This window comes from Macaca thibetana, chromosome 1 (assembly GCF_024542745.1).
Source record: "Macaca thibetana thibetana isolate TM-01 chromosome 1, ASM2454274v1, whole genome shotgun sequence".
NCBI lineage: Eukaryota > Metazoa > Chordata > Mammalia > Primates > Cercopithecidae > Macaca > Macaca thibetana.
In genome coordinates this window covers 14,561,046-14,682,941 of record NC_065578.1, presented here as the reverse complement: position 1 = coordinate 14,682,941, position 121,896 = coordinate 14,561,046, and the positions used below count along the sequence as shown (strand labels likewise).

Genomic DNA, 121,896 nt, shown 5'->3' with positions numbered 1-121,896 from the left:
CTTGCAGTGAGCCGAGATCGCGCCACTGCACTCCAGCCTGGGCGACAGAGCGAGACTCCGCCTCAAAAAAAAAAAAAAAAAAAAAAAGATGCAGGTCTTAGCTGGGCACTCCTGTAATCCCAGCACTTGGGAGGCTGAGGCAGGAGGACTGCCTGAGGCCAAGAGTTCCAAACCAGCCTGAGCAACATGGTAAAACACCATCTTTACGAAAAATTTAAAAAATCAGCCAGGTGTGGTGGTGCATGCTTGGGGTCCCAGCTACTTGGGAGGCTGAGGTAGGAGGACTGCTTGAGCCCATTGAGCCGTGTTTGCACCACCGTACTCCAGCCTGGGCAACAGAGTGAGACTGTCTCCAAAAAAAAAAAAAAAAAAAAATGCAGAGCTCAAGACATTAAAGATTTTTTTCAGCTGGACTTTGGCACCTGTGTTACACGATGGGCTCTGAAACGTTCTAGAATATGGATTTCTGAAGTGGGTCTGTACTGGAGGACTATAGAGTTTTCACTGGACCCGCTTTGATCCTGGCTCTGCTGTGCAGCCTTGTGCAGTTATACCAGCTCTCTGATGTGCCGCTTCCTCCTCTCTGGCGATGTCAAAATTGCTACTTCATAGGTTATTTTGTTACATAAACTGTACATTAAAGTGAGGAGAACATTTTTTGGAAAATGTCCTCAGTCCCTGCTCTGATTCTGTGCTTACTGTGGCCAGGTTCCCAGGTATGGAATTACAGGGTAGCAGCATGGGGACTTCCAGCTGGGTCCCTCCTAGCAGGTGGGGGTTTGAGCCAATGAAGAATTCAGTCTCCTGACATAGATCTCCCTCCAAAAGGGCATGTGTCCAGGACAGTGGCAGCAATTCCACAGCCATATCACTCACTTTATAGTTTTTTGCTTTGTTTTGTTTTGTTTTGTTTTTGAGACAGGGTCTCGCTCTGTGGCCCAGGCTGGAGTGCAGTGGCATGATGCGATCTCAGCTCACTGCAACCTCTGCATCTCGGGCTCAGGTGAACCTCCTACCTCAGTTTCCCAAGTAGCTGGGACCACAGGTGCTCACCACCATGCCCAGCTAATTTTTCTATGTTTAGTAGAGATGGAGTTTCTCCATGTTGCCCTTTTTCTTTTTTCCACCAGTTGTCAAGTGATCCTTTATTGAAATATTTTCCTTTCTGCTTCTTAACTGGCTGGGCATTTCACAGCACCACTGTTAATGTCATCTATCATGTCATGAGGGTGGCGGCCATCAACATTACAGCCCACAGACTGGGCAGTCCCCAGGATCTCTTTAATGGTTCCAGAGAGTTCCCTGGCTAGAGATCGGTGCGACATCTGTCGAGCAATGTTGACAATCTCATCAAAAGTGATATTCCCGCCGGGCGCGGTGGCTAAGCCTGTAATCCCAGCACTTTGGGATGCCGAGACGGGCGTATCATGAGGTCAGGAGATTGAGACCATCCTGGCTAACACAGTGAAACCCCGTCTCTACTAAAAAATACAAAAAAAAAAAAAAAAAAAAAAAAAAAACCTAGCCGGGCGAGACGGCAGGCAACTGTAGCCCCAGCTACTCAGGAGGCTGAGGCAGGAGAATGGCGTAAACCCGGGAGGTGGAGCTTGCAGTGAGCCGAGATCCGGTCACTGCACTCCAGCCTGGGCAACAGAGCAAGACTCCGTCTCAAAAAAAAAAAAAAAGTGATATTCCCACGGTGTTTAATGTTTTTCTGTTTCTTTCTGTCTGTTGATGGTTCCTTGAGGGCTTCGAAGATCGGGGCAGAGGCAGAAGGCACCACCTCAATCTGGGCCTGTCTGTTCTGAATGGTCGGTTTCACTGTAATCTTCAGGCCCTTCCAGTCATCCGTTGCCTTGGCAATGTTACCACCAACCTTTTTTGGAGACAGACCCAGGGGGCCAATCTTGGCGGCCAGCGCAGAAGTAGTACCCCGTTCACCTCCGGTGCACCTCAGGTATACGACTTTGATCTTGTTGGGGGTTGAACTTCAGCGGCATGGTGGAGGCGGCTGGTGTTGGATGAACCCGGATTCGGGACAACCGAAGAAAGTTGCACCTTGGTCTCCTTCTTCTTCTTCTTCTTTTTTTTTTTGAGACAAAGTCTTTCTCTGAGATGGAGTCTAGCTTTGTCGCCCAGGCTGGAGTGCAGTGGCATGATCTTGGCTCACTGCAACCTCCGCCTTCTGGGTTCAAGAGAGTCTCCTGTCTCAGCCTCCTGAATAGCTGGGACTACAGGCGCACGCCACAACGCCCGGCTAATTTTTGTTTTTTTTTTTTTTTTTTTTTTTTTTTTGAGACGGAGTCTTGCTCTGTAGCCCGGGCTGGAGTGCAGTGGCCGGATCTCAGCTCACTGCAAGCTCTGCCTCCCGGGTTTAGGCCATTCTCCTGCCTCAGCCTCCGGAGTAGCTGGGACTACAGGCGCCCGCCACCTCGCCCGGCTAGTTTTTTGTATTTTTAGTAGAGACGGGGTTTCACAGTGTTAGCCAGGATGGTCTCGATCTCCTGACCTCGTGATCCGCCCGTCTCGGCCTCCCAAAGTGCTGGGATTACAGGCTTGAGCCACCGCGCCCAGCCTAATTTTTGTGTTTTTAATAGAGACGAGGGTCTCACCATATTGGTCAGGCTGGTCTCGAACTCCTGACCTCAGGTGATCCACTGGCCTCAGCCTCCTAAAGTGCTGGGATTACAGGCATGAGCCACCACGCCTGGCCCAGACTGGACACTTTCTAGTTTTGCAATCTGTTTTCTCCTCTCAGCCTCACTGCAACCATGCGTGGTGGGTGGGCCGGAATGACCCTTCCCCTCTTGCAGTTCGGAGAAGTTGAAGACCCGGGTGAGCCCTGAAATAATTCATGCCCGGGCTCCCTGTTCACCGGCCCATGCTGCCCTCTAGTGGCTGTGTGCGCATCTGCCTTTAGAGACTCCATGGCAGCCGGGACAACCAGCTGTCTGCAGACAGCAGTGGCCAGCCTTCCCAGGCTGGGCAGGGGACCCTAGGCAGGGACCGCCCCCTCAGGACCACTCCAGCACTGCATGCCTTCACCAGCTCCTCTTCCTGTCTCGCAGCATCTGGTTTAGATGCACAGATAGATGTATTATATATGTATGTTTTAATTGTGCTAAAATACATATAAAATTTACCATCACGACTAACTGTACAGTTTCATGGCATTAAGTACATTCACACTATTGGGCAATCACCACCATACATCTCCAGAACTCTTTTTTTTTTTTTTTTTTTTTTTGAGATGGAGTCTCACTCTGTCACCGGGGCAGGAGTGCAGTGGCCAGATCTCAGCTCACTGCAAGCTCCGCCTCCCGGGTTCCCGCCATTCTCCTGCCTCAGCCTCCCGAGTAGCTGGGACTACAGGCGCCCGCCACCAGGCCCGGCTAGTTTTTTGTATTTTTTTAGTAGAGACGGGGTTTCACCATGTTAACCAGGATGATCTTGATCTCCTGACCTCGTGATACGCCCGTCTCGGCCTCCCAAAGTGCTGGGATTACAGGCTTGAGCCACCGCGCCCAGCCTTTTTTTTTTTTTTTCTCTTAAGACAAGAGTCTTACTCTGTCACCCAGGCTGGAGTGCAGTGGTGCAATCTTGGCTCACGATAACCTCCGCCTCCTGGGTTCAAGTGATTCTCCCACGTCAACCTCCCAAGCAGCTTGGACTACAGGTGCCCACCACCCCACCTGGCTACTTTTTTATTTTTAGAGAGAAAAGTTCACCGTGTTAGCCAGGCTGGTCTCGAACTCTGGCCAGCTTTTTTTTTTTTTTTTTTTTTTTAAGACAGGATCTCACTCTGTCATCCAGGACTGGAGTGCGACTTCGATCTCCCAGGCTCAGATGACCCTCTTACCTTAACCCCTCCAGTAGCTGGAACTACAGGTGCATGCCACCATGCCTGGCTATTTTTTGTAGAGACGGCGTTTTGCCATGTTGCCCAGGCTGGTCTTGAATTCCTGGGCCCCAGCGATTCGCCTGCCTTGGCCTCCCAAAGTGCTGGGGTTACAGGCATGAGCCACTTCGCCTGGCCTCCAGAATGCTATTCTCCTTCCCAGACTGAAACTCTGCCCCCATTAAACACTAAACTCCTTTTTTTTTTTTGAGACGGAGTCTTGCTCTGTAGCCCAGGCTGAAGTGCAGTGGCCGGATCTCAGCTCACTGCAAGCTCCGCCTCCCGGGTTTACGCCATTCTCCTGTCTCAGCCTCCTGAGTAGCTGGGACTACAGGCGCCCGCCACCTCGCCCGGCTAGTTTTTTGTATTTTTTAGTAGAGACGGGGTTTCACCATGTTAGCCAGGATGGTCTCGATCTCCTGACCTAGTGGTCCGCCCATCTCGGCCTCCCAAAGTGCTGGGATTACAGGCTTGAGCCACCGCGCCCGGCCAACTCCTCATTGTTATTTTTCCCCAGTTCCTGGAAACTTCTGTTCTACGTTGTCTTTATTAATCTGACTAGATAGTCGTATAAGTGGAATCATACAGTATCTGTCCTTTTGTGTCTGCCTATTTCACTTAGCACAATGTTGTCAAGGTGTATTCACATTGTGGCACGTGTTGGAATGCCATCCTTTTTTTTTTTTTTTTTTTTGAGATAGTCTTGCTTTGTTGCCCAGGCTGGAGTGCAGTGGCATGATCTTGGTTCACACAACCTCCGCCTCCTGGGTTCAAGTGATTCTTCTGCCTCAGCCTCTCCAGTAGCTGGGACTACAGGCCTGCGCCACCATGCCCAGCTAATTTTTGTATTTTTAGTAGAGACGGGGTTTCACCATGTTGGCCAGGCTGGTCTTGAACTCCTGACCTCATGATCCGCCTGCCTTAGCCTCCCAAAGTGCTGGATTACAGGCGTGAGCCAGCGCTCCTGGCCTTTTTTTTTTTTTGAGATGGAGATCTTGCTCTGTCACCCAGGCTGGAATGTGGTGGCACGATCTCGGCTCACTGCAACCTCTGCCTCCCCAGTTCAAGCGATTCTCCTGCCACAGCCTCCTGAGTAGCTAGGATTATAGGCGTGCGCTACCACACCTGACTAATGGCTAATTTTTGAATTTTTAGTAGAGACAGGATTTCACCATTTTGGTCAGTCTGGTCTTGAACTCCTGACCTCAAGTGATCCGCCTGCCTCGGCCTCCCAAAGTGCTAGGATTACAGATGTGAGCCACTGCACCCAGCCTGCCATCCTTTTTAAGGTTGGAGAATCTTCCATTGTCTGGATAGACCACATCTTGTCATCCATTCTTCTGTTCATGGACACTTGTTTCCTTCCCCCTTTTGGCTATTGTGAGTAATGCTGCCATGAACATGGATGCACAAATCTCTCTTTGAATCTAGAGAATATATTTTATCTCTGCCACTCAGTGTACCCAAAGGGAAGGGAAATCATCTTTGCCCAGGGTGTTCTAATTGTGTCTACACTTGGCAGGCGCCCTCCAAGTGAGACCAGAGAAAAGGATGAAAAGAGGGATGAAGGTTGGTTGGGAGGGTTGGGGTGGGAGAGGTGAACAAACACTATTGAACGCTCCCTAGAAGCATCACCTTATGGAATGATTTTTACAAGGGCAGCCCAAAAAACAGAGGCATCTCCTAGAATTTCATCCAGGTGTATTTCTTCCAAACACACTCAAACAGAAGCATGCTAGGACATGAGGAATTACCACAAGGCCATATATATATATATGGGTTTTTTGTTGTTGTTGTTGTTTTTTGAGACAGAGTTTCGCTCTTGTTGCCCAGGCTGGAGTGCAATGACGTGATCTCGGCTCACAGCAACCTCAGCCTCCCAGGTTCAAGCGGTTCTCCTGCCTCAGCCTCCCAAGCAGCTGGGATTACAGGTGTGCACCACCACACCTGGTTAATTTTGTTTTTGGTTTTTTTTTTTTGAGACGGAGTCTCGCTCTGTAGCCCAGACTGGAGTGCAGTGGCGAGATCTCGGCTCACTGCAAGCTCCGCCTCCCGGGTTCATGCCATTCTCCTGCCTCAGTCTCCCGAGTAGCTGGGTCTACAGGCGCCCGCCACTACACCCAGCTAACTTTTTGTATTTTTAGTAGAGACAGTGTTTCACCATGTTAGCCAGGATGGTCTCGATCTCCTGACCTCATGATCTGCCCACCTCGGCCTCCTAAAGTGCTGGATTACAGGCATGAGCCACGGTGCCTGGCCAAATTTTGTATTTTTTGTAGAGACAGGGTTTCTCCATGTTGGTCAGACTGGTCTCAAACTGCCAACCTCAGGTGATCCGCCCGCCTCAGCCTCCCAAAGTGCTGGGATAATAGGTGTGAGCCACCGCGCCTGGCCTAAGAAGGCTATATTTTAATGATAGGAGAAACCAAACCAAACCAAACTTGGTGACTAAGAGAAAGTGGCCCCTGAGAGCTGGAAGTTGGTCTGGCCTCGCAGCTGGGGTGTGGTGTGCTCCCAGTTCACCCACATGAGGAAAGGTCACTCTGTGACCATGAGGAAGTGAGTCAAAGTCAAAAGGAACACCACTCAGCAGTTGTCCTGAACACGCATCTCAGGGCCACCCACACAAATGAGACTGTCCCCCTAACCTGTGCCGTGCTGCGTCGCTCCCAGTCACAGCTGTAGCCACTCAACCATACAATCACCCTGCTTTCTGACAGCATACATCCAGAGCAAACCCACACTTCCTTAAATCTTTCTCCAGATCCGATACCAGCACTAACACCGCTTCTGGAGACACCCTGGCTTCCCCGTGCTGTGCGGCCTCCCTTGCCACAGCAAGCATGATAAACCCAGCTTCCTGGTGGTCAGATTTGACTGATAGGCACCAGCGCGACCATGGAGGGAGTGACAGCTAGAGAATTTCAGGGTTCACGAGATGGAGCCAGTGACTCACGAGCTCAGCTGAAATCTCTCAGCTTGATGCTTCTCTTTCTATCACAGCAACCCTCCATGATAGATTAGAACTGTTCCCACTTGACTGGGGTGGTGACTCATGCCTGTAATCCCAGCTATTTGGGAGGCCAAGGTGGGAGGATTGCTTGAGCCCAGGAGTTTGAGATCAGCCTGAGCAACATAGTGGGACTCCATCCCTGTTTATTTATTTATTTATTTTGAGACGGAGTTTTGCTCTTGTTGCCCAGGCTGGAGTGCAATGGCGTGATCTCAGTTCACCGTAACCTCTACCTCCCAAGTACAAGAGATTCTCCTGTCCCAGCCTCTCAAGTAGCTCATATTACAGGCATGTGCCACCAGGCCCACCTAATGTTTTTGTATTTAGTAGAGATGGGGTTTCACTACGTTAGTCAGGCTGGTTGCAAACTCCTGACCTCAGGTGATCTACTCGTCTTGGCCTCCCAAAGTGCTGGGATTACAGGCATGCACCACTGTGTCCGGCCTCTATTTTTTTTTTTTTTTGAGATGGAGTCTAGCTCTGTCACCAGGCTGGAGTGCAATGGCGTGATCTCGGCTCACTGCAACCTCTACCTCTCAGATTCAAGGGATTCTCCTGCCTCAGCCTCCCGAGTAGCTGGGACTACAGGTGCGTACCACCACGCCCAGCTAATTTTTTGTATTTTTAGTAAAGACGGGGTTTCACCATGTTGGCCAGGATGGTCTTGATCTCTTGATCTGGTGATCCACCCGCCTCAGCCTTCCAAAGTGTTAAAATTACAGGCGTGAGCCACCATGCCCAGCCTCTATTTTTATCATAATAAACTATATGTGTGTGTGTGTATATATATATGTTTTTTTGTTTGTTTGTTTTTTTGAGATGGAGTCCTAGTCTATCACCCAGGCTGGAGTGCAGTGGTGCGATCTCGGCTCACTGCAACCTCTGCCGCCGAGGTTCAACCAATTCTCCTGCCTCAGCCTCCCAAGTAGCTGGGATAACAGGCGTCTGCCATCATGCCTGGCTAATTTCTGTATTTTTGGTAGAGACGGGGTTTCACCATGTTGGCCAGGCTGGTCTTGAACTCCTGACCTTGTAATCTGCCTGCCTCGGCCTCCCAGAGTGTCGGGATTACAGGTGTGAGCCACTGCGCTCAGCCAATAAATACAATTTTTAAAATTGCTCCAGATAAGAACATCAAGCTGAGGGTTACTAACTTGTCCACGCTATTGAGTACAGAGATAGGTCTCAGATCTGGGTGGCCTGTCCCCAAGCCAGGGCTCTTTCAGGCCACCAACTCTCCCTCGGCCTGTGCTGACCAAGTGAGCCCAGGGGGCCGTGTGCAAGCTTGCAGAGCGACAGCAGCCTGGTTTTGTGCAGGGGGCATGCCCTCGGCGAGAGTGGTCTTCTTTATTTTTGAGACAGGGTGTCACTCTGTCACCCAGGCTGGAGCACAGTGGCAGTGGCACAATCGCGGCTCATTGCAGCCTCGACCTCCTGGGCTCAGGTGATCCTCTTACCTCAGCCTCCCAGGTAGCTGGGACTACAGGTGCACACTACTGTGCCTGGCTCGTTTTTCTTAGAGACAGGGTTTCGCCATGTTGCCATGACTGGTCTCAAACTCCTGAACTCAAGCCATCCACCCACCTCGGCCTCCCAAAGTGCTGGCACTGCACCCAGCCTGACTGTTGATTCTTATTTTGAATCAGTCTATCACCTAGGCTGGAGTGCAGTGTTGTGATCTCAGCTCACTTCAACCTCTGCCTCCCAGGTTCAAGAGATTCTCCTGCCTCAGCCTCCCGAGTAGCTGGGACTAGAGGCATGCACCGCCATGCCCAGCCAATTTTTGTATTTTTAGTAGAGGCAGTGTTTCACCATGTTGGCCAGGCTGGTCTGAAACTCTTGGCCTCAAGTGACCGGCCCACCTCAGCTTCCCAAAGTGCTGGGATTACAGGCATTGGTCACCACGCCCAGCCTGAGTGTTCATTCTTAAAGCATTTGGCAGCTCTACTGAGGCCCCTGCAGCCAACCCCATTGGTGGTGGCCTGTGTCCAGGAGAAGCACACCGGTGAGTTGGCCAGCGCCAGCCTCTGGTGCTGGGGATGAGGCAGGGAAGGAGCCCCTCCGTCTGCTGAGCTGAGCCCCAGCACTCTTCAGACGCTCCTACCACAGCGAGCAGATGCCCAGCAAACATCTTTCTAGGGCTACCACCAAAGGCCAGCGTTCACCTGTGCGAGAGCTTATACGCAACACGGAAGAGCTTCTAACACGTATGCGTTTATTTTCATGTGTAAGAAGAAAAATGTAACTAGCACGTGAACATGACTGCATGATACATGGCTCAGCACAAGACTAAAGTCAGAAGTGAGTGAAAACAAAATAGCATGTTGATTTAAGTGAAAGAACAGAACAGGAGGTCTTTGGTTAGAACAATTGTGGAGGTGGCCTGTGAATGCAGAAGTTCAGGACTCCCTGCTATAGGCTAAGGGTGAGATGCTGCCGTCTGGGCTGAAGCCCCTGGGGTTCTACAGAGAAGCCTGCCCAGTGCAGGGCCCCTGTGGCATTCTCGTGAGAGCCTATGGGACAGCAAGACCCCAGGGAGGAAAGCACATTCTGTTTAACTTGTCCAGGTGCTACAAAATGTCTTAGAAGCGATGAAGCAACAATGATGATTCTCCTTCAAAGGGAAGAAGAATCTTCCAGATGTGGTCTTGAGGCGGCAGGGGTTACAAGACAGGCGGGGCTGCAGGGCCCAAGTGGGACTTGAGGTCATAACCAGGGGACTGAAGGGACACCTGTCCTGGCACCATCCTGGAGAAGTGCTCGTGTGTGTGTGAGGGAGAGGGGGTGCATGGCCCAAGTCAAGGCTCAAGGAGGCACACTCGGTCCCCGCACCCTGTTCGCAGCACGTACCAGGCTCTCACCCCATGCCTGCTGACACACCGTAGCACCCGGGAGGTGCCAGAAGGCAGGTGGGGGGCTGCTGACATCCCCGGGTGTCTGTGGACCACCCTTTCCTCCTGGGCCTGGGCCCTGGCCCCACTTTGGCACCACACGTTCCAGAGTGGGGAAGTCCATGGCTGTGCCCCACTGGATCCCATTCCTGTACATGTGCGAACCAAGGCGAGGTGTTTGCTATTACGCTCCCCACTAAATCCAAAGAATGTTGGTTTCCATCATTTCAACCTCAATATTTTCAGAAAGTACTTTTTTTTTTTTTTTTGGAGACGGAGTCTCGCTGTGTCGCTCAGGCTGGAGTACAGTGGTGCCATCTCAGTTCACTGCGACCTCCGCCTCCCCAGTTCAAGCAATTCACCTGCCTCAGCCTCCCCAGTAGCTGGGATTATAGGTGCGTGCCACCACACCCAGCTAATTTTTGTATTTTTAATAAAAACAGGGTTTCCCCATATTGGCCCAGGCTGGTCTCAAACTTCTGTCCTCAAGTGATCTGCCTGCTTTGGCCTCCCAAAGTGCAGGGATTACAGGCATGAGCCACCACGCCCAGTCTAAAAAGTACTTTTTTTTTTGAGACAGAGTTTCCCTCTTGTCACCCAGGCTGCAGTGCAATCTCACTGCAACCTCTGCCTCCCAGGTTCGAGAGATTCTACTGCCTCAGCTTCCCTAGTAGCTGGGATTACAGGCACCTGCTACCATGCCCAGCTAGTTTTTGTATTTTTCGTAGAGACAGGGTTTCATCATGTTGGCCAGGCTGGTCTTTCCTGATCTCAAATGATCCACCCACCTTGGCCTCCCAAAGTGCTGAGATTACAAGCGTAAGCCACCCTGCCCAGCCTATAAAAAGCCCTTTTTAAGGAACCTTGGAGTTGTTCCTCAAATAGCTCAACCCTGCAAGCCAGGCTGGTCCCAGCACCCCTACCAGACAGCTAGTCAGTGAGAAGGGTCCAACTTCCCCCAGCTTTTCCCTGGAAGTGGAGTGGGGTCAGCAGGGAATTCTGGGGGTGACGCTCATGGTCCAGGAGCCTTCTGATGCCCAGAGGGTAGAGGAGGAGTGGAAGGCCTGGGGGTACTCAGCCCCACTGTATCCTGGATAGGCCGACTTGCAGGCTGGTCCCCACGGAGGCTCAGAAGGAAAGTGTGCAAGAGCAGGTCAGGAAGGGAAACCAAGTCAGGGAAGGGCCCCAGCCGGGGCTAGTGGTCCGTTCACTGCCCAGCAGGTACTCAGCAGCACCCCGCAGCACTCCGCTTCACGTGGCACGGCTTGCAGAAGAGACGGTTGTTCAGGGGGTAGCAGCCTTGGTCCGTGGGCTCAACAGACAGGAGGATCCTGCAGTCCTGAGGAGACAAAGACACATGTGGACCCGCCCTGGGCCTGGGCGCTGCCTGTACAGGGGAGGAACTCACTCGGTGTCTGCCGAATAAACCAACTACATGAGTGGACGTACTCCCTAAGCGGGAGGAAGGTGGATGCTCGTTGCTGCCCTCCCAACACCTGGGCCAGGTCTCCATCCGGGAAGATGAGACACAGGCACACAGGGAGGCTTTAATCCACATGGAGGCGCCGGAGAGGACATTCACCGACAGGAGAACTAAGGACACCTGAGGAAGTCCCCTGAGCGTTCAGGAAAAGCTGGGGCTAGAAGGACCTTAATAACCCATTTATTATTTTTTAAAATGTGTTTTTATTATTTATTTTGAGACAGAGTCTTGCTCTGTTGCCCAGGCTGCAGTGCAGTGGCACGATCTCAGCTCATTGCAACCTCTGCCTTCCGGGTTCAAGTGATTCTCCTGCCTCCTGAGTAGCTGGGATTACAGGCATGCGCCACCACACCCAGCTAATTTTTGTGTTTTTAGTAGAGACGCAGTTTTGCCACGTTGGTCAGGCTGGTCTTGAATTCCTGACCTCAAGTGATCCGCCCACCTTGGCTTCCCATGTTGGGATTACAGGTGTGAGCCACTGCGCCCAGCCTCAACAGTCCTTTTAGAACATAAGTTCTGCGAGACAGGAACCCTGTTTATGGCCAAGTCCCCAGCCCAGCCCACCCCAGCACTGGCAGCTATGGGTATCTGCTGATGAGTGTCTGGTCCAGTCCCTTCATTTCACAGGAGGGATACCAAGGTCCAGGGAGGAGTGGGCTCTGCCCCAGGTCACACAGCTGGTTCTGGAGCTAGGACCAGACCAGCACAAACATTAATATTTTCCTTTTCTTTTTCTTTTTTTATTGAGACAGAGTCTCACTCTGTCGCCCAGGCTGGAGTGCAGTGGTGCAATCTCGGCTCACTGGGAGCTCTGCCTCCCAGGTTCACACCATTCTCCTGCCTCAGCCTCCCGAGAAACTGGGACTACAGGTGCCCGCCAGCACACCCGGCTAATTTTTTTTTTTAATTTTTTTATTTTTAGTAGAGACGGGGTTTCACCATGTTAGCCAGGATGGTCTCGATCTCCTGACCTTGTGATCCGCCCGCCTCGGCCTCCCAAAGTGTTGGGATTACAGGTGTGAGCCACCGTGCCTGGCCAACATTAATATTTTCTATTTTTCGAATCATCAAAGGATTTCAGAATGAGGAACACAGGGACTGGGACTCGGGGCCCAAACTCTACCAACATCACTGTTCTGCCCCAGAAACCTCACCTGGGCACATGCTGGAGAGTAACAGAGGGGACAATTTGTGCACAGAGACTTGGTTCTGGGCACCCTTTGGAAGCTGCATTGATCCCACAAAAGAGTCCTTACAGGGGGCCAGGCGCGGTGGCTTACCCCCATAAGCCTAGCACTTTGGGAGGCCGAGGCGGATGGATCAAGAAGTCAGGAGTTCGAGACCAGCCTGGCCAGCATGAGGAAACCCCACCTCTACGAAAAATATAAAAATTAGCTGGGCATGGTGGCGGGTGCTTGTAATCCCAGCTACTCATGAGGCTGAGGCAGGAGAATTGTTTGAACCCGGGAGGAGGAGGTTGCTGAGATCATGACATTGTACGCAAGCCTGGAAGACAGGGTGAGAGTCCGTCTCAAAAGAAAGAAAAAAAGAGTCCCTATAGGGACTACTTTGGGGTCACAGGTGGGCCTCCTGATGCAGTAGGGACCAGGGTCTGCAATCTGCCTTCCTCCATGGTCAGCTGGGTGAGGTGCTCCTGTGTGTCTCCTCCCTGCAAGGCCACTTGGGTCTCTCAAGTGGACCACGGGCTACACAACTGCAGCATCTGTGCCACCTGTTTGGCATTGTAACACATGCTGGAGGGCCACATGAGACCCCTCCTAAATTAGAACCAACTGGAGAAAATACCTCATCTACCACCAAGTCTCACAACCTCTGTAAGGCAGCTGTGCAGTGGCTGTAACGTCACTGAACCCAGCCCACACAAGCACGGCTGGAACCCGTTTTCTGAGACTGTTTGCCTGTTTCCTTTTTTTTTTTTTTTTAAAGATAGGGTCTCGCTCTGTCACCCAGGCTAGAGTGCAGTGGCATGATCATGGCTCACTGCAGCCTCCACCTGCCAGGCTCAAGCAATCCTCCTGCCTCAGCTTCCAAAGTAGCTGTAACTACAGAAGGGTACAACCATGCCTGGCCAATGTTTTCAAATTTTTTGTAAGATGAGGTCTTACTGTGCAGGCTGGCTTTGAACTCCTGGGCTCAAGTGATCCTCCTGCCTCAGCCTCCCAAAGTGCTGGGATCATAGGTGTGAGCCACCGCACCCCACCAGTTTCCCCATCTTAATGGGGACAATAAATCCCATCTCACAAGACTGTCACTAGGATTAAACAAGGTGATGTCAATGAAAGCATTTTATAAATTTAAAAATACTACCTACATAAAAGCATTGTTATCCTTCCAACAATAGTCATAAATAATATGGACCCCAAAGCAAGTAGAAATGGTGAGATGTGGGTGTGGGCAGTGCATGGAAACCCACTTTCTTCTTAGGTAACAGCACTCAACTCCTTTCAGGCTGCTGTGTTTCAAGAGCCTCATTTTTTTTTTTTTTTTTTGAGATGGAATCTTGCTCTATTGCCCAGGGTAGATGGCTAGAGTGCAGTGGCACAATCTCAGCTCACTGCAACCTCTGCCTCCTGGGTTCAAGCGATTCTCCTGCCTCAGCCTCCCAAGTAGTTGGGACTGCAGGCGTGCGCCAGCATACCCAGCTAATTTTTTTTTGAGACGGAGTCTTACTCTGTCGTCAGTGTGGAGCACAGTGGTGCAATCTCGGCCCACTGCAACCTCTGCCTCCTGGATTCAAGCAATTCTCCTGTCTCACCTTCCCGAGTAGCTGGGATTACAGACACACACCACCACACCCAGGTAATTTTTGTATTTTTAGTAGAGATGGGGTTTCACCATGTTGGCCAGGATGGTCTCCATCTCTTGACCTCGTGATCCGCCTGCCTCAGCCTCCCAAAGTGCTGGGATTACAGGAGTGAGCCACTGCAGCTGGCCTAATTTTTGTATTTTTAGTAGAAACTGGGTTTCGCCATGTTGGCCAGGCTGGTCTTGAACTCCTGAGTGCAAGTGATCCATCCGCCTGGGCCTCCCGAAGTGCTGGGATTACCAGCATGAGCCACCGTGCCTGGTCAAGAAGACTCATCTTCTGACACATAACTTCTGGAGTCCAAATGCTGACTTACTACACCACCCTTGGCCAAATCACCAAGACCACTGTGGGGATTTATTCACTTCCTGACTTCCTGGCTCAGGAAAGTGCCAGTCACTGCTGGACTCATTAGGACAATGGTGGGGATAACAGCATTTAAACTTCCTCATTGGGCTTTCAAAATGCACTATCAGCAGGACTTTGAACTATAACCAACAAAGACAATGTAATTACGCAGCAATTTATCAACTTCTCTACCCAGCTCCTTTGACAACCTCAGTGAAAATAGTCTTTGGGTCCCAGTATCTGTTTATATAAGTGGGAGTGAACAAGTGTTTCGAAATACTCATGGAGTAAGAGATCTGCTCTGGGGCTCTCCACTTAGGTCCCCCCCATAAAAGTTGCCACCTTGTCACCATCACCGGAGAAAACAGAAGCTTCAGTGACAAGGAGCCGGCAGTAGAAGGGGTGGGAGAGGATTTCTGAGCCTCCTCAGCAGGACTGACTACATAATTTGTAGGATCTTGGACAAAATTAAAATGTGGGACCCCTTGTTCAGAAATTAAGAATTTTGGCTGGGTGTAGTGGCTCACGCCACCCAGCACTTTGGGAGGCCAAGGTGGGCAGATCACTTGAGATCAGAAGTTTAACACCAGCCTGGTCAACATGGCGAAACCCTGTCTCTACTAAAAATACAAAAATTGGCCGGGCGTGGTAATCCCAGCACTTTGGGAGGCCGAGGTGGGCGGATCACAAGGTCAGGAGATCGAGACCATGGTGAAACCCCGTCTCTACTAAAAATAGAAAAAATTAGCCGGGCGCAGGGGCGGGCGCCTGTAGTCCCAGCTACTCGGGAGGCTGAGGCAGGAGAATGGCGTGAACCCGGGAGGCGGAGCTTGCAGTGAGCCGAGATTGCGCCGCTGCACTCCAGCCTGGGCGACAGAGCGAGACTCCGTCTCAAAAAAAAAAAAAAAAATACAAAAATTACCCAGGCACAGTAGTGCGAGCCTGTCATTCCAGCTACTCGGGAGGCTGAGGCAAGAGAGTTGCTTGAACCTGAGAGGCAGAGGTTGCAGTGAGCTGAGATAGTGCCACTGTACTCCAGCTTGGGGAACAAAGTGAGACTCAGTCTCTAAAAAAAAAAAAAAAGAAAGAAAAAAAAACACTAAGAATTTCAGGCTGTAGGTAGTGGCTCATGCATGTGATCTCAGCACTTTGGGAGGCCAAAGTGAGAGAATCGCTTGAGCCCAGGAGTTCAAGACCAGCCTGGGCAAATTTTTGTAGAGAAGTCATCTCTATAAAAATTTAAAAAATAAAAAAATTAGCTGGGTGTGGTGGTGGGCACCTGTACTTACAGCTACTCAGGATGCTAAGGTGAGAGAACTGCTTGAGCCCAAAATTTTAAGGCTACAGTGAGCTATGATTACACTACTGCACTCCAGCCTGACTCCAGTCTCTGTCTCTATTAAAAACAAAGGCCGGGCGCAGTGGCTCACGCCTGTAATCCCAGCACTTGGGGAGGCTGAGGCGGGCGGATCACGGGGTCATGAGATTGAGACCATCCTGGCTAATACAGTGAAATCCCATCTGTACTAAAAAATACCAAAAAAATTAGCCGGGTGTGGTGGCAGGTGCCTGTAGTCCCAGCTACTCGGGAGGCTGAGGCAGGGGAATGGCGTGAACCCGGGAGGCGGAGCTTGCAGTGAGCCGAGATCGCGCCACTGCACTCCAGCCTGGGTGACAGAGCGAGACTCCATCTCAAAAATAAATAAATAAAAATAAAAATAAAAACAAACAAAAAAAATCAAGACTTTAAAGAGAGCAATAGCAGAACTTTAAAGCTAGCATAGGACCCTTCTGTTTGCCAAGTCGCGTGTGACGACACCTGGGCCCTTCTTCCTGGGACAACTGCACCAGTTTCTAATCAGCTCGCCCATCTCAGCCTGACCCCTCTCTGCAGCCTAAAGTCCAGACTCTCTAGTCTGGCACCGCAGCCCTTTCCTTCACTCTGGCCTAAACATTAACCATAACCCCAGCCCTCTACACTCCAGTCACATCTACAGACTTCCACTTCTGGCCGGGAGCAGTGGCTCATGCCTGTAATCCCAGCACTCTGGAAAAAAGCTGATTTCTACATTCTCTTGCCTGGCACCCGGAAAAGGTACGTGGTGTAGATCTGTCCAGCATCCTCTTCTCCCTTCCTCCGGTTATAGCAACCCCTCTTTTTTTATGTGGTTCTGCCTCCCTGGCCCCAGGGGTTATCAATCCTAGCACCCAGCCACAGTGACTGGCCCTGGATGGGCATGTGACCCTAGCTGGGGTGATTAGAGGCCTTCTAGGGACAGTCTGGCTTCCCTGGATGTGGTGTGCTCTGTCTTTCCCCTAGGGTTTCTAAGCCGGGGAGATGTAAACCTGGGCCACCTCTGCCCATGCACTGTGCCCCACCTCCCCACAGAGAAGGCCAGCCCACAGGCAGCAAAAATGAAGCAAACACATAAAAAAGGCAGAGCCAAGAGATGGAAAAGAGGCCGGGAGCGTTGGCTCATGCCTGTAATCCCAGCACATTGGGAGGTGGAGTGGACGGATCACCTGAGACCCACCTGGCCAACATGGTGAAACCCCATCTCTACTAAAAATACAAAAACTAGCCAGGTGCGGTGGTGCATGCCTGTAATTCTAGCTACTTGGGAGGCTGAGGCAGGAGAATTGCTGAACCCAGAAGGCGGAGGTTGCAGTGAGCTGAGATCATACCACTTCACTCCAGCCTACTTATCTCCAAAAAAAAAAGAAAGGAAGGAAGGAAGGAAGGAAGGGAGGGAGGGAGGGAGGGAGGGAGGGAGGGAGGGAGGGAGGAAGGAAGGAAGGAAGGAAGGAAGGAAGGAAGGAAGGAAGGAAGGAAGGAAGGAAGGAAGGAAGGAAGGTGGAGAGAGTCCTGATGCCATCACTCAATACCATCAGTGTTCCCACCACCATTAGCCAACAGATTCTCTTTTTTGTAGAAAGCAACTTGAGTTTGGTTTCTTTTTTTTTTTTTTTTTTTTTTTTTTTGAGACAGAGTCTTGCTCTGTCACCCAGGCTGGAGTGCAGTGGTGTGATCTCGGCTCACTGCAAGCTCCGCCTCCCAGGTTCACGCCATTCTCCTGCCTCAGCCTCCCGAGTAGCTGGGACTACAGGCGCCCGCCACCGCGCCTGGCTGATTTTTTTTTTGTATTTTTGGTAGAGACGGGGTTTCACCGTGTTAGCCAGGATGGTCTCGATCTCCTGACCTCGTGATCCACCCGCCTCGGCCTCCCAAAGTGCTGGGATTACAGGCGTGAGCCACCACGCCCAGCCCCGAGTTTGGTTTCTTATCATTAACGCGAAGAGTTGATAATAGACTATAGTTGTATTTCCAGCATCTTTTGTTTCTCCTACTGGACAGTGAGCAATTTGAGAGTACAGCCCCCACCCTGACCTGTCCCCATGTCCAAGCAACCCAGCCAAGGGCCTGGCAATGCAGCGATGGAATATTATTAAACCACCTGGGCTCTACTCACCTCACACCTATAGCAATTTTCATGGAAGTTTCTTCCCATGCACTCGATTTTGAAGGCATCTTTCCCATCCCGAGGAATGATGGGATTTTCACAGATGCTGCAGACGGGGGCGAATTTCCTAGAAGCAAAGAAACCCATGCTTGGGAGGCGTTCATGCCACAACCACATAAATTAATTAGCTGTCAGAACTCGGGCTGGCTGGTGTTCACCTCCTGAGCAATTTCAGTCCCGTTGCTATGGGACTGCACTAGCAGCTATAAGCAGAGATGTCTATTTCTTCCTGGCAGGAGCAGGTGGAGAGACCTGTGTAATGAGACCTGGTTTCCCAGCATCACTGGAGATTGCCTGAATTGAGAACTGTGTTCAGTGGGGCTGGGACCCATCTCATCTGTCTTTTTTTTTTTTTTGAGACGGAGTTTTTTGGCTCTTGTCACTCAGGCTGGAGTGCAATGGCACAATCTCCGCTCACTGCAACCTCCGCCTCCCAGGTTCAAGCGATTCTCCTGCCTCAGCCTCCTGAGAAGCTGGGACTACAGGCAGGCGCTACTATGCCCAGCTAATTTTTGCATTTTGAGTAGCAACCACAGGGTTTCACCATGTTGGTCAGGCTGGTCTTGAACTCCTGACCTCGTGATCCGCCCACCTTGGCCTCCCAAAGTGCTGGGATTACAGGTGTGAGCCGCTGTGCCCAGCCAGTACTTCTTTCTTAAGAGGCACATCTGTCTCTCCCCTTGAGTGGTGAGCAACTCATGGGCAGGGATTGAGTCCAACAGATGTGTCCCCACTGCGTCATTCAGCTCCAAGGGCAGACCCAGAGGTCTGGGGTTTCAGAGCAGGGCCCGAAAGTCAGGTCCTTGGGGATGTGCATACTTACCAAGAGTTTCAATACTTACCTGTGGAGAGACTTTGGGTACTTAGCTGCTGTGTGCCTTGGTTGGTAAAACAGAACCCTTAATAGTACCTGCCTGTGACATTATATATATTTTTTAGTTTTTTGCTTTGTTTTGCTTGAGATGGAGTCTAGCTCTGTCGCCCAGGCTGGAGTGCAGTGGCACGATCTCAGCTCACTGTAAGCTCCGCCTTCCGGGTTCACGCCATTCTCCTGCCTCGGCCTCCTGAGTAGCTGGGACTACAGGCGCCCGCCACCAGGCCTGGCTAATTTTTTTTGTATTGTTAGTAGAGATGGGGTTTCACCGTGTTAGCTAGGATGGTCTCAATCTCCTGAACTCGTGATCCACCCTCCTCAGTCTCCCAAAATGCTGGGATTATGGGCATGAGCCACTGTGCCCGGTCCAGCCCTGTAATATTCTTTTTTTTTTTTTTTTTTTGAGACGGAGTCTCGCTCTGTCGCCCAGGCTGGAGTGTAGTGGCCGGATCTCAGCTCACTGCAAGCTCCGCCTCCCGGGTTCACGCCATTCTCCTGCCTCAGCCTCCTGAGTATCTGGGACTACAGGCGCCCGCCACCTCGCCCGGCTAGTTTTTTTTTGTATTTTTTAGTAGAGACGGGGTTTCACCGTGTTAGCCAGGATGGTCTCGATCTCCTGACTTCGTGATCCACCCGTCTCGGCCTCCCAAAGTGCTGGGATTACAGGCTTGAGCCACCGCGCCCGGCCTGTAATATTCTTTATAATAAACCAGTAGACAGGAAACTCTGGCCCAGCACCCAGGACTCAGGCTCGGCTCCTTCATCCTGCTTGGATCTCGCCCTGTCCCTGCACCCCACCTGGTGCCAAACCCCTCTCGTACCTGTAGAAGTCATCCAGGCAGTACACCTCGTTCTGGCTGCCCAGGGCAAAGCTCTCATCCCCAATGCACCGGGCGCAGGTCACACACGTGAAGCAGGAGGGGTGGAAGGCCTGGCCCAGGGCCCTGATGATGTGGTCCTGGACCACTTCGCCACACTTGCCGCACTTCTCCAACGTGTCCTGGGACAGAGGCCACTGCCAGAGTCATCCACGGCACACCCACTCCAACCCACAAGGGCTCTTCTTCTGGGAGGCTGCCCTCGGGGGCCCAGGAATTGGGAAGTACAGGAGAGGCCTGCAGACAACCTGTAACTATCGCCCAAAACCTCCACCATTGCTTATAACAAATTGAGCTTAGCCTTGCATCCTTGGCTTACTGTAAGGAATACTGCCCTGATGCCCTGATGCTATGACTGCATTTCTTGTTACTGGGATATGTTTAAGGTCAGGGTTCAAAGAGCTCATAGGAGAAACTTCGCTTAAACCTCAGGGTCAGGAAAAGGAATTCTCAGGAGAATTGGGTGCTTTTATCATATAGACAAGAAGCCTTGAAATTCTTTCCCTTTTCCATTTGGCCACTTGGAAGCTCAGAGCCAAATTCCACATTTCATATTTTGAAACCATTATAGGGCTTTTTTGTTGTTATTTGGTTTTTGTTTTGTTTTGGGACAAAGTCTCACTCTGTTACTGAGGCTGGAGTGCAGTGCCCCAATCTCAGCTCACTGCATCCTCTACATGAGGTTCAAGTGATTCTCATGCCTCAGCCTCCTGAGTAGCTGGAACTACAGGTGCATGTTACCACGCCTGGCTAATTTTTTGTATTTTTTGTAAACATGGTGTTCCACTATGTTGGCCAGGCTGGTTTCGAACTCCTGACCTCAAGTGATCGACCTGCCTTAGCCTCCCAAAGTGCTGGGATTATAGGCGTGAGCCTCCCTGTCTGGCATCCTCACACACGGTGGGTCGTAACATTCCCTTTGATCTCGTCTCACTTTCTATTTTGATTTTCCTTCTGTTTGGATGTCTTTATTTTACATATCATAGTATTATTGCAGTCTTTTACAAATTGTTTTATTGTTGGAAGAACACTTAACATGAGATCTACCTTTTTTTTTTTTCCTGAGGCGGAGTTTCGCTCTTGTCACCCAGGTTGAAGTGCAATGGTGCAATCTTGGCTCACCACAACCTCGCCTCCTGGGTTAAAGCAAATCTCCTGCCTCAGCCTCCCAAGTAGCTGGGATTACAGACATGCGCCAACACCCAGGCTAATTTTTTGTATTTTTAGTAGAGACGGGGTTTCTCCATGTTGGCCAGGCTGCTCTTGAACTCCTGACCTCAGGTGATCCGCCTGCCTCGGCCTCCCAAAGTGCTGGGATTACAGGCATGAGCCACTGTGCCCAGGCTTTTTCTTTTTTTTGAGATGGAGTCTTGCTCTGTCGCCCAGACTGGAATGCAGTGGTGCGATCTTGACTCACTGCAGCCTCCGCCTCCTGGGTTCAAGCAATTCTCCTGCCTCAGCCTCCGGAGTAGCTGGGATTACAGGCATGCACCACTGTGCCTGGCTAGTTTTTGTATTTTTAGTAGAGACAGGGTTTTTCCATTTTGGTCAGGCTGGTCTCGAACTCCTAACCTCAGGTGATCTGCCTGCCTCGGCCTGGCATGAGCCACGGCACCCAGCCAGTTAATATAATTTTATATGACGCCTTTAAGAAGAAATGTGCCAGGCAAGGTGGCTTATGCCTGTAATCCCTGGACTTTGGGAGGCCAAGGCAGGTGGATCTCCTGAGGTCAGGAGTTCCAGACAAGCCTGGCCAACATGGTGAAAACCCCCGTCTCTACTAAAAATACAAAAAACAAAAAAACAAAAAAAACCAACCAACCAACAAACAAAAAAACCAGCTGGGCATGGTGGTAGGCACCTGTAATCCCAGCTACTTGGGAAGCTGAGGCGGGAGAATCACGTGGAATTTTTCAGTGCACCTATATCATTGCGGTCTATAGGTATACATGCATTCTCTTTAAAAACACGTTTTAATAAAAAATAACTATTTTAAAATAGAGGTGGAGTCTTGCCATGTTGTCCAGGCTGGTCTCGAACTCCTGACCTCAAGTAATCCTCCCACCTCAGCCTCCTGAAGTGCTGAGATTGCAGGTGTGAGCCACCGCGCCTGGCTGGTATATATTCATTCATAGAAGCTGCCTCAAATTCCTCCTGGAATAAGGAGCAATGATAAAGAGATACCTGAGGCAGGGCAGCAGGCCTCCCTCTAGCCTTTCCACCTTTTCTCCTGGACATGCTGTCTCTCCTTCCTGGCTGTGCTCCTGTGCATTTTACCTTGACGCCACCTGGACAGATGTAGGGGCATCTCCCACTCCCACCCTCCCTCTCATGGGCACGGCCCTTCTCTCCCCAGCACACTGATCAAGTCTTCCTCTTGGCTGCTTTCAGCTAGACACCCCTCCTCACCCCTCCTCCCCCAGTGTCTCACCCCTGAGGGACACTCCCCCATCATATTGATGGGGTCACAGGGACATGGCAGGGAGGGCCTGGCTCCTCTCTCCTCCCACAGTGCCTCACTGGTGGTGAGCCTGGGATTGGATTGTTTGGATTCTTCCGGACAGTCTCAGCTCCAAATACTCTAAGCCCTCAAATCAGCCGTTTTCAAACTTCTATATGCATGAGAATCACCTGAGACACTTGCTCAAAATGCTGATTTCCAGGTGTGGCCTACACACATACCCAGGGGATGTGGCTGTGGGTGGTCGCCACCCTTGACATGCCACCACAAACCATCCAAGAGTTAGAAATTCCAGTATGCTGGCATCCCAACTGGCTCTCCCAGATGGCACTTGGTACCCGGAAGCAACACAGATTCCGTGAGATCAAACATTGGAACCTTGTGGCTCTAGGGGAGATGGTGGCAAGACTGATGGCAGCCTCCAGGGCCACATGGGTGTGGAGTAGAATCCCAGCTGCTTGGCCATCTTATGTGACCTCGTGTGGTAGCTAAGAGATGCCCCCAAAGATATTCAGGTCCTTATCTCTGGACCCCGTGAACGTTACCTTGCCCGGAAAAAGAGGCTTTCAGATGGGATATTTTTTTTTTTTTTTTTTTGAGACGGAGTCTCGCGCTGTGTCACCCAGGCTAGAGTGCAGTGGCGCGATCTCGGCTCACTGCAAGCTCCGCCTCCCAGGTTCACGCCATTCTCCTGCCTCAGCCTCCGAGTAGCTGGGACTACAGGCGCCCGCCACCACGCCCGGCTAGTTTTTTGTATTTTTAGTAGAGACGGGGTTTCACCATGTTAGCCAGGATGGTCTCGATCTCCTGACCTCGTGATCCACCCGCCTCGGCCTCCCAAAGTGCTGGGATTACAGGCGTGAGCCACCGTGCCCGGCCTTTCAAATGGGATAAGTTAAGGATCTTTTTTTTTTTTGAGATGGAGTCTCACTCTGTCGCCCAGGCTGGAGTGCAGTGGCACGATCTCGGCTCACTACAACCTCCACCTCCCGGGTTCACGCCATTCTCCTGCCTCAGCCTCCCGAGTAGCTGGGACTACAGGCGCCCGCCACCACGCCCAGTTAATTTTTTATATTTTTAGTAGAGATGGGGTTTCACCATGGTCTCGATCTCCTGACCTCGTGATCCCCGTCTCGGCCTCCCAAAGTGCTGGGATTATAGGCGTGAGCCACTGCGCCCAGCCAAGTTAAGGATCTTAAGATGGGGGAGATTATCCTGATTATCCAGGTGAGTCCTAAATGCTGTCACAGTGTCCCTGTAACTTGACACAGAGGTGGCAATAGGGCCGCTGAAGCGGGAGGCTACACTGCTGGCTTTGATGGCAGAGGAAGGAGTCAAGAAGAATGCGGCTTCAGAAACTGCAAAAGGGGCCGAGTGCAGTGGCTCACACCTGTAATCCCAGCAGTTTGGGAGGCTGAGAGGGTGGATCCCTTGAAGTCAGGAGTTTGAGACCAGCCTGGCCAAAGTGGTAAAACCCCATCTCTACTAAAAATACAAAAATTAGTCAGGCACGGTGGCAGGCACCTGTAGTCCCAGCTACTCGGGAGGCTGAGACATGGGAATCGCTTGAACCTGGGATGCAGAGGTTACAGTGATCCGAGATTGCACGACTGCACTCCAGTCTGGATGACAGAATGAGTCTCTATCTCAAAAAAAAAAAAAAAAAAAAAAGAGGCTGGGTGCGGTGGCTCAGGCCTGTAATCCCAGCACTTTGGGAGGCCGAGGCCGGTGGATCACGACGTCAGGAATTCAAGACCAGCCTGGCCAAGATGGTGAAACCCCATCTCTATGAAAAATACAAAAATTAGCCAGGTGCGGTGGCAGGTGCCTGTAATCCCAGCTACTCAGGAGGCCGAGGCAGAAGAATCCCTTGAACCTGGGTGGCAGATGTTGCAGTGAGACGAGATCATGCTACTGCACTCCAGCCTAGGCGATAGAGTGAGACTCCGTCCCCCACCCCAAAAAAGAACTAAAAAAAAAGAAATTGCAAAAGGCAGAGATGTGGGTTCTCCCTCAAGCCTGCAGACAGCACAACACCTTGGTTTTGGCCCAGTGAAGCTGATATTGGACTTCTGACCTCCAGAACCGGGATAGAATAAACGTGTATTGTTGGAAGTCACCAAGGTTGTGATCTCTTAAAGGCAGCCCTAGGAAACTAATCGCCTTCACTGGGCTCCCTCTTTCTGAGCCTCAGTTTCCTCATCTGTGAAAGGGGTCAATAGTGCCTACTTCCCAGGATTGTATGGGGAATGAAATGATATAACATATTCTAAGTGCTCAGCTCAGTGCCTGGCACCCAGAGGTCTGCTGTAGGGGTTACCTGGTAGCAGGGTTCGCAGAGGGGTCGCCCATCCTTCTGGTAGAAGCTCTGTCCAGCCAGCTGGCGGCGGCAGGTGCGGCATGTAAAGCACTGGGCATGGTACTGCCTTTTCATGGCCTCCACAGCCAGCTCTCGGGGGGACACGGTCTTGTGGCAGAAGGCACAGATGTCTGGGGTAGGGAAGACACAGGCCATTATTAGCCCAGCCTGCGAGGACTGTACCCAGGCACCACCCAGAACATGCCCAGTGTACCTGAGGCTCTGTCTCAAACCCTGTAAATTCCTCAAATGACAAATACAGAGGGTCATGAGGAGCATTAAAAAGGAATCTGAGTCAGGTGTGGTGGCTCATGCCTGTAATGCCAGCACTTTGGGAGGCCAAGGTGAGCGGATCACTTGAGGCCAGGAGTTCTAGACCAGCCTAGCCAACATGGTGAAATCCCATCTCTACTAAAAATACAAAAATTAGCTGGGCGTAGTGGCATGCCCCTGTAGTCCCAGCTACTCATGGGGCTGAGGCAGGAGACTCACTTGAACCTAGGAGGTGGAGGTTGCAGTGAGCCGAGATCGTGCCACTGCACTCCAGTCTGGGTGACAGAGCGAGACTCTATTTCAGAAAAAAACAACAAAAAAAAAGGAATTCTGGACAGCAGTTTCAGGACAAAGGGATTGTTGGCTGCCTTGACCGCCCAAAGTGCTGGGATTACAGGCATGAGCCACTATGCCCAGCCAGGAGCCACTTTATTTTATTTTATTTATTTGTTTTTGAGATGGAGGCTCTGTCACCCAGGCTGGAGTGCAGTGGCACAATCTCGGCTCACTGCAACCTCTGCCTCCCGGGTTCAAGCAGTTCTCCTGCCTTGGCCTCCCAAGTGGCTGAGATTACAGGCACACACCACCACGCCCAGCTAATTTTCATATTTTTAGTAGAGACAGCGTTTCACCATGTTGGCCAGGCAGGTCTTGAACTCCTGACCTCAGGTAATCCACCTGCCTCAGCCTCCCAAAGTGCTGGGATTATAGGTGTGAGCTACCACGCCCGGCCAAGAGCCACTTTATATTCTGATATGTGACCAGCTCTGAGATGTACGAAGTAAAGAAAGTGAACAGCAGAAGGGCCTAGTTTGCTGCTTATGGAAAAATGGGGGGAGGGAGTGGGTAGACACATATTTGTATTTGCTCGTATGTGCACAGTGTCTTTGGCAGGATACATGAGAGCTCAATGACAGAGGACGCCCATCGGGAAGGAAACCGGGTGGTAAAGGGATGGGGCAGGTTGCAGGCTTCTCACTGTGTCCCCACTCGTGCTGTTTATTTTGCACCGTGTGAGGGCATTAGGTATTCAGAAAATAAAATAATGAGACAAAATTTCAAGACATTTTTGTTATCGTAGCAAACTGTGCAGACTAACATTTTAAATAGAATTTAGGTATAAAGGGGAAAAGGCTAAGGCAACACAAATTACATGGATGCCCACCTACAAAGTCCATCATTATAACATGAGCTGGGGTGGGGATGGGAAGGGGCGTCCTCACTCTCCTGGTTTCAACCTGGAAGCCCATGCTGGCCCCATGAGATGCCCCCAGAATCCTCCCAGCCCCGTGCACCCACCTGTGGACACCTCTTTCTCAACAGGTTCTGCTGGGGGAGGTGGCAGCTCTTCCTCCACGGGCCTGAGGGGACCAGGCTGGACTGAAGGTCCCTCCGCTGGGGCCTGTGGGGATGCAGACAGGGAGTCACCCAGTGGGGACCCCAGGCAACCCTCCCAGCTCTGCTCCTCTTCTGGGTGGCAACGGGTGCAATTAGCCACATTGCACTGAGAAGGAAACCGAGGCCCAGGGAAGCAAGGGACCTGCCTAAGTCTCTCAGCAGGAAGGTTGTAGTGGCAGCTGACTGGGGTCCCTTGATCAGCCACTGCTCCTCATCCTACTTAGGACTTTTCTGCAACCAGGCTTCCCCGTGGATGCTGGACTGAAGTGGACTAAGCCCTTGGCCTGTGATGCCCCCCATTTCTACACAACCTCTGTTAAGGGCCCAGGGTTAAAAAAACAGGTTCCTGGCCAGGCGCAGTGGCTCACACCTGTAATTCCAGCACTTTGGGAGGCCCAGCTGGGTGGATCACCTGAGGTGAGTAGTTCGAGACCAGCCTGACCAACATGGTGAAACCCCACCTCTACAAAAAGTACAAAAATTAGCCAGGCATGGTGCGGGTGCCTGTAATTCCAGCTACTCAGGAAGCTGTGGCAGGAGAATCACCTTGAACCTGGGAAGCGGAGGCTGCAGTGAGCCAAGATCATGCCACTGCACTCCAGCCTGGGCGACAGAGCGAGACTCCATCTCAAAATCAACCAACCAAACAAAAACCAAGTTTCCTGTGCAGCCTAAGGGATTTACATCAGACTCAGGAAAATGTCTTCCTCAGAGCTGAAGCGTGTGTCTGCGGCGGGTGGAGCGGGGAGGCAGTGGCAGCCCTCTCCAGGGACCATGAAACGCTTAACCAATTTTTACCTGCTGAATAGGGACTTCTGAGAGCTTCAAAGACGGACTGCCCTCGAGCAGAAGAATGCACCAGACAAAGTCCAGGTTTAGAACCCCTGAATGCCCAGACTCCCCGTCCCTTAACCCAGGAGACCAAGGGATTTGCTGGGGAGGGCAGTACCTGTGGTGGGGGCGGGGGCGGGGGTGGGGACAGGTGCAGCTGCTGTAAGTCTGCAATGAGTGAGGTCCCCATTGGAGCAGGAGCCTCCTCTTCAGAAGGTAGGAGCACCGGAGGGGGCGGTGGAGGGGGCGGGAGGAGGTCCAGGTCAGGAAGCACATCCTCACCATCCAGGACAGGAGGAGGGGGTGGGCATCCTGCAATGGGGGAGGAGAGAGGGCTGGTCAGAGCCTCCCAGGTGGACCGGGGAGGGTTTTACTTACCCACATGGGCACAGGGAGGGTAGCCGAGGGCTCGGGTTGGGGTCACCCCGGCCTGGGTTCCATCTCTAACTCTGCCACTGATTTGCTGTGTGTCCTTAGGCAAGAAACTTAATCTTACACCAGGAATGGTGGCTCATGCCTATAACCTCAGCACTTTGGGAGGCCGAGGTAGGCACTTTGCTTGAACCCAGAAGTTCAAGAGCAGCCTGGGCAACATAGTGAAACCTCAACTCTACTAAAAATTAAAAAAAAAATGTAGCCAGACATGGCGGCACAGGCCTATAATCCCAGCTACTTGGGAGGCTGACATGGGAGGATCACTTAAGCCCAAGAGGTTGAGGCTGCAGTGAGCTTAGATCACACCACTGCACTTCAGCCTGGGAGACAGAGCCAGACCCTGTCTCAAAAAAAAAAAAAAAAAAAAAAAAAAAAAAAAAAAGGCCAGGTGCAGTGGCTCATGCCTGTAATCCCAGCACTTTGTGGGGCTGAGGCAGGCGGATCACCTGAGGTTGGAAGTTTGAGACCAGCCTGACCAACATGGAGAAACCCCGCGTCTACTAAAAATACAAAATTAGCAGGGTGTGGTGGCGCATGCCTATAATCCCAGCTACCGAGGAGGCTGAGGCAGGAGATTCGCTTGAACCCAGGAGGCAGAGGTTGCCGTGAGCTGAGATTGCACCACTGCACTCCAGCCTGGGCATCAAGAGCAAAACACCATCTTAAAAAAAAAAAAAAAAAATTAGGCTGGGTGTGGTGGCTCACGCCTGTAATCCCACCACTTTGGGAGGCTGAGGCGGGCAGATCACCTGAGACCAGCCTGGCAACCATGGTGAAACCCCATCTCTACTAAAAACGCAAAAATTAGCTGGGTGTGGTGGTGGGCGCCTGTAGTCCCAGCTACTCAGGAGGCTGAGATAGAAGAATGGCGTGAACCCGGAAGGCGGAACTTGCAGTGAGCCGAGATCACGCCACTGCACTCCTGCCTGGGCGACAGAGCGAGACTTTGTTTCAAAATATACATATATATATACACACATACAAAAATTAGCTAGGCTTGGTGGTGAGAGTTTGCAGTCTCAGCTCCTTGGGACGCTGAGGTGGGAGGATTGCTTGAGCGAGGGAGGTTGAGGGTACAGTGAGCTGTGATCACGCCACTGCACTGCACTCCAGCTTGGGTGACAGAACAAGACCCTATCTTGGAAAAAATAAAAAAAGAAATGCAAATTATGGGGCCCCACGGCAGATCTGCTGAATCAAGAAATACCTGGGGCGGGACCCAGCAGCTGTGCTGGAACGGACGGTGGCTGTGTTGGTACAGGCCCGGGTGACGCTGCTGCTGACTCAGCGGAAGTGTGAGAACCAGACCCCGATGAGCTCACAGAGTCAGGAACCAGGTGTTGGAGAGGTAGTGTAAGAGTGCTGTGGCCTCTCCCAGTGCCTGCCTCCCGGTGCAGGGCCCACAGGCTGTGATGGGCGGGCAGGAATTCAAGGGAGAAGCAGGGGGACCTGAGGCCCCAGGGCAGGTGGGAAGAAAGGGGGTCCCAGACCTGCTCGAGGATGACTCTGAGAGGACATGCACTAGGCAGACAGCAGATGGCAGGCAGCCTTCGGTGTAGATGGTTTCAAGCAGCTGGCAGCATCCCCAGGGCCTGGGGCCAGCCTTTGTGTCAGACCAGGCACATGACCAAGCTGGTCACCTAAAACTTACCTCACTTCAGGGAGACTGAACCCCAAGATCCCTGTGCTCTGTTTGAGGGTATCAAATTGGCAGACGAAACGGCCGGCCAGCCATGCTGACCAGTGACAGGCCAGTCCTTCCCAGGCAAGTTTGATCTTGTTCCCACACTCCCAAGATCCTCTTCCCATAATCCCAACAACCATGAAAATGCCCCGGAAATGCCAGGCGCCACTGCACTCCAGCCTGGGCAACAAGAGCAAAACGCCATCTAAAAAAAAAAAAAAAAAACTTAGTCTGGGTGTGGTGGCTCACGCCTGTCATCCCAGCACTTTCGGAGGCCGAGGCGGACGGATCACGAGGTCAGGAGGTCGAGACCATCCTGGCTAACACGGTAAAACCCCGTCTCTACAAAAAATACAAAAATTAGCTGGGTGTGTTGGTGGGCACCTGTAGTCCCAGCTACTGAGGAGGCTGAGACAGGAGGATGGCGTGATCCCGGGAGGCGAAGCTTGCAGTGAGCCGAGATCGTACCACTATACTCCAGCCTGGGCAACAGAGTGAGACTCTGTCTCAAAAAAAAAAAAAAAAAAGAGAAAAGAAAAAAAGAAAATGTCCCAGAAATTCTGACATCTAGTCTTATTATTTCCCAGACTTCCTTGCCCACCCAGAAGGGGCACATATTTTTGTTTCCAGTTGGATCCTATGTCCTGATGTGTGAATTTTGTCAAGATGGCCCTCCTATACATCGAGGTAGCTGGGAGGAGCCTGTGTTCTTGGGATGCGAGATTAGGAAGGAAAGATCAACATGGGAGTATCCGTCACAAGGAGGAAGCACGTTCCAGAAACATATGCGCACTCAAACCCACGTGGCCCCTTGTCTTGACCCCTTTCTGGCTTCCAGTAATCAGCACTTCCAACTGATCGCTAGCTGATTTCTATGACAGACAGGGCTGCCCCAGCCCTGCTCAAGGACAGCAAGACACCTGACTAGGCACCTGGAAGACTCCAGGGACTGCTACCCTGGACTGGCCTCTTCCCTTTAGCATCTCAGCTGGTACCCTGTCAGATGATGACCCACCCCCTGCCCCAGGGCCCTGGGCTGTCACCCTTCCTCACTCCTGCCCCGCCCGACAGCTGAGACTTTCCACAGGAGACACAGGGAAGAGGACTGGAAGGTTCCCTGTCACCATGGCAACGGGGCCAGTCCGACCAGGCCCAAGGGAATGGAACACTCATTAGTGCTGTGTTCATTTTGTGACTGATGGTCACATCCACACACACATTTCCACTTTCCAGAAGACGACCCTGAGGCCCAGAGCAAGGAGAGGGCTCACTCCGCTCATACAGCAAGAGAACAGCAAAGCCCAGGAGAAAACAAAGGCACTTTAAAAGACCCTTTACCCACCAAATTCCCTCCCGCCTCAGGGCCTCTGCACCGCCCCTCAGACTTCACCTCCCCCTGGCCAGCTCCATGCTGACATTCAGGTTTCAGCTGAAATGTCACCTCTTCAGAGAAGCCATCCTGAGCACCCTATGAAAAGCTGCCCCTCGGCGAGGCACAGTGGCTCACACCTGTAATCCTGGCACCTTGGGAGGTCGAGGCGGGCAGATCACCTGAGGTCAGGTGTTCGAGACCAGCCTGAACAACATGGCAAAACCCTGTCTCTACTAAAAATACAAAAATTAGCCAGGCATCGTGGTGCGTGCCTGTAATCCCAGCTACTCAGGAGGCTGAGGCTGAGGCAGGAGAATGGCTTGAACCTGGGAGGTAGAAGTTGCAGTGAGCTGAGATTGCACCACTGCACTCCAGCCTGGTGACCGAGTGAGACTCTGTTTCAAAACAAACAAAAAAGCTGCCCCTCCTCACCCCTCCACCATGCTTCACTCCATGAGAGCGCATGTGTCTGCCCGACATCAGACATCGTATCTTCATTATGTGTGCTCCCTACACTGGGATGGAAGCTTCGTGCAGGCTCAAAACCTTATGTCTCAGCACTTTCCGTGTGACATGGACAAGGCTAAACACTCTACATGCGTATTAACTCATTTAATCCTCATAACCACATTCCGAGGGAGGTACTATCTTTATCCCTGTTTTACAGATTAGGAAACTGAGGCACGAGAGGTTAAGTGGCCCGCCAACATCACCCAGCTGAGAAATGGAGAAGCCAGGGTTCACACCCAGGCAACTGGGTTCCAGAATCTGCCTGGCACTTAGTAGGCACTGAATGAACGAACAAATGAATGAATGAATGATGCTGGAGCCCGCCCCTTCCTCCCCACCTCTGCCTCTGACCTGGTCTTCCCCAAAGTCCCTTCTGCTCTTACCTCCATTGGAAAGCTGCAGAGGTGCAGCTGGCACTGTGGTTGCAGCCTTGCCAGGGGGTGTCCAGGGGCTGGGCCTCCTCGCCAAGCCAGCCTCGGGTGTCTTCACTGGGGCAGGAGGCGCCCAGGGGCGGCCACGCCGGGCCTCACAAACCGCCTGCCTCACTTCCTCCGCCACAGCCACATCGCGGCGCGGGGGTGCCAGGGTGATAAAGACAGACGATGCCACCCTCTTCTCAGGCTTTGAGGCCATGGCTTCAGCTCCTGGTGTGGCTAGGGACAGAGTGGGGCATGGCACGGGATTGCCACCTGGACACACAGACACCCTTCCCCGAGAGTCAGAGAGCCTCCCTCCTCCCAAAAAGACAGGTCAGCCACCCTACCCCCCCAACAACTCAGTCCAGCACCCAGCCCAGCCAGAGAGGGGGTGGGGGTGTCCTGCTAGGGAAGACAGGGCCCACCAGGGGACTTGGCCACGGGGTGAGACCCGGAAGTCCTGACTGCCCCTCGCCCGAACCTGCACACCTAGGGAAGCAAAGGGCGGCCCTCACCAATGATCACTTTTCCTCGTCTAACACCTGTGAGAAAGGAACAGCTCCTTCAGCTCCCAGCCCCAGCAGGGCTGACTTCTGTTCCCAGCCTGGAGTCCCGCCTGCCTGCTGGGCCACACCCCAAGTGACCTCCCTCACCTGGGATCAGATTCTCCTGGAAGGGCTGAAGTCCTGGAGGCTCAGGCTAGCTCCACTTTGGAAGGGAAAGAGAACAGATCAGGATCTGTCAGGGCGTCAGGGCTGGGCTCCAGTGGCGGAGTGGGCGGGGGCAGTGAGAGCTGCCCTGAGCACATTATCCTCATTAACTCATAAACACTCACAAGGTGGCTGTGGGGCAAGCACTATCACCACCTACCTAACACATCAAGCAATTGAGACTCAGAGAGAAGTCACCTGTCCAGGGTCACACAATGGTGAGGTAGCATTGGAACCCAGAGCCCAGGCTCTGGGCCACTTTGCTCTGCTTTGCCCTTTCCCAGGCCTGCACACGAGCCAGCACCCTCCTTGCTTGCTTTCTAGTACTGGAATCTCTCACTCCACCCAATCTCCAAAACCCGGGTCCTGGTTCAGGCCTGGGCAGTGGGCAGGGGGCAAGGACAGAGATGGGGAGGTTCCATGGCCTCTGGTCTCACCTCCTAACCCTGATCTTTCTAGAGCATCAGTCTCTTTTTCCTTTACTCAAAAGCCTTCCATGGGCTGGGCATGGTGGCTCACAGCTATAATCCCAGCATTTTGGGAGGCTGAGGCAGGTGGATCACTTGAGGTCAGGAGTTCGAGACCACCCTGACCAACGTGAACCCCCCCCACCTCTACTAAAAATACAAAAATTAGCCATGCGTGATGGTGGGCACCTGTAATCCCAGCTACTTGAGAGGGTGAGGCTTGCTTGAACCTGGGAGGCCGAGGTTGCGGTGAGCCGAGATTGCAACACTGCACTCCAGCCTGGGCAACAGAGCGAGACTCTGTCTTAGAAAAAAAAAAAAAAAGGTGGGAAGTGGTGGCTCATACCTGTAATCCCAGCACTTTGGGAGGCTGAGGCAGGTGGATCACCTGAGATCTAGAGTTCGAGACCAGCCTGGCCAACATGGTTAAACCCCATCTCTACTAAAAATACAAAAATCAGCCGGGTGTACTGGCGGGCGCCTGTAATCCCAGCTATTTGGGAGGCTGAGGCAGGAGAATCACTTGAACCCGTGGGGGTGGAGGCTGCAGTGAGCTGAGATGGCGCCATTGCACTCGAGCCTGGGCAACAAGAGCGAAACTCTGTCCGAAAAAAAAAAAAAAATGCATGGCTCTCCACCACCTCAGGATGAAGTCCAACTGCGGCGGCCTCAGCCTCTTTGAGCCCCTGGACCACTTGCCCTTCCTATGTCCTCTCTCTTGCCTTGCAGTGTTTCTCCTCTGGTTTTCCTCTCCTGCCCCCATAGGGTGAATTTCAGCTTTCTCTTAGAGGCCCAGCTCAAACATCACCTCGTCCACAAGGCGCCCCCTGATTCCTGGCCCTCTCCAAGGGCGGTTTCCTGCTGCCAAGGGTGGAAGAAAGTGATGACAGCCCCAGGGCAGGACAGGCTGGCTCACAAGCTCACTATCAAGGCGTCTGACCTTCAGCGGTGTCTGCATTCTTTGTGTGTCTAGAGGATAGCTCAGAGTGCAGGCATCAAAGCACAGATCCAGCTGGGTCGGTGGCTCACACCTGTAATCATAGCACTTTGGGAGGTGGGCGATCACTTGAGGTCAGGAGTTTAAGACCATCCTGGCCAACACGGTGAAACACTGTCTCTACTAAAAATACAAAAATTTGGCCAGGTGTGGTGGCTCATGCCTGTAATCCCAGCATTTTGGGAGGGCAAGGTGGATGGATCACGAGGTAAGGAGTTCAAGACCACCCTGGCCAAGATGGTGAAACCCTGTCTCTACTAAAAATACAAACATTAGCTGGGCATGGTGGCGGGCGCCTGTAATTTCAGCTACTCGGGAGGCTGAGTCAGAGAATTGCTCAAACCCGGGGGGCAGAGGTTGCAGTGAGCCGAGATTGCACCACTGCACTCCAGCCTTGGCCACTGAGCAAGACTCTGTCTCAAAAAAAAAAAAAAAAAAAAAGAACAAAGCTTAGAAGCGGCCCCAGAGGTTTTTTGATTTTGGTTTTTTTTTTGGAGTAGGGAATAAGGAGTAGGAAGGAGGACTGTGGGGGTGGCCCCCCTGAGCTGCACATTCACTGCCCCAAGGCTGCAGCCTCTAGCTGGTCTGGGTGGCTGGCTGGATCCCTGCCTCCTTCCTTCCTTTGGACAGGAAATGACTTTCCCTCCCTTTGTTCCCACTTTTCTCCACTTATCTAATTGGATCTGTGATTCACTCTGTGGGCGGGGGGGGGGGGGGGTGGGGGGGGTGGGGGGGGGGGGGGGGGGGGGGGGGGGGGGGGGGGGGGGGGGGGGGGGGGGGGGGGGTGGGGGTGGGGGTGGGGAATCAGCCACGTGTGGTGGCATGCACCTGTAGTCCCAGCTACTTAGGAGGCTGAGGCAGGAGAATCAGTTGAATCCTGGGAGGCGGAGGTTTCAGTGAGCCGAGATTGCACCACTGCACTCCAGCCTGGGTGACAGTGTGAGACTCTCTTTCAAAAAAAAAAAAAAAAGAACAAAACTTAGAGGTGGCCCCAGAGGTTTTTTTTTTTTTCTTTCTTTCTCTAGTAGGGAATAAGGAGTAGGAAGGAGGACTGTGGGGGTGGCCCCCCTGAGCTGCACATCCTCTGCCCCTAGGCTGCAGCCTCTAGCTGGGCTGGGTGGCAGGCTGGATCCCTGCCTCCTTCCTTCCTTTGGACAGGAAATGACTTTCCCTCCCTTTGTTCCCACTTTTCTCCACTTATCTAACTGGATCTGTGATTCGCTCTCTGGGGGAGGAAGAGTGGGGGCGGAGGGTCCCCTGGGCGCGACTGACTGGGACACTGCCCTGGGGAACTTACAGCCTGCTCCCAGCTGAATGGGGGGCAGTGGGACCGGGGGGAAGCTGGGGCTCCCTTTCCTGATGGGATTGACAGGGCTTTGAAACTCCCCAGCTTAGTCCCCCTGGGGCCTGAGGTCCCTACAGTCACTTCTTGGGAGGCATGGGGGCTGCCCAGCTGTGAACATCTGGCCTCAGTGCTGGACATTTTCCGAGAAACCAGGCAGATCCGACTTCCTGGAGGAGTGGAGGAAGGGTCAGGGCTGGGTGGGAGGAGGCGGAGGGCCATCCCGAAGGCCCACAGCAGCCCCTAGGGACCAGCCTGGAACGTGTCGACCACAAGATTTCTGGTCTGGATTGGGCCACTCTAGAGTGAGAACAGGCCTGGGAACTTGGGCGACCTTGTGCCACCCAAGGAAGGAAAAGTGTGTCTGGGGACTTTTGGATGATGTTCCATTAGAATTCTGAGTGCCATGGATGGCCTGGGAAAGTCACTTAACCTCTTGGAACCTCACAGGGTCCATCTACGAAGTGGGGGCAGGATGGGCCTTTCTTGCAGCTAGATTGAGAGGCTGGTGAGTTTTGAGGCACATATAGCACTTGGCACAGGGCCTGGCACGAGATAAGTGCCTTATCAGTGAGTTGTTTGGTATTTCTTTAAATCTCACATGCACGCACTCTGAACATTGTTAACAAAAATACATAAATAGATTCTTTTTTTTTTTTTTTTTTGAGACAGAGTCTCGCTGTGTTGCCCAGGCTGGAGTGCAGTGGCCGGATCTCAGCTCACTGCAAGCTTCGCCTCCCGGGTTTACACCATTCTCCTGCCTCAGCCTCCCAAGTAGCTGGGACTACAGGTACCCCCCACCTTGCCCAGCTAGTTTTTTCGTATTTCTTAGTAGAGACGGGGTTTCACCATGTTAGCCAGGATGGTCTCGATCTCCTGACCTCGTGATCCACCCGTCTCAGCCTCCCAAAGTGCTGGGATTACAGGCTTGAGCCACCGCCCCGGGCCGATTCTTTTTTTTTTTTTTTTTTTTTTTGAGAGGGAGTCTCGCTCTGTTGCTCAGGCTGGAGTGCAGTGGCACGAACTCGGCTCACTGCAAGCTCGGGTTCATGCCACTCTCCTGCCTCAGCCTCCCAAGTAGCTGGGACTACAGGCACCTGCCATCAAGCCTGGCTAATTTTTTTTGGTATTTTTTAGTAGAGACGGGGTTTCACCGTGTTTGCCAGGATGGTCTCGATCTCCTGACCTCATGATGCGCCTGCTTCAGCCTCCCAAAGTGCTGGAATTACAGGCATGAGCCACCGTGCCTGGCTGACAAAAATAGATTCTTAAACTTATAACAAAGTATAAAACTAAAGCTTGAGACAGCCAGCGTGGGATTACAGGTGTGTGCCACCACACCCGGCTAACTTTTGTATTTTTAGTAGAGACCGGGTTTCACCATGTTGGCCGGAATGGTCTCCAACTCCTGACCTCAGGTTATCCGCCCGCCTCGGCTTCCCAAAGTGCTGGGATTACAGGCGTGAGCCACCGCGTCCGGCCAGCTTTGTTCTTTAATGACTGGATAAAGCAGTGTACCTTTGAGCACGGAATTAAACTTAGGCAGTGGCGGCGGGGACAGTACCCCAACCCCTCCCACCTTGCAGCTTAGGGGAGGGATTCCCTCAACCTCTCTCCCACCCCAGGGAAACAGAGGAGGTAGAGAGCTGGGTTCACACGGGGCCCCACTTCTTTCCTGCGGGGTGACCCCGAACAGGTCACCGAAACTCTCTGGTCTCGTTTTTTTCATAAAGTGAGAATGAGTGTGTCCCTAGGGCGCTGAGAGTATATATAAAGAAAGAAGACTCAGGGTCCAGGCCCTTGGAAGGGGCAAAGAGAAGGACAGCTGGTTAGGCAGCGGCTGAGCGGGAGAAGCAGCCCGGGGGCTGGGCTCGGCTGGGGGTGCCTCCAGGACCCGGACAGAGCCTACACCGTCATTAAGAGCAGGAATCTGGGCGCGGCCCCAGCCTCTCCCCGGGGTCCTCTGGCTTGGGCGGGAGGTGAGGGGTAGGGAGGGCGCCAAGATCGCCCCAGGGCACACACCTAGGGATCGGCCATCTCCACACCTTCTCAGCCCCCGACAGGCGCGTGAGGCCCAAAGAGGAGCAGCCCCGGGGCCCGTCCCTCCCCTTGCCTGACCCTGGTTGGGAAAAGGGGCCCAGAGCTCCCCGGGGCTCCGGAAACGCGGGACCCTCCGCAGGCAGCCGAGCAGGGCGGCCGCCGGGGTCACAGCGGGGCGCCGCCGGGGCTTTAATTGGATCCATGTGCGGGACTCCGGCCCTTTGTGCGGGAGCTTCCGCCCAGCGCGCCCGGTCCCCGGCTCCCGCTCCCGCTCCCGGGCTGGGACTTGGCCCTCCGCCACCCTCACTGAGCCCTCGCTCCGAACCTGCCGACCCCCCGACTCCGCGGACAGAGACCAAGAGACTGGGACGCAAAGGGCGTGATGACCGCACCCCCCACCCACAGGCCCCTCCAGGGGCGCCGCGCCAGGGGTCCCGGCTGGGGACAGAGCAGGCTCCGGCCGAGCGCTGCCCGCGCTGTCACCTGTGTGCACCGGGGGCAGGGACGGAGGGACGCGATCCCCACCCACCCGGCCGGCTTACCTGGGCCGCCAGCGTCCCGGCGGCTCCGATCCGACGCCCGCGACAGCGGAGCCCGGAGCCGCGGGGCCTCCCGCCCCCTCCGCCCGTCCGCCCTCCCCGCCCCCTCGGCTCCCTCCGCCCCGCCGCCCCGCGCCGCGTTACCATAAAAGGTGAGGCTCGCGGGGAGGGGGCGCGGGATTCCCGCCCCGCGGAAGCGGCCCCTACCTGCCCCCCAACCTGCCCGGCCGCGCCTCGCGCCGCCCCCTCCCCCTCCCCCTCCCCCTCCTTTTGTTCCCTGGACCACATCTCCCCTCCCCCTTGGCACAGGCCCGGGGGTGGGGATGGGGGGATGGGGAGTGGGGATGGGGGATAGGGTGTGGGGATGGGGGGGTAGGGGGGATGGGGAGTGGGCGTGGAAGGATGGGAGTGGGGGTGGGGTTCCTTCTCTCCCCGTTGCCCACCCCGTCGCATCCTTTATGGACCCCAAGTGGTCCCTGTCCTTCCCCTTCCGTCACTCTCCTGCGTTGGCGACCCCACCTACCCTGTCCGGCGGAGGTGAGCGCTTACACCCTGGTTTGGCTCTGGGATCCGCTGGGGTCCTGCATCAAACCGACCAGGGTTCTGCGGCCGTTCACTAAGCGTGAGACCTGGAGCAGTCAGGCCACCTCCTGAGCCTCAGTATCTTCATCTGTAAAGTGGAGGTAGCCACTGCCTACCTCTCCAGGTTGTCCTGAGGATAAAAGATGACAGTCACAGCCAGGACTGTGATTAATAGTGGTTAATATATGCTAGGTTGGGGGCTTTTTCCGGGAGTGTCCCTGGGGGTGGGGGTCTCAGAGACCCCCAGTGGAGCAGGTCACTTTGTTCTGCTCTCCTGGGCCATAAGCCCTCTGCAGGTGGGTCCCGGTGTACCCGGGGACAGGAGCTCTGGAAGGCAGGGCCCGGCTGGTCCTGTGGCTGAACCCCTCCCTCCCCCTCCCAGCTGAAGCAGATAGGACAGGAGCCGGAGGGGAGGCAGAGCCTGGACTCTGGGGCCTGGGATGGGGCCGGGATGGACTGCCTGGGTCCCTAGAGGCCTCAGGAACATTGTGGGGAAAGGAATCTGGGTCTGATTCACAGGCAAACAGATTGTTCTTTTGATTAAAGCCACAGTGACTGAGGCTGGAGGAGCGCTGGACCCAGCGCCATCTGTGGGGCGGCCAGGCAGGATCTGCCCCTCTCCTGCAACCCCTCAGCTAGTCACCCCTCCAGGGTGGCTCTGGGACTGGCTCTGGGGCTGTTTCTGAGGCAGGCTGGTTTATGAGGGTCGGAGGAGGCTGCTTCCGCCCTCACCCACTGATCATTGCCCCTCCCATCCCTCTTGTTGCCCCTTTTCCCGTCTGATCCTCGAAGCCAGGCTGCAGTAACAGCAGCAGTAACTGCAGCAGTCCCAGCAGCTGCTATTGACAGGGGCTTTCTAGGTGCGGGGACCCATCCTCATCCCCATCCTAATCCCACAAGAGCCCTGGGCGCCAGGGCTGGTGATTCCTGTTCACAGTCAAGGACACTGAGGCCCAGAGAGGCTCAAGGCCACACTAGGGGCAAATGACAGAGCCAGATTCAAACCAGAGCCACTGTGTCCCTGGGCACACAGCTCTGCTAGTCTCAGGAACAGGCACCACTGCCACCCTTTACAGATTCGGAAGCTGGGGCTTGGAGGTGATGAGAGTTCTGTGCAGCAGGGCGAGGCTGGAACTCAAGGCTGAGTCCCCGCTCGGCTCATTCCTGGCTTGGCAGTGATATCCTGCCCCCGCACCCCCCCACAAAACCTCAGCTTTGCAGCACTCTTTGGAGGAGACTTCCCCATACCCTCCACCAGGAGGGAAACACTGAACGCCAGAGACAGGAAGGACGCAAAGGAGGAAGGTGCGATCTGGGGGTTTTCAGGCGCTTTTGGCTGTAGAACCCCTTTACAAGTGCTTAGTGACCCGAAAGTTTATTGAAGAGATAAAAGTAGAGCTGCCTGCCCTCACCTCCATGACATCCCCTGAACCACCTGTTGCACCCCCAGGTGGGATAGTGAGGCAACGAAGGGTTGATTTGGGGCCTTGTTCAAGGTCATGCTGACTTAATCTAGGACCCAGGCTTCCCACATCTGCTCTGGGACAGTCCAAGGGGAATGAGGAGTTCAACCGCCTCTGCTTACCTGCCTCCAGCACCCCAGGCCGCCTGTTCCACCGCCACCACTGCTCCCGGCTGGAGGGGTTCGACCTGGCCCGCAGCAGCCCGGGTGTCGATGTCACTGATCGGCAGGTGCCAAACTTCCTGCAACAGAAACCCAGGAAGTGCCCTGGACGAGAACACACGCCCTTTGTCTGCCAGCGCAGAGGCTCTGCTGCCCTCCACCCTCCCTGCCAGGCTCCCGAGGGCTTTCTTCTCCCTCATATGGCCCCAGCAGGCAAGGGGCTCAATCTCCTATAAGGATGGTGGCAGCTGAGACCCTGAGTGGCAGGGAAGGGGTGGCAGAGAGGTTTGAGGGCTTGCCGGGGCGGGGGTGGTACCTCCACAGTGGAGAGCTTTGACTGAGCGGACACTGGCCAGGCACCCACTGTGTGCAATGCATGAGTCAAGGAGACGACAGGATCAAATCAGACATGATCAGTCCTTGTCCCCACAGACCTTACAGGGAGGTTGGGTGGAGCAAACCATAAAGTAAATTAGCATCATCATAACCAATCGTAAAATGTGCTATGAAGGAATGGACAAGGGTCTGAGACAAAAGGGGGTGGGTGGGGGTGAAGTGGGGATGGGAAAACGTCTGTGAGGAGGTGAGGGTTAAGTTGAGATGGGGAGGAGCCAGTGTGAGAATAGGGACGAATATTCCCAGGGAAAGGGGGCAGAGGGGAAAACTTGGGCTTTCTTTTTTTTTTTTTTTTTTTTTTTTTTTTTGTTGAGACAGAGTCTCGCTTTGTCGCCCAGACTGGAGTGCAGTGGCCGGATCTCAGCTCACTGCAAGCTCCGCCTCCCGAGTTCACGCCATTCTCCTGCCTCAGCCTCCCGAGTAGCTGGGACTACAGACGCCCGCCACCTCGCCCGGCTAGGTTTTTGTATTTTTTAGTAGAGACGGGGTTTCACCGTGTTAGCCAGGATGGTCTCGATCTCCTGACCTTGTGATCCGCCCGTCTCGGCCTCCCAAAGTGCTGGGATTACAGGCTTGAGCCACCGTGCCCGGCCACTTGGGCTTTCAAGGTCAGACATCAGCTTGGCAGACAGCCTCGGAAGCCCCTTGGGCCTCCCAGCTTCTTCCTCCATCCCCCATCCTCCACCCTACCTGCTTAGAGTCAGGTCAGTCCAATGCGTATTTCCTGGGTGCTGCTGTGTGTGGGGCCCTGTGCTAGGCAGGGCAGGGAGAGGAGCAGCATAGAGAAAAGGGAGCTCCCCCATGGTGGCTGGGTCAGATGGGGACACAGATATAGCTGTGAGTAACATCAGTGTCTGGAAGCGATTCCAGCTCTGCCATTTGCCAACCTTCGGCAAATCACGTCTTTCTGGGCCTCAGTTTCTTCTTGCAAAAGAGGGGTTGCAAACCCAGGTTTGTCCCTTGTGGCTTCATAGCGATAATCTGGTGGGGTAAATGTGGGTAAAAATACCTGGTGCTCCGTAGGTGTTCAAAGATGAATTCCTTTGCTCTCCCCACCACATAAAGGATAGAGGTTTTAGTAAGAGGGACAAAGTGCTGAAGGGAAGGGAAGGACGTGACTTTGTCCTGCAAGAGAATCCAAGGAACATCCATGGCTCCTGATAGCCCAGCACTGCTTTCCCTGATTCTGATAACCAGTCAGTTTCTGTTTGGGGAACCTCTCTTCCACTCTCAGTGCCTGGGGTTAAGATGGGACTCCTAGGCCGGGCACGGTGGCTCATGCCTGTAATCCCAGCACTTTGGGAGGCCGAGACGGGCGAATCACGAGGTCAGAAGATCGAGACCATCCTGGCTAACACGGTGAAACCCCATCTCTACTAAAAAATACAAAAAAACTAGCCGGGCGAAGTGGTGGGCGCCTGTAGTCCCAGCTACTCGGGAGGCTGAGGCAGGAGAATGGCTAAACCCGGGAGGCGGAGCTTGCAGTGAGCTGAGATCCGGCCACTGCACCCCAGCCTGGGCGACAGAGCGAGACTCCGTCTCAAAAAAAAAAAAAAAAAAAAAAAAAAAAAAAAAAAGATGGGACTCCTACATCCCCTGGCTCTGCAGATGTATGTATACATGACCCACGTCTAGCCAATCATGGTGGCTGTTAGTTCTAAAATAAGCTCTCTGGGCTTGTTGACTGGCAGAATACAAGCTTGACACCACTTCTGCCCCTCACTTGGACCACCACAGAGGACAGCAGAGCAAAGAGATAGAGAAAGAAAGATAACTGATTTCATCACTTAAGCTGCTGGATCCAGCCATGCCTGCAAGTCCTACTACCAGACCTCCAGAGTCAATGCATTTTTTCCCCCTTACTTTTTATTTTTTATTCTTTTGAGACAGAGTCTTGCTTTGTCACCCAGACTGGAGTACAACTATGGGCTCCCTTACTTTTTCTTTTCTTTTCTTTTTTTTTTTTTTTTTTGAGACAGAGTCTTGCTCTGTCACTCAGGCTGGAGTGCAGTGGCATGATTTCCTGCCTCAGCCTCCCCAGCAGCTGGGACTACAGGCGCACGCCACCATGCCTGGCTAATTTTTTGGTATTTTTTTTTTAGTAGAGATGGGGTTTCACCGTGTTAGCCAGGATGGTCTCGATCTCCTGACCTTGTGATCCGCCCACCTCGGCCTCCCAAAGTGCTGGGATTACAGGCATGAGCCACCGTGCCTGGCCCTTACTTTTTCTTAAACCGGTTAAAATTGTGTTTCTCCAGTTATTTGTTGCGCTTTTTCTCCTTGTTCTAAATAAATAGTCATGAGGCTGGGTGCAGTGGCTCACGCCTATAATCACAGCACTTTGGGAGGCCAAGGCAGGCAGATCGTTTGAGGTCAGGAGTTTGAAACCAGCCTGGCTAACATGTCAAAACCCTGTCTCTACTAGAAATACAAAAATTAGCCAGGCATGGTGGCAGGCGCCTGTAATCCCAGGTACTCAGGAGGCTGAGGCAGGAGAATTGCTTGAACCTGGGAGGCAGAGATTGCAGTAAGCTGAGATCGCACCACTGCACTCCAGCCTGGGTGACGAGCCAAACTCTGTCTCAAAAAAAAAAAAATTAGCTCAGCGTGGTGGCAGGCACCTGTAATCCCCACTACTCGGGAGGCTGAGGCAGGAGAATTGCTTGAACCCTGGAAGTGGAAGTTGCAGTGAGCCGAGATCGTGCCACTACACTCCAGCCTAGACAACGCGAGACTCCGCCAAAAAAGAAAAAAGGAAAAAAAGTCAAGTGGGAATTGACCAGGCCACAGCTAGAGCCACATGGTGTCCACTCTCAGGCTCCAATCCTGTGTCCAAACTGCCTCACCCAGGCAGATCCCAGCTTCCCAAGACCTGGCTGTGACAATATTGTCTGGGTGTTAATCCCCCTCAGGTTTAGGGGCCTGAACTGGCTCTGACCAGGCGTGCTGGTTCCCACGGCCAGGCCGTCCACTCAGCAAATCAGCACAGGCTCCAGTGTGAGGAGGGTGAGAAGTGTGGGAGAGGCCAAGGAGGGGCCTGAGGCTCGGCGGACTGAGGGGGCCCCTCTTCGCCCTAGGACTTGCCAGTCAGGGCCCCTCTGCCCCTTATTTGGGAGGGTCTCTGAGCCAGCCCCAAACCCTCACTGATCCCGGCCCCCTCTTGAGCCCCCATCCCACTGGGATCCTCTGCTCCCAGCAGCATCTATCCCACCATCCGCCCTTGCTGATCTATCTCCACACCCTCAAGCCCTGAGCCTTCTCCTTACTAAAGCACAACGTGGCCTGGAACCTGCCATTGCCCCTGTGGGTCTCCCCCTCTTCTCTCTTAGCCAGAGGTGGGCTTATTGTGAAGTTAATAAAACTTATGCTCATGGCCTTACTTCCATGGCCCCTGTGAAGGCTGGGAGTTGCTCGGAGTTACAGAGTGTTCTAGACAAGGAGGGAAGCCAGTTTCACTCAGGAAGCATGTCCATGAAGCACGCCTAGCAAACTGTCCAGGGAGACATCAGAAGAAGGACCCAAATCTCCAAGTCTGCAGTCATTTGTTGTGCTTTTTTTCCTTGTTCTAAATAGTCACTTTTGGCCAGGCACAGTGGCTCAAGCCTGTAATCCCAGCATTTTGGGAGGCTAAGGTGGGCGGATCACCTGACGTCAGAAGTTCGAGACCATCCTGGCCAACATGGTGAAGCCCTGTCTCTACTAAAAATACAAAAATTAGCCAGTCGTGGTGGTGTGCACCTGTAATCCCAGGTACTCAGTAGGCTGAGGCAGGATAATCGCTTGAACTCAGGAGGCGGAGGTTGCAGTGAGCTGAGATCGTGCCATTGCACTCCAGCCTGGGCGACATAGTGAGGCTCTGTTCTCCCCCCCACCCAAAAAAAATAGTCACTTTCATACGAATTCTGTATTATTTTTCCTAAAGGGAGTCCTTAAAATTGGATCTGCCTTGCTGTTTTTATTTTATTTTGTTTTGAGATGGGATCTTGCTCTATCACCCAGGCTGGAGTGCAATGGTGTGATTATGGTTCACTGCAGCCTCCACCTCCTGGACCCAAGTGATCCTCCCACCTCAGCCTCCTGAGCAGCTGAGAGTACAGGCACATGCCACTATGCCCAGCTCTTTTATTTATTTATTTATTTATTTATTTTTTGAGATGGAGTCTCGCTCTGTCACCTAGGCTGGAGTGCAGTGGCGCAAGCTCCGCCTCCCGGGTTCATGCCATTCTCCTGCCTCAGCCTCCTGAGTAGCTGGGATTACAGGCACCCACCACCACACCCAGCTAGTTTTTTGTATTTTTAGTAGAGATGGGGTTTCACCATGTTAGCCAGGATGGTCTCAAACTCCTGACCTCGTGATCTACCTGCCTCAACCTCCCAAAGTGTAATGTTTTTTATTATTTGTAGAGATGAGGTCTCACTATGTTGCCCAGACTGGCCTTGAACTCCTGGGCTCACGAAATCCTCCTGTCTTGGTCTCCCAAAGTGTTGGGATTACAGGCGTGAGCCACTACACCTGGCCCATATGCCTCACTCTTATTCTTTACAATCCCCTCTTCTCACAGTAGCCAGAACACCTCACTAAAGCAGCATCTAACACCCTTCTGTGCATAGCCCTCTGTGGCTCCCCATTGCTCTCCGGGACAACGCCAAGCCCCTCACCCTGGCCCTGTGTGATCCCACCCCAACCCACCCCTGAGACAGCATCTCCCACCACTGTACCCCTCACCCGCTCTGCTGCAGCGGCACTGACCCCTCCTCAGTCCCTCAGGCAACTCTGAAGCCTTGAAACCTGCCAGGGCTTCAATACCACCCCCTTGGCCTGGGAATGCCTGTCTTCTCACCTGGGTTACTCCAAATGCTTCCAAACTATTCTGAAAACAGCCACGAGAGGACTCCTCTCAAGATGTACATCAGCTTCTGTCATGTCCTCGTGCGAAACCCTCCACTGGCTCCCCTCAGGGCAACGCAATCCAAAGCCTTGCCCAGCGCTCCAGGCCCTGCCGCTCCACCCTCTCGGGCTCTGTCACCCAGGCTGGAGTGCAGTGGTGCGATCTGGGCTCACTGCAACCTTCGCTCCTGGGTTCAAGCAATTCTCTGCCTCAGCCTCCCAAGTAGCTGGGATTACAGGCACCCGCCACCACGCCTGGCTAATTTTGGTATCTTTAGTAGAGACGGGGTTTCACCATCTTGGCCAGGCTGGTCTTGAATTCCTGACCTTGTGATCCACCCACCTCAGCCTCCCAAAGTGCTGGGATTACAGGCGTGTGCCACTGTGCCCTGCTCTACCACCTTCCTAAATCCCCTGGCCTGTTCCTGCCACAAGGCCCTAGCTGAGCTGGGAAGTTCTTCCCTCCGCTGTTTGCTTGGTTGTCCCCTGACTCTGTTCAGGTCTCTGCTCCAATGCCCCCTCCTCACAGGAGCCCTCCGTGGACGGCAGCTTCTGAGATGTCCCCAGGATCCCCACCTCCTGGGATCCATGCCCTCCCCTCGGGTGGGTGGGACCTGGGGACCTCTCCTCAGCGATAGATTGTGACCAAAACAATAGGATGTCACTTTCAGCATTGAGACAAAAAGAGCGCAGCAGCGTGAGCTTGCCTCTCCTCCACCCCTGTCCCTGGCCGGCTCTGAGGAAAGCCAGCTGCCACCCTGTAGGGCTGCCCTGCAGGAGGCCCAAGTGGCAAGGAAGAAGGGAGGCCCTGGGCCTTAAGATGACTCCACAGCCTCGGTGACACCTTGACAGCAGCCCTGAGACATAGGACCTGGCTCAGCAGCACCCAGATCCCTGACCCACAGAAAGAGCAAGACGATCGATGTCTGTTGTTTTAAACTCTTCAAGTTTGGGGGTAATTTGTGACGCAGCTGTAGATAACAAATACACCTTCTCACTCCTGCCCGCCCCACCCACCCCCCGTCGTCACTCTGTCCCCTGACCCGGCTTTAATTTTGTGTGTTTGTTTTGAGACAGAGTCTCACTCTGATGTCCGGCTGAAGTGCAGTGGCATGATCCCAGTTCACTACAACTTCCGCCTCCCGGGTTCAAGCGATTCTCCTGCCTCAGCCTCCCAAGTAGCTGGAATAACAGGTATGCGCCACCACACCCAGCTAATTTTGTATTTTTAGTAGATCCGGTGTTTCTCCATGTTGGTCAGGCTGGTCTCGAACTCCTGGCCTCAGGCGATCCACCTGCCTCAGCCTCCCGAAATGCTGGGATTACAGGCTTGAGCCACCACACCCAGCCTCCGGCTTTACTTTTCTTTTTTTTTTTTTTTTTTTTTTTCGAGACGGAGTCTCGCTCTGTCACCCAGGCTGGAGTGTGGTGGCCGGATCTCAGCTCACTGCAAGCTCCGCCTCCCGGGTTCACGCCATTCTCCTGCCTCAGCCTCCCGAGTAGCTGTGACTACAGGCGCCCGCCACCTCGCCCGGCTAGTTTTTTTTTGTATTTTTTAGTAGAGACGGGGTTTCACCGTGTTAGCCAGGATGGTCTCGATCTCCTGACCTCGTGATCCGCCCGTCTCGGCCTCCCAAAGTGCTGGGATTACAGGCTTGAGCCACCGCACCCGGCCTACTTTTCTTTGCACATTTTGTGGAGGGGAACCTCCCTTACTCCTCCCAGCATGCCCAATGCCAGCCTAATGCCTGGCTCCACGCAGCAACTCAGTGATGACTTCCTGAATGAATGAATGGGTGAAGAAATGCAAGGCCTCAGAAAGAAAATGCCAGAGCTCAGAAAAGCCAGAAGTAGGGGGCTCAGGACGGGGAGGCCAGCTTACCCCAATCCCAGCCGCCCAGGGGTCACTACCCACTTTACGCAGGGCCTAGGGACACTGGTCCCCAACCTCTTCAGCACGATGTTGCCCTGACCCTAGGATCTTGGTCCTGGAGGTCAGAGCCCAGGGGTCAGGCTCTTAGGGTCCCCATGAGGTACTGGTCCCAGCCTCATGCTTTGCCCAGACCACACAATTTGAATTGTCCTATGCCTGCTGGACTTCAGGCCTATTTTTCTCCATTTGGTGTGGAGATTTGCTAAATGCCTCATTTAGAGTAAGCTCATTTTATGCCCTTGTCAGTATTTTCACGAAAATACTTCGATAAGAAAAGAATGCTATTCCAGCCCACGTGTCCTGATTTTTGTTTGGAAAACAATCCCTGTGCCCATAAAAAGGAAAGGACTGCTGAGTCCAGTCCCCTCCTGGTCCTGTCCCTAATGGGGCCCAGGCTGTGCCAGCGATCGAGAGGCTGAAGCACATTCCAGCAAAAACACTGGCCCCTGCTTGGAACCCAGAGCCCAGTCTGGGTCCGGCGAGGGCTGGCCCTGTGCCCACCTAGCTGAGCCATTTCCTCCCAGACTGGGGTACATTTCCTGCCCGGAGGGAACAGAACGCATTCCCAGGCCGGGTGGACTGGGTCCTGTATTGGGGGAGGGGATTCCAGAGGCATTTCCCCGACCCCAGCGACCACACCGTGGGATGAGAGGCCTGTCCTGGTGGTAGGGCTAGGAGCACGGTTCAAAGGGTGGGCTGGAGCTGTCCAAGGGGTGGCCATTCTTGGGGGAATGAGCTGAAACCACCCGGCCCAGCCTGGGGTGCAGCCTGCCCTGTATCCCAGGCGCGCTGAGCATAGAGCGTTAAGGATCCTTGGGTCACCCCTGCCTGTCCCAAGCAGCAGTCTTCGGGTGAATGTGGTGCCTTTGTCGAGAGGGAGGGACCCATCAGAGCCTGGAATCCTCAAGGTGCCCTCTCCAGGCCTCCCCTCCTCCCTAATGCCTTCCTGGCCACCGCCACACCTCTCAAACCTCCTCCAGAAAGACCACTGGCTGGGAGGCTCCTTTGCCCTGTGGGGCTTCCTCTAGGAAAGGGCCCTGAGGTGCAGCCCTGGATCCCCATAGAATCAAAGGGCCCTGGGGACTGGGGCTGGGCTCCCTTGCGCCAAGGTGGCTGCAACCACATTCCAGAGCCTGCCAGTAATGGAGCCATATTTCTCATCTCTGTTAGTTTCCCTGGCCCCAGATTTTCAACAAAGAGAGGGTAGCAGGGAGCATTCAAAGCACTTGAGTCTGGGGGCCAGGCCACCTGGATTCAAATCCTAGCTTTGCTACTTAATGCCTGTGCACCCTTGAGCAAGTCACTTAACCTTGGTGAGCCTCAGTTTCTGACTCCGTAAAAAGGGATAACAGGGCCTGCCTCTTGGGGCTGATGTCAAAAAGAAATGAAACAGGGAAAGTACCCGGCACATGGCAGTGGTCATTCTTCTGCCAGGCTCAGAGAGGGGCAGTGGCTTGTCCAAGATCACACAGAGGGTAGGCAGAGGAGCTGGTACCCAACCCTTTGGCCTTCCTGAGCTGGGCCCTGAACAGGCTGAGATGGGAAGGATGCTTATGGCCTTCAAGAAGTCAGGGTTGGGGCTGGGGACCACAGAGCACCCAGCAGAGGCCTGGTCAGCATTGCGCGTCCTTCAGCTGTTTCCCAGCCTGGGATGGGAGAGGACATGGCTGCTATCCACCCAAGACTGCAGGTGGGTGCCAGACCAAGTGTCCATCCCCGCCGTCCCCCTCACCTCCTCGCCACTCTACCTGGTTCTCTACCCAGAATGGTTTTTCTCAGTCTGCAAGGAGCCATGTCCCCCAGGGGACCCCGCCTAGGCCAGCCTGAGGCACATATCCCAGGACCTGTCAGAAGAGCTGTGTCGCCTCAGAAAAGCCTCTTTCCCTCTCTCTGTGTTTGTGATTATTCTTTGTTGTTGTTTTGTTTCTGAGACAGAGTCTTGCTGTGTTGCCCAGGCTAGAGTGCGGTGGCACGATCTCGGCTCACTGCAACCTCCGCCTCCTGGGTTCAAGCAGTTCTCCTGCCTCAGCCTCCTCAGTAGCTAGGATTACAGGCATGAGCCACCATGCTCAGCTAATTTTTGTATTTTTGGTAGAGACAGGGTTTCGCCATCTTGGCCAGGCTGGTCTTGAACCCCTGATCTTAGGTGATCCGCCGGCCTTAGCCTCCTAAAGTATTGGGATTACAGGCACGAGCCACCACGCCCGGCCTCTGTGTGTTCGTGATTCTAAGCACAGGTGGAGAAAGTCATCGTCTTTATTGTTCATGGAGAAGGGAAGGGAGACCAGTAAAGGGGGAGCCCTCCTGAGGATGCACCCTCCGCCCCTGCCCAGGAAGGCAGGTCTGAGGGGCTGCATCATTGCCCACCCTGAGAAAAAGAGGGTTCAACCAGGGGCCCCCAGGTGTCCCCTCTCCAGAGGCTCCCATCGCCAAATCCTGCCTTCCCTTCTCGGGGCTCCTAGGGCCTGCGTTGAGCTCCGGGCAGGGGGCCAGCCCTGCCACTCTGCCTCCAGGCATCGCCCTGGGGTCAAGGCCTCGAAGGTCAGGCTGGTGGGCTTGAGACAGACTCCAGATCCTCCCCGAGGCAGGTCAGGAGGGGGCCGAACTCTGGGACTGGGGTGCCGAGGGCAGGGGCTGGCTTGGTGTTGACACTGGAGGCCTCTGGGATGGAGAGTCCTGAGGAAAGGCATTGAGAATGACACCACCCATTCACCCATCCCCCTGGGGGCCTCGGGCCTCTAGTGACCCGGGCACTTCCTCCCACTTGGGCCTCTAGGTTGCTGCTGGAGAGGGCTGTGGACAGGGTGGGGGGTGCTGGTGACCTGGAGGATAGCCCTGGCCTGGTGACAGAGGGTGGAAGAGGTGATTCCAGCTGCCTCTGCCCCTGACCCCCAATAGAGGTCACCCTGGCTCTGTCTTTGTTTTTGGAGACAGAGTCTCACTCTGTTGTCCGGGCTGGAGTGCAGTGGCACGATCTTGGCTCACTGCAACCTCTGCCTCCTGGGTTCAAGTGATTCTCAGGCCTCAGCCTCCTGAGTATTTGGGATTACAGGTGTGAGCGACCGTGCCCAGCTGGCTCTTCTTAAACTTGAGCCTCTTGAGACACCTGGGCTGTTTGAAGCAGGGATTGTCTGCAGGACACATTGGATGGGGGTGCCCACCTGTATCTGGCAGAGGTCAAGCAGGGTGCGGACGCCCGCCAGACACCAGAGCTCGCCCAGCAGGGAGATGAGGATGCCCAGCAGGTCCAGCCAGCGGCCCACGGTCAGCAGCAGCACGAAGAGGCCGCCCATGCGCACCAGCACCGTCTGCACTTTGCTCTTCAGGCCAGGGTGCTGCCGCTGCTCCTCTGTGGAATGCGGGTGCCTGTCACCGTCCGACCCCACACCCTGCGCTGGGCCTCCCGGCTCCCTGACCCACCCTCCACAGGACAAGCCTTTTGCTCCGTGCAGCCCTCCTCCCATCACAACCTCCTGGTCCCCACCCCTGCTCCAAGTATCTGCAGGGCACCAGGCGCTCTGCCTCCAGGACTCACTGCCCAGCCCACAAGCCTCCCACTGGTGCAGGCCAGAACCCCGCAGCCTCGCAGCCTCACAGTGGCAGGAGTCGGCCTGACTCCTCTCTTTGCTGCACACCCACCTCTAATCCCTCAGTTAGCCCTGGCAACTCCTTCTGCCAAGCACATTCCCAGCTGAGCACCTCTCATCACCCCCATGGTCCCACCTGGGCTTAACCACCTCCCTCTTTCCAAGAAGTTTCTTTGCCAGACTCCTGGCTTCTGTTCTTTTTTTTTTTTTGGAGTGGAGTCCAGCGGCACGATCTTGGCTCACTGCAACCTCCGCCTCCCAGGTTCAAGTGATTCTCCTGCCTCAGCCTCCCAAGTAGCTGGGATTACAGGCACACACCACCACACCCAGCTAATTTTTTGCATTTTTAGTAGAGATGGGGTTTTGCCATGTTGGCCAGGCTGGTTTTGAACTCCTGACCTCAAGTGATCCGTCTGCCTCAGCCTCTGAAAGTGTTGTGATTACAGGCGTGAGCCACCACGCCCAGCCCCGTTCTTTTTGTTTGTTTGTTTTTTGAGACAGAGTCCAGCTATTCGGGAGGCTAAGGCAGGAGAGTTGCTTGAACTCAGAGTTGGAGGTTGCAGTGAGCCAAGATCGTGCCACTGCACTCCAGCCTGGGCAACAGAGCAAGACTCCATCCCAAAACAAAACAAAATAGCAACAATGAAAAACCCTGCAGTAGGCTGGGCACAGTGGCTCATGCCTGTAATCCCAACATTTTGGGAGGCTGAGGTAGGTGGATTGCTTGAGCCCGACAGTTCAAGACCTGCCTGGGCAACGTGGCAAGACCCCTTCTTTGAGTTTTTTTTTTTTTTTTTTTTTTTTTTTTGAGACGGAGTTTCATTCCTGTTGCCCAGGCTGGAGTACAATGGTGCAATGTTGGCTCACTGCAACCTCCACCTCCCTGGTTCAAGCAATTCTGCCTCAGCCTCCCAAGTAGCTGGGATTACAGGCACCTGCCACCACACCTGGCTAATTTTTATATTTTTAGTAGAGACGGAGTTTCACCACGTTGGCCAAGCTGGTCTCGAACCCCTGACCTCAGGTGATCCACCTGCCTCGGCCTCCCAAAGTGCTGGGATTACAGGCGTGAGTCACCGCGCCTGGCCAAGACCCTTTCTTTCTTTCCTTTCTTTCCTTTCTCTCTTTCTCTCTTTCTTTCTTTCTTTTTTTTTTTTTTTTTTTTTTCTTTCTTTTGAGACAGAATCTCTCTCTGTCACCCAGGCTGGAGTGCAGTGGTTTGATCCTGGCTCACTGCAACCTCCACCTCCTGGGTTCAAGTGATTCTTGTGCCTCAGCCTCCTAGGTAGCTGGATTACAGGCACAGACCACCACACTGGGCTAATTTTGTATTTTTAGTACAGGCAGGGTTTTACCATGTTGGTAGGCTGGTCTTGAACTCCTGACCTCAAGTGATTTGCCCGTCTCAGCCTCCCAAAGTGCAGAGATTATAGGCGTGAGCCACTGTGCCCGGCTGACCCCTTCTCTACAAAAAATAAAATTAGCCTGGTACAGTGGTGTGTGTCTGTAATCCCCACAATTTGGGAGGCCGAGGTGGGAGTTACGCTCTTGTTGCCCAGGCTGGAGCGCAATGGCACGATCTAGGCCACCAAGCAAGACCCTGTCTCAAAAAAACAGAAAAGCAAAACAAAACAAAAACACAAACAAATTTGTACAGCGGCCTCTTGTCAGGCTTCCCCGCCTGGCTGATGAGGGCTCTCCAACGGGCCCCTTTGAACCTGGCCAGCCTCACCCCTTCCCTGTGCCCTTGGGGTGACAGCCACACTGACTCCTGTGGCTTGTTTGGCGCTGCCATGCCCTCTCCCCTCTGGGCATTGACACATGCGGTTCTCTCTGTCCAAGATTCCCTTCCCTGCCTCACTTCTCTTAGGGATCTCCGCTCATCCTTCAAGGCCCAATCTAAAGGCTACCCCCTCAGTGTGCCCACAGCATGCTGCTTCTCTGCGCTGCCCCTGCCACACAGCCTCTGTCCTGACCAGGCTCTCTAGGATGGCAAGAGTGAGGACTGACAGCTGTCGGCCTCCCCGGAGCCTGGCCCAGACAGAGGAATGTGCGTGGATGGAATGGACGGGCCCCGCAGGGCTCACCCTGCATGTAGATGACCAGCAGCGTGTAGCAGATGGTGAGCGGCGTCCAGAACCGCACGGCCTCCGAGGTGGTCAGGAAGTCCTGGTTGATGAGGGCCACAGCTGCCAGGTCACCCACGGCAAAGGCCACAGCCAGGGCGTGGCCCAGCAGCTGGGGGAGGCCGTGCGCACCGGCCAGCAGGCCCAGGCACACCCCACAGTAGTGCTGGCTGCTGTGCAGCTCGTAGAGGCGGCAGACGTGGCGGCGGAGGCGCCGGGCACCCAGACCCAGCAGCGTGGCCAGCCCGAGGCTCAGCAGCAGGTTCAGCGTGCGGTGAGGGGCGCCCTCCTGCAGGAAGCTCAGGCCGCAGGTCAGCCCGCAGCCCAGCGAGTACTGGCACAGCAGGTAAAGCTGCAGCCTCTCGGCAGCACCTCGGGAGCCCTGCGGGGAGCGCAGAAGAGGGGCCAAGATGTGGGGGCTGCCTCACTACAGCTGCTGCCCGCCACAGGAGGCCGGAGCCTGAAGGGACCTTGGGGATGGTTCCTGAAGGGGCCACATCGGCGTCAGATGAAGCCCTAGGGGATCATCTCTCTCACCTTAATTTCAATCGTGGTTTTTTTTTTTTTTTTTTTGAGACAGTCTTGCTCTGTCACCCAGGCTGGAGTGCAGTAGCTCAATCTCCGCTCACTGAAACCTCCGCCTCCTGAGTTCAAGTGATTCTCCTGCCTCAGCCTCCCAAGTAGCTGGGATTACAGGCATGTGCCCCGTGCCCAGCTAATCTGTTTGTTTTTGTTTTTGTTTTGATAGGGTTTCTCCATGTTGGCCAGGCTTGTCTTGAAATCCAAACCTCAGGTGATCTGCCCGCCTCAGCCTCCCAAAGTGCTGGGATCACAGGCGTGAGCCACCGCGCCCGGCCTCCAATCACGTCTTAGTACTTGGGGCCCATCTGTTAGCTGAAGGGTGGTGGTTCAGAGACTCAGAGACCTGGGTCCAAAGCCTGACTCTACCTGTTGACCATAAACAAGCCACATACTCTCTGAGCCTTAGTTTCCCCATCTGTGAAATGGGGAATCAGAGCAAACCTTTACTCCTGTGGCTGTGAGGATTCCATAATGCACACAGCGCACTTGGTGCAGGGCCTGGCATTCGGGGAGCCGGATCTACAGGAGCTCTCGCTCTTGTCTTCTTGGGACTGGGACCGTATCCCCTGTGAGTGTTGCCGCTTCAGCAGCCAAACCCGAGGGTGCAACCTGCAGCCTCTGTTCCCAGTCTTACGGAAAATACAGCGAACAGGCTGGGATGCTGGACCTGGGCTCTGCTGCCCACGTTCCGGTGGTGAGTCCGGGCTCTGGGCTGGGGAGTGATCCACCCACTGCCTTCCCAGAGGCCTCACCTTGTCCAGTGACAGCAGCGTGGACACGGCCCGGAGGGAGAACTCGAGCACCACGAGGGCAGCCACCCGGGACCCCACGACCGTCAGAAACAGGGCCAGCCCTGCCAGGTGCACCGTTTCCAGCGAGGCCCACTGGGCCCGAAGCCGCTCCTTTTCGGGCCACCGCTGCGGGTCACTGTGGGGACAGAATGGGTGTGGGCAGGGGTGCAGAACTGCCACCCTCGACCCCTGGTGGGGGTCCCCGTACCCCCAGCCACATTCCCTGTGGGGATGAGGTGGGAACTCACTTGGCACAGCCCACGAAGAAGTAAACTTTCAGGAGGCTGTTCAGGACCAAGACTCCAAGGGCCCCGATCAGGCCTGAGGGGGCAGGAGGGAGGCAGCAAGGCAGCGAGGCAGCATGCAGGGGTGTTAGGAGGGCAGGCTTGGTTGGTAGGGTCAGAGGAGGGGGCGGCCAAGGGTCAGGGGTGGTGGGAGACCAGGTGGGTGGGGTCCACCCTGCACTGCAAAGAGCTGGAAGGGGGCGGGGCCAAGGCAGGAATGGGGTGAGGTGCTCACCTTGCAGGAGGGAGTGGAGGAGGCTAGAACCCCACTCGAGGGAGGGGAGGCCGGGGAGCCAGGAGGGGAGGGATGGCAGGGAGAACATGGCAGCCCCGGAACGGCCAGGTCTGCGCAGGGACAGACCTACGTCACTGGGCAAAGGTGTCAGTGGAGGGAAGGAGAGAGGCTGGGAGGGGTCAAAGGCCCAGGGGAGGGGAGGGGAGGGGAGGAGAGCCAGGGGTGTTAACCCTTTGAGGCCCAGAAGGGCAAGGTCCCAGCTCCAAGGGACAGGTGTCTCTGGGCTGGTCTGTGGTCTCTGTCCCTGCTAAAAGTCTGGCATCCACTTTACTTGAAATCTTCCTTGAGGGAGGCCAGGCGCAGGGGCTCACACCTGTAATCCCAGCACTTTGGGAGGCAGGTGGATCACGAGGTCGGGAGTTCGAGACCAGCCTAACCAATATGGTGAACCCATCTCTACTAAAAATACAAAAAATTAGCCGGGCATGGTGGCAGGCACCTGTAATCCCAGCTACTCTGGAGGCTGAGGCAGGAGAATGGCTTGAACCCAGGAGACGGAGGTTGCAGTGAGCCGAGATCACGCCATTGCACTCCAGCCTGGGCAACAGAGCAAGACTCTGTCTCAAAAAAAAGAAAGAAAGAAAAAAATCTTCCTTGAGGGCTTGGACCACCCAATGCCCCTTCGAAGCCCCAGGCTCCATCTGTCTTGCCCAGCCTTAGGTCTGGGTCCTTCCTCTCGCAGCCTGAAGTGTGGGCTCTGCTCCTTCAGCGCAGGGTCTGAGAGTAGGGACTTTATCCCCCCATAGCTAGAGATCAGCGGTGCCCTCTCAGCCTGAGGTCTGGGGCTCTCTTCCCCCACAGCCAGAGGTCAGCTCTGCCTGCTTTTTGTAAGGTCTGGTTCCAGCTTCCCAAAGCCTTCCATCCGGCTCTGACCGGGTGTGGAATCTCCCGCAGCCCGAGCCCACCTGAGCCTTCTCCTCCCACAGACCGGGGCCGCACTTCTTGATGCTCCTCCCTGGTCCACTAGGTGGCAGGCCTCACCTGGGTCCAGCAGGGCGGGGCTGAACAGGTGGATACGGCTCCCATCCTGCTTTCACAAACAGAAAGGGCAGAGGGAGCAGAAGGTGGGGGTCAGGGATGGGGGAGACTGAGACTGGCCACAGAGGGGGTTCGCTGAAGTAAACAAAATATAAAACTTTATTGGTTTGGAGTGTGCAGTAGCAGGTGTTCCTGGGAACAACCCTTACAGACTTGGGGTGTGGCTGGGAGGGCAGGTGGGGCTGCTTGGCAGCAGTGCTGCCCCTGCCAGGGAGTTGGTGTCCATCTCTGCAGTGCGAAGATTGGTGCAGCATTGAGAGCACACCCAAGGGGAGTGGTGCTCAGTCTAGAGAAAGGGCCCAGGGTCTGCTGCTGGCCCTGCCACATTGCTTCCCTTTCCCGGGCCTCAGAACCCTCATCTGAACAATGGGCACTCGGAGTTCCTTTCAGGCTTGTCAGGATATGTGCAAATGCCCACAGTGCAGGCTGCTGGGAGGCCTTCCGTGAGAGCCCTTAGATGATGTTGGCTGAGGCCGGGCGTGGTGGCTCACGCCTGTAATCCCAGCACTTTGGGAGGCTGAGGTGAGCAGCAAGGTCAAGAGTTCGAGACCCGCCTGGCCAACACAGTGAAAGCCCATCTCTACTAAAAATACAAAATTAGCTGGGCATGGTGGTGCATGCCTGTAATCCCAGCACCTCGGGAGGCTGAGGCAGGAGAATCACTTGAACCTGGGAGGTAGAGGTTGTGGTGAGCCGAGATTGCACCACTGCATTCCAGCCTGAGCAACAGAGCAAGATTCCATCTCAAAAAAAAAAAAAAAAAAAGATGATGGTGGCTGAACTACGGCCCCTGCAAATGTGCATGTTGAAGTCCTACCCCCTAGTAGCTCAGGATGTGACTGCATATGGAGATAGGCTCTTGACAGAGATAATTAAGTTAAAATTGGGCCAAATGAGGTGGCTCATGCCTGTAATCCCAGCACTTTGGGAGGCTGAGGCCAGTGGATCACTTGAGGTCAGGAGTTCGAGACCAGTCTGGCCAACATGGTGAAACCCCGTCTCTACTAAAGATAAAAAAATTAGCCGGGTGTGGTGGCAGGCACCTGTAGTCCCAGCTACTCAGGAGGCTGAGGCAGGAGAATTGCTTGAACCTGGGAGGCCAAGGTTTCAGTGAACCGAGATCATGCCACTGTACTCCAGCTTGGGTGACAGAGCGAGACTTCATCTCAAAAAAAAAAAAAAAAAAAAAAAAAAAATTAAAGTGGGGTCATGAGGGCGGGCCCTAAGCCAACATGATTTGTCCTTATAAGAGGAGGAGATCAGGACCCAGACGCACATCAAGGGACCACCATGTGCAGACACAGGGAGAGGGCGGCATCTGCAAGCCACGGACAGAAGCCTCCGAAGAAACCAGCCTGCTGACAGCTTGGTCTCCAGCATCCAGCCTCCAGAACCGTGAGAAAATACATTCCTATTCTGTAAGTTGCCCTGTATGTGGTTCTTTGCTACAGATGCCCCGGCAAATAAGGCAGGTGACGACGCCACAGCCTCCTGGTGCACCCCAGCTCTCACCATGGCACAGCGACCCCTACGAGCAGTCCGGACCCATGGGCCTGTCACAGTCACGCACTTGTCAAGCGCATAGGTCTGGGGTGAGCAGGGCTAAGCTCCAGTCCTGGCTCTGCCACTTCAAAATTGTGTGGCTGTGGTCAAAGCCACATCACCACTCTCAGCCTTGGCTTTCTGATGGTAAAAGAGGTAAAAGTGCCGGCCTCGCGCTGCTGTCTGAGGCCTAAGTGAGCCCATGTGTGTAAGTTACTGGGCCTATGCCGTGTGCATGCCTGCAGCAGTTGCTATAACTGAGTAAGGCTCTGGGATGCGGTGACCCAGTACACCGTACGGAGAAAGAAGAGAACTGTCTGGAAGATAGAATGGGTGGTAACTTGGAGTGGATGCTCTGGCCCTGGATGGGCCAAGGGGCTGGGTGGATCAGAGCTGTCCACACTCTCCCGGGGCCTCTGGCAAGGCCCGGGCCCATGGCCCGCCCTGGGACAGCCAGTTGTGCTGGAGCAGGCCCTCACTTCCGGCCAAGTGCCGAGCCATGTCAGGATGTGGGAGTGAGGGCCGCCGTCTAGGTGCCCTGGTGCTGGGCCCGCCCAGCCAGTTTCCGAAGCTCGTCCCAGAAGAGCATGCTGAGGATAGTATGGGGACCCAGGCGCAGGTAGGCGGGGGCCAGGCCCTTGTAGAGCGCCAGGGGTCCCTCTTGCCGCCAGATCTTCACCATGCAGTCGGTGAGGCCCCCATAGAGCTGGCCCTGGGGAAACACATGGGGTGAGTGTTACTACAGGGGCCGTGAGGCCGTGGCTGGCACCACGTCTCGGCACACGGGTCAGTTTCACCCCCACACACCCTATGGACAGCGCGTCTGTATTGGGCACATGTGTGAGGCTGCGGTGCCACGAGAAGGCTGTAGGATCAGGCCTGGATTCCAGTTCTGGCTCCCCCACTTACCAGCTGGGGGAACTCGTGCAAGTCACTTGATCTGTCTGAGCCTCAGTTTCCTCATCAGGAAGATGAATGTGATTTTAAGGATGGGATAAAATCCAGATGTGAAAGTGCTCAGCCTGTGCTTGGGACATGGGAGCTCAGCAAACAAGCCCAGTTAATGTGTTTGCAGGCATGGCCTGTGTGTGCATGTCTCTGGCTGTGCATATGTGAGTGTGTGTGTGTGTGTGTGTGTGTGTGTTGGGGGGGTGCTCCCAGCTCCCCACATCCTCCCCTAGACCCACTCCTGCTCACCCTGCCAGCTCTGTCCACCGGCTGATTGTATAGCCGTGTGCTGACCACATCGAAGGGGGTCATGGCGACAACCACGGCTATGCTGCTAATCATGCCTCCCGCCAGGGCCACCAGCCAGCTGTCCTCCGGGAGCCACTGTGGGGATGGCACAGGTGGGGACCCCTGCATCTGCCCTCTACCCACCCACATGGTGCCCTCCCGGCCTCCTACCACACAGGGGCTAAAAGGGCTGCAGAAAAGGGAGCAGATGGGGCCCCTCCAGCCATCCCCCAGCCCTGCCACCCTGAGCTCCTTCTCAGCTTTGGGGTTCACTGCTGACCCCCCACTCCTGCTGGTACCAAGGGTCAGAGTCACAACTCTGAGGGCAGAGGCCCCATCTGTTGCCACCCCCTGGTCTTCCCCGTGTGGAAGGAGGCAGGTGGTCCCCCTCAGTCCCGTGTGTCTCTGTGGGTAGGCACAGGTGTCCCCAGCTCCTCACCTGTTGCTTCTGCACCCAGGTCTTGGCAGAGGTGAAGGTGGCCAGCTGGGCAGCTGAGCCCACCATGACTCGGGGCACAGCCCCACCAACGCCCTGCCACAGCCCCAGCAGCCCTTGCTGCCGCCAGATGGTCTCCAAGGCACCCAGGACAGTCTGTGGGGAGAGGGCACGGGGTCACTGGCCACCCCTGCCCACACTGGGAGCATGCCCAATCCGTGCCCCAGGGAGCTCTGAGAGTGGCAGGCCTCACCTGGTGATTGTGCTGGTGTCCCACAGCCATCGCGGCCACTGTCTGGGCTTGCAGCTGTGTTTTGATCTGTAGGAGCAGAGGGGACATGGGGTGTGGGGATGGAGCCTGGGAGAGCCAGGATGAGCTGTGTGTGTTGAGGGCGCCCCCGCCCCTGTGCCCCTGAAACTCAGAGCTCTGTGGTCCCTAGCCTGAGGCTTAGGGGTCATGTGAAATAGGGTTGAGGTGCAGCTCTGGGGTCGGCCTGGGTTTTGCATCTCAGTGTGACTTGGAGCAAGTTACTTAACCTTCTCTGGACTTCAATTCTGTCACGGTTGGAAAGCTGTTCTGAGGATTAAGTGAGACAATGACTCCCCAGCACCAGCCAAGGACAAGGCAAGCCTTTGCTCAAGGGTAGCTTTTTTCTTTTTCTTTCTTTCTCTCTTTTTTTTTTGAGACAGAGTCTTGCTCTGTTGCCCAGGCTGAAGTGCAGTGCCACGATCTCGGCTCACCGCAACCTCTGCCAGCCGGGCTCAAGCGATTCTCCTGCCTCAGCCTCCCCAGTAGCTGGGATTACAGGATGCATCATCATGCCCAGCTAATTTTTGTGCTTTTTAGTAGAGACGGGGTTTCACCATGTTGACCAGGCTGGTCTCAAACTCCTGACCTCAGGCGATCTGCCCGCCTTGGCCTCCCAAAGTGTTGGGATTACAGGCGTGAGCCACCGCGCCCAGCCAAGGGTAGCTTTTTTCAAAACATTTTTTTAAAATTTTTTATTTGTTTTGGGCGGCCCTGAGGCATCCCTGCAGAGTGCACGTGAGGAGGAGGCCCTCAAGGGTAGCTTTTATTCTTATCGTGCACGAGGCACAGGAAGAGAAGTAACCAAGCCAGGAGTTGAGCCAGCGTATCTGCCACCCTCTGCCCCCTCCCCTGGCTCAGGACCAGTGGGGCAGGGTCCCCAGGAAAGCATGGATCAGAGCAAGGCCCTGGTGCCCTGGGCCAAGGGGCAGATTCCAGGCCTGGGCTAAGATGTTCCAGGGGGCCGGGCGCGGTGGCTCAAGCCTGTAATCCCAGCACTTTGGGAGGCCGAGACGGGCGGATCACAAGGTCAGGAGATCGAGACCATCCTGGCTAACCCGGTGAAACCCCGTCTCTACTAAAAAATACAAAAAACTAGCCGGGCGAGGTGGGGGGCGCCTGTAGTCCCAGCTACTGGGGAGGCTGAGGCAGGAGAATGGCGTGAACCCGGGAGGCGGAGCTTGCAGTGAGCTGAGATCCGGCCACTGCACTCCAGCCTGGGCGACAGAGCGAGACTCCGTCTCAAAAAAAAAAAAAAAAAAGATGTTCCAGGGGGCAGCCCCACCCAGGCTGCCCCACCCCACCCAGGCTGCCCCACCCCACCCAGGTCCACCGAGCCCAGCCTTTGGAGGCTGCAGGGTCCCTGCAGGAGCTGGGTCATGGGATGGTGGAGGATGGAAACAAGCCACTCACCAGGTAAGCAGGGCTCCCCACGAAGGCTCCCAGTGCTCCTGCCACGGCTCCGGCAACCACGGTGCCACCTGGTTGCTGCGTGAGGCCAGCCTGGCATGCCAGGCTGTAGCAGTAGAAACGAACGCCATTCATGAGGCCTTGGTACAGAAGGCCAGCAGCCAGCCCCTTCTGCAGGCCCCACAGCCCGTCTGCTCGGGCCACAGCAGCGACAGAGGCTATGAAGCCCCGGTAGGGCTGTGGGTAGGTGCCCCGGGCCTGCAGCTCCCCCTGCAGCTGCAGCCGCGTCTTCACCACCTCCAGGGGGTTGGTGAAGACACAGGCCAGGCAGCAGGCCGAGGCACCCAGCACCAGGTCCACTGCTGGGGGGACTGTCTCCACAGCCTCCGCGCCAGTGGCCTTCTGTGCCCGGGCCAGGTGCATGGCACAGGCCCTGTGGTGGTGGCGTTTAGGCTGTCTGTAACCTCGCAGGGCCACGGGGCTGGGGTTTGCAGGGGCCTGACGCCATGTCTAGAGGGTAAGAGTCCTGGTCTGACAGGCCTGTGGCTGCCTGGAGTCCCTGGTCTATCTCAGCAGTCCACCTGCTCTGCTCAGCTGTTCCAGTGGTCTGCTGGAGCCTGAGACACGCCTCCACCGGCTGTGACCAATCCCAGCTGCTTCTGTGCTCACACCTGCCAGCTGAGGGCGGGCCTGGACCCTGGGATCTGGGGGAAAGGTCACTTGGGACTGGAGGGAGAGCTTGGATAGGGAGAAGGTGCCAACCAGCTCAGGCTCCTCCTCCTGGTCTCCCTCTGGCCCTGGGTAAAGGGCTGGCACCCCTGCCTTGCCTCTGGCTTAGCCTATCCAGCTTTGGCAGAGCCCTGGGCAGGGGGCAAGTGACTGGGAGGTCCCTGGCATGGGGTACATGGCCAACTTCGCCCCTGCCCCACTCTGCCCCTGATGTGCCCCTGGTGACTGACTTCCCCTTTCCAGGACTCAGTCTTCCAGTCTGGCTCCCACCGTCTATAGGCCCATGCTCAGCAGGGTCAGAAGTAGAGAAGGGCTCTGGAGCCCTGGGGGGAGGACTGGAATCCCAGGTGCGGCTCTTATGTGCGACCCTGGGCAAGTCACTTCCTCTCAGAGCTTCACTTTCTCTCCTTTGTAAAATGAAGACACTGACATCCACTCCAGAAGGTTCTGTGGAGGAGTGGCGATGAGAACAGTGTGCCTAGGTCAGTGCCACGCCGAATAAAAGGCACCCGCATTGCCTGCTGGCCCCCACCCCCACTGCCTCCAGCTCCTATGCCCCCCCTCACTGCTCCCAGGACTTCAGGGCGCCTGGGTGAGTAGGAGTTGAGGAGTGACCTCAGCTGGTAAGGACTTGCAGCCAGTCCTGCCCTCCTGCTGGGGGGAGCCCCTCCTGGGCTGGGCAGGAGGCTCTGCTGCTCCCTGAAGGAATGGCCAGGCAGCCAGTGGGGCAGGAGACGGCCCTTGGATGCCCTTTGTGCCTGCTGAGAAGAGAGCGCCACCTGGGCCAGCGGTCAGGTGTGTCTGCTCAGGCTGGGGCTGGCACCAACATGCCCACTTTGGCCTCTGCCCCCAGACAGCTCTCTCCTGCCAGGCCACCCTCAATCACCCAAGGCCCAGTCCAAACCAGAGGCAGAGCCACCCAGGCTGGAGTCCCATACCCACCTCCCGGGGTCCACCCCTTCCCTCCCAGGCCCTTGAGGCAGCAGTGCTGAGTGGCTTGAGGGCCTCGGGCTCCCGGCCTGGCAGGCTTGTCACCCTCTGGCCAGCCCCGGAGAGGACGGTGCAGCAAGAGGCAGCAGGAAAGCTTGGATTCTCCTGGCTTTGGGCACTCACTCCCGGGGCTGTGGAGGCAGGAGTGTCCCGCCCCGGGATGGGCTGCAGATGGTGGGTGGTAGTGCAGATGTGCCCTGGGGCTTGAGCTGGTGGCTGCTCCTCCCCTGGCCGCTGTAGCAAACGGGAACAGGAGGGAGGGCAAAGGTCAGGCGGAGAAACTCCCAGGGCCTGAGGGCCTGCAGTGAGTCCACCCAGCAACTGTGGCTGATCTGGTTCTGCATATCCTGTGTGTCCCTCGTGTCAGGCACAGGGCAGGATGGAGGAAGGTTTGCGGAATAGGGCCCAAGGGATTTGGAGACCTCCCTTCCCCTACCCTGCTCACAAAGGGCCAGTGACAAGCCTCGGCAATATAACATGTCTATTTTATTTTAAAAAACACAACCCAAACCACCTGAGCCCTTCCCCAGGAGGCTCTGGACGAAACTCTAGGGAAGGGCCTGGCTCCAGCCAAGCAGGGGACAGTCAGAAGATGTCAACATGGATGCCAGGCTGGTGGGCTCTGCCCTTCTCCAAGCACCCCATCCACCCCTTTTGCTCCTTGGTGCTACAGGCACTGCCAGGTTGAAGGGAGAGGCAGGGCAGGACCATGGGCATGCAGAGCCTCCTGGCAGCCAGGGAGGGCTGCCCGCCCCCTGCATCTGGCGAGGCAGGCAGCTGTGTGTGCGGTGATGGAGCTAGGAGGAGGAAGCATGCGCAGACACCCCATGTTCCTGCTTCCCCACGCGGCCAGGAGAGTGTTCAAACACGAACAAGGATGGCTGGGCACTCAGGGCCCCAGCCCCCAACCCAGGAGAGGAAGAGGGGGCTCCCGCCCTCCTGGTTCTTTTGTTCTTCCTTAGATCGATGCTGTTCTCAGTGCCACTCGGCAGAGATTCTGCAGACTGAGGCAGAGGCCCGGGAGGAGGGCGCGCATCCGCAGAGCCCACAGGGCTCAGACCCTCTGCCCCCGGCGACCTCCGTTCGCTACCTGTCGGGCAGGAGGCCCAGGGGTGCCGGGCACCTGATCTGGATCCTTGGAGTGGAGGGACCCTGTCTTAAGCCACACTCGGTTTTTTCTGCCGCCCGGGGCAGGGGTGGGCTGTAGGCTCCCGACAGTATGACGACAGCCGTGACAGTGTGCCTGTCGGTTGGCGTGCCTTCCTTTCCTGCCCACCAGGGACGCCAACCAGCTCTGCCTCAGCACCAGGGGTCTCGGGAGGCTCGGCCGCGGCAGAGACTGTCGCTCCGCTGCCAGGCGCTGTGGATGAGGCTCAAGGCATCCTCGAATTTCTTCTTGTTGGAGGCTTCCTGGATCGCCGTGTGGGGGAGGTCCACCTGTGTTGAGGGCGTGCAGAGAACAGATGAGGGCTGCAGCAGTCTTCAGGGCTTGTGAGCACCATGCCTGGCTATGCCTTGGCCGCGGCGCCTGTCAGGCCCTCCCATACCTCCCTGGGAACAGCTTCCACGCTGCCAGTTTCTCCTGCTCTTGCCAGGGGCTTGAGCTGAGGATGGGGTGGTACCCGCTGAGCCCCCTCTTTCCTAGGAAGGCCCCAGCCCTCAGTATGGCCCAGCGAGGCAGGCGCTGCACTCTGGCTCTGCAGGGAGGTGGTCTGTCCTGAGCTGTTCTCTGCCTCCGGCTAGTCCAGGCTTCCACGGGGCTAGAGCACAGCACGTGCTCAAAACCCACGTGTGCAGGGCTCTCATGAGCGCCCTCCCACACTGGCGCTAAGCCTGGAGGGTAAGGAAGAGGGTACTGCCAATCTTGTGCCCCCACCATCTGAGCACAGCTGGAGGTCCACCACCATTCGTGCCGTTTGATTAGAACTGAGGTCAGGAATTAAGTTTCTTGGGTTCTATTTTCAGCTTCGGCCTCAGACTCGCTAGGAGTCAGGGTTTTGCCCCTTTGGTTCTAAGTTTTTGTGCCTGTCAGGTGTGTCTGCTCAGTCTGGGGCCGGCACCAACATGCCCACCTTGGCCTCTGCCCCCAGACAGCTCTCTCCTGCCAGGCCACCCTCAATCACCCAAGGCCCAGTCCAAACCAGAGGCAGAGCCACCCAGGCTGGAGTCCCACACCCACCTCCCGGGGCCCACCCCTTCCCTCCCAGGCCCTTGAGGCAGCAGTGCTGAGTGGCTTGAGGGCCTCGGGCTCCCGGCCTGGCAGGCTTGTCACCCTCTGGCCAGCCGAGGAGGGGACGGTGCAGCAAGAGGCAGTAAGGACAGCGAGGACTCTCCTGGGTTTGTTTCAAGAGCAGCAGGCACTCACCCCCCAGGTCTGAGGCAGGAGCACCCTGGTACATGGCTGTGCCCAGGACCCTAGAGGCAGGGCCAGGTCCTGGGAGCAGCTAGGGTTCATCTCCCCAGGGAGTGGCTCCCACTCCACAGGGTCCCTGGCTAATGGGGTTCCTGGGCAGCTGGGTACCTGATAAATGGTTTTCCACCCAGAGTTCAGTGCAGACAGCAATCGGTCCAGTTCAGAAGTGCAACTCAGGTAGATGACCCAGGGCGGAAGGAGCTGCTGGCTGTCCTGGGAGAACTCCTAGGGAGAGCCAGGCCCCCGGTGAGCAGTCAGAGCTTTCCTTCTGCAGGACCTGCATCCCCGCCCCCACCCCCAGCTCACCAAGACACAGTACTCCTTGCCCGGCTCAGTGGAGACAGCGCTGATGTCGCCCAGCTTGGCTGTGCCCAGAGAGCGGAAGAAGCTGGTCTGGCAATCCTCATGGCACGTGAAGAGGCGGTCATCGGTGAGGACCAGGCAGCAGGGGATGCAGGGGCTGGGAGCTACGCCCTGAGGGATGACCTGGCAGTGGGGCAGGGGAGAGGCAGGCTGGGGCCTCCAGGGCTGGTCTGCACCAGAACTCCCCACTCCAGGGGACCCAGCCAGCCCTTCTGCTCTCCCTCCAGGGATCAGGAGTAGAGGTGGGGATGGGAGTGATGCCCCTGAGCTCCAGGGTCCATTCCTGGGCTGCCCCCCGGAGGTCTTGGCCCTCAGGTTGCTCTGTGACTCTGGGTTTAGAGATGGGACCCTGGGGGTCTGGGTGGGTGAGGCAGGCCAGGTGAGCGGTGGGGGCAGGCAAAGCTCACCCCTTTGGACACAGCCTGGCAGAGGTGCTGCATCCACTCGGCCATCTCGGCCTCACTCTCGGCACTCAGCTCCAGGCAGGGCCGGTCGGAGAGAATGACCTGGAAGGCGTGGGGCCGATCCGTGGTGTTGGCTCTCCGGCAGCCACCGCACTGCTCCCCCCTGGGCCAGAGGAGGAGGGTGAAACGGGAGCGAGAAGGCAGGGGCAGCATCGAGGGGCAGCCCCCAGGGTTGGTGCAGGGTGTGCGGCACAGGTTCTGCCCCACCATCCTGGGGGCTGGAGGATACCAGAGGGCTCTCCAGGCCCCTCCAGCTCCCAGGAGAAGTCTGGGAGCCCCACCCACCACCTTTCTGTGTAACACCTTTCATCTCCAGAATGCCCAAGGTCTTCTAAATCCCCAAGCATGGCCAGGTGGGGCTGGGAATCAGCTGTCCCTCTGGCCCTCTGAGAATCGACCTCATTCATTCATGCGTGCTTCCTCTTGAGGGCCCGCTGTTCCTTCCGATTACCCGAATGTCCATCTCCCATCAGGCCGGGAGCTTCTGGGGAAGGCCCTGCCTCCCCCATCAGACTGGACCTGTTCTAAGCCAGGAGCTCCTTGCTGCCTCCCTCATCCCCTCCTGTAGGCTCCTTGCAGCATTCAGATCGTGGAAGCCCCAGGCCACCTGTCAGGGCCGCTGGATCGGGTGGGGCTGAGGGCGAGGCTGAACTGCCAAGCGGGGAGGACATCTCGAACAAGGGAGACGGCAGCTCTGGGCCCCAGGACACACCCCCTTCTCCCGGGCCACTCACCCCATGTTCACTGAGAGCAGAGGGATGACATCGGTGCGGTCCGGGTACTGGTAGAGGATCCCGTTGCTGCAGGGACACAAAACAGGGCGAGTGAGCCCTGTCCCAGGAACTGGGGCCAGGCAGAGCCCAAGTCCCAGGGTTCCCCTCCCACACACATGCTGTGGCCATGAACCTGAGGCAAAGGAGGCCAGGAGCTGTCATCTACGGAAGGGAGGGTGAAGAAAGCCCTGGGGGCCCAGCAGGGAACGTGGCCACCTCAGCAGACCTGGGACACAGCTCAAGGTTCATCAGAGGGACCAAGCCTGCGTCCTCCCCTGAGGCACTCAGGGATTCCTGGGCCCCAAAGATGACTGGCTGTACAGAGAAGCTCTAACAGCCTGAGCTAGGTCGACTCCAAGCTCTTATAGGGAAGAGAAGCGTCCTCTTCTCAGGCTGCTCCCTAAGTGACCTGCTGCGGAGAGATCCCCGCTGGGGACCTGACCGCCCAGCCACCCCAGGGCCCAAGCCCTAGGCCTGGAGCTGCCAGGGCTCCCACCTGAGAACCACAAAGCACGTCTTCCAGTGTTCCTTGCCCAGGTAGGAGGTGCCCGCCTTGTAGTGCAGCATGCCTTCTTTGGTGATGGTGCCCTCGGGGGGTGAGCAGTGGCAGGGGGCAGGGCCCAGGGACTCATCTGTGGGGTCCTCCCAGTGCACAAGGCCGTAGAAGCGCACGGTGACAGCAGATGCCTGGGATGGGGAGACAGGGAACAAAGCAAGTAAGGCCGGGGCCAGGCAGGTGGCTGAGCCCGGACTGGGCTCACTGATGGCACCTGGGGTAGCCAAGAGCAAGGGCGTTTTTTTTTGGGGGGACTGAGTCTCGGTCCGTCACCCAGGCTGGAGTGCAGTGGTACAATCTCTACTCACCGCAACCTCCACCTCCCAGGTTCAAGCGATTCTCCTGCCTCAGCCTCCCGAGTAGCTGGGATTACAGGCGCCCGCCACCACGTCTGGCTAATTTTTGTATTTTTAGTAGAGACGGGGATTCACCATTTTGGTGAGGCTGGTCTCGAACTCCTGACCTCAGGTGATCTGCCTGCCTCGGCCTCCCAAAGTGCTGGGATTACAGGCGTGAGCCATCACACCCTGCCGAGCAAGGGTGTTTTAACCTTAGGACACAACCCAAGTAGGAAGGTGGACATGACCTTCCTCCCGTCCAGGATGGGAAAGCCCCGTCCCGTCCCACCCAGGTAGGCGATTGTGAAATGGCAAAGACGTCTATGTGCATCCCTTAACCTTCATGGCTGCTGCTCTGCCATCTCAGGGGCTGCACCCAGCTTCCTCCCCAGGTTCTTACCTCACACTTCGATTCTTGGGCCACAAATTTGGCCAGTGCCAGCTTCTCCATGGTGGCATCCGTCAGGATGCTGGGGTAGGGTGGTTCTCGACAGCCTTTGATCATGGCTGACTTCAAAGAAGCCAAAAAGAACCTACACAGGGAGTGGGGTGTGTGGTTAGAGGCCTGAGAACAGGGCCACAGCTGCACAGGGCTGAGTCTTGAGCCTTCCTGGCCTGGAGGGGGTCACAGAAACTTGGGGGAGGGGCCTGGCTAGAACCAGCAACCAGGGTGGCAGGTGCGGCAATGACGAGGTCCAAGGTCATCAAATGACAACTGGAACAGGCCTGATCGTTCTCAGTGGCCAAGGGGCCTTGGATTTTGACAGTGAGGGAAGACTGACAAGGAGGGTTGGCAGGACTTGAACGGGTGGGACCTTAAGCCAGGACAAGGATGCAAGCGTTCAAGGGCACACCTGGCCCAGCAGCATGGCTCTCTGCCTTCCTTCCTGTCGGACAGCTCATGCCAGCACCCCCAAGAGTCGCCAGGGGCTGAGGTCACCTGGGCTGACCACACGAGTCCCATGATTTTCGTCACTTGCCTGCCTCTCTGAGCAGATACAGGTTCCAGAGGGAATGCATCTGGTTTCCCCTCCTGGATCTCCCACTTCCCATCCCCCACTCCCTACCCCCACCCCCAGGGCACCCACACCTATGTATGGGCAGCTTTGGACTCTCCAGTACTTCAGAGGGGCGGGGTTGCCACTCACTCAGCCAGCGCCACATCAGCCGTGTCCAGCAGAAACTGCTTCCTGCGGTTGGTGCACACCAGCTTCACCGTCTGCTGGTCAAGGCCAACCTGCCAGAAACCACACCCTGACATGCACTTGGGGCTTGGCTGCTGCCTGGTGGAGGAGGCAGTGTGGCCAGGCTGAGCACTTGCTGGGAAGGAAGAAGCACACCCCGGGCCGCCACCAAGTAGAGCCCCAGAGGCCAGGGGCTGGCATGAGTGAGGGAGGGGCGGTCAGAAATCTAGCACGGGAAGAGGCGACCTCAAGCTTGGTTCTTACCCCCAGCATCGTGTACAGAAGCGTTTCTGAGAGTTAAGTTGGTGCCCAACCCCGGGATATGAGTAAGGGGCTGTGCCTCACCCTGCAGCTCTATGGGTAAGTGGCCTGAGAAGCCCTGTACCTACAGCAGGCGCGCAACTGCGGAGCCTGGACTCACCGACACATAGTCAAGTTCATTGTAAGAAACGGCCTCTTCCACCAGGTATGGCTTCTCTGTGGCCCCTGAGAGAGGAGACCCCAAGGCCTATTATCCCCACAGGCCTCTTTTCCCTCCCCCTACCCCATTTTCTTAGACAAAGGCCCGCTCTTAGGGGCCTCTCCTTGCCCTGCAATAGGAGGATGGTGTGGAGTGCTCACACAGGGAGCCCCAGGCTCACGTCTCAGGGCTGCTGGCAACACCTTCCTTGGGGTGCCTTTCCATCACTGCATGCCAGGCAGCCGGAAGGCAGTCAGAGGGCAAGGGGACTGGGGAAAATGGGCTGAGAGTCAGCCTCATCCACAACCCACTGTCTGCCCGGGGGCGGCGGGCACCTTTCCGGAGCAGGTAGACATAGCAGTCTGTGAGCAGCACGTACAGCAGCTGCAGGTTGCCCTCCATGTGCCCGGTGCTCATCCGGATCATCTGGGGGCCGAAGCAGACAGGGGTCAGGCAGGCGGCTCCTGCCGCTCCAGCGGGGGCGGTGGCCCATCCCGCCTCGCCCTTGTGGTCTCTTGCTCGCTCCTGAGTTCCTAGGACTTACTTTGAACAGCTGCTCTTCGTTTTCTCTGAACACGTGGATCATTAGCAGGAGCAGGTGATTGTTGTCTACTCTGTGAGGGCCAAGTCAGGAGGGCGAGGTGTCAGGTGGGCAGAGGTGGGCGAGGCCACACCCCACCCCAGAGCCAGGGGGTAGTGCCTCCACCTCCCACCCGGAGCCGAAGTTAGGGAGGGAGGCTCACACCCCTTTTCATTCAGGCTAGGTCTTCCTAGTGCTTAATTTATCTGAAGGTCAGAGGCACAGTGTCCCCAGCTTCAAGGGCGGGGAGAGTCCCATGCCAATCGCACAGTCTTGTTACCTGAACTCCGAGGAATGGACCATCTCCGAAGGGCTCCCCTGTCCCTCATCCACCCCAGAATCCTCAGCGCTACTCAGACACGGGCTGGGCTGGTCTCGCTTGAGCTGGCAGAGAACCTCCTGGGTCCCAGGCTCTGGCTCAGACACAGGCCCCTCCCTGACCAGAGACAGCTGGGCCTCCAGCTCCTGAGCCTCCCTCGTGGTATCCTCTAGGGGCCGAGGCGTCTGTCCCTCTCCTCCTCCTCCCTCTTCTTCTTGGCCAGCAGCCTCAGGGCTACTAGGAACATGCAGCGGTTGGCCAAGCCCTGCAGGGTCATGGTGGCCGCCACCTGATGTAACAGTGCTTGGACTCTCGACGGTAAAGCGGTAGAAGTCCATTGGGGCTGAAAGCCCCTCACTAAAGTCGCAAAGCGGCGGCCTCTCCGGGGCATCCCCGGGAGAGCCGGTCCGAAAGGACTGGTCTGGGGGCTCAGCACGGGAGCACCAGGTGCTGGGGTCCAGCTGCCCGTTGAGCTGGTCGATAACCTTGCTCAGAGGCTGCCCCAGGCGCTCCATGGAGGTGTCCTTCATCTCGGGGATCAGCAGGCCAGGCTCGGAGCGCTCGCTGCTCTCCGTGGTGCTGCTCGGCCCCTCTCCCTCCTCCTGGGGGGAGGCAAGCGTAGTGTCCGGCGAGTCCCGCCCAAGGCTTGGGCTGCCGTTGCGGCTGTCACTGTCCCCCTGCTTGGCACATTTCTTCTGGCTGCAGGCGGGGTGGAGTGGACTCGCCTCCTCATCTGATCTGCTCTTTTTCTTCTTGCCAATTTTCTTCTTCTTGGTGACTCTGGGACAGTAATGACAGGCAGAGAGTTAACACCTGAGGAGTCCAGTGCTGAGGAAAACCAGGCTGGGTCACGGTGGTGGTGCTGGCCATGTAACCTCTGAGGGCACAGCTAGCGTGTCAGTGGTCCTAGGCAGTGCTGGGTGGAGGCACTGGCTCAGGGGACAACAGCGGCTCAGGCCCTGAGGTGCCCCCTTTGCTGGCAGAGGCGGGGTGGGGGTAGCATGGGCTGGGCACAGATGGCTGCGGCCAGAGGAACCCCAGAGTGGGTCCTCCGAATTCCTCCTAATGGAACAGCTGAGCTAGTTGCACACTAGGAAGGGAAACCAGGCCACGGCTGGTCAGACAATGCCCCCTCCGCTCAGCCCCTCTGAGGATGTGGATCCTGAGCTGACCTCACTTCCCTTAGGCATCATGATGGAGGAATCACCCAGAAAGTACTCAGCGCTTTCTGGACTCATGCTCCGGGTCCCACTCTGGTTCCAGGTTGGCTGGAGTGGGCTTAGCTAAGGGACCCCAGGTCTGAGCATGATGCTGCTGTGGACTGGAACCAGCCCATGGGGTGACCTCCTGGCTCCAGTCACCGGGGAGCAATCCCCCACCTCAGGCCAGCAAGCCTGGGCAGTCTGACACGCACACAGGGCTTCTCTTAGTCAGTGTGAAGTTTCAAGAAGGGGTCGGGGAGGTCAGAGAGCTGGGGAGGCTCTGGTCGACAGTCCCTGCTGGCCACCCACCACGTCCCTCCTTTCCATGTCGTGCCCATATGACAAAGATACTTTTCTTTCAGTGAATCTCAGAAATTGTATCTTAACGTTCAAGAACTCCCTTAGGAAGAGTCCAGCCTGAAGGTGCTTTCTGATCTTAGGCAGACCCAGCAAATGCCCCAGCAGCCTGGACATGGCCCCAGACGCCAGCCGCAGTCGCTGCCTGTGCCACCGGCTTCCAAGGGCTTGAGCCCTACAGTGGGGTGAATGTGTGTGTCCCCTCCAAATTGCTATGTTGAAATCCTAACTCCTGATGTGATGGTATCAGGAGGTGGGGCCGCTGGGAGGTGATGAGGTCCTGAGGGTGGGATCCTCAGGAATGGGATCAGTGCCCTCATAAAAGGGACCCTAGAGAGCTTTCTCTGTTCCCCACCACGACACAGCGAGAAGAGGGAAATCTGTGAATCCCTCATCAGAGCCTGGCCACGCTGGCACCCTGACCGTGGACTGCAGGCTCCAGAGCTGTGAGGATGTCTGCTGTGGAAGCCGCCCGTCTGCAGTGCTTTATTCCAGCAGCCGAGATGACTAGGACAGGCCTCCACTTCCTCTTGCTCAAAGAACCTCCTAGAGGTGGGAAGGGTTTCCAGGAAGGTGTGCAACTGCCCTCGGGGGGTGTCCCAGTCTGCCCTGGACGAACAGCTGATGCTGGGAGTGGACAGGTTGGACCCCAGGACCCCAGCTCCTCTCTGGGCCCCTCCCCGCTGACCTGATGACCTCGAGCTCCGTGCAGGCATCTGGCAGGTCCAGGGCCTGGGCCTCCTCCTTCTCCTGAGAGGTGGTGTGCACGGGGGTGGTGTCAGAGGAGGACACGGTCTCTGCCGGCTCCTCGTTGAAGGGGTTCTGGCGCTGGGTGGGGCTCCTGGTGGAGGCCTTGCTGTTGGTCAGGTCAGAGGCTGTGGAGCGGGGGCCGCTGACCGTGTCTGTGAGGTCTCCATCTGGGAGGACAAGGAAGCAGGAGACACCCTATCAGGCACCCCCTGGGGTCCCCAACCCCCAGAGCATGCGTTAGCCCAGGAGGGAGGCAGACTGGCCAGTTCTTCCCAGGGAAACCTGACTGGGGTGGCCCTATTTCGAGTAGAAGCCCCAACCTAACAAGACATGGGATTTGTACTTTAGGAGCAACTTGGAGGGACACCATCTCCACCACCCCTGGGGGCCCTCCAGAGCTCACGACAATTTGGCTGAGTTTGTGTTAAGGGCACCGCGGGGAAGCAGCCTCCAGGCTCAAGCTCCAGGCTAAGTCCCATAGGGATAGTGACTTTGAGAAGCCTCCATGGGTGGCTGGGAGCCCCAGAGAGGAACCAGGCTGCATGCTTTTAGGTTACCCTCAGAGCCTTCCTGCCAGGCCGCTACAGGGGTATCCAGCAGCCCCATTAGCCCCATACCCCACTTGTAGGGCTGAGAGGCGCCCAAAGTCCTCTGAAGGGTCCCTTGCAGAGGTCAAAGGACACAAAGTGAGAAGAATGGAGGAAGAGAGCAGAGAAAGTGAGGGGTGCAGAGTGGGGGCAAAGGCTGGGAGGACAGGATGAGAGCCCAAGGGGTGGGAACCATGGGGCAGAGGGAAACGCCCAGAGTGCAGAGTAGAGACAAGATGACAGAGCAGGGCAATGAGAACGAGGTGTGAAGGGGCAAAGACAGGGGTCTAAGAGGCTGCCCCCCAGGCTGCTTCTCCCCAGCAGCCCCAACCTACACACTCCTCAGGGGCAGGACCAGGCGCCCCTGCAAGGGTGGTGCAGTGGTGCTGAAACTCCATTCCTTTTTTTTTTTTTTTTTTTTGAGACGGAGTCTCTCTGTCGCCAGGCTGGAGTGCAGTGGCACGATCCCTGTTCACTGCAACCTCCGACTCCCCGGTTCAAGTGATTCTCCTGCCTTAGCCTCCTAAGTAGCTAGGATTACAGGCATGCGCCACCACGCCCAGCTAATTTTTGTATTTTTAGTAGAGCCGGGGTTTCACCATGTTGGCCAGGATGGTCTCGATCTCCTGACCTCGTGATCCGCCCGCCTCAGCTTCCCAAAGTGCTGGGATTACAGGCGTGAGCCACCGCGCCCGGCCAAGAACCCCATTTCATTCAAGCGTCAGCTCACTGACTGGCCCTTTCTGAGTCATACCCTGACACGGCCCCCGAGAGGGGAGCTGGCTTAGACATCCTGCCCCACCCAGCCATCTGCTCCTGGTTACTGCAACAGGGCAGGAGAGGGAGCATGGGCAGGTGAAGCACACAGGCCATTTAGCCAGTGGCAGATGGTAGCCACCCAAGCAGAGAGCTGAGGCCCAGCTGGTGAAACCACGTGGGTGAGGGTCAGTGGCAAGGGCCACGGCTGGTCATGCTCCATTTGCCGGTCAATACTCATCTTGCTGGCTGCTATCTGCCCGGAAGAAAAGAGGCAAATATGCGCCCCACAGCCCCACTGGGGGCTCAACCAGCTGTCAACTTAGTGCCTCTTGGAAGCCTCAGGGCAGCTGTCTACTGATGCAGCACACCGTCCTTTTTTTTTTGAGACAGGGTCTCACTCTGTCGCTCAGACTGGAGCGCAGTGGCACAATCACAGCTCACTGTAGCCTTGACCTCCTGGGTTCAAGCGATCCTCCTGCCCTGCCTCAGCCTACAGAGTAGCTGGGACTATAGGCGAGCACCACCATGCCTGGCTAATTTTTGTAGTTTTAGTAGAGACGGGGTCCCCCTGTGTTGCCCAGGCTGGTCTCAAACTCCTGGGCTCAGGTGATCCTCCAGCCTCAGCCTCCCAAAGTGCTGGGATTACAGGTGTGAGCCTGGCCTCCCCACCGCCCTTTTTTTTTTTTTTTTTTTTTTTTTTTTTTAAGTCTGCTGTCTTTTAATATAAGGACAAAAGAGGAGGCTAAAGGCAATGAGCAGCTCTGCTAGAAAACAGCAGCAACATTGAGGACTTTTTCCAGATTTCCTGGGATCCCAGAGCCTGAGTTCTAAGATACAGAAAACCGTGCCTCTCGGTCCTGAAGCAGGCTCCTGCCAAGCCCATGTGTTCTTGCTCCAGCCCCTGTGATTCTCCTCAGCACATGCGGTTGCACCCAAGAGGAGCCCTGACGGGTGAGTGGGCAGATCATGAGATGTGGTGGGTGTCAAGACCTGGATGCCCACCAGTTCTGTACATAAGCCAGAGACCAGGGGAAGGCCACCCCAGGCTCAGAGTTTGGAGCTGCCCCAAGTCCTGCCTTCCTCCAGGTCCAAGGAGAAGACAGAGCCTCCCCAGGTGGGCTGCCAGAGTGAGCTCAGGAATCCTGCTCCAGGAACTCAGGAAATCTCACCCTGCCCTGAGGCAAGCAGTGCAACTGGGCTGTTAGTTCTCAGGCCGCAGGGAGCTCTGAAAGGCTGCAGAGGAAGGTCAGGCCCTGCTTGTCAAGTGACTGCAACAGGCGTGTCAGGAGGGGGGTTAGTTGTTAGAATCAGAGGGGAAAAAAACAATATCCAGCATGTGTGCTGCAAGAAGAGAGGCTGAGAGAGTACATGACGTTATGATGGAATTCTGGAATCCAAGCTAATTTAGCTCAAACAGGGGACCCCTCAACACTACTCTTGGCCAAGTGTCATAGTGTGCTAGCAGCCCTCACTCTCAGTGCTGCCAGAGTAGACGCTGAGGCCGGAGGCTGAGGAGGCGCTGAGAGTGAGGGCCGTTAGCACTCATCAATTCCGGACACAATAGTTTATTTTTCCCAATGCCACATCTTATTTCCCCCGGAGTTAAGGTATTTCATACTCACATTATTTGGGAAGGGATCACCTGTCCCCCATCACTCAGTGATCATATCTCTAATAATGTGGGGAGAGCCACCTGCACCTCATCCTCAGGTTGCGGCAGTTCTCACCTCCCCTGTTCAGAGGCCAGGTTCCCTCACCTCCCCTGTTCCAGGCTGGAAGTGGCCCAGAGGGTAGGAGGCTCTTTAATAACAGAGATTTGGACCAGGTGCAGTGGCTCACACTTGTAATCCCAGCACTTCGAGAGGCTGAGGCAAGTGGATCACCTGAGGTCAGGAGTTCAAGACCAGCCTGGCCAACATGGGAAAACCCCGTTTCCACTAAAAATACAAAAATTAGCCAGGCATGGTGGCACACACCTGTAATCCCAGCTAGTTGGGAGGCTGAGGCAGAAGAATCGCTTGAACCCGGGAGGTGGAGGTTGCAGTGAGCCAAGATCGCACCACTGCACTCCAGCCTGAGCAACAAGGCAAGACTCTGTCTCAAAAAGTAAAATAAAATAAAATGACAGGGATCTGCTATGGCCTCAGATTTAAGGGGGGAACATTCACCTTATTGGCAACGTAGCCTTTGCTTTGAGTAATCGTGGCAACCTGGAAATAGCTTTGTGAATTTATGTAAGCCCAGAAGTGGAATTTCAGGCAGAAAAATGCCCAGGCACTGCTACTGCCCAGCAGACAGGGTGGGAAGGCTGGCAGATTTCCTTTTAATCTGCTTTAAAGCTTCAAAGAGATTCTGTCTGTAAGAAGTTTCAGCTGTACCTGGGCAGTTCCCTTACTTGGACCTCAACCACTCCAAAACATCCACGAGGAAGCCGTTAGGAACAGACTGAAAGAATCAAGCTCTTTCTCCTCGATGCTCATCTGACCCAAAGGAGCTTACAACCCGCATGTTTAAAGGCATGGTTTTCCAGAACAAGTCTCTGTTCACTGGGTCAGGCCCTACACAGCCCGAGAGCATCAGCTGGCACTGCAATCAGGAAGGGTGATCCTGTATCCCCCGAAATGCAGCCACTTAGTGACTCTGAAAGGCCACTGCGCAAAGGCAGGAGCCCTGCACTGGGAGAAGGGATTTGCCTATGGCTAGAGGTCCAGTTTTCCCACTGCAGAATTCCATCTATTAGAACACCAAACTTGGCTTTATTATGATTATGGACATTATTATAAATAATAAGGAGCTGATTTGATACATGCAGCAAGCTTGGCATGGAAACATTGCAAAACAGGAAAAGAGGGTAACAGCGGACTCTGGCCCACCTTCCCAGTCTGTGCTGGGTACAGACGGCACTGCTGGAAACACATCTCCAAAATCATAATCTACAAAAACGAGGGACAAAACTGAAGATTAGAAACACAGGCAGTGGAAGGACGACTGGAGGGAGGGGAGGGGAGATGGGATGGGAGACACGGGGAGGAAATAGGAGAGGAAAACTTCAACTTTCTACATTGTATCCAACAACCTTGGGGAAACTGACTAGGGCCCTGGCTGTCTCTCAGCTCGGGCACTGGTCCAGGAGCCTCCAACCAGCCGGAAAGACCTTTCAGGGCCACCCCTTTCCATACCCAGAAGCTGGTTCTGGCAGAGAGAAGCCTTGCTGCCTGTGCCTAGCTTTGTTTTCTACCCATTGCGTTCCTTCCCTCCGCACCCTAGCAGGGCACGGAGACACTGCCCTGGCAGCTGCGGTTACACAATCTCCAAATTGCTGAGGGGACACCTCCATCCATGGATCCATCCTTGCCCTGGCTCTTCCAGCAAGGCCCGCCCCTTCGACTCCTCTAAGGCGGCCCATGGGCCCAACCTAAGGAGACTGAACTGCCGTCTTCAGCTTGCACAGTCAGCAATGCAGGTCTTGCTAACAGCAAGTGCGAAAGGGACCTACCTCCCTTCCTGGGACATATAACCCATGGTACAGCAGAAGTAAAGAAAGAGGAAGGTCAAGGTCTCAATGCTAAGGCAATTCTAGGGTGCCCCAGGGCTGAACTGGGGCTGGGATCCCCTTCCCTGGAGGTGAGGTGGTAGGGTGAAGTCAATGAAGGGCTCTGGTCTCCCACAGGGGATAGAGTGGGGGAAAACGGCCAGTTTTATTCATGAACACCAGGGCCTAAGGTTTGAGAGAAACCAGGCTGTTCCAGTAAGTCATTGGGTCAAGACAACAAAATGACCTGCAGCTGCTTCCTCGGTCTCTGATGCAAAGGGTGCGACCATCCCACACATCAGTGATCGCAGAAGGAACTCGGAGAAATTGGACGGACACGCAGGACACAGTGGCAAGGTTTCCCTGCGCTTCAGACCTGCCTGGTTCTCTCTTCTTCTAGGGGTTGCTTAACCTCTTTCTAACTGGAATGTGGGTTCAGACAAGCTCCCCAGAGCAGGCAACAGTCAACCCTGTGACAAGGGTTTCCACGTCCCACTGCTAAACCTTCCTTGCTTAGAAAACTGCCCCAGGCATGTGACTAGAACCTTCTGGAAAAGGGTCTAACCTTAAAATATATATATATAAAATTTTGGCTTTTTGTGCCCAGAATCCGCTTTTTAGCCACCACAGGGACTCTGAGGAGATGAAGATCTGGGAAATGGCCAGCCCTGTTTAATTGCAAATTTCAGCCACCAGACCAAAACTAGCCAAGAAAGACGTCACTCAGCCAGGCTTAAGCAGCTCAAGTCTGTTTCACAGCAGGGGCTTGGCCGTTCTGCCCTGGGGCCACTCACCCTCACTAGATGGGGCAATCGCACTGTCATCCCACTCCAGGTTGGTGGAGGTGACGGAGTTGAAGGAGTTGAGGGACAGACTGTCTGAGCCGTGGACCGAGCTGGGAAGGCGGTCTTCGAAGTCCAGCAGATACTGAGGTTTGTAGTAGTCGGGCATGTAGGGGGCCAGGTCTAGGTAAGGGGCATCCTGAGGAGAGAGTAGAGGAGGCCCGTTTGGTGGGAGACTCCGTGTAACGGCCTTCCGCGGACAGCAGAATCCAGGCCTGGGAGATGCAGATGTGCCTCTGTCACACCCTCTATGCTAGTTATTCTTTGGGAAATCAAGGGCTGAAAGTAGTAAATTCAAAGAAAAGCTGCTAAGAAGAGCAGTGTGAATATTGTTGGCTTTTAAAGCTGTGGACTTTAGGCTGATGGAAGACACAGCTGTCAGAACTCAGCTACACCCTTTGATGCCCCCGTTGTCTCTCTCTCTCTCTCTCTCTTTTTTTTTTTTTTTTTTGAGACAGTCTCACTGTTGCCCGGGCTGGAGTGCAGTGATGTGATCTTGGCTCACTGCAGCCTCCACCTCCCGGGTTCAAGCGATTCTCCTGCCTCAGCCTCCCAAGTAGCTGGGATTATAGGCACCCACCACCACACCCCGCTAATTTTTGTATTTTTTAAATTGTTTTAGTAGAGACAGGGTTCCGCCATGTTGGCCAGGCTGGTCTCGAATTCCTGACCTCAGGTGATCCGCCCACCTCAGCCTCCCCAAGTGCTGGGATAACAGGTGTGAGCCACCGCATGTGGCCCAAGGAAGGTCATTTGATTAGGACGGGGCAGCTGCATTCCATTCTGAGCCCATTCCAAGAGGTGCCTGGGAGCCTCTTTGGCTCCATGTGGGCCAGCATCACATTTGTACAGGATGTGATGGGGAGAGAAGCTTGAGAACTTGAAGAGGGTGGCTGAAGGCTCGTCATGGAGCTGATGACACCTTTCAGAACCCCAGAAGCCCCAGGCTGAATTTGCCTTGTCCTAACTCTCATGTCCTAAACATGAAGGCCAGTCCTTCTGGGTTAAGATACTCCAGACACCGGGCGCGGTGGCTCACGCCTGTAATCCCAGCACTTTGGGAGGCTGAGGCGGGTGAATCATGAGGTCAGGAGATCGTGTCCATCCTGGCTAACACGGTGAAACCCCGTCTCTACTAAAAATACAAAAAAATTAGCCGGGCGTGCTGGCGGGCGCCTGTAATCCCAGCTAGTCTACTCGGGAGGCTGAGGTAGGAAAATGGCGTGAACCTGTGAGGCGGAGCTTGCAGTGAGCTGAGATCCGGCCACTGCACTCCAGCCTGGGTGACAGAGCGAGACTCTGTCTCAAAAAAAAAAAAAAAAAAAAAAAAGATACTCCAGGCAATGTGGCTTTTCTCCAAGTTGGATAGGGAGATAGGAGGAAGTAACCTGAACCAGGAATTCTTGCCATCAGTAAGGCAAGAGAATCACTTCTCTTCTCACTCAATTCAACGGACCCTGAAACCTTTCCCTCACCCGAAAAAACAAGCTTTGCTCAAGCCCAGTCATACTCAACAAGCTCCCCAACCAAGACCTGAGAAATGAAACCACCACCCACCCTGCCCCTCCCCTGGCCCCTCCTCTGCTTCCCACAAGCAGCGCGGGCCCTGGTGTCTCACCAGGTCCAGCTCGAAACGAATGAACTCCAGCCCGGACACCAAGGTCAGGAAGAGCGTCAGGTGATCGTGGCTGCAGACCAGGGCATTCCTGCAAGACACGAGAAGCCACGATGGTGCCTCTGGGTCTGTTGATCAGCCTGGCCGGAGCTTACCAACATGCCAGCTGTGTTGAAATTTGACACGTGATGTCCCCCACCTTGGAAGGCACCCATCTTGATATAGCTATCGCCCACCACCCTCTCAGCGATCTCCTGCTGGGTTAGCAGCCACACTGCACTGTCCTGCCAGTGTCTTCAGAGATGGATAAGCACAAGGCTTGTGAGGCTCTCAGCAGCTGCTGTACACACTCTGCTCCTGCAGCAACCCCAGCAAAGCCTGAGCCAAAGCTTGGGCACTGGTCAGCTCTGAAGCCTGGGAGGAGGACCAGGGAGCAGCAGAGACCCAAACTGGACCCAGGAGCCCAGATGGGACACTGGTGCTCTCAGTGAAGGCCACCCAGCTACCGGCAAGGTTCTAATGGCTCTCTGGCATCACTGATGTGGCACACTGTGCTGTCTGCATGACAAGAGCCTTTGGGAGGTGGCTGAAGGGGAGCTCTGAGGCTAGGGGAGACAGACCATCCCAGACACTCACTTGACGTAGTACTTATGCAGCAGACCCAGGTTCTCCTGGAACAACCGCAGGTAGCTCTCCAAGGAGTTCTCGTTGAGGGCCAGGTACAGCCAGGCACGGCCTGCAAACAAAGGCAGGAGTAACCGGCAGGAAGGCCTGTCAGAGTGCTGGCTTTGATTTGCCAAGCAAGGGCAGAAAGGAAAGAAAGAGCAGGTCAGGGGACCAGGCACTTCAGCAGCCTTCGCGCTTGGTGGGGTACCGTAACCCTGAGTGCTTTATTTTCCTAGTCAGACCTTAGCATGTAGCTGGCCAGGAAATTCTGATAAAGAGGGCAGACTGCACACTTCAGATAGGTCAAGAAACACCAGGATCCTGCACCGATCCTGTAGGTAACAGTGATCCCGGCTCAGGGAGAGAAACCAGACTCCACAGCACGTGCTCAGGCTGGGATTCCATAGCAGTCCAGCTCTCGCTGGCAGCTCGTCCTCCTTCCCATCACTGCTGCGCCAAAAACCGTCATATGCGGGGAGCAAAGAGGCCTCATGAAGGGGGCTGGCATTTTATACATTTATTTTTTATTTATTACTATTATTTTTTTTTTTGAGACAGAGACTCTGTCACCCAGGCTGGAGTACAGTGGTGTGATCGTAGCTCACTACAGCCTTAAATTCCTGGGCTCCAGGGATCCTTCTGTCTTACCCTTCCAAAGTGTTGGGATTACAGGCATGAGCCACTGTGCCCAGCCATTTTCCTAAATCTTTAGAGATAGGGTCTCACTCTTTCTTCCAGGCTGGAGTGCAACGCTGTGGTCATGCCTCACTGCAGCCTCAAACTGCTGGGCTCAAGTCATCCTCCCATCTCAGCCCCTGAGTAGCTGGGACTACAGGTGTGTACCAAGACATCCACCTAATTTTTAAATTTTTGTAGAGATGGGGTCTCATTGTATTGCCCAGGCTGGTCCAAACTCCTGGCCTCAAGCCATCCTCCCTCCTCAGCCTCCCAAAATGCTGGAATTACAGGTGTAAGCCACCATGCCTGGCCTGGTGCTGGCATTTTAACACCCCACTGCTACTGGACACCACCAGGTAATGAGCCTCCCAGGGCTGACCCTGAGGCTAAACCTGGGACAGAGCCCCAAGCTACCCACAGAGAAGGTGGAGCTGGTCCCTTCCCCAGAATCTCCTTGTGACTACTCACTGCGCCCCAGGTTGGTGGCCACGTGCTGCAGCACCTCGATCTGCTTGATGGCCTCTCTCCGAGTGAAATGCACCACAAGCACCCAGTAGCCAGAGGAGAGGTCTTGCAGTCTGAGGAAACAGGACAGGAGCTGCTGTGACCTGCATGGGGCCACCCTGGGAAGCTGCAGTCAGGGGTCCAGCAGTGAGCGCAAGGCAGGAAGTGATGGATCCCCACAGGTCTCCCAGGCACCCAGCACACCTTCATGTCATTTGTGGCGAATCCTCCCCCCATCCTTTATGTCTGCCCAGAGATGATTTAGTGGGGTAACTACAGAGAGACTGTGGCCCACTTGAATGGGACAAATCCCTTTCTCCCAAGGGAAGAGAAGGAAGAAAAGGCAGACAAGCTAAGGGTTTCTCTGTGGAGGCTACTCATGGCCTGGGTTGTGCTCCGTGGTCTTTGGAAACTTCCTCCACCTTACCCGTACAGCAGGGCGTGGTCCAGGTGCTCACACAGACGCTGCAGGACCTTGTCATGGTTCCGGATGGCAGGGGTCTCATCCTCACATGCAGCAAAATAGCTCTGCAACTGAAAGAAAAAAAAAATCCCCTCCAAATCAGAAATGGATTAAGAGGAGGGCTACAAAAGTTCTGGAATCAAGAAGGTAGATTTAAAAAAAAAAAAAAAAAAAAAAAAGGCCGGGCGCGGTGGCTCAAGCCTGTAATCCCAGCACTTTGGGAGGCCGAGACGGGTGGATCACGAGGTCAGGAGATCGTGACCATCCTGGCTAACACAGTGAAACCCCGTCTCTACTAAGAAATACAAAAAACTAGCTGGGTGAGGTGGCGGGCGCCTATAGTCCCAGCTACTCGGGAGGCTGAGGCCGGAGAATGGCGTGAACCCGGGAGGCGGAGCTTGCAGTGAGCTGAGATCCGGCCACTGCACTCTAGCCTGGGCTACAGAGTGAGACTCCGTCTCAAAAAAAAAAAAAAAAAAAGTCAAATGGTGTATCTACAATGACCAACAGAGATGTCTACCTCAAACCACCCTGTCCCAGGGGCAGCTCTGGCACTGGAGGTTCCAGCAGGCAGCGGCTGTATCTTTACAGCCCAGTCCCCAAGAGGCACCCAGTCAGCAGTCCGCACAGTGACAACTTGAGGCTGGAGGGATCCACAATCCATGCATAGGTCTCAAGTGGTGGCAAGCTTCAGGTCAGGGCCACAGCACGGCACAACTCCAGGAGCACTGCGTATAGTGCTGTCTAGATCGATGCCACACAAACCCAGAGTTGGGGCACTGATACAGAGAGCACTAGGCGCATTTTCCTCCCATTGTCAACAGACTTTTAAACTTTATGTTATTTTTTTTGCCCTGTTGAAAAATTTTTAATTTTGATGCAGTCAAATCTGTCAGTCTTTTCCTTTACAGTTTCCCGTTTTTCCCAATTATATATTAGAAAAGTACTTTGTTTTCTTTTCCTTTTGGTTGTTGTTTTATTGAGACAGTGTCTTGTTCTGTTGCCCAGGCTGGAGTGCAGTGGCATGATCTCGGCTCACTGAAGCCTTCGCCTCCCTGGTTCAAGTGATTCTCCTGCCTCAGCCTCCCAAATAGCTGGGATTACAGGTGCCCACCACCACGCCCAGCTAATTTTTTATCTTTAGTAGAGACAGGGTTTTGCCATGTTGGCCAGGCTGGTCTCAAGCTCCTGACCTCAGGTGATCCACCCACTTTGGCCTCCCAAAGTGCTGGGATTATAGACGTGAGTCACTGTGCCTGGCCTGTGTTTTGAGACAGGGTCTTGCTCTGTCACCCAGGCTGGAGTGCAGTGGTGTGATCACAGCTTGCTGCAGCCTCAACCTCCTGAGTTCAAACAATCCTCCTTCATATCACAGTGGCCCCACTTGTAGCTACCCTCTGCATACACTAAGGGCCGATGGACTGGGACACCTGCCCCACCAGCCTTCTTGCCAGCCTTCTTGACATGGACTAGAATTGCCTGCAGAACCTGACAAGGCTGGATATGGATCTAGGTGCATGCAAGGCTCATGTTAAGCCCTACGCCAAGAAGGACACCAGTGTTCCTGGGCTGGGATGATAAAAGGAGATTTGGACAGTAGGTGAGATGAATTGCAGCAATGTGCAAACCCCACCAGGCTGGTGAGGGCAAGGGCAGCTCCATCAGCCTAGTTAAGGACAAGAAAGCCCAGATATTGGACTGAGTTCACTGCAACCGCAGTTACAGAGAGAGGGCCCCTTTCAAGGCCAGCTCTAGGAGAAAAGTCTCTCCAAGCTCATGTTAGCCATATGCTGTTCTGCTACTGCCCTTCCAATGGCCAGAAGGGAGTGGAACACAAGAAAAGAGCACAGATGTCTGATCCTGATCTCAGGTTTAAGCTCTTGGGACAAACATATTCTCAAGTGTTTTCTGGAAGCAGTGGTAGAGACGGCCACAGCAGGCAAGATACATCACCACATCAACAAGCATGTGCTCCTGGAGAGAGGCCAACAATTCAGCTCCCACAACAAAAATAGCCTCTCTTCTCTGCAGCCCAGAACAAGCCTGGCAGGCCTGTCAGCCAGGACAAACCTCAGTCCTGCAGGGTCTTCCCTTCCCTTCCTCCCAGAGGCAGGCTAATCAGAGCAACACAGGGAAAGATTTCTAGAGCTGAAAGAAAGAGCAATAAGCCTGCAAAAACTGCACAATCCCTCTCAGCAACAGCTGGAAACATTATTGCACACTTCAGTATTAAGTACGATCACACTGGGGTAGAGCTTTTTTTTTTTTTTTTTTTTTTTTTTAAATTTCAAAATCTGAGTAAATCTGAGATCAGAAAGACTACAGACAGATGTTAGAGCTAGAAGGATCCTTAGAGATCTAGTGCAACGTTCTCATTAAAAAACCAAAACAGGGCCGGGTGCGGTGGCTCACGCCTGTAATCCCAGCACTTTGGGAGGCCAAGGCGGGTGGATCATGAGGTCAGGAGATCGAGACCATCCTGGCTAACACGGTGAAACCCCTGTCTCTACTAAACAAAATACAAAAAATTAGCCAGGCGTGGCGCCTGTAATCCCAGCTACTCAGGAGGCTGAGGCAGGAGAATGGCGTGAACCCAGGAGGCGGAGCTTGCAGTGAGCCAAGATTGCACCACTGCACTCCAGCCTGGGCGACAGAGCGAGCCTCCATTTCAAACAAACAAACAAACAGACAAACAAAAACAGAATATTATTCATTCTCTTGAATTATAATACCCACATGGAAAAGAATGTGTATGTGTGTGTATTTACAGAGAAGAGGTTAAGTCCCTCAATATGGTTTTTAGTTAAGTGACAGACCCAAGGCTGGAACTCAGACTCCTTTCTCAGGCTAAGATACCTTTAAAGAAAAATTATTCTGAAAACATTGCTTATTGTAAAAATGCAAGCAATGGGCCGGGCGCGGTGGCTCAAGCCTGTAATCCCAGCACTTTGGGAGGCCGAGATGGGCGGATCACGAGGTCAGAAGATCGAGACCATCCTGGCTAACACGGTGAAACCCCGTCTCTACTAAAAAATACAAAAAACTAGCTGGGCGAGGTGGTGGGTGCCTGTAGTCCCAGCTACTCGGGAGGTTGAGGCAGGAGAATGGCATGAACCCAGGAGGCAGAGCTTGCAGTGAGCTGAGATCCGGTCACTGCACTCCAGCCTGGGTGACAGAGTGAGACTCCGTCTCAAAAAAAAAAAAAAAAAAAAAATTGCAAGCAATACAGAAATACAGAGGTGTGTATAAAGAGTAAAGGCCCCCTGCTCCCATTTACTATTGCCAGCAGCTTGGTGTGCACGTATCTCCCCAACTCTTTTCCTGTATACACAGACCTAAGAAAAAAGAAAAAAGGAATGCCAGGAGTGGTGGCTCATGCCTGTAATCTCAACATTTTGGGAGGCCCAAGCCAGGAGGATCCTTGAGGCCAGGAGTTTGAGACCAGCCTCAGCAACATAGCGAAACGCTGTGTCTAAGAAAAGAAAAAAGAAAAAAAATTAAAAATTAGCTGGGCGTGGTGGCTCACGCCTATAATCCCAGCACTTTGGGAGGCCAAGGCAGGCAAATCAGTTGAGGACAGGAGTTTGAGACTAGCCTGGCTAACATGGTGAAACCCCATCTCTACTAAAAATACAAAAATTAGCTGGGTGTGGTGGTGCATGCCTGTAATCCCAGCTACTTGGGAGGCTGAGGCAGAAGAATCGCTTGACCCCGGGAGGTGGAGGTTGCAGTGAGCCAAGATTGCACCACTGTACTCCAGCTGGGGCGAAAAATAAAAACAAATTAGTTGGGCATGGTGGCATGCACCTATAGTCTCAGCTACTTGGGAGGCTGGGGCAGGGGTCAGGGGGAGGTGTCCCTCGAGCCCAGGAGTTTGAGGCTGCAGTAAGCTGTAACAGCACCACTGCACTCCAGCCTGGAGCAAGAACTTTCTCAAAATAAATAAATAAATAAATAAAAAAGGAAAAAAAGATCATGCTATATTCATTCCGAAACTTGCTTTGCCTTTAAGGAAGATCTATATATATTTCCATATCATTATGAGGCACCATACTTCAACCACTGTTAAATATGGATATCATATCCAGTTCCTGGACATCGCACACAATATTGCAGTGACCATCGTGCGGTCCTGTGTGGATGCTTCTGTATGGTGAGAGCTTGCGAGGGGAACTGCTAAGCCAAGGGACAAACACATTTACAGTCTGCCTGGGACCTGCCACCTGCCCGTCTCGAATGTATGACTGATTTACACTCCTACCATGCTGGTCAACACTCGATATAATTAGTCTCATTTTTTCCAGTCCATTTGGTGAAAAATAGTACCTGTTTTCTCTTCTTCTAGGAACGTGTTTCTCTTCTTCTAGGAACTCAGTATGCACAGCCTTTGCCCAATCTTCCACTGGCTGCTTGTGTTTTTTGTTATTATTTGTTGCAGCTCTTTAAGGATTTAACCTAATGTGTTTTTATGTATTATTTTCCCCCCATTATCAATTGACCTTTAAACTTTGCTTATGTCATTTTTTTCCCTATTGAGAAATTTTTAATTCTGATGCAGTCAAATCTGCCAGTCATTTCCTTTACAGTTTCCCATTTTTCCCAGTATAAGATTACAAAAGTGCCTTTTTTCCTTTTCTTTTCTTTTTTTTTTAAGATGGAGCCTCAGTCTGTTGCCCAGGCTAGAGTGCACTGGCACAATCTCGGCTCACGGCAACCTGCGCCTCCAGGGTTCAGGCAATTCTCCTGCCTCAGCCTCCCAAGTAGCTGGGATTACAGGCACCCACGACCACCCCTGGCTAAGTTTTGTATTTGTTAGTAGAGATGGGGCTTTGCCATTTGGCCAGGCTGGTCTCGAACTCCTGGGCTCAAGAGATCCACTCACCTCAGCCTCCCAAAGTGTGGGGATTACAGGCATGCCACCACGCTTGGCCACAAAAGTGCCTTTTTTCTTTTATGATTTTAGGACAATTTGGTTTTGGTTTTTATGTTTAGATTTTTTTTTTTTTTCACTGCTGGTTTTTCGTCCTCTTATGTTTTTATTTATTTTATTTTATTTTTATTTTTGATAGAGACAGGGTCTCCTTATGTTGCCCAGGCTGGTCTTGAACTCCTGGGCTCAAGGAATCCTCCTGCCCTGGCCTCTCAAAATGCTAGGATTACAGGGATGAGCCATCACACCTGGCCAGGTTCCCTTATGTTTAGATCTTTATATATGTCATGAGGTAAGGATCCAGTTTCACCACGTTGGCCAGGCTGGTCTCAAACTCCTGACCTTAGGTGATCTGATCTGCTTGCCTTGGCCTCCCAATGTGTTGGGATTACAACACTTTGGGCGTCACGGCGCCACAGCGCCCAGCCCTAGTATTTATTAATGTTAATTAATGGTCCAGCTCTCCCTAATCCTCCCATCTCAGCCTGCTGGGTAGCTGGAACTACAAGTGCATGCCACTATGCTTGGCTGATTTGTGATGTAATATGCCCCTTTTAAAACTACTTTGTGTTGTTGGCCTATTATATATTCCTGTGCTGGTCCTCCATTTAAAATTTTTAGTTTAGGCCGGGCGCGGTGGCTCACGCCTGTAATCCCAGCACTTTGGGAGGCCGAGACGGGCGGATCACGAGGTCAGGAGATCGAGACCATCCTGGCGAACACGGTGAAACCCCGTCTCTACTAAAAAATACAAAAAAAAAAAACTAGCCGGGCGAGGTGGTGGGCGCCTATAGTCCCAGCTACTCGGGAGGCTGAGGCAGGAGAATGGCGTGAACCCGGGAGGCGGAGCTTGCAGTGAGCTGAGATCCAGCCACTGCACTCCAGCCTGGGTGACAGAGCGAGACTCCGTCTCAAAAAAAAAAAAAAAAAAAAAAAAAAAAAAATTTAGTTTATTCAGCATTTTGGTATGGGCAGAACAAGTCCACCCCAGCCCCCTCAACATTCTTTTTCAAAACTGTTTCGGTGGCTGGGTGCAGTGGCTCACACCTGTAATCCCAGCACTTTGGGAGGCCAAAGCAGGCAGATCACCTGAGGTCAGGAGTTCGAGACCAGCCTGGCCAACATGGTAAAACTCCATCTTTACTTAAAAAAAATACAAAAATTATCCGGGTGTGGTGGCCCATGCCTGTAATCCCAGCTACTCAAGAGGCTGAGGCAGGAGAATTGTTTGAACTCGGAAGGCTTACTAGCCAAGATCATGCCACGGCACTCCAACCTGGATGGCTGAGTGAGACTCTGTCTCAAAACTACTACAACTACAACTACAACAACAACAACCACCACCCTGTTTTGGCTGTTCTAGTACATTATTTTAATCAAATTTCACTACAATTCTCTTCTGGATTTGTACTAGAATTATACTGAATCCAGAGATCATTTGGGGGAGGAAATAATACTGCAATATTGAGTCTTCCTATCCAGGAACATGGAATCTTTTCCCCATTTATTCAGGTCTTCTTTTATATCCTTTGGTAATTTTTATAGCTTTCTTTAGATATGTCCTGAACATTTATTTCCAGGAGGCTTGCATATCTACACATGGTATTATGAGTTAGGAAGCAATCTGTGCCTTGAAACAATTTCTGCAAAAAGTACAGTACAAAGAGTGTATATGCCATGGTGGTGGAGAGAGAAGGCTCAGTAGGCAGGAAACCCGGGTCCAAAGTGTGGCTCTACGACTGCGGAGGTGGGCACCTTTGGCAAATTACTTAACTCTTTAACCCTCATTTTTTCTTATCTGCAAAATGGGTTATAAAACGACTATTTAGACCTGAGCTGTCCAATACAGTAGCCACTAGCCACATGTGGCTATTTAAATTTAAATTAATTAAAATAGGCCGGGCGCGGTGGCTCACGCCTGTAATCCCAGCACTTTGGGAGGCAAAGGTGGGTGGATCATTTGATCCAAGACCAGCCTGGCCAACATGGTGAAACCCCATCTCTACTAAAAATATAAAACTTAGCCAGGCGTGGTGGCATGTGCCTGTAATCCCAGCTACTCGGGAGGCTGAGGCATGAGAATTGCTTGAGCCCAGGAGGTGGAGGCTGCAGTGAGCTGAGATCGTGCCCCTGCACAGAACATTTCCATGATGTAGAAAGTTCTATTGGACAGTACTGATTTGGAGAATAAAATGATAAAATGCATGCAAAAGGCTTAGCATCGGTTTGGTAAGCAGCAAGTGCTGGACAAACACTAGCTGAGATTATAAACAATAACAAACCCATATTCTTGGTCAAACCAATGACATACACAGTTAAACCTAAGTTCAAGTGCAAAGAAGACCTGAGGATGTATCTGCCGTCAATAGTTAATATTCTGTTTACTGGGTCACAAGTTCAAAAAAAAAAGTTATTATTAACTTTTTTAATAGTTATTAATAACTATTAAACTATTAATAACAGGCTGGAGTGCAGTAGTACAGTCACAGCTCACTGCAGCCTCAACCTACTGGACTCAGGTGATCCTCCCAGCTCAGCCTTCCAAATAGCTGAGACCACAGGTATGTACCACCACACCTGGCTTTTTTTTTTTTTTTTTGGTATTTTTTTTGTAGAGATGGAGTTCTGCTATATTGTCTAGGCTATGTTGTCTAGGCTGGTCTTCAACTCCTGCACTCAAGTGATCCTCCTGCCTCAGCCTCTCAAATTCTAGGGATTATAGGCATGAGCCATGGTGCCCAGCCCAACGCCTACACTTTAAGCACTCTTCTTTTTTTCTTTTTTTTTTTGAGATGGAGTGTCTCTCTGTTGCCCAGGCTGGAGTGCAGTGGCATGATCTTGGCTCACTGCAACCTCCACCTCCCGGGTTCAAGAGATTCTCCTGCCTCAGCCTCCGAGTAGCTGGGACTACAGGTTCGTACCACCATGCCCGGCTAATTTTTGTATTTTTAGTAGAGACGGGGTTTCACTATGTTGGCCAGGCTGGTCTCGAACTCCTGACCTCGTGATCTACCACCTCGGCCTCCCAAAGTGCTGGGATTACAGACGTGGGCCACCGCGCCCAGCTAAGCACTCTTTTACAGCAGGTTGATAAAGATTTCGCATGATCTCAGGGGACAAGGAGATCTAGAATCAATGCTACCACCCAGCATAGTTCCTGAAAGGGGCAGAAAGAAGAAGGTCTCTGATTCAATAATGCAAGAACCTGCAGAGCTATGGCAATAGCCTGAGCTCAGATTTTGGGAGCTGGGCAGAAAGCACATAAAGGTAAACAAACAGCAGTGGCACTCTCTTAGCTGCAATGAGGCCGCAGCTGGTAACCACCTCCCGCTCCAGTGAGATCAGAAGGCTCCGAAAGAACAGGAGCGGAAGCAAAGCAAACATCGAAGAAATGAGGACCCCAGAACAGAATTAATGGGGTGAGTATAACAAATATAACCCCGCCTGGGAGCACAATCGCCATATTTTATGTCAAATTACTCTTTGGTTACACTCAATACCTGCTGGTAGAGCTAATACCCACTACAATTAGGGCCGTGATTTATTGAGTGCACATTCCGTGCATCAGGACGGTGGCAGAGCTGTTAAGAGTGTGGATTCTGGAGTCAGACAACTTGGTTTGAATGTTGACTCTTCTACTCATTCCCTATGTGACCTCGGGCAAGTTACCTAACCTCTCGAAACTCGTTTTCCTTGTCTGTAAAATGGGCTTAGTAATAGGACCCTCCCTATAGGTTGCCATGAGGGTTCATGATGCTTACACTCTGTTTATCAAAGTACATGATACATCGTAAACACTTAACAAATGTTAGCAGCTATGATGATGGCACACTTTTCAAATGTAATTTAATCACCACCGCAACCCCATAAGTAGGTCACAGAGCTAGAAAGGGGCAGAGACAGATTTTAAACCCAGGTCTTTTCATCAAACCTGGGTTGGAGGTCCCTGAATGAATAATGTACGTAAAATGTTAGGCTCTAGCCAGGCATGGTGGCTCACCAGTATAATTCCAGCTCTTTGGGAGGCCAATGAAGGAGGATCATTAGAGGCCAGGAGTTTGAGACCAGCATGGGCAATATAGCAAGACCCCATCTCTATTTTAAAAAACTTTTTTGTAAAGTTAGACTCTATTTAAATCCCATCCTAATATGTTTTAGGGGAACCCAAGAAAAAAAAAATGCTGTTCCGGGCAGGGCACAGTGGCTCATGCCTGTAATCCCAGCACTTTGGGAGGCCGAGGCAGGTGGATCATGAGGTCAAGAGATCAAGACCATCCTGGCCAACATGGTGAAACCCCGTCTCTACTAAAAATACAAAAATTAGCTGGGCGTGGTGGTGTGCACCTGTAGTCTCAGCTACTTGGGAGTCTGAGGCAGAAGAATCGCTTGAACCCGGGAGGTGGAGGTTGCAGTGAGCCGAGATCGTGCCACTGCACTCCAGCCTGGTGACAGAGCGAGACTCCATCTCAAAAAAAAAAAAAAGAAAAGAAAAAAAAAAAAAGAAAAATGCAGTTCCCTGTCTTTTAAATCATGAGAACTGGCCAGGTGCAGTGGCTTATGCTGGTAATCCCAGCACTTTGGGAGGCCGAGGCAGGCGGATCACTTGAGGTCAGGAGTTCAAGACCAGCCTGGCCAACACAGTGAAACTTTGTCTCTACTAAAAATACAAAAATTAGCTGGGAATAGTGTGCACCTGTAGTCCAAGCTACTGGGGAGGCTGAGGCAGGAGAATCACTTGAACCCAGGAGGTGGAGGTCACAGTGACCTGAGATCAAATCACTGTGCTCTAGCCTGGGCAACGAGAACGAGATTCCGTCTCAAAAATATATAAATACTGATATAAATATAAACCATGAGAACTCAAAGCCCATGGTAGACTTGAGCTGTGTCTTCTGCAGTTCTGCTTCTTGGAAGACAGACCAAGGAGAGTGGCCAGGCTGGCTTCTCTACCAAGAGCCCTTGCGGGTACGCTCTCTGTCCTTTGGCCCCACACTGGCATCTCCTGAGTGAGGATGTGTCTTGTTCGGTTTAAAAAAAGCTGCAGCTGCCCCAGGAGGGGCTTTCCCCACTTCTGGGAAGAAGTTCATCCTGCTGATCAGACTGCCAAGTGGTTCTGAGTGTCTCTTTCCTGTTCATGTGGATTTTGGAAAAAGGCAGAAAATCTCAGAAATCGTGGGAGTCTGGGGCAGGGTGGCTAGGGGGCCACCTCCAAGTTTTGTGTGTAAAGTTTTATTGGAACACAGCCACTCCCATCGGCTCATGTGTCACCGGTGGCTGCTTTTGGGCTATGACAGCAAGTGGAGCAGTGTTTTTAGAAACAGGTCTCACTTTGTTGTCCAGGCTGGAGTGCAGTAGTACAGTCACAGCTCACTGCAGCCTCAACCTACCGGGCTCAGGTGATCCTCCCAGCTCAGCCTCCCAAATAGCTGAGGCCACAGGTGTGTACCACCACACCTGGCTAATTTTTTTTTTTTTTTTTTTTTTTTTTTTTTGTAGAGATGGAGTTTTGCTATGTTGTCTAGACTGGTCTTCAACTCCTGCACTCAAGTGATCCTCCTGTCTCAGCCTCTCAAATTCTAGGGATTACAGGCATGAGCCATGGTGTCCAGCCCAACACCTACACTTTAAGCACTCTTTTTTTTTTTTTTTTTTGAGACAGAGTCTCTCTCAGAGACCGCGTGCCTGTACAGCCTGAACTATTTAGCACCCGGCTCTTTACAGAAGAAGCTTGCTGGCCCTCGGTCTGAAGCCTGGAGCAGAAGTGGCAAGGAATGCACACTTGTGATAGGCTTGGCTGAGGAGCTGCCTCTTGTTCAAAGCTCAGTACAGCAGTGGCCAGAAGGGGAGGCTCAAGCCGTGAAGGGTCACATATTTCAACACACAGTTACTGAGCGCCTGCTATGCACATATCAGACACGGTGGCGGAGATGAATTAGTGCAAATATGTAACATGGCATCAGGGAGTAGTAAGTGCTATAAAAAAATGAAGCAGGATGTGGAAATCTGTTATAAATACAGAGTCCCCAGAGGGAAAAAAATAAATATGGAAGCCGGGCACCGTGGCTCACGCCTGTTATGCTAGCACTTTGGGAGGCTGAGGCAGGTGGATCACCTGAGGTTAGGAGTTCGAGACCAGCCTGACCAACGTGGTGAAACCCTATTTCTATTAAAAATACAAAAAATTAGCCAGGCGTGGTGGTGCACACCTGTAATCCCAGTTACTCAGGAGGCTGAGGCAGGAGAATGGCTTGAACCTGGGAGGCTGAGGTTGCAGTGAGCCGAGATCATGCCACTGCACTCCAGCCTGGGCAACAAGAGCATTACTCCGTCTCAAAAGATAATAATCAAAACAAACAAACAAACAAATAAGGAACCAAGAAGATCTCCCTGAGGAAATGACTATTGTGGCATCCAGGGGGAAAGTATTCCAGTTAGAGGAACAGCAGGGGCAACAGTGAGAAGCCTGGTGTGGCTGGAGCTCAGGGAGTGAGGGGGTGAGCAGCATGAGATGACGTCAAGAAGGCAGCTGAGGGCCAGATCATGCACAGCCACAGAGGCCGTGCAAGGGGCTTTGTGTTTCATTACCAGTTTGATGGGAAGCTGTTGGAAGGTTGAGAACAGGGAAGTACATAACCCGACGTCACTGTTACGAAGCTGCTACAGCTTCTTGCTTGTTTTTGAGACAGGGTCTCGCTCTGTCGCCCAGGCTGGAGTGCAATGGCGCAGTCTTGGCTCACTGCAGCCTCTGCCTCAATCGATCCTCCCACTTCAGCCTCCCGAGTAGGTGGTACTGAAGGTGTGCGACACCACAGCAGGCTAGTTTTTGTATTTTTTGTAGAGATGGGGTCTCATCATGTTGCTCAGATCGGTCTTGAACTCCTGGGTCAAGCAATCCACCTACCTCAGCCTCCCAAAGTGCTGGGATTACAGGCATGAACCACCATGTCCGACCTTGCCATAGCTTCTATATGGTGAGCAGACAGACTATGAAAGGCCAGGGTGGAGGCAGAGGCTGGTTAGGAGGCTAGTAGCCCCACTGATGGGAAAATGGGGACTGGGAGCTGGTACAGTGTGGAGGACTGGAGAAGGTGTCATATGTAGGGTCTGAAGGCAGAGCCCCAGGGATTTAGTGATGGATTAAATGTCGGGCATGAGGGAAACGGAGGAGCCAGCAACAGTTCTGAGGTGTGGTCTGAGCAGGAGAACGGCAGCCGTTTCTGGATCGGGTGGAGTTCAGCTCTGGCATGGTAAGTTCAGAACACCTATCCAATATCTATGTGGAGGCCGGGCATGGTGGCTCATGCCTGTAATCCCAGCACTTTGGGAGGCCGAGGTGGGTAGACTGCCTGAGGTCAGGAGTTCGAGACCAGCCTGGGCAACATGGCAAAACCCTGTCTCCAGCAAAAATACAAAAAATTAGTCAAACATGATGGCATGATACACCTGTAGTCCCAGCTACTTGGGAGGCTGAAGTGGGAGAATTGCTTGAGTCTGGGAGGTAGAAGTTGCAGTGAGCCAAGATCGCACCACTGCACTTCCTCCTGGGTGACAGAGTAAGACCCATCTCAAAAAAAAAAAAAGATATCTACTTGGAGACATCAAGGAGACAGCTATGGAAATGGATCTGAAGTTCAGGGTGAGGTGGGAGCCGCCAGCCTTTGGATGACACTGAAAGCCATGAGTGTGCAGCAAGAAGAACGTCTGAGTACTGAGCCGCCAGGGCTGCGTTAGAACAGGGGTCCTCACCCACGCAGCACAACAATGCCCAGGCCCCTTTCCAGACCAGTGACATCAGAAACCCTGGAGTCAGGGCACAGGAAGCAGCACTGTAACACTCCAGCTAATCCTGATGCCCGGCCCGGGCTGAGGATCACTGTCTCAGACCACGAAGGCACAGCCAGCGAGGTGGGCAGAAAACCTGGGCAGTAAACCTGGGCAGTGTGTGCTCCAGAACCCGAGTGAGGAAAGTTTCCCAAGGGCAGGCGTGGTAAGTCGCCAGGGTCGTGGCAGCAGGGGCCTAAAAGGGAGGTGCTGCGACCGTGAGGAAAGCACATGGGTGCAGGGGCAGGGGCATCAGCCTGATGGGCGCTCATCACGGAGGGCAGGAGCTTGCGTGGATCCTGCATCAGCAAATGAGGCGTTTAAACATGACAGTGAAGAGGCAGCTGGGACTCGAAAACATAGCAAGTATTTGACGATAATGAGGAAAAGTTATTGTGAATTTTTTGTAATATTGGGTCATGTGAGAAAAGAATCCTCATTTTTGAACAATATGTACTGAAATATTTATGGATGTCTGGAAATCTGTTTCAAAATAATAGAGGGCTGGTGGTATAGATTGTCCAGTGATGGTAAGAGCTGAACATGGGGCTTCAGTATGCCATTCTGCCTATTTTGGGTCAGAAGAGGGGGTGAGGGAAGTGGAAGAAGAGGAAAGAGGAAGGAAGGAAGAAGGAAGAAGGAAGAGGGAAGGGAAGGGAAGGAAAGGGAGGAGGAAGGGAGGAAGGGAGGGAGGAAGAGACAGTAAATACAGAAAATCCCTTTGACCAGTTTTGCCAAACAAGTGGCAGGAAAACTGGGGTAAAGAAATAAAAGTCCTTGCCCAGGAAAGACAGGATGGTCCCCCTCTGGCCACAACGGAGAGTCCAGAAGCAGGTGAGCCAGTATGCTCTGTGGTGGGAGGATGAAAAAGTTGTCATCAGAAGAAAATTCAAAAGCAAGCAAGATCGACTGAGAATGAAGAGAGAGATTCAGATTTAAGGTAATTTTCTTTTTAACACGGTGCTTCCCTAAGGTCCATGAACTCTGAGGCCTCTGTCTCAAAGGCATGTTCCCAGACCATGCTCTAGACCTGCTCAGCTACTGTCCTGTCCCTGCTGCTGATTTTTTGGGTGTACTCAGGCACCAGGACCAGGAAGCGCTGGCTCAGCTCATCCTAGACTCTCCCAAAGCCAGGAGCACGGGGCTCCCAGGCGCTCTGGGAAGGCTGGGCGTCACAAGACTGCTTCGGGGAAGTGTGGGTGGTACACTCCAACAAGCCAAGAAATGCCTGACTCAGAGAATTTTAATCAGGGTGAGCCCCACTCTCTGCTCTGAGCTGCCACAGCCTGGCCTTCTCTGTCCCATGTCTCTCTGATCTTCACACACCCACAAAACAATTTCTAGTACTATGGTTGATACGAAGAAATCCTTCCAGACTGGTGTCTAATAATTAACTCAAAGGTGGCTGTGAAAGATGATGAATGGCCAAATGAACACAGCTAATCCCACTACCAACACAGCTAACTGTTTTGTATTTTTAGTAGAGACAGGGTTTCACCATCTTGGCCAGGATGGTCTTGAACTCCTGGCCTCATGATCCACCTGCCTCGGCCTCCCAAAGTGCTGGGATTACAGGCATGAGCCACTGCACCGGGCTAATAACACCACATTTTTATGTGATGCAAGGAATAAACCACCACTGCCAACAGCACTTCTGTAGATACTGTCCCCTGCGATCTAAGACAAGGCTGGGTGCTGGCCAGGGCTGAGGAATTTCAGCATCGAAGAGCGGAAGAGCCCTTAGAAACCATTTGGTTAGGAAGCAGAGCTTCCTGGGGACTCCCGTTCAGTAAGAATGCCCTGCCCTGTGTAGAAGGGTGTGTGAAGGGAGCTAGAGTTAAGGAGAGGGAGAGGGAGAAGTTATCAGTGAATGAAACTGACTACTAAATGTAAAGAAAATCAGAAAAATAATCACTTAGCCACAACCCTCATTTTATAGGCAGGGAGACCGGAGCCCAGGGAGACAGGGGCACTTCCTGCACGCCCTAGCTTTGGCCAGTGTCCCACCACTGTACTGCAGTCTTGGCCAGGTGTGCTCACACACAGGGTTAGCTACTTCTGGAGCTCCTTCTGCTTCATTCCACCTGGAGATAAAGCGGTCGGGACATCAGCTGTCACCACCCCAGAAGTGCTCATCCCAGCCTGGGTGACAAAGCAAGACCCTGTCTCTTAAAAAAAAAAAAAGAAACTGAGGAGGGCAGAGCAGCAGGGGCCATGGGCCATCCCCAGGGCTTCTGTGATGGGGCTCTGGAGGATTTAGGGGACCACGTCAGGAATGTCCCAGTTGCTTCCCTCCTAGACAACACGAGATGTCAACAGAGGCTTCAGCTGCTGGGTGTCTGCCGCTTTACCAGCCCCAGGGAACCACAACGCTTCCGATGTACACTGCTAATTTTATTTTTGTTGTTTTTCTTTGAGATGGGGGCTCACTATGTTGCCCAAGCTGGAGTGCAGTGGCTAATCACAGGCATAATCATAGCGCACTACAGTCTCGAACTCCTGGGCTCAAGCAATCCTTCCACCTCAGCCTTCCATGTAGCTGGGACGATAGGTGCACACCACCATGCCTAGCCTACTCTCCTAGAATAATATATTTATGTAATATAATAATAGAAATGGGGTCTCACTATATTGCCCAGGCCGGTCTTGAACTCCTGGGCTCAAGCGATCCTCCCACCTCATCATACTCGGCCCAGTCTCCTATTTATTTGTTTTAATAATAGAGATGGGGTAAAGACACATGCACACATATGTTTATTGTGGCACTATTCACAATAGCAAAGACTTGGAACCAACCCAAATGTCCATCAATGATAGACTGGATTAAGAAAATGTGGGAATTGAACAATGAGAACACTTGGACACAGGGCAGGGAACATCACACACCAGGGCCTTTCATGGGGTGGGGGACTGGGGGAGGGATAACATTAGGAGAAATACCTAATGTAAATGACAAGTTAATGGGTACAACAAACCAACGTGGCACATGTATACCTATACATGTGTGCACAGGTACCCTAGAACTTAAAGTATAATAAAATAATAATAATTTAAAAATAATAGAGATGATGGGGGTCTCACTATATTGCCCAGGCTGGTCTCGAACTCCTGGGCTCAAGTGATCCTCCTGCCTTGGCCTCCTAAAACCCTGGGATTACAGGCATGAGCCACTGTGTCAAGCCTACTCTCCTAATTTTAAAATCCTTCACCTGAGGTTCCACTGCACCATAGCCTGGAAAGTATTTCATTCTCAATGGCAATCAAATTATAGAGCAAGAGAGCCCAGAAATCACCCCTGCATAAGAACCAATCAGAGATCTTGCAATTCAAAAACGAGGCTAGTTGCTCTATATGAAAAATGTTGGCCGGGAGCAGTGGCTCACACCTATAATCCCAGGACTCTGGGAGGCGAAGGTGGGCACATCACCTGAGGTCAGGAGTTCAAGACCAGCCAGGCCAACATGGTGAAACCCCATCTCTACTAAATATATTAAAAACTAGCCGGGCGTGGTGGTGCGCACCTGTAATCCCAGCTACTTCAGAGGCTGAGACGGGAGAATCGCTTGAACTCAGGAGGCAGAGATTGCAGTGAGCTGAGACTGCACCATTGCACTCCAGCCTAGGAATCAGAGCAAGACTATGTCTCAAAAAAGAAAAAGAAAAATGCTGTTGGCCGGGAGTGGTGGCTCACACCTATAATCCCAGCACTTTGGGAGCCCAAGGCAGGAAGTTCACTTGAGCCCAGGAGTTCGAGACCAGCCAGGGCAACATAGCAAGACCCCCATCTCTACAAAATACTAAAAAATCAGCCAGGCCTGGTGGCACGCACCTGTAGTCCTAACTACTTGGGATGATGAGGCGGGAGGATTGCTTTAGCCCAGGAGCTTGAGGCTGCAGGGAGTTATGGTTGTGCACTGCAGCCTGGGTGACAGAGCAAGACTCTGTCTCTAAAAATAAATAAATAAATAAAAAGAAAAATGCCGTCCTTCAGCGATGTCTTAGAAGGGCAGTCAAAGCCCCTCGCCAGGAAGGGTGTGTGCCCAGACTGGGTGGCATCCTGGGTCTGGTAAAGTCCCCCAATGTGTGGAGCTGTCAGAAAGGGTTTATCTACTATGGGACTGCGTCGATCTTTAAGCAAGTTTGGTGAAATCAATGCCTCTTAACCATTCATTTGCCACTCAATACAGCAGCCAATTGCACAGGTTTCTTTGCCCACCTCCGAAATCACTTCTGCTGGAGAGCTGGTAGGCTCTCCACTTTACTGGCAGCGCTACTGAAAGATATGCAGGGGGTGACCAGCCTGGGCAACATGGCGAGACCCTGTCTCTACTAAATGTACAAAAAAAAAAAAAAAAAAAAATTAGCTGGGCATGATGGCATACTCCTGTAGTCCCAGCTACTTGGGAGGCAGAGGCTGCAGTGAGCTGTGACTGCACCACTGCATCCCAGGCTGGGTGACAGAGTGAGACCCTGTCTCAAGAAAAAGAAAGACATGCAGGGGGAAAGCTGGAAAAAAGCAGGTACTTGAATTACCTGTGGATTTCATTTTTCTGTGCTTTATTTGCGGTGTAGGAACAATGACAGCTGAAAGTGACTAGCCTACTTGAGCACAGATCTCTAGCATAACTGACAGAACATGGTTTCCAAAAGCAGCTAAATGCTTCCTCTTCCTGGAAGGGGAGTGTGCAAACCTCAAGGCACTATGATTCCTCTGGCTCAGAACTCAGCACAGGGATTGACTTCTTACAGAGGGACCGAGGACTGCTCTTGAGGTGGGGAGAAAACTGCTAAGAGGTTCTGCCGAGGGGCCCCTCAGTGAACACCAGAGACCTAGAAGCCAGCCAATGGCCTGAAAAACAGAGTGCACACGATTCTACTCCATTCTTCTTCTGCTGGGACGGAAGCAGGAGCTGGCAGAGACCCTGAGCTCTGTTTTCTGAGCTCTCCACACTCTGTTGTGTGTGGCACTGGTGGAGGAGAAGGGAGTTTTTCAAAGCCTCATTTTAACCAGGCTTTCAAAGCACGGAAGCTTCAGCTGGTGTGTTCATCTTTCACTTCCCTTTTCCTCTCCTGTGCCTACGCCACCACCTCATGAGTGCCTCCCCCACCCTACACCACCACCTCATGAGTGCCTCCCCCACCCTACACCACCACCTCATGAGTGCCTCCCCCACCCTACACCACCACCTCATGAGTGCCTCCCCCACCCTACACCACCACCTCATGAGTGCCTCCCCCACCCTACACCACCACCTCATGAGTGCCTCCCCCACCCTACACCACCACCTCATGAGTGCCTCCCCCACCCTACACCACCACCTCATGAGTGCCTCCCCCACCCTACACCACCACCTCATGAGTGCCTCCCCCACCCTACACCACCACCTCATGAGTGCCTCCCCTACCCTACACCACCACCTCATGAGTGCCTCCCCCACCCTACACCACCACCTCATGAGTGCCTCCCCCACCCTACGCCACCACCTCATGAGTGCCTCCCCCACCCTACACCACCACCTCATGAGTGCCTCCCCACCCTACGCCACCACCTCATGAGTGCCTCCCCCACCCTACGCCACCACCTCATGAGTGCCTCCCCCACCCTACGCCACCACCTCATGAGTGCCTCCCCCACCCTACGCCACCACCTCATGAGTGCCTCCCCCACCCTACGCCACCACCTCATGAGTGCCTCCCCCACCCTACGCCACCACCTCATGAGTGCCTCCCCCACCCTACGCCACCACCTCATGAGTGCCTCCCCCACCCTACGCCACCACCTCATGAGTGCCTCCCCCACCCTACGCCACCACCTCATGAGTGCCTCCCCCACCCTACAACACCACCTCATGAGTGCCTCCCCTACCCTACACCACCACCTCATGAGTGCCTCCATTACCCAGACAACCCAAGTATGACCAAGGGAAATGCTCACCCAGTCACTGTCTAAATCACAATGTTAGGCTGGGGGACCCTGGGGGGACTCTTGCTGCCATTCCAAGGCCCCTGCAATACAGTCAGATATTCTACAGGCTGAAAATGTAAATACAAGGCTAGAAAGCATGATAGACCTTCATGGATTACAAATCCCCACCATAATGGATAATAAAGGACATTAGGGAGGACTTGGGGCGTACACCTATCCCACTGCAATTTGTTTGATGTCTGTCTCCTCTTCCAGAATGTCTGCCCCACGGGGGAAGGAGCTTGGTAGGATTTGCTGTTGATTCCTATGACTAGAAGAGTGCTCAGCACGTAATACTCACTCAACAAATATTTGTGGCCAGGCGCAGCAGCTCACGCCTGTAATCCCAACACTTTGGGAGGCCGAGGTGGGTGGATCACCTGAGGTCAGGAGTTCGAGACCATCTTGACCAATATGATGAAACCCCATCTCTACTAAAAATACAAAAACTAGCCGGGCGTGGTGGCGGGTGCCTATAATCCCAGCTACTCGGGAGGCTGAGTTAGGAGAATTGCTTGAACCCAGGAGGTGGAGGTTGCAGTGAGCCGAGATTGCACCATTGCACTCCAAGTCTGGGCAACAAGAGCAAAACTCAGTCTCAAACAAAACAAAACAAAATTTTAAAAACCAAATATTTGTTAGATGGTTTTATGGAGGACTGGCCCCCAGACTGACCCATGGGGATGTGTTATCTGTTACTTCAAGACCAACACCATGGAGAAGGAAAAGGGTCAGAGAAATGGAAACAGCAAAAGCCAGAAAATGGTTCAAATTCCAGCCCTGCTCCTTGTGAGCTTAATAACCTCTGGCAGTTTATTTCTCTAAACTTCATTCCCTCATGTGTTAAACAGGCACCGGGCGAGTGCAGTGGCTCATGCCTGTAATCCCAGCACTTTGGGAAACCAAGGTGGAGAATGGCTTGAGCCCAGGAGTTTCAGAGCAGCCTAGGCAACATGGCAAAACTCCATCTCTACAAAAAAAAAAAAAAAAAAAGCAGAAAAAATTAGTTGGACATGGTGGTGCACACCTGTAGTACCAGCTACTCAGGAGGGCTGAGGTGGGGGGATTACTTGATCCTGGGAGGTCGAGGCTGCAGTGAGCCAAGATCACACCACTGCATTCCACCCTGGGTGACAGAGCGAGACCTTGTCTCCAAAAACAAACCCCAAAGCCGGGTGCGGTGGCTCACATCTGTAATCCCAGCGCTTTGGGAGGCCAAGGCGGGCGGATCACCTGAGTTGGAGACCAGCCTGGCCAACAGGGTGAAACCCCATCGCTACTAAAAATACAAAAATTAGCTGGGCATGGTGATGGGCATCTGTAATCCCAGCTACTCTGGAGGCTGAGGCAGGAGAACCGTTTGAACCTGGGAGGCAAAGTTTGCATTGAGCTGAGATGGTATCACTGCACTCCAGCCTGGGCAACAGAGCGAGACTCTGTCCAAAAAAACCTCAAAAAACCCAAAATGCCCCAATATCATGGGCACTGACCCAGGAAACGCATGTAAACATGCCAACTCTAGGGCCTGGCATGCAACAGGTGCCGAATAAACTAAATGTTAAAGATTCTTGTGGTTTTATTACTCCCCTTCCTCTCAACATGTTCAGGACTCTCATGCCTCAGTAGTCTGTGAACACCAAAAACAACTTGGGGCAGAAGTGTGAAAAATGAAGGTTGATTACCCTCAAAAATTAAGTTTAGGCCAGGCGTGGTGGCTCAAGCCTGTAGTTCCAGCACTTTGGGAGGCCGAGACGGGCAGATCACGGGGTCAGGAGATCAAGACCATCCTGGCTAACACGGTGAAACCCCGTCTCTACTAAAAAATACAGAAAAAACTAGCCAGGCGAGGTGGCGGGCGCCTGTAGTCCCAGCTACTCGGGAGGCTGAGGTAGGAGAATGGCGTGAACCCGGGGAGGCGGAGCTTGCAGTGAGCTGAGATCCGGCCACTGCACTCCAGCCTGGGCGACAGAGCAAGACTCCGTCTCAAAAAAAAAAAAAAAAAAAAAATTAAGTTTGGAGATTTTGTGTATTTCAAGCACTCATCAGTTCCTTCCTTGTTCTCGCATAATATTGGGGTTCTCAGAATCTGTTAGTTCCAACTGTTAAATACAGTTATCTGGGGAGGAAGGGAATTATAAGAAACTAATACCTTCTTCCTTATATATTTGTGCAATGTTTGTAGACACTTACAGGCAAAGGAGGAAAAGATAAATTACAAGTACACAGCATAAGGCCAGGTGCGGTGGCTCATGCCTGTAAGCCCAGGACTTTGGGAGGTCAAAGCAGGATCACTTGAAGTCAGGAGTTCAAGACCAGCCTGGCCAATATGATGAAACCCCGTCTCTACTAAAAAATACAAAAATTAGCCCAATGTGGTGGTGCCTGCCTGTAATCCCAGCTACTTGGGAGGCTGAGGCAGGAGAATCACTTGGACCCGGGAGGTGGAGGTTGCAGTGAGCCAAGATCACACCACTGCCCTCCAGCTTGGGCAATAGAGTGAGACTCTGTCTCAAAAAAACAAAACAAAACAAATACACAGCATGGAGGAGAATATCTGTACAGAGGGCCACCTGCTTCACTGGCAAGAGGTCAGGAGAAGCTCTCGGGACCCTGGATGGTTTCAATAACTGATAGATCAATGGCCTAAACTTGAATCTCCAGTGGAAAGGACTCTCCCAGAAATCATCCTTATTCACCTGCCTCAAATGGAAGTTCTAGGACGTCTGCACCTTGAATGAGCAACACCAAGGGGGATAGGGCTGGAAAGGAGACTTCACCCAAACCAACCGGCCCTGCTGCCTGATTTGGACTCTCAAGGAGGAGAGCTCGGGGCCCAGAGTTGCTCGTTCTCTATTGCACGGCAGTTTCCAGATCACAGGCCGAGAAACCTGTTTTTTTTTTTTTTTTTTTTTTCTGAGATGGAGTCTCGCTCTGTCGCTCAGGCTAGAGTGCAGTGGCACGATCTTGGCTCACTGCAACCTCCGCCTCCTAGGTTCAAGTGATTATCCTGCCTCAGCCGCCCGAGTAGCTGGGATTACATGCATGCACCACCATGCCCGGCTAATTTTTCTATTTTTAGTAGAGACGGGGGTTCACCATGTTGGTCAAGCTGGTCTCGAACTCCTGACCTCGTGATCCACCCACCTGGGTCTCCCAAAGTGCTGGGATTACAGGCGTGAGCCACCACGCCCGGCCAAGAAATCTGTTTTATCAATAGAGGTGGCAACCCAGAGAGCTTTTTGTCGTGAGAAAAGCTCTATTGCCTCCCTTGGACACAAGGGCACTGCCAGCTCCAGCAGCAACACACTCCTGCCGTGGTGGTGAATCCTGATGCCTGAGATGGGCACTGGAGAATCCTGAGGTAGGAATGACCCAGCCAGGAGCCCCACAGTCCCTGCAAATGCCAGCCTTCTTCTCCCCACAACAGTCACGAACTGAACACCAGCTCTTGCCTTTCCACATTAAGGCTTGTGTGGACCACTCTGCCTCTTACTCAACGTTTCCAGACCTAACATTTGTGTCAGCTGGCAGCAGATTTTTAGTTTTGCTGGGAATTTCTTTTCACACTAGGCTCCAGCTGGATGAGTTCTGAGGGAGAACCACAGGAATCACCACTGCTCCATCTGAAGCTCTGGAGTGCCAGCCATGATGGCAGAGTGACCACAGACAGTCAGCCCCATCTGAACAGACAGCCTGTTACTACCAGATGGCGACCTGTTTCTGTTAAACCCCAGGTGAGTTTCTGCCTGGCCTCAAATCATCACACAGGGCCTTTCAATCTGGATGGGCCTAAGCCATAGCCAATCCATGGAGAGAGCGAGCCCAGGGTGTTCTGTGATGGGATGGAAAGGACCACAGTGTCACAAGGTTTCTAACAGAAACCTGACGTCAGAGAAGCATTTCGTAAAAGGAGAACCATAAGTTAAAAGCAAACGGGCATGGGTCCGGGTGAGGTGGCTCATGCCTGTAATCCCAACAATTCAGGAGGCCGAGGCGGGCGGATCACTTGAGGCCAGGAGTTCGAGACCAGCCTGGCCAACATGGTGAAACCCCATCTCTACTAAAAATACAAAAATTAGCCAGGTGTGGTGGCAGGCACCTGTAATCCCAGCTACTCAGGAGGTTGAGGCAGGAGAACTGCTTGAACCCAGGAGGTGGAGGCTGCAGTGAGCCGAGATCGCGCCACTGCCCTCCAGCCTGGGCAAGGGAGAGAGACTCTGTCTCAAAAAAAAAAAAAAAAAATGTGGCTAGGCACAGTGGCTCATGCCTGTAATCCCAGCACTTTGGGAGGCCAAGGCAGGTGGATCACTTGAGGTCAGGAGTTCGAGACCAGCCTGACCAACATGGTGAAACCCCCATCTCTACTAAAAATACAAAATTAGCTGGGCATGGTGGTGCACGCCTATAATCCCAGCTACTTGGGAGGCTGAGGCAGGAGAAATGCTTGAACTAGGGAGAAGGAGGTTGCAGTGAGCTGGGATCGTGCCACCATGCTCCAGCCTGAGCAACAAGAGCAAAACTCCATTAAAAAAAAGAAAAAGTGAATGGGCATGGGCACAGTGGCTTGCACCTGTAACCCCACACTTTGGGAGGCTGAGGTGAGAGGAAGGCTTGAGGCCAGGAGCTCAACACCAGCCTGAGCAACACAGGGAAACCCGGTCCCCCCCCCACACACACAAAAACCGAAAAAAGTAAATGGGCAGGGCTCAGAAAAAGCAGTTATCACTTCTCCACTAGTATCTAATCCTGAGCCTGGGTGGAGTTACTCACGGGGTTAGGATCCCTCTGTGCACACCATGGTTTCCGAGTTAGGGACCTTCAGGTCCCTCCCAGGCCTCACCAGATAGCCTCTACTCTGGGAGAGAGGAAAGGAGCAGGGAAATAGCCACTGAGAATTTAGGACCTGGAGGAAGAAGAGGAAGAGGAGCAGGGAGAAGGCACACTGACCTTTAACACTTCAGTTTGTAAAGTGTGTGTGTAGATACTATTTTATGTAAATCTTTATCCTGGTGACTCAGGTCCTTAGGGATTTTGAGAACATTTAAAACTCTAAAACTCTTACGAGTTTTTCTGTAAAGCCAGAGAGAAACAAAACTATTGATCTAAACCAAATAGTCAATATAATTTTTACATCTATCTACCTACCAGTCCCTCTCCAGGAATGAGCTACCCCAGCAAATTTTTTTTTTCTTCCAAGACAGGGTCTCACTGTCACCCAAGCTGGAGTGTAATGGCATGATCCTGGCTCACTGCAGCCTCAACTTTATGGGCTCACGTGACCCTCCTGCTTCCGCCTCCTGAGGAGATGGGACTATAGGCATGTGCCACCATGCTCACCTAATTTTTTATTTTTATTTTTGTAGAGACGGGGTCTCATTATGTTGCACCGGCTGGTCTTGAATTCCTGGACTCAAGTGATCCTCCCACCTCAGCCCCCCAAAGTGCTGGGATTATAGTCGTGAGCCACTATGCCCACCACCTCCCCTCTCCACCCCCAGCTAATTGTTATGTACTTGCAGATCTAACCTATCTCAGGAGTAGAAAAATGAGAAAAAGTTCACCATCCAAGGCAGCCTTTTCAACTGCACAGACAGGGTGGGCTGAACAACAGCTGTGGCTCATTCACCAGAGCCAGTAAATCCCGATCCCAGCTGGGGACTGGGAGACTCCTGCTCAAGGCAGTGTGCCTGGCCGGAAATAGAACTTCACTCAGAGCCGACGCGGTGGGGCACTGTCTGTCCAAACCGAAGTGGGTGGGAGACTGAGGCCAGAGAAGGTTGTCAGGACCCAGGAACTGAGCAATGGTTACCCTATTACAATTCACTTACCCCTTTAAAGGGTGGGAGAACGGGGCAATTACTTTTCATTTTATATAATTCTGAGCTATTTGTGTGTTTTTAAAAACAACTACTTATTTTCTTAGAATAATTTTACGGCCAAGTGCAGTGGCTCATGCCTGTAATCCTAGTACGCAGGCCGAGGTGGGAGGATCACATGAGCTCAGGAGTTCGAGACCAGCCTGGGCAACATAGTGAGACCTTGTCTCCACAAAAAAATAAAATAAAAATTAGCTGGATGGACGTGGTGGCCTACGTCTGTAGTCCCAGCTACTCAGGTGGCTGAGGTGGGAGAATCGCTTGATCCCAGGAGTTGAAGGCTGCAGTGAGCCATGATGGTGCCACCGTACTCCAGCGTGGGCCACAGAGTGAAACCCTATCTCAAACAAACACACACACACAAAGAATCATTTTGCATTCTCTTACCCTACTCGGTGTCCCTTGCAGGTTACAATGTCATTGCCTTAGGGAATCTTCCCTGATCATCTCCAAAGCAAACTTCCCTGCCAGTTCTTTATCATATTGCTTGAATGCCTTCATAACGTTTACCATGATCTGAAATCATCTCTGTATATGTCTACGAATTTATCACCCTTCTTCTTCTTCTAGAATGTCAGCTCCATGAGGGCAGACACTCATCTGCCTGTTCATAAGAACCTTCCTAGGGCCTATGATGGTGAGGTCCTAAGAAAGGTGCTTACTAAATAGTTTTGAATAACTGAATACACATGATGGGATTTACAAGTGTCCACATTCACTCCGCAAGCCTAATATAACGTGCAAAAACACAGCTACAATAGAGATTTGGTTAACTATAGGACTGGTTGCACCAACTTCTCTAGAAGTAATCCCTGGCCTACCTTGGCAAGGACTTTTTCATATGAACACATGCTGCATATGTGAAATACTGCCTGTGGGCTAAATCCAGCCTGCTACCTATTTTTGTAAATAAAGTTTTTGGAACAAAGCCACACTCATCCACATTTGGTTGCTTTTGAGCAGAACTGAGCAGTTTCAACAAAGACTATACGGCCTGAAAATATTTACCATGTGGCCTTTTAAGAAAAAGTTTGAGCTTCAAGAAACAGAGCAGTGTAGTATAAGACTCTCACTGAAGCCGGAGGCAGTGGCTCACGTCTGTACTTTGGGAGGCCAAGGTGGGTGTATCACTTGACACTGGGAGTTTGAGACCAGCCTGGCCAACATGGTGAAACCTTGTCTCTACTCAAAATACAAAAATTAGCAGAGTGTGGTGGTCTGTGCCTGTAATCCCAGCTACTCGGAAGGTTGAGGCATGAGAATTTCTTGAACCTGGGAGGAGGGGGTTGCAGTGAGTCAAGATCATGTCACTGTACTCCAGTCTGGGCGACAGAGCAAGACTATCAAAAAAAACCAAAACCAAACAAACAAACAAAAAACACTCGGCTGGGCGCGGTGGCTCATGTCTGTAATCCCAGCACTTTGGGAGGCCGAGGCAGGCAAAATCGCCTGAGGTAGAGAGTTTGAGGCCAGCCTGGCCAACATGGCAAAACTCCATTTCTACTAAAAATACAAAATCAGCCGGGCTTAGTGGCGCATGCCTGTAATCCCAGATACTGGAGAGGCTGAGGCTCAAGAATCACTTGAACTTGGGAGGCGGAGGTTGCAGTGAGCTGAGATCGTGCCACTGCACTCCAGCCTGGGCAACAAGAGCAAAATTCCGTCTCAAAAAAAAAAAAAAAAAAAAAAAAACCAACACTCACTGAAGACTGCACAAGGGGGAACTGCAGAGTCCACAGAGACACTTGCAAGTAGTAATGGTGGCTTGGCTTTTACTTAGGCCTCACTGTAAGCAAGGTATTGTGCTAAGTGCTGTAAGGGTGTTCTCTCATATAATCGAATTATCATTATAACATTAGTAGTAGGTTCTCACTGCTGATGCAAACAGTGGTCCAGTCATCTTCCAGGATTGAGATGGTCAGTGACAAACCCGGAAGTCAAACCCAGGCCCAAGTCTGCATACCTCTGAAGCCTGCATTTGTGTCCGCTAGGCTACATGGCTTCCACAGAAAGCACTTTCCAGCTGCATCTTGCAGAACCCTTGGCAATCTTAAGACAGGTCCGTCTTAAGACAGGTCACGCCTGTCCTGGGAAGACCATCTGGAGGGCCCCACTTCCTTGGGAATGCCTCTAGGCTGTTTCTTCTATCTTGAATGCCTGCTTCTTCTCTTTCTCTGAACTCTATCAGTATTTCTTTTTTTTTTTAAGATGAGTTTCGCTCTTGTTGCCCAGGCTGGAGTGCAATCGTGTGATCTCAGCTCACCGCAACCTCTGCCTCCCAGGTTTAAGTGATTCTCCTGCCTCAGCCTCCCGAGTAGCTAGGATTACAGGTATGCGCCACCACGCCTAGCTAATTTTGTATTTTTAATAAAGATGGGGTTTCTCCATGTTGGTCAGGCTGGTCTTGATCTCCCGACCTCAGGTGATCCGCCCACCTTGGCCTCCCAAAGTGCTGGGATTACAGGCGTGAGCCAGCGTGCCTGACCAGGAGGCTGCTTCTTATGGCATATAGTCTTTGCTCATTCTGCAGGCATACACAGCAGACACACCTGCTCCTCAAAAGCAGAACTTGGGAAAATCACTGCCTGCCTTCCCTCCTCTGGAGAAGATGTTATTTAGTAGAATCACATGCGGATTCAAAAATGCCAAAGCTGTCGTTGACTTGGACATTTCTCTTTAACTATTAACAAATCAGCAACCATTTATTGGCAGCATCTTGGATGTTTCTGCTACTAGCTCCCTTTCGAGAACTGAATACGGAATTGAATTTGCTTTCTATTGTTATCATTTCCTTTTTTTTTTTTTTTTTTTTTGAGACAGAGTCTCCCTCTGTCACCCATGCTGGAGTGTAGTGGCGTGATCTCAGTTCACTGCAACCTCCACCTCCACGGTTCAAGTGCTTCTCTGCCTCAGCCTCCCAAGTAGCTGGGACTACACGCATGCACCACCACGCCTGGCTAATTTCTGTATTTTTGGTAGAGATGGGGTTTCATCATGTTGGCCAGGCTGGTCTCGAACGTCTGGCCTCAAGTTATCCGTCCACCTTGGCCTCCCAAAGTGCTGGGATTACAGGCGTGAGCCACCATGCCCGGCCTGTGTTATCACTTTCATTTAATCATGTTAATTATTAAACTCTCCAGTTCTCTCTAACTCCCAGAAATTCTGTGTCCATATCAGAACACAGGTTGCCTTGGATTCAGATGGATTAATAGCTGTTTCACCTGTCTAGTGTTATAATGGGTATTCACCATCACAAAATCTAAGCGTGAAAATAGCTGAACTCAACAATACTCCTTGGGGATAGTGGTTGCTTTGAGGGTGTAGTTTCTGGGAGGGGGAACGAGGGGGCTTTCTGGGATAATGGTCATGTTCTGTTTCTTGGTCAGGGTGCTGGATATGCAGGTGTTTTCACTTGTGAGAACTCATTAAGTGAGCTGTCCACTCAGGACCTGTGCACTTTTCTGCAGGCATGCTTCATTTTCACAAAAAGTTCTAAAATACTCTTTGCAAACATAGAAATACACAACGGAGCTTTCCTTGCAGAAATAACGCATCTCATTTTTTTTCATGTAAAATCCTTATAAAAGGACCAGTAAGACCATTTACTGGTGGTAGGATGGAAGAAAAAAGGCAAAGCAACTCTCAAGGTGTTATATAAACACATTTAGGTGAGACAGGTATTCAAGGACAAATCTGACCCCAAGACTGCTGTCCTCAATGTTTACTGCTGGGGCCAAACTAACAGGTTCCTAGTAAAGCAGACAGTCTGATTCAGAAAACCAAATGTAATTTATGATGCAAGAATCATATCACAGTTGTCTCAAACAAAGACACAGAGGAAGTGGCTACCAAGAACAAATGGTGTTGTAGAACGACCTTTAGGTGGCGAGGCACTTGAGCCATCTTCAAGCCTTGTAAAATTGAGGAATGGGCTCTTCCACAAAGAAAAAATCTACCAGTTAGGACTGGGTCAGACCGGGCGCGGTGGCTCAAGCCTGTAATCCCAGCACTTTGGGAGGCCGAGACGGGCGGATCACGAGGTCAGGAGATCCAGACCATCCTGGCTAACACGGTGAAACCCCGTCTCTACTAAAAAAAATACAAAAAAACTAGCCGGGCGAGGTGGCGGGCGCCTGTAGTCCCAGCTACTCGGGAGGCTGAGGCAGGAGAATAGCGTGAACCCAGGAGGCGGAGCTTGCAGTGACCTGAGATCGCGCCACTGCACTCCAGCCTGGGCGACAGAGCGAGACTCCCTCTCAAAAAAAAAAAAAAAAAAAAAAAAGACTGGGTCAGGATCCATGCTAAACACTCTACATATGTTTATTAAAACTTCACCACGCCTGTAATCCCAGCACTTTGAGAGGCTGAGGCAGGCGGATCACAAGGTGGGAGATGGAGACCATCCTGGCTAACATGGTGAAACCCCGTCTCTACTAAAAATACAAAAAAATGGCCGGGCGCGGTGGCTCAAGCCTGTAATCCCAGCACTTTGGGAGGCCGAGACGGGCGGATCACGAGGTCAGGAGATCGAGACCATCCTGGCTAACACGGTGAAACCCCGTCTCTACTAAAAAGTACAAAAAACTAGCTGGGCGAGGTGGCGGGCGCCTGTAGTCCCAGCTACTCAGGAGGCTGAGCCAGGAGAATGGCGTAAACCCGGGAGGCGGAGCTTGCAGTGAGCAGAGATCCGGCCACCGCACTCCAGCCTGGGTGACAGAGCGAGACTCCGTCTCAAAAATAAATAAATAAATAAAAATACAAAAAAATTAGCCGGGTGTGGTGGCGGGCGCCTGTAGTCCCAGCTACTCCGGAGGCTGAGGTAGGAGAGTGGCGTGAACCCGGGAGGCGGAGCCTACAGTAAGCTGAGATCGCGCCACTGCACTCCAGCCTGGGCAACAAAGTGAGACTTCATCTCAAAAAAAAAAAAAAAAAAAAAATCACAACACAGCCCGGCCAATATGGTGAAATCCCGTCTCTGCAAAAACACAAAAATTAGTCGGGCGCGGTGGCTCACACCTGTAATCCCAGCACTTTGGGAGGCCAAGGCAGGCAGATCACTTGAGTTCAGGAGTTCCAAGACCAGCCTGGCCAACATGGTGAAACTCCATCTCCACTAAAAACACAAAAATTAGCCAGGCAAGGTGGCGCACGCCTGTAATCCCAAGCTACCCAGGAGGCCGAAGCAGGAGAATCGCTTGAACCTGGGAGGTAGAGGTTGTAGTGAGCTGAGATCACACCACTGGAGATCACACCTCCAGCCTAGGAAAGAGAGCAAGACACTGTCTCAAAAACAAACAAAACAACAACAACAAAAAACACTTCACAACAACCCTAATTTTATCCCTGCTTTATAGATGAAGAAACTGGGGCATGGAGAGGTTAATAAGCCTGACCAAGGTTACAGGGTTATTAATATGGCAGGGTGGGGATTCAATCGGGCAGCTAGACTCCAGAATCCATTCTCCTAACGATGATGCTGACCATGGCTTTGGTTGTGATACACCCAGGGATGGGTTTGCAGTTTCTAGTGTGTGACATTTTCTGGGGTGCATTCCAGCTCAATAAAGTGTCCTTGTCCAAACACCTAAAATTATATGCATCTTAGCAAACACACCTAACTCTCATAAGTGACAGCCTGATTTACAGAGTGAATCTCTGCCTTCAAAAGACTCATGCTTATACATGTGACTGGGTGCTCCATGTCTACCACCTCTCCATCACGGACTTTCTCCATTCATTTGTTTGAAATAAAAAGACAAATGCCGGGCCTACCTGAAGCCACAATCAGCCCAGATTAGATTAGAAAGGTCACCTGTGTTCCTTTCTCTTCCATTAGGAAAGATGTATTGTTTCTCAACAAAGTATTTGCTCATCCTGCCCTCCTTGAGTAAGCAAAAATCATACCACATTACATTAGCAAAGCTCAGTAAAACTACGTAAAACTCTTGTATCTCAGCAATGTTACTTTAGTTGTGCTTTTAAACGAACGTTTTTAGTAAGGGCAATTTGAGAATCTGTTTTATTTTTAAGTCACATTTATCTTTATAAAAGGTAAAATAGCTTGCCTGTGTTGCTTTTGAGGAGAAGTGGGAAAACAGACAATTATTTCAATATGATGGTTGATCTAATTATCTTCATTTTGCTTCTTCAAGTAAAATAAGCTGCTGAGTCCCTCACCCAAGCCATTTTCTTTTTCTTTTTCTTTTTTTTTTTTTTTCAGTTTCTGAGACTATCTGGTGAGCCAGGAATTCAAATTACAGAGGGGGGGGAGAGAGAGGGGGGAGAGAGAGAGAGAGAGAGAGAGAGAGAGAGAGAGAGAGAGAGAGAGAGAGAGAGAGAGAAATCCATTCTGATTTGGCCATTGAGGTTTTCAGTGAAGATGGATTCTTTTAAAATTATTATTATTTTATTTTTACATCCAGCCCAACAATGTCAGAATATGGATTCTACCTTCTAGCACGAGACCCTTTTGCGGATATGCCAACTTCATCACAAATACATGCCCTTGACAGGTATGTACTCATTTCTACCTGGAATTGGGACAGTGATGTTTACTGCGGCAAGCCCCACAGCAAGGTGTCTGTGGTGTCACCCGGTTCCTCGGTTCCGCATCCAAAATGCAATCCCCAGGTACTTCAGCTTCTTATAATCAAAGCCCCCAGTGAACCTCTTCAAAGCTACCATCCTTGAGCAAGATTATTCAGGGGACTTCCCAGGAGCAGAGGCAATGTCGCCAGGACCCAAGCCCGGGGAAAGTTAAGTTGCTTGTCACTGGTCTCCACCCTGACTGCCAGACCCTGGGCGACGCCAGCCTCGCAGTGGGACCCGGGGATGCAGCGGATTCCGCAGGAAGCTGCATAGGGCTCCTTCAGGAGCTGCCGGGGGCGCCGCTGCCCCAGTGGGGGACCGGAGGGTCGCTGACCCCTCTCCGGGAGGGCAGGGCCCCGGGCCAGGTTTGGGGAAGCTCCGAGGATGCTGACCTAACTTTGTTCTTTAAAAATAGCTCCGAGGCCGCGGCGCTCACGTGAGCGGCCCCGCTTCCCCTCCACCGGCCCGGTGCTCCCGGCCGCTCGTCGCCCCCCGGGTCGCGGAGGGGAAGGGCGGGGGGCCCGAGTCCCGGCGGCAGGAGGGACCCCGGCCCGGGCAAGCGCCGACGGAGGGCGTTGGGGGAGCGGCGGGGAAGGGGACCCGGCCGGGAGGGAGGCCGGCCGCGCTCACCTTCTTCACCGACAGCGAGATGTTCTCCAGGATCCGGTCCTTCACCTCCCGCGGCTCCATGGCGCTGCCACCGTCGCCGCCGCTGCCGCCGCCCCGCCGCCTCTTCCCGCGCCGGGGGCCGGGGGCCGCCGCCAACCGCTGCCGCCGGCCGTACGGGGGCTCCGTCGTGCCGGCCGCGGGGCCCGGCGCCCGCCGCCCGGCCCTCGCCTCGCCCGGGCCCTCGCTCCACCGCGGCCCGGCGGCTCCGGAGCGCGGCCGGCGGGGAAGGAGGCCGCGGGCTGTGCGCGGCGGCGGCGGCAGGAACTGATGTCAGGCGGGGCGGCGCCAGGGCCCGCCTGCGCCTGGGGACTCCGGGGACCCGGAGACCCGCACAGACCCTGGGCGCGGCCCTCCCCAGAGACCCCGAGACCCGCCCCCAGCCCTTCTCAGGCCACAGACTCTCCCCGGGTCCCCAGAGACACCCTCAGACCCCAGGGACTCCGGAGATCTCGTGCCGGGGACCCCGGCCCTCCTCAGAGACCCTCCCCAAGCCCTCCTCAGCCCACAGATTCCCTCAGGGACCCCAGAGACACTCTCAGACCCCAGGGACTCAGGAGACCCCGACCCCACCTGCCCAGGACACCGACCCTCCCCACCAGCCCTCCTCAGGCCATAGACTACCCCCCCGGGACCTCAGAGACACTCTCAGATTCCAGGGACTCCGGAGACCCCAGTCCCACCTGCTGGGGACCCCCACAGACCCTGGGCCCCCAGCCCTCCTCAGCAACCCCCACAGACCCCGAGGCGCTGGCCCGCCTCAGAAACCCCGAGACCCTCCCCACAGCCCTCCTCAGCCCACAGGCTCCCGCCTCAAAACCCCGAAGACTTCCACAGCCCCAAGGACTCTGGAGACTCCGACCCCACAGGCCAGAGACCTCCACAGACCCCGAGACCCTGGCCCTCCTCAGAGACTCCAGAGACACCCACAGACCCTGGGCCCCCTCCTGCCGGTCCTCTTTAGTCCACAGACCCTCCTCCCTCGCGGGGGGCCCCACCCCTCCTCGGAGACCCCAGTGCACCTCACTAACTCTGGCCAGGGACCCCGAGACCCTCTCAGCCCACAAGCCCCACTTATCTTCCTCCCCTTCCTCAGCCCAGCCATCCCCTCAATGCGCAGACCCAGGACCCCTGGCTTTGGCAGCCTGAAGGACCCAGCACCCCCACCGGGTCAGCCTAGACTCCAGCCCCCAGCCCTCCCCAGCCTCTCCCCTCCTCAGTGCCTCAACTTAAAGGCCCAGTCTTACGTTTGAGGCCCCTGGTGCTCCTCCCCACCCCCTAAACACACCCTCTTCACCTTCAGCCCCAACACGGTTCCCACTCCTTATCCTTATCCCTCTTCTTCAGCCCCACATATCGCGAGGGCCTCAACTCCCTCAGCCCCTGAAGCCCACCATAACAACTCTGTGTTCCCACACACCCTCCTCAAATCCATCTCATAAAGCCCCTGCACTTAGAGGTCTCAGTCTCCTACCTGGCTCTCTTCCCTCCCTAGGTTCCCAAATAAATATATCCTGACACATCGATTAGTCCCTCCTTTTTATTCTCAGACACCCCAATTCTCAACTCTGGTTCCCTGGTCTTCCCTCTTCTCTGCTCAGGCCACCCCATCCCTGAAGTCCCCTTAGCATCTGAAATACTGATTCATTGCTTATCTCAGAGGAACCCCACAAGCCTCCAAAGGTTGCTCCCCACCCCTCGGTTTCCTAAGGAGAGACCTAAGATAGTGTTACCTTTTTTTTTTTTTTCTGAGACAGAGCCTTGCTCTGTTCCCCAGGCTAGAGTGCAGTGATGCGATATCGGCTCACTGCAACCTCTGCTTCCCAGGTTTAAGCGATTCTCCCGCTTCAGCCTCCTGAGTAGCTGGGACTACAGGCGCGCGTGCCACCACACCCAGCTCATTTTTTTTTTTTTTTTGAGGCAGAGTCTTGCTCTGTTCCCCAGGTCGGAGTGCAGTGGCACAATCTCGGCTCACTGCAACCTCCGCCTCGCAGGTTCAAGTGATTCTCCTGTCTCAGCTTCCTGAGTGCTGAGATTACAGGCGCCCACCACCATGCCCGGCTAATTTTTTGTATTTTAGTAGAGATGGGGTTTTGCCAGGTTGGCCAGGCTTGTCTGGAACTCCTGACCTCAGTTGATCCACCCGCCTCGGCCTCCCAAAATGCTGGAATTACAGGTGTGAGCCACCACGCCCTGCTGGTACTTTGTTTTTATATGACTACATCAGGGGACAAAATGAACTCAGGAAAAGGAAAAGAAAACAATTACCTGAGAAGCTGGGGTTGCCGCATATCATTACCACCCCAGGACCTAGGACAAGAGTTCCTAACAGTAAATACGAGTGTCGACAACAGTGAATGTTAAGTGTTTAGTGTTAACTATGTGTCATGCACTGAACTCAGTGCTTTCTGTACACTGGTCTCATGTATCCTCATGGAACGATTCTTGTACAGATAAAGAAATTAAGGGATAGGATTTAGGTACTTTGCTGAAAATCATACAGCAAGTGGTGGAGCCCAAACGCCAACCCAGGAATCTGACTCCAGAAGTCATTTGTATCCTTTTCTGGGCCAAGGAGCCCTTTACAGTTTTGAATGCTATTCTAGGAGACAACCCCACGGGGGCTGGGTCTAACCCTTTAGGGAAAAAAGTGAAGTTTATACTAACTACACCCAGGACATTTTCTTTTTTTAAAAAAAAATATATATTTATTTGTTTGTTTATTTATTTATTTATTTTGTCGCCCACGCTGGATTGCATTGGCATGATCTCAGCTCACTGCAACCTTGCCTCCCGGGTTCAAGCAATTCTCTGCCTCAGCCTCCTGAGTAGCTGGGATTACAGGCACCAGCCACCACGCCCGGCTAATTTTTGTATTTTTAGTAGAGACGGAGTTTCACCATGTTGCCCAGGCTGGTCTTGAACTCCTGACCTCAGGTGATCTGCCTGCCTCGGCCTTAAATTATTTTTTAAAGACAGGGTCTCACTCTTTGTCACCCAGGCTGGAGTGCAGTGGTGTGATCATAGCTCACTGCAGCTTGAACTCCCTGGGGAATCCTCCCACGTCAGCCTCCCAAGTAGCTGTGCCACCATGCCCAGCGAATTTTATTTTTTATAGAGACATGGCCTCGCTCTGTTACTCAGGCTGGTCTTGAACTCCTGAGCTCAGGCCATCCTCTTACCTCAACCTCCCAAAGGGCTGGGATTACAGGCATGAGCCATCATGCCCAGCCCAGGGTGTTTTCTTATTTGTACTGAGTTCAGGAAAATAAGAGATAACAGCCTCTTTGGAGTTGTCATCTACCTCTCTTACTCAGAGAGCAGAATAAGAACAGATGAGGGTTGAGACTCCAGTCACTGGATCGGTAGAGAAAAAGTTGAGGACAGAGGACACATTATTTTGAATGAGGAAATAAATAACCAGGTATCTGTGAGTAGAAATAGCCTCCTACTTACCAAAGGTGTTTGTGCAGTCAGAGGCAGCTGGAGTGAATGACTAGTCTAATCGTGCACTTCCTTCCCACTCCATCCTGGCTAGGTGCGTACAGGCCCCAACCTGTTGGATGCAGCTCTGGTTCATGAAAATGCAGTCCCCGTAGTTGACCCAACAAGCTTTGGTATTCTTCTCTGCTGTTGAATAGCAGGCCATCTTCTGCTGAGCACTGTCTTCTGCTGGGCACCTCCTCACTAGGAATGGCTGTTCATGGCTTGGACACAGGGTACACTCAATGGATATTTTTATTCCTTGGCCGTATACCCGGGGTGATCCACTTAGTCTGTGACGTAAGAAGGTGGTGGCATTTCTACCCTATTGTTTTCATCTTCATGCATTGGGAGATGGTCACGTTCAGCATTTTACAACATTCAGAGGAACGTAAGGTCTCACTGTCTACCAAATTCCTAAGGTTTGCATAGGTGAGCTGGTAGAACAGACATTGTTATCTAACAAGACTTCTTGTAGGAAAAAGGGAGAGGTCAAATGTGCATTCATGCGCAGCTAATTGCTCCTTGTCCAGCATTCAAATATGGAATCCATTCTGCATGTCAAACACAGGGCGAGCCGGGCGTGGTGGTGCCCGTCTATAGCCTCAGCTGCTTCGGAGGCTGAAGAGGGAGGGTCTCTTGAGCTCACGTGGCTGCACTCCAGCCTGGGTGACAGAGTGAGACTTCATCTCTAAGAAAACCCCAAAAAGCACACAAACAAACAAACAACAACAACAACAACAGGGTGACTCTGAAAAACACAAGGTAACTATTTGTTTTGTTATTGGGAGTCACCTAAGCTGGAAATTGAAGCTCATTCATTTATTGCACAAGACTTTTCTGATCACATGAGAAGTGCACGGGACTCTGAGTCAAAAGGCAACAAGAATCAAAAGCCTCAGCTGATTCATGCTAGGGCCTCAGGCAAGTCACTTTGCCTTAATTTCCAAATCAGTGACCCAGGAAAAATGATTCTATTTTTCTATTCTTATTTTTTTATTTTTTATTTTTTTTTTCGTTGTTCTTTGAGACAGAGTCTTACTCTGTCGCCCAGGCTGGAGTGCAGTGGCTCGATCTTGGCTCACTGCAACCTCCGCCTCCTGGGTTCAAGCAATTATCCTGCCTCAGTCTCCCAAGTAGCTGGGATTACAGGTGCCTGTCACTGCACCTGGCTAATTTTTGTATTTTTAGTAGAGATGGGGTTTTATCACTTTGGCCAGGCTGGTCTTGAACTCCTGACCTCGTGATCCACCCACCTCAGCCTCCCAAAGTGCTGGGATTACAGGCCTGAGCCACCGGGCGCCCAGCCTTTTTTTTTTTTTTTTTTTTTGTCTTTTTTTTTTTTTCCTTTTTTGTGGAGAACGGGGTCTCGCTATATTACCCAGGCAGGTCTTGAACTGGGCTCAAGCTATCCTCCTGCCTCTGCCTCCCTGACAGCTGGGATTACAGGCGTGAGCCACTGCGCCCGGCCCAGCCTGTTGTTTTTTGAGACAGAGTCTCGCTCTGTCACCCAGGCTGGAGTGCAGTGGCGTGATCTCAGCTGACTGCAGCTTCCACCTACTGTCATAGCATTTAGAATACAGTCCATACTCTTTTCTCTGGCTTCCAACGCTGATCTGATCCAGCCTCCCTCCCTGACTCATCTCCTAATCTCTCAGCTGGTGTGTGCCAGCCCCACCAACCTTAATTTCTCAAGCATGCTGGTCTGTTCGCATCCGAGGGCCTCTAGCTATTCACCCAAATCTGCTCTCTCTGACTGGGTGTGATGGCTAACATCTGTAATCCCAGAGCTTTGGGAGGCCAAGGTGGGACGATCACTTGAGCCCAGGAGTTCAAGACCAGCCTGGGCAACAAAGTAAGACCCCCATCTCTACAAAAAATCACAAAATTAGCCAGGCATGGTGATGTGTTCCTGTGATCCCAGCCACATGGGAGGTTGAGGCTGCAGTGAGCCATGTTTGCACCACTGCACTCCAACTTAGGCAACAGAACAAGACCCTGTCTCAAAACAAAAGCCAAACAACAAAAAAACAAAATCTTCTCTCTCTTTACACAGTAATACGGTTGTAACCAGGCACAGTGCTACACTACATTTCCCAGCCTCCTTTGCAACAGACACAGCTATATGATCAAATCCTCTCAAATAGAACATGAACAGAAATGTGATCCATTCCTAGGCTGGGATTCTACACAAATTTCCTCTTCCGTGCTGTTTCTTCTTCTATCAGTGGGATGAAGGCAAGGGGATGTCAGACTTATAAAATGTAGACACTCTAGTTCCTTGAATCACTGTATGGAAGAGAACTGTCCATCAACCTAGAACAGCTGCCTTGAGCTGTAGCATACAAAGGGCTATGCTACAGGTTTTTTTTTTTTTTTTTTTTTTTTTTTGAGACAGAGTCTCGCTCTGTCACCCAGGCTGGAGTGCAGTGGCCGGATCTCAGCTCACTGCAAGCTCCGCCTCCCAGGTTCACGCCATTCTCCTGCCTCAGCCTCCTGAGTAGCTGGGACTACAGGCGCTCGCCACCTCACCCGGCTAGTTTTTTGTATTTTTTAGTAGAGACAGGGTTTCACCGTGTTAGCCAGGATGGTCTCGATCTCCTGACCTCGTGATCCGCCCGTCTCGGCCTCCCAAAGTGCTGGGATTACAGGCTTGAGCCACTGTGCCCGGCCTTTACAGTTTCTTTTTTCTGAATAATTTTCTGATTAATTTATTTTTGCTGATTAATGGTTTTAACTTAATTAAAATGCAGATAAAGTTTTTAGCTGGCCATGGAAGTTAAAGGACAAAAGAGACTGTGTGCAGTGGCTCACACTTGTAATCCCAGCACTTTGGGATACCGAGGTGGGTGGATTGCCTGAGGTCAGGAGTTCAAGACCCCAGCCTAGGTGACAAAAATAAAACAAAACTAAGGACAAATGATGTAAGGTTGCTTCTTTTTACACCTGATGATATAGTTTGGATATTTGTTTCAAATCTCATGTGAAAATGTAATCCTCAGGCTAGGTGTGGTGGCTCATTCCTATAATCCCAGCACTTTGGGAGGCCAAGATAAGCAGATCACTTGAGGTCAGGAGTTCGAGACCAGCCTGGCCAACATGGTGAAACCCCGTCTCTACTAACAATACAAAAATTAGCCAGGCATGGTGGCACACGTGCCTTAATCCCAGCTACACTGGAGGCTGAGGCAGGAGAATCGCTTGAAACTGGGAGGCAGAGGTTGCAGTGAGCTGAGATCACGCCACTGCATTCCAGCCTGGGCACAAAGCAAGATCCTGTCTCAAAAAAAAAAAAAAAGTAATCCTCAGTGTTGGAGGTGGAGCCTGATGGGAGGTGATTGGATCGTGGGGGTGTAGTTCTCATGAATGGTTGAGCACCATCCTCTTGGTGCTGTCCTCAAGACAGTGAGTGAATTCTCGCAAGATGTAGTCAGGTAAAAGTATGTGACACCTCCCCACCACGCTCTTTCTCTTGCTCTTGCTTTTGTCATGTGATATGCCTGCACCTGCTTCACCTTCTACCATGAGTAAAAGTTCCCGGAGGCCTCCCCAGAAGCTGAACAATGTTGGCCCATGCTTGTGCAGCCTGCAGAACCATGAGCCAATTAAACTTCTTTTCTTTATAAATTACACAGTCTCACCGAGCACAGTGGCTCACGCCTGTAATCCTAGCACTTTGGGAGGCCAAGGCAGGTGGATCACTTGAGGTCCGGCATTCAAGACCAGCATGGCCAACGTGGTAAAACCCCATATCTACTAAAAATACAAAAATTAGCCAGGCATGGTTGTGCATGCCTGTAGTCCCAGCTACTTGGGAGGCTGATGCAGGAGAATCGCTTGAACCTGGGAGGTGGAGGTTGCAGTGAGCCAAGATCATGCCACTGCACTCCAGCCTGGGAAACAGAGCAAGACTCCATCTCAAAAAAATAAAATAAAATAAATTACCCACTCTCAGGTATTTATAGCAATGAAAGACTGGCCTAATACACCTGATTTGAGCCTTCCCGTTCTAGGAAGATAATGGGTGAGGTACTACGATCAAAGACTGTAGCAGAGAGACACTGTTTGCCAATGTCCCAAATTAGTCTTATATGTGGGTATAATAAGAAGTACTACTTCACCGGGGCCAGGTAGGTGCAGTGGCTCACACTTATAATCCCAGTACTTTGGAAGGCTGAGGCAGGAGCATTGCTTGAGGTCAGGAGTTCAAGTCCACCCTGGGCAACATAGTAAGATCCTGTCTCTAAGAAATTTTAAAAAATTAGCTGGTTGGGAGGCCGAGGCGGGTGGATCACGAGGTCAGGAGATCGAGACCATCCTGGCTAACACATTGAAACCCCGTCTCTACTAAAAATACAAAAAATTAGCCAGGCGTGGTGGCGGGTGCCTGTAGTCCCAGCTACTCGGGAGGCTGAGGCAGGAGAATGGCGTAAACCCGGGAGGCGGAGCTTGCAGTGAGCCGAGATCACGCCACTGTACTCCGACCTGGGCGACAAAGCGAGACTCCATCTCAAAAAAAAGAAAAAAAAAAATTAGCTGAGTGTGCCTGCATGCACCTCTAGTCCTAGCTACTCAGGAGGCTGCTGTGAGAGGATGACTTGAGCCAAGGAGTTTCAAGGTTATAGTGAGCTATGATTGTGCCACTGTACTCTAGCACTCCAGCCTGGGCGATAGAGTGAGAACCTGTCTAAAAAAAAAAAAACAAAAAACAAACAAACAAAAAAACAAAAAAACTACCTCACATAGAAGTCTGCAAGCATACTAACCCTGAATGTCATCTGCCTTAAATCTACATTAAACTCAGCATCAGTGGTCATTG

At 53.2% G+C, this 121,896-nt stretch overlaps 4 protein-coding genes and 1 pseudogene across 6 annotated transcripts; all 5 read right to left on the bottom strand.

Moving 5' to 3' along the window:
- Positions 1 to 1,172: 1,172 nt before the first annotated feature.
- LOC126960853 (60S ribosomal protein L12-like) lies at positions 1,173 to 9,959 on the bottom strand (annotated as a pseudogene).
- FBLIM1 (filamin binding LIM protein 1) lies at positions 9,106 to 38,416 on the bottom strand. 2 transcript variants are annotated; one of them, XM_050789667.1, is made up of 8 exons: positions 38,091 to 38,416; positions 31,440 to 31,709; positions 27,174 to 27,367; positions 26,126 to 26,228; positions 24,515 to 24,684; positions 19,677 to 19,855; positions 17,931 to 18,048; positions 9,106 to 11,141 (listed from the first exon to the last, which is right to left on the bottom strand). In XM_050789667.1, the coding sequence occupies exons 2-8, from the start codon at positions 31,687 to 31,689 to the stop codon at positions 11,028 to 11,030; spliced, it is 1,128 nt and encodes a 375-aa protein (XP_050645624.1). In that variant the 5' UTR covers positions 31,690 to 31,709; positions 38,091 to 38,416; the 3' UTR covers positions 9,106 to 11,027. The 2 variants fall into 2 exon arrangements, with proteins under 2 accessions (XP_050645624.1, XP_050645616.1); XM_050789659.1 differs by lacking the exon at positions 38,091 to 38,416 and adding an exon at positions 37,571 to 37,629.
- Positions 38,417 to 46,489: 8,073 nt separating this feature from the next.
- Positions 46,490 to 55,698, bottom strand: TMEM82 (transmembrane protein 82). Its single transcript, XM_050789677.1, has 6 exons — positions 54,596 to 55,698; positions 54,325 to 54,397; positions 54,038 to 54,212; positions 52,665 to 53,085; positions 50,152 to 50,339; positions 46,490 to 49,666 (listed from the first exon to the last, which is right to left on the bottom strand). The coding sequence occupies exons 1-6, from the start codon at positions 54,681 to 54,683 to the stop codon at positions 49,580 to 49,582; spliced, it is 1,032 nt and encodes a 343-aa protein (XP_050645634.1). The 5' UTR covers positions 54,684 to 55,698; the 3' UTR covers positions 46,490 to 49,579.
- Positions 55,699 to 55,769: 71 nt separating this feature from the next.
- Positions 55,770 to 61,885, bottom strand: SLC25A34 (solute carrier family 25 member 34). Its single transcript, XM_050789686.1, has 5 exons — positions 60,628 to 61,885; positions 59,161 to 59,226; positions 58,911 to 59,063; positions 58,433 to 58,567; positions 55,770 to 57,947 (listed from the first exon to the last, which is right to left on the bottom strand). Exons 1-5 carry the CDS (start codon positions 61,045 to 61,047, stop codon positions 57,765 to 57,767), a joined length of 957 nt encoding a protein of 318 aa, XP_050645643.1. The 5' UTR covers positions 61,048 to 61,885; the 3' UTR covers positions 55,770 to 57,764.
- A 924-nt stretch (positions 61,886 to 62,809) lies between these two features.
- PLEKHM2 (pleckstrin homology and RUN domain containing M2) lies at positions 62,810 to 113,635 on the bottom strand. 2 transcript variants are annotated; one of them, XM_050789623.1, is made up of 20 exons: positions 113,559 to 113,635; positions 81,713 to 81,819; positions 81,250 to 81,359; positions 80,074 to 80,173; positions 79,441 to 79,528; positions 77,775 to 77,961; positions 76,322 to 76,381; positions 72,041 to 72,269; positions 69,755 to 70,573; positions 69,439 to 69,508; positions 69,230 to 69,320; positions 68,856 to 68,920; positions 68,399 to 68,487; positions 67,651 to 67,783; positions 66,853 to 67,043; positions 66,318 to 66,383; positions 65,527 to 65,686; positions 65,063 to 65,242; positions 64,865 to 64,981; positions 62,810 to 63,780 (listed from the first exon to the last, which is right to left on the bottom strand). In XM_050789623.1, exons 1-20 carry the CDS (start codon positions 113,616 to 113,618, stop codon positions 63,643 to 63,645), a joined length of 3,060 nt encoding a protein of 1,019 aa, XP_050645580.1. In that variant the 5' UTR covers positions 113,619 to 113,635; the 3' UTR covers positions 62,810 to 63,642. The 2 variants fall into 2 exon arrangements, with proteins under 2 accessions (XP_050645580.1, XP_050645588.1); XM_050789631.1 differs by lacking the exon at positions 76,322 to 76,381.
- Positions 113,636 to 121,896: the final 8,261 nt, after the last annotated feature.

Bases quoted from the DNA above. Each gene is read 5' to 3' on its own strand.
- FBLIM1 (XM_050789667.1), bottom strand. From the start codon at position 31,689: ATGGCCTCAAAGCCTGAGAAGAGGGTGGCATCGTCTGTCTTTATCACC. The intron at 27,368-31,439 runs GTAAGAGCAGAA...CCCCCATTGCAG, and splicing joins TCTGCAGCTTTCCAATGGAG to GATGCCCACCCCCTCCTCCT. The intron at 26,229-27,173 runs GTACTGCCCTCC...GCATCCCCACAG, and splicing joins CGCCCCCGCCCCCACCACAG to GCCCCAGCGGAGGGACCTTC.
- TMEM82 (XM_050789677.1), bottom strand. From the start codon at position 54,683: ATGTTCTCCCTGCCATCCCTCCCCTCCTGGCTCCCCGGCCTCCCCTCC. The intron at 53,086-54,037 runs GTGAGGCCTCTG...CGCTCCCCGCAG, and splicing joins CGCTGCTGTCACTGGACAAG to GGCTCCCGAGGTGCTGCCGA. The intron at 49,667-50,151 runs GTGGGCACCCCC...GCCTTTCCTCAG, and splicing joins TTGACCTCTGCCAGATACAG to GACTCTCCATCCCAGAGGCC.
- SLC25A34 (XM_050789686.1), bottom strand. From the start codon at position 61,047: ATGCACCTGGCCCGGGCACAGAAGGCCACTGGCGCGGAGGCTGTGGAG. The intron at 59,227-60,627 runs GTGAGTGGCTTG...CTGCTCCTACAG, and splicing joins TGGGGAGCCCTGCTTACCTG to ATCAAAACACAGCTGCAAGC. The intron at 59,064-59,160 runs GTGAGGCCTGCC...CTCTCCCCACAG, and splicing joins GACACCAGCACAATCACCAG to ACTGTCCTGGGTGCCTTGGA.
- PLEKHM2 (XM_050789623.1), bottom strand. From the start codon at position 113,618: ATGGAGCCGCGGGAGGTGAAGGACCGGATCCTGGAGAACATCTCGCTG. The intron at 70,574-72,040 runs GTCAGCGGGGAG...TTACTGTCCCAG, and splicing joins ACGGAGCTCGAGGTCATCAG to AGTCACCAAGAAGAAGAAAA. The intron at 68,488-68,855 runs GTGAGTCCAGGC...GGTTTCTGGCAG, and splicing joins ATGAACTTGACTATGTGTCG to GTTGGCCTTGACCAGCAGAC.